This window comes from Rhamphochromis sp. 'chilingali' (assembly GCF_963969265.1).
Source record: "Rhamphochromis sp. 'chilingali' genome assembly, chromosome: 17".
Classification (NCBI taxonomy): Eukaryota; Metazoa; Chordata; class Actinopteri; order Cichliformes; family Cichlidae; genus Rhamphochromis; species Rhamphochromis sp. 'chilingali'.
The window spans coordinates 6,469,137-6,613,315 of NC_137944.1; the positions used below are offsets into that span (position 1 = coordinate 6,469,137).

At 42.2% G+C, this 144,179-nt stretch overlaps 5 protein-coding genes across 13 annotated transcripts; 3 read left to right on the forward strand and 2 right to left on the reverse strand.

Moving 5' to 3' along the window:
* Window positions 1–17,901: 17,901 nt before the first annotated feature.
* On the reverse strand, window positions 17,902–37,162 carry LOC308383948 (homeobox-containing protein 1). 5 transcript variants are annotated; one of them, XM_080862218.1, is made up of 11 exons: window positions 36,904–37,162; window positions 35,873–35,984; window positions 33,787–34,216; window positions 33,429–33,514; window positions 31,653–31,763; window positions 30,214–30,432; window positions 25,267–25,423; window positions 22,155–22,237; window positions 21,123–21,218; window positions 20,869–20,987; window positions 17,902–19,787 (listed from the first exon to the last, which is right to left on the reverse strand). In XM_080862218.1, the coding sequence occupies exons 2-11, from the start codon at window positions 35,952–35,954 to the stop codon at window positions 19,641–19,643; spliced, it is 1,530 nt and encodes a 509-aa protein (XP_080718344.1). In that variant the 5' UTR covers window positions 35,955–35,984; window positions 36,904–37,162; the 3' UTR covers window positions 17,902–19,640. The 5 variants fall into 5 exon arrangements, with proteins under 5 accessions (XP_080718344.1, XP_080718343.1, XP_080718345.1 ...); XM_080862217.1 differs by having other exon boundaries at window positions 35,873–36,209; window positions 36,904–37,161; XM_080862219.1 differs by lacking the exon at window positions 36,904–37,162 and having other exon boundaries at window positions 20,869–20,984; window positions 35,873–36,897.
* Window positions 37,163–40,153: 2,991 nt separating this feature from the next.
* Window positions 40,154–41,076, forward strand: LOC308384877 (gap junction beta-4 protein-like; the record flags this gene model as incomplete). The annotated part of the gene is made up of 2 exons (XM_080863510.1): window positions 40,154–40,710; window positions 40,800–41,076. Exons 1-2 carry the CDS (start codon window positions 40,175–40,177, stop codon window positions 41,074–41,076), a joined length of 813 nt encoding a protein of 270 aa, XP_080719636.1. The 5' UTR covers window positions 40,154–40,174.
* Window positions 41,077–44,377: 3,301 nt separating this feature from the next.
* Window positions 44,378–45,109, forward strand: LOC308384894 (gap junction beta-3 protein-like; the record flags this gene model as incomplete). Its single annotated transcript, XM_080863530.1, has 1 exon — window positions 44,378–45,109. One exon carries the CDS (start codon window positions 44,378–44,380, stop codon window positions 45,107–45,109), a length of 732 nt encoding a protein of 243 aa, XP_080719656.1.
* A 2,919-nt stretch (window positions 45,110–48,028) lies between these two features.
* LOC308384355 (transmembrane protein 54-like) lies at window positions 48,029–61,054 on the forward strand. Of its 2 annotated transcripts, XM_080862857.1 has the most exons (6): window positions 48,030–48,176; window positions 50,593–50,786; window positions 53,795–53,854; window positions 56,895–57,086; window positions 59,702–59,842; window positions 59,926–61,054. In XM_080862857.1, exons 1-6 carry the CDS (start codon window positions 48,164–48,166, stop codon window positions 60,262–60,264), a joined length of 939 nt encoding a protein of 312 aa, XP_080718983.1. In that variant the 5' UTR covers window positions 48,030–48,163; the 3' UTR covers window positions 60,265–61,054. The 2 variants fall into 2 exon arrangements, with proteins under 2 accessions (XP_080718984.1, XP_080718983.1); XM_080862858.1 differs by lacking the exon at window positions 59,702–59,842 and having other exon boundaries at window positions 48,029–48,176.
* A 2,464-nt stretch (window positions 61,055–63,518) lies between these two features.
* Window positions 63,519–115,242, reverse strand: LOC308384925 (hippocalcin-like protein 1). Of its 4 annotated transcripts, none has more exons than XM_080863591.1 (5): window positions 114,881–115,242; window positions 80,163–80,331; window positions 74,484–74,765; window positions 70,103–70,208; window positions 63,519–64,349 (listed from the first exon to the last, which is right to left on the reverse strand). In XM_080863591.1, exons 2-5 carry the CDS (start codon window positions 80,256–80,258, stop codon window positions 64,252–64,254), a joined length of 582 nt encoding a protein of 193 aa, XP_080719717.1. In that variant the 5' UTR covers window positions 80,259–80,331; window positions 114,881–115,242; the 3' UTR covers window positions 63,519–64,251. The 4 variants fall into 4 exon arrangements, with proteins under 4 accessions (XP_080719717.1, XP_080719719.1, XP_080719716.1 ...); XM_080863593.1 differs by lacking the exon at window positions 114,881–115,242 and adding an exon at window positions 101,735–102,007; XM_080863590.1 differs by lacking the exons at window positions 80,163–80,331; window positions 114,881–115,242 and adding exons at window positions 101,475–101,651; window positions 101,735–102,007.
* Window positions 115,243–144,179: the final 28,937 nt, after the last annotated feature.

The window sequence follows — 144,179 nt, forward strand, 5'->3', positions numbered from 1 at the left end:
AAACTTAAAGTAATGTCAGTACATCCACGTTTTAAACGCTGCATGGTCTCTGGTCACGAGATAGTAATGTAACTAGTAGTGTGACAAATTACTTTCACCAGTGAATAATGAAGTAACTCACTGAATTCGTTTTTTAAAAAGTAAGGAGTAATGTGTAATACATTACTGTTTTTGAGTAACTACCTCAACACTAACTCAGTCCAGATAAGGAGACACATGGAAGCAAAACCAAAGGCACAAAAGACAGAAAAATATCAAAATAAAAGAGGAACTTTAAAGCTGTAAGTAAATGGGGAAACATAGACACATAAAACTTGACTTGGGGAAAATGACTAAGAGGATAGGATGGGGAATACCGACGGAATAAGTCTATGTAGTTACTCAGTCATCCAGGGCAAGGTAGTCTTCAGAGCTCGAAAAAAACAGAAGGCAACTGGACTTCTTTCTTCTTTTAAAGAAGTCCAGTCGCTTTCTTTTTTCAAGCTGTTGACACTGAGGGAACAAATAAGCTCTAAAACTAAGACAAAATTATGATAAGAACTAAACCTTCCCAAACGCTCAAGAAAATATAAAGATCAGCAAACGGGATTATGAATGTGAAAGCAGGGTTCATGACACACTCGGACAGAACCGCGGCAACAGTGCTGGTAAAGGATTCGTTTCTGCTGGAAGCAAAGAAACTGAGATTTTTGTTTTGTTTTGTTTTCAAAGTTTTCTCCACAAAGTCATATTTTCAAGCTGTTGCAGCATCTCCCTCTGTATAATCTGGGATATACAGAGGGAGCTGAGCTGATATACACTCGTGACTACAAACCGGCAACACTTTGTTTCTCACCTCAAAGATTTTTTGTTTTTAATGCCAGTTCACATGAACAACAAAAAGACCATCAATCAAATCCCTCGGGGAGTTTTTCTGTTATGGGAAAAGACAGTTTTTCTGTCTTTTCCCATATCAAGTCCTCAATCACTGTGCTGTCATTTTGGTTAACCTGATTGTTTGGCGGGTTCGATCCCCTCCTCACGTCGAGGTTACGTGGTCCTCCTCGGGTGTCCAGTCGAATTTGTCTAGTTTGGCCTTTAGTAAAGGCGCACACAAACAATGCGCACACATGCCTTGAGTAAAAATACACCCAACGCGAGCTGTGGGCGAAGCAGAGGGTGAACCCTCTCGACTCAAACAACACCTGGATCCAGACAGCTGGCCTGATGAGGTCTGATGTGGCCTTGGGCGGCTCAAACTCTGCATTCTCAATGGACTCTCAAAGCTACCTGCAGTGCTTCCTACAGTAGTGAGGCCAGGCAGACCATCCAGCCTCAGCGGCCAAGGCTGTACTTTAGATGAATTTAAAGAAAGCTTTATTTTGTTGCTGCAATGTTTTGCAGACTTCTGTGGAGCTCTATGCATCCAATCCCCTGAGCTTCTTTCCCTCATCCAGGAATGGCAGTTCAGTAAAGTCTGTGTTACTGGCAAAGTCAGCAAATAACAGCTAAAAACTATATTTTCTATGGATTTCTACAGGGGTCATGTGGTGAGAACAGAATGTGAAAGTCTGTGTGCCCCTGTTATTTCACTGAGGAAACAGACTAATAAAGCATGGGCATGGACTGCTCGGAGACATGAAAATTATGCTTAAAAAACAAAACAGAGGTCCATAAATTCCCCTGGTGAAAAATCTGGACAAAAACATTAACAGACTAACAGTGTTTCACATGAACAAGTTTTTCTGTGCTTTTATACAAATTAAGACTTCAATTACAGCAATCTGCAATCTATTGGAACACACCCAAGATGGCCTTGCCTCCTAACTCCCCACATACCAATCAAATCAAGCATGAGGTACAAAGGATGGGCTACTAGCATCAGCTAACACAGGTCCTCTGTCCATGCCCTGATGGGTCAAAGCCATTTTGGCAGCACAAGGGGACCTCAAAAAATATTAGATCAATGGTTTTAATGCTGATATTCCTCGCTGATATACACGGACGAGAGAAACAAGTATGGCATCTGTTATCCATTCTTTGAGCCTTTTGTCATTTAGTCTTCATACCCACTAAACCTGCTGTCAGGTCTTGTACTGCATTGCTTTAAATTTAGCTATTTTAGATTCTTCCACTTAGATGTCTACACAACTTTCAAATGGACCTCAAAGTGACTTCACTTCAACTGCTTTTAGTTCATAAGGGTCATCCAAACAGGAAGCAATTTGCAGCTTTGTGGTGACCAGAGATTTGAGCGTTACCTAGGTAACTGGACCCTGGCAAGCAACGGTCATCTTCAAAAGCAATGCAAGCGATTCAATTCCAACGTGGATGCCTCTTTACCTTTGAGTAGGATTGCTTCAGCCTTCACTGCTCACATTTCATAATGCAAATAAGTGATCTGCACATACAAATGGAATCGAGTTAACCCCTCACTCTGTGGACAAACTCTTCGCTATCTGGACTCGCACCTCGTAACAGTCGTGTTGCAAGGTGCACCTTGCAGCCTCTGTTAGCTCGGCATGAAACAGCTTGGTTTGTTGGGCTTTGTTTGTTTTTTTGCATATTTATCAAACTTAGATGTTTCAGATCAACAAACATATTTAATTTTAGGCACTAATAACCTGTTTTTAAAAAATCTGTGATTAAATAATGATTTGATTTATTGAAGGGAAAAGGCTATCCAACTTACCTGGCTTTGTGTGAAGAAGTAACTGTGTCTAAACCTAATAACTGGTTCTCCCACTCTTGACAAAAGACCTGTAATCATACGTTAGCAATGACAGAGTCTTTCACACCCCTGTGGAGGAATTTTGGACCACTCTTCTTTGCAGGATTGTTTTAATTCAGCCGCATGGAGCGTTTTTACTAGCATGGCCTGTTTAAGGTTATGTCAAAGCATCTCAAAATGAAAGTCTGGACTTTGACTAGACAACTCAAAAACCTTCACTTCATTTATCTGAACCATTCACAGGTGGACTTGATGGTGTTTTAGATCATTCTCCTTCTGCATAGTTCGAGTGAGCTTGAGCTTCAGGGCACAAACTGATGGTTCGACATTGTTGTTCAGGATTTCCTGTTCATGGATCCACCAATTACAGCAAGTCATCCAGGTCCTGAGGGAGCAAAAGAATATTACACAACCTTCACTATGTTTGACTCTTGGAATGAGGTTACTTTTACGAAATGCTGCGGTGGTTTTATAGTGGGTGTAACGGAACAGTTTTTTCCCTTGGTGATCATCAAGATATTTTTTGGCAAATGTGAGACGAGCCTTTGTCTTCTTTTTGGTCAGCAGTGGTTTTCTTGTTGAACTGTCCCAAGGATGCCATTTTTGCCCAGTCGCTTTCTTATTGTTGAACTCTGATGATGAACTCTGACCTTAACTGAGGCAAGTGAGGCCTGCAGTGCTGATGTTGTTCTGGGTTCTTTTGTGACCTCCTGGATGAGTCGTCAATGTGCTCTTGGAGTAGTTTTAGTGGGCTGGACACTTTTGGAAAGTTCCAGGTTTTCATCATTTGTGTATAATGGCTCACTGTGGTTCACTGGCATCCCAAAGCCTCAGGAATGGCTTTGTAACTCTTTTCAGACTGATAGATGTTAATAACTTTCTCAGCTCTTTCTTTAGATTATTTAGATTTTTGCCTTTTGAGATCTTTTAGCCTACTTTAGTTGTCACACAGGTTCTATGTAAGTGATTTCATGATTTAGCAGGTCAGTAATTAGTCTTGGGTGTGGCTAGAGAAATTGAACTCAGCTCTCCAAAAAACTGTGGTTGATTGATGACTAATTACTTTTTTCACACAGTGCCAGGTACATTTGGATATCTTGTTTCCCTTAATAAATGTATTTTTGTGTGGTAGCAAACTTTATTTGATGAGCTGAAACATTTAAGTACAGAAAAATATGCAAAAAAAACCCCAAAAAACCTAAGAAATCAAGAAGGGGGGCAAATACTTTTTCACAACACTGAATATTGTTTACCTTCTCCTGCCTGGCAAACTAACCAGCTGATTATGCCATTTTCGGCCCATTTCAGCTCCCTCGTCACTCTCCAGTGAAATACAAGATCTCGTCCTCCTTTACAGGTTAAGCACACTTCAGCGTGCCCAACTGTGCCGTATGCGTACCTCTGCCATAAACACAGCACACTCAGTGAAATGATTCAGTGATTCAGTCACCTTTAAACCTAACTACTTTTTTCTCCCCCCTTTCCTCCTTCAAGCTCAACCCTGTGAGTTAAAGCAGCACGAATTCCATTAAGATATTCCGCCCCCACCACTCTCTCCTTGTGGTTTTGAGTATAATCTGAGCAGAGGAGTTAATAAGCATATTAATTACCTGTGCAGAAGACAAACCAGCTCCCAGAGTGAGCCCGCAACCCACCCTCCCCGCCCCCTTGCCTCGTCCTCCCACACGTGTGCACAAATCGAGGATGGCCGCGTTTAAATGAGCCATTATCCTCCCGCTGTTTCCAAGGTCGGCCGAGACTCCGCTGTTAGCACGGAACCTGCTGCAGGAGGTCTCGAAAGCCACACTGTAATGAGAATAATTAGAATAATACAAGGTCAAGCAGGGCTCCAGAGGACACGAAGGGGAGAGGGAGTGGTGATCAGACAAAGGTAGGCAGCGAGGAAATGGCTGCAAATCCTCCCGGAGACTGAACGAAATCACGGCCCGATGCTTACGTTTCTAATTATCTCACTGTCAGAGGGCCGGTTCTCCACATTCGCATGCTCAACAGACGGCACACAGCATGTCGAGGCTTCAACCTGTCCACGCATCTCACAATGAAGGGGTTCGCTCGACTAAACATCAAACCACACATCTTTCTCTCTCTCTCTCTCTCTCTCTCTCTCTCACACACACACACACACACACACACACACACACACACACACACACACACACACACACACACACAGACTAAGCACTGTTAACTTCTCTGAATTTTAACATGGATGTATGTGTCGCTCTGGGCGTGCCGGGGCGTAGGTGCACTCTCTCAGCGAGCTCTGGAGGAGGAAGCCGAAAGCAGAGCCTGAAAAGAAGAGCATCGGCTCAGTGTGTGCAGCACATACAGCCAGAGGTCAGCACAGGTCAGCTGGAGCTGCCCACAGCCCAAATAACAAGCAGAACAAGCAGCAGGATTTCGTTTCTTTCTCCTCAGAATCCTCATAGAAATCGGCAGCTCTGTCATGATAGCAAGCGTTTGACTTGTATAGCAGTCAGAACTTTGAGGGGTTTTCTTAATAAAAAATTGTGTTTCAGACTGCCCAACAACATCCAGCATCTTACTAGTAATTCCAGAATTTTCTCTCAGACTCTTCTTCTGCTCTTTTTTAACATACTGCCGAGAACCAGCGTTTGAGCTCGTTTGGATTTCGTAATTTTGGATACAAATTTTCCTCCATTACCAGCGTCTGCCCCAGAATGAACAGTAGCTGCTCCACGCTGTGTAGGTGGAGGGACTACACCCACGGCTAATGTTCAGCCATCTCTGTGAGGGCAGGAATTGACAATAATGCTTTCCCAAGCTTTCCTATTCCATCCCCCAAAAAATGTGCCAAACCTTTTGGTTACCTGTAATCATGATTGTCAGTTTAGATGAGCAAGACTGCAAACACACAGACACAGACACACACACTCTCTCTCTCTGTCTCCCTGATTGGGTACTGCACTGTTTCTTTCATAGGGTCATATACGGTAACTCATTAAAGGGGAGCTCCACTAATTTTAAATACCAGCCTGTTTGGTGGTCTTGAGAATGCTTCACATGTAACAAAAAATTTAAAACAGCCTTTATTGTCACATCACAGAATGGCCTGATGTGCTTTCAAAGGGTTGAATCTTCTCATCTATCTCTTGGCAGTAAAGCTTTTTTGGAGTGGGAAAGAAGTCCTTTAGACTTCTGAAAATGAAGATGAGACCCAGCTGGTCATCAACGAGCAAATGTGTCCAATAGTCCTTAGAAAAAAACATCAAACGATGGATCCTCTCATTGATTGCTGGGCTATTCGACCCTGTCAGCAAAGAACTTTTACATTTTGCCCAACAGATTATCTGTCTATCCATCCATCTATGACCCAAGGCCAAGCTTTAGCTGCCAGACCGACAACCTCATGTTTGACTCTAAGGAATTTCGGGTCCTATGGCTAAAAAATTATTTGCGCTTACCCAAGATGTAACAGTCTGATCGCGGGCGAATTTCCTGGGACGTCCACTCCTGGGGAAGACTGACAACTGTCAGAGTGTGTTTCACTTGTGAATAAATGCTTTCTCACTGCACAATGATGGACTTCAAGTTGTCTAGAAACAGCCTTCTGAGCGCTTCCCAGACTGCTGGGCAGTGACAGCTGCTCCTTTATTATCGTGGCTGAACTGTTTTCCTCCTTGGAAAGAAGGAAGAGATGTTAATGAGGATGCTGTGCAGGTCTGCTGTGGTGAAGAGAGAGCTGAATGTGAAAGCAAGACTGCTGATTTACACTGTTACCCTCACCTATGCCCATGAGGTGAAAAAGAATGACACTGTGGATACAAGTGGCTGAAATAAGTTTCCTTCCAGGGCGGTCCAGGTTCTCACTTAGACATAAGGTGACAATCTCGGTCATTAAACAGTGACTGAGAGTTGAACTACTACTCTTCCACGTCAAAGCCAGCTGAGGAGGTCGAGGCATCTAATGAGAATGCCTCCTAAGTGAGGCGATTCAGACGCCCCTGAAGGTAAAACAAGGTACTCTGTTTTCTGAGCGCACAGTGTGTTTGGTCTGGGATTCAGATCACGCTGGACTGTTTGTTGCTCAGACCTTTTCTTGTTTTAGCTGTTTGACCCTCTTGCTGTGGTCCTCCGTCAACAACCAAGTTGATCCTGTTCCCTTGAGCCCTCCTCTCTTTTCCATCGATCTGTTTACAGCTGCTGGCAGCGACGTGGAATTTACCGCCATTAGAAATTCATCCTCTGCAAACAGAGAACATCTGGGAAGCCACTTCAATGCTTCACAGCGAGGAGTGCCGCATGCCTGTTTTACTCCAGCAAACAATATCGAGGCAGGAAGAGGAATCAGCGCATGGCCGCTAGGCTTTGGCAGCGGTAGCTGTGAGCTTTCTTCTCCAGGTTGCTGGTGTTTGAGCATCTGCCGAATAGTCACGGTCTCATTTGCATTCACATGACGACAGCGGCGGCCATAAAAGTGACATAAGAGGGAAGCCTAATGTAATGGCCTTTTTTAAAGTAATAATGTACTGAGTGGGTATATTTATATGGATGTCACAACGTGTATGATGGTAAAAGGGCAAGAGTTACAGTGTGTGTGTGTGTGTTTGTTAAGGAGACTGGGCGGGCGGGGGGTTATTTTCCCGCTTCATGTGGCTGCCGCACATCATCAGTGAAGTGAAAGACAGCATTCTGGCATCTTTTACACACCAATACACAGAGGAATAAATTCCCTCACTAGACCACCCTTTCTTCCACACACTTGCACACACAGCCACACACACACACAGCTGCATCCTCCTTCAAAAAAAAAGAAGAGAAAAAAAAGCATAAACATCAGGAGCGAGGAAGTTGCTGAGAAGTGAAAAGCCGTCTAAGCTGTTGATCCTGTTTGCTGCTTTGAAATTTTCTGGGAAATCTTCCTTTTCAATCTTCTTCGCTGAGGGATGAGCGCGTGGCGAAGGAGGCTGGCGGAGACGGGAGGCTTATCTGTCGCGGGGCAGAGTAGCACTCTACGGAGCTCAGCACACTCAGGTGCTTCATCTCACACGTCCCTCTGCCGGTAAGCCCACAGCCTCATGAAACAGCGGGGTGGCTGGAACACGAGCTCATGTGAGGGTGTGTCGCCCGGTAAGCCGGCCTAATACAGAGTGTAAAAAATATTAATATATATGTAGAGATTATGTAGACTGGCTTTGTCAAGTCCTCCAATCACACAGTTTGTGTGCTGTTGTTGTCAAAACCACCAACATGATTCATATGATCTGCTATGCAAATGGCCCTTGATGGTTGGGGTTTAGTTACACTCACAGTTCTAAATGATCGCGTGGACTGCTGAACATGGAAATGGCTGGAAATAAAAGTCACTTTGCAATGGTGTCATTATTCCATAACTACTACAGTGTGCAATCATCATTTATATTGGAGAAATGTTAGTACAACAAAAAAAAAAAAACAAACCCTGCCTATTGCTTCATGACTGCAGCTACTTTGGAGGGTACGATGTGATCATAACCCATAGAAACCTAAACTGTGATTCACTCCAGCTTCCTGTTTAATCAAACAGACCTTTGTGTTTCAGGTGGACTTGTGCTCGGAAAGTAGAAGTGGTTTCAAGCCATGCAGCGTATACTGACTTTGAGTGCAGCTGCTGAAGGCGTCACTTTGACTTTGTTTGCAATCCGGAGATACATTAGGAAGGTTTTGCCAAGTCACATTACATCAGCCTTTGCTTCTCAAAGACGACTTCACGAGATGTCACATGTCACGTGATTTTAGGTCTGCAGTCTGCATTAAACACACACTTTATCAGGCATAACATCAGCACCACTTACAGGTGAGGTGAACTGATTATTGCTTCATCAGGGGACCTGAACAGTTTGATGTGTTAGAAGCAGAAAAATGGAAAACCATAAAGATTTGAGTGAGTTTAGGAAAGGCTGTGTGGTTCCACCCAACAGAGGAGATGCTGTAGCCAAAAATGTAATACTGGTTCTGACAGAAATGTGTCAGAATACACAGTAAATTACAGTTTGTTGTGTTTGGGGCTGCATAACCGCTGACCTGTTAGAGTGCCCATATTGACCCCTGCCCACCATCGAAAGCACCGACAATGAACTGGACCTCAGAACAATGGAAGAAGGTGACCTACACCGATGAATCGCATTTTCTTTTACATCACATAGAGCAGCGGCCCCGAACCTTTTTTGCGCCATGGACCCGTTTATGTCCGACAATATTTTCCCGGACCAGTCTTTAAGGTGTCGCGGATAAATACAACAAAATAAAACCAGTACCGGAACTAAGCAAAAGAAGAGTTATTCATAACACACAGGAAAAGTCCCAGGGAAACAGAGTTAACGATAAAAAAATAACAATAAAAACGCTGAAAACCATAAATTTCACACCCGAACCTCAACTTTCATGGCCCGGTAACAAACGATTCACGGGCCGGTAGCGGTCCATGGCCCAGGTGTTGGGGACCGCTAACGTACATGGCCAATGTGCGTATCGTTTACCTGGGGAACGATAACAGCATCCCTTTCTGGCTGTAGCCTCTTTCAGCAGGATAATGTTTCCTGCGACAAAGACAAAGATAGTTGAGGAATGGTTTTAGCACAACAACAAATTTGAGGCATTGACTTGGCCTCCAAACTCCCCAGATGTCAATCCAATCGAGCATCTATGGGATGTGCTGGACAAACAAGGCTGATCAAAGGAGGCCCCACCTCACACTCACAGGACTTAAAGAATCTGTTGCTAACATCTTGGTGCAGAAACCACAGCACACCTTCAGGAGTCTAGTGGAGTCCATGCCTCAGTGGGTCAGGGGGACCGACATAATATTAGTCAAGTGGTAATAATGTAATGCCCGATTGGTGTAGAAAAGGATATAACCACAGTGGTGTCAACTGTTGGTTTCTAGACTCATTTTGAAGCTTGGTTAGCAAGCTGTATAGCTAAGCTGTATTAGTGCAACACAGAGATGCAAAAAACTCTTGAAGAGTTTGCAGCACACAGCAGCCCGTGTTATTTCTCAGATAATTCCATTAAAAATGGTCAAAAAGGAACCAACATCATAAACACAGTGAAGATGTTATGGTTAGTTACTTCTTTAAATAAATGTGGCCACACCCCCTAACATTAAGTCTCAGAAAAACCAAATGGGTGATATAAAAATTCACCATAGAGACCAAAAACCCAGTTCTTACCAGGTTGTACACACGCTTTTTAATACTGTTAAGTTGGCCATTTTAACATGAGACTCTATTGGGATTGACTTGCTTTTTGAGCCAGCCTCAAGTGGCCACTGGTGGGAATTTGTTCCACCTATGTATTTTCCTGCTGTGGAGATTTCCACTTTGCTGAAACGATCAGTAACCTAGCAACAACCCAAGAAATCAGACCCATTACTCATGGCCTGGGTTGACACCTAAAAACATTTTTATCTGCCAAGGATAGTCTGTCTTGTGGACCAACTGTCTGGACTGAAAGAATTTAAAGGTAGAACATGTTTTAATGCTTTGGAGGAAGGCACACGCTGCAGGCGATCTATTCATTGACCAGCAGCAGACACCTGGGGCTGCAGGGGGCAGATCCCACTGCGAATGTGTGCAACAGTGTGTGAGACAAAGCGCACACATGCTTTCCCCAGATAAAATGAAGGTTAAAAATATATGTGTAGCTGTCGTTTGTGTCTTACTTGAACATTTGACAGCAGTAGGTTTGGTGTTTCAGTAACTAAAGGTTGGATTTCTTTCAACATGAAGGCCCGTTTTTTCTTTCTTTCTTTTCTTTTTTTCTTTGCAGCCTGCAACCCCACTGAGAGGGATGATGATGGAAGGAGCAAAGTAAAGAGAAAAAGTTACAGGGGCCGGAGAGGAAGACGGGGTGGAGGGAGGGAGAGAATAAAAAAGGAAAACTCATATCGAGCTCAGAGGAGAAGCCTCCGAGGAGAGGCGGGTTTTGCTCATTTTATTTGAACCTGCTCGTGTTCATTTGAGAAGTTGCTCCGTGCTGCTGAGAGATGCTGTGAATTATGGGAAGTAGGGGAGGAAAAAAAAATGGTGAGACTGCGACAGGTCCTTTGTGGAAATTCTTATCTAACTGGAGGAGGGAGGGGGGGACTAAGGTCCTGACAGATTCAGGGCACAGTGTGTCACTGCGATTTTTCTAAGTGTGTGTGTGTGTAGTTTCCATTTTTTTGTCCTGCAAAATAGGACATGGTTAAAAAAAAAAGGTTTGTACTCATATCTTCCAGTGTTATTCTTTCAAGGGCAAATACCAGAGTTTGACTATAGCCAGTGCTTTATTTAAACACCCAAGCCAAACACTCCAGTGGAAATCAAATCAAAGCAGACGGTATTTCCTCTTACGATCACACAAATTCTCCAGTCTGCTGCCAGTCTGAAGAAAACCTCCCCTTCTGCTTCTTTTTCCTCCATTGATGTAACACCCCACTCCCCCACCTCATTTCTCACTTTCTTGTTTCTCCAGCCACACAAAGAGACACCTCACAAAAAGGTGAGCCTCACCATTAGATGATATTTAATCAGGCATTTAATAGATTGCTAAAGGGAAGAAATAAACACTTTTGCTTTTCCCAACTGCCTGAAGTGACAGTCAGCTCGACAGGAGGAAAAATAAAAATCTGCCTGTAATCAACACATAACTATAACTGTCCACGCTGCGAAGTAATAACCACTGACAAATTGAATTGCATACTTTTCATGCCACTTGTGTCATCAAGTGTTTTGTGAGGCGCCTGAAAAAAGCCGGGAAAATCGTTTACCGAGGCAGCGGATGGCCTGTGCAGTCAGCAAAAAAAGGTGGCAGGTCATGAATTCTGTTTTTCCACAGGGGTAAAAGAGGATGAAAAACACTTCTGAGGGAATGAATGATAGAACGGGCACGCCGGCCTCAAAACCTGACGCTGCCAAAACCACCCCACTGTGTGTGCGTTTGTGTGACTGAATTGGACGCACGCTGCTTAACAAAGTGTCTGTGGGCGGGTATTTATACCTGAAAGGGTTTGGATTTGGACTTGGGTGTACTTCAGTGTACAGCTTTCAAAAGACATTTTGTTGTTTGTGCGCGTATTAACACAGAGGTGCCACCTAATACTGACTCACAGTAATTAAGTCTCTTTCTCCTGGTCTTTGTCTATGATTGGCTGATTTCCCTGGGAACTGGAAAGAGGAAGACCTTGAGTCATTAAAAAAGAAGAAGGCTCCAACATATAGAGCAGCATCAATATGAGATGATTGATCTCGTATATCTGTGCAGTCGTTCTACATTACGATCATGTCGGAGAGAAGGATGAGAGAGACTGCTGTTTCTGAGCATTCGCTTTATTTAACATCTCCACAAGGCTGCCGTTCTTCTTTTGAGTACTGGTGGGTATATTAACAAAGATGAAATAAAGAATAAATACACATGAGTTAAATATACATCATTTTATAGTCCTTGGAAAAAAGCTTGTTACCATTTTATCCCACTTACAAGATGGGTTTCTGGTGCTGCCATTCTGAAGAAGCCTTTTGTTTTGCTCAAAGTCCCAGTCTTGTGTTCCTTTTGGATATCCCATGACAGATCTACCAAATGCAGTATTAAAATTATAATAAATATTTTACGTATGAAATAAAGATGAAAGACACGAAGATGAAAGCGACTGTGGATTTGTCAATTCATGTTCCTTGTGTCATGTCGCAAACACATTGCTTGAGAGTTGTCCGTCATATTGGATGTGATACAACCTACTGACATGACCTTTGACACAACTCACGTTGTTTATTTGTGAATTAAAACTATTTTCTGCTGCCCTGTTGGCTTTAGCAATCATAAAGCACAGAAAGAGAACTTTTGTTTTTATCACTTTCCTCCCAAATTGGATTGCCGCGGTGAATCGCAAACAGTGGGAGCCTAAAGTTTACAGTAGATTATGCAATGCACATTTCATTGAAGGTAAGATTATCGAAGTGACCCCGTAGTTTGCATGGAAGATACTGTTTTGTATGAAAAACATACTACTACTAATAGCAAAACTTGAAAAGTGCATTTCAAACACAAAACAGAGAATGTTTATAGTTCAGAGTTAAAATTGTGTCTCATTTCAAAGTGTGCAAAGTTAATCTTGAAGGGCGATGGTCTCAGCAGTCAGTGACCTCCTCTCTAGGCTTGTGTCAATCAGGCTTTAACAATTAATTTTACACTGACAGCCAGAAACCTCCAGCAACCACTTGCAAACCAGTCTGGGAACATTTTTTCTCCCCATGGCCAGTGTTTGCCAGATGCTTGCCAACTGGTTTCTACGCCTGTGCGAATGAGGCCTTTTTCATTCGAGCTTGCATGACCAAAATGGCAGACAAATTATTGTAAGTGGTCTGTGGTCACATGACTGAAAAACTTGCTGATACTAACGGCCTTAAACTGAGCTTTCAAAACAATCAAAACAGTTTTACATTTTACTAATCAAAGCAGAATAAGAACTTTGAAAGGGGATGTTTTTATTTAACTAAGTACAAATTAATAGTTGGTAACAGTGACAACCCAAACTCAAATTCAGTGAGATTTTATTATGACGCCCATGTTTATGCATCACAATAAATGGCAGCTGTCAGTGGAGTAAAAACTGAATCAGTGGCTACAGAGAAAGTAAGAATACATTAGAAAATGGGTCATTATTAAAACTCTTTAGGACTGCTAGTCAGAAGCTAGGACCAGCTAGCTTGGCTACCCAACATTTACCAACCTGCTCTCCTTCTCAGGGCATCAAATGCAGTTTTACCAAGACTGTTTGTATCTCTGAGATATACACAGGTTAAGGACAAAACTGAATGCAAAGGACAAATGCTCCTGCTGGGAATAAACATGAAATCATTACTGAAATCATACACACAAGAGTCAGGGAGAACAGCTGAAAACTGGGCATTTACAGGAATTAGTCACACTCATTTTTAAAAGTTTGGTCCAGGTTTATTACTAGCGTTCACCATCATATCGATCTATCTATGGGGAAACATGTCCACTTTATCTTTGCAGCTCATCATCCAGGTAAGACATTCAGACACTGATATCAGATCAATACCATGGGTAAATTCAGCATTAATCCCTAATAACACAGTTCAGCTTAAAGCAGTATTCAGTTAAACCAACACGTTCTCATCCCAAAGCGCAACATAATGACACTATGTGCCAAATCACTGGTATGTTAAGCTTTCGGCCACCCAACCTGTCTGTGTGTTATGTGTTCAGAAACATAAGAACTGTTTGGAATGAATCTACACACGCACTAAAACACTAGTGCGTGTGTAGACACTATCTAATGATTTCGGTTATGGTTAGGGCTGGAATACACGGCTAACCCGGATGTGTTACCGCCGTGAGCGTCATTCTATTGGATTCCATCCACAATCTGGTGCGTATCATAGGGACGCGGAAGGTTACCGTTCGGGTTCCTATGGGACGCCTCGGGATGTGACAAATCGTCGGTATGTTACGCGTTGGGAATGAGAGCGGTCTCGTTGAACCCTCCCTAAATTTAAGGGCAATCAAGACAAGCAAGGAAAGCAATGCGTGACCACTTAAAAAAGAAACGAGATAGGCGAAGACGACATTCAGCTCATGTAATGTAGTCAATATAAAGTTATTAAATGGCACGTGTTTAGTCTTTCAGACTGTGCAGGCCTGTCAACCTGTTATCAGGCTTTTAATTAAGCTTGGCGTGCACAGAAATGAGTGGCGTGGATCTTTTCACTTACCTGTTTAAATTTGATTCAAAAGCAAAAGATTTTCAGTAAAGCAAATTACTACAGTTTGCATCATCTCAACATGTGTTATCTTGACTCATATATCTTCTTGAATCAGAGTTTTTCATATTGATGATCATATCTAGACTGGATGATCATAAGATCACAATAAATAAATAAAATAAAAGCAGCTGAAGCCATGCATCACAAAATTACTTTAGACTGACACATTTTCACAGCATGAATTAACTGAACACATGCACAGTGAGATGCATTCGGCCTGTAGGATAGGGAGTTTGCTTCAGGCGGGCTGCTAAACGTACCAGATGGTTGAGGATTTTACTGCAACACGATTATTCAAAAAGTGCCCGACAACAGAAAAAAACAAAGGGAGCCGAGCTGATTTGACTTGCAAATACGTCAGTGTGATTTCTGACACTTGCTGACACTCACCATATTGTCTTATACCAGCATGAGGAGGCAAAAAGAAATGTGAAGATGTCTTAGTAAAAAGCACTTTCTCTTTCAAGTCATTTTTAACATGCAGGGTAAGATTTTTTTCTTTTCCTTTTCAAAAGAAGATCCAACAGTTCAACATTAACACTACTGCCTTAAGGTACAGTAGGAACAGTCTGCAGCAGCAGACAATGTCTCCCTCATGTGGTTTAAGGATGGAACAACATGTAAAGGAACTCTTCTTAGCTGTTGACTGCAAGCATACAAGGACCCACAACAATAGTAGAGACTCAGACTTCCAGCACTTTCTGAAACAATTAGATTTCTGAAGGATTAGAATCATCACTTTTATCATGTTGCTTGTCAGTGTGTTCATGGTCAATGGAGTGGTCTTTCTAAATAGTATTTTTCTCTTTAACCTTGTGCAGTTGTGTCACGCACACTGCTAAAACTCAGTGAGTTAGAAATTGTGCAACTCAAAGTACAGAATTGCTGTGCATTACTAAAAGTTTATTAAAATCTCAGAATCAGTTCGACTTTATTTATATAGAATCAAATCAGTCACCTCAATGCATTTTATACTGTAATGTAAACACCCTACAATGATAGAGAAAACCCCAACAGATGACCCCCCTTCTTTTAACAAGAAGAAACCTCCAGCAGAACCAGGCTCAGGGAGGCAGACAGACACTATACAAAAGTTTCCCCAATTTCTTATATAAACAGAAATGATTGAGTTGTATATGCATTCATTATTTCTTTTGGAATAGCTGTTAAAACTGTGTTTTTCAGCTGCTGCTCTGCCTTGTAATCGTCGTTGGGTCTCAGCAGGAATCAGTGCATTTCTAATAAACTGGAGCCAATCAAAACGTGGGGCACGTTTCATACCCATCCATAAGGATCTCAGCTGGTGCAGAGATCACATAGGTAATTCCAAATATATCAGCTTCTGTATTTGCTGAATCAGCTTCCAAATAATTACCAACTGGCTCCTGTTTGTACTTAATTACTCTTCCCTCAGCTCTTTATCTTGCTATTACACTCATTCCCATTCGTATTTATTCTTAGACTCTACTGGAAATCGCAGTTCATATTTAACTTACCTTATACTTGGCCCTGGTGCACTCACTCTGTCACAGTCTCAAACAACCTTCATCTAGATCAGCTTTCTTCTGATTGGCTGCCACTGAGGAACAAAAGCTGTGAAACCCAGTAGGGTGGGGGCTTCTTTGCCTGAGAGGAGCATTTTCTTCTTATATTTGGTGTTGTATGAAATCTCAGCCATGTTTAATAGGAGTATCCAGCACTTTTAAGGTCCCCTTCAACATTCAGCTCACACCAACAAACTGCTTATCACAGCATTACAGGCCCAGTTCATAATAACATATACCATGTCAGCTGATAGGCTTTACAATGCCTTTACACATTTTTCAGGCTTGATCCCCTTTCTTCACTCAAGCATCTTTTATGCACAGTTAAGTGATAACATTGCCATCCTGTGGTGAGAAATGAAGCACCACTTTAAACAGGTGAAATTTGGACACCAGCTCAACGTGTGAATGAACTCAAATTTGATCTTGAGGTCAAATGCATTTTATTTTCTTGTACAGGACATGCTTCAACAGTCCTGCAGGCCGCTGGTGCTTCGAGTTGAACATTTTCAGTCATGTTGGATACGAAGGTTTGGTGAGTTATTAGCAGCTAATGCTTGGAAGATTTGCTCACCGTGTTGTTCCACTACATCTGTTATCTGCCAACATCATCTGTGACCCTGACTTTCTGCTCTGGCAGATAAAAATCACAGTGCTGCCACTTCTCCTGACATCTGTGGTGCACTCATTAGAAACCATTCGCTTAAACTAACATTGAATTATGACTAACATTAAGTTAGAACTACTAACTATATAATTTCTTTCTTAAATTATTTATAATAATAATAATTCTGTTCTAATTGGTGTGTGACGAAAAACTGTTTGAAATGTTTTCACCTTCTTATCCCTCAGTGAATGTTCCCATTCCAAAAACAAAACCTTAAAGAGGGCCTTTCACATTTAGTTTAGATTTTTATTCTTGGGACTCTGCTAGAGTAGTTTTGTATGACTCACAATGATCCCCGTTTATTTTGGGTTAGGTTTTGAATAAAGCTGCTTTTAGCTGCTCCCTTGGTCATAAGGGGCCACCACAGCAGGTAGCTCAGCATTTTTGATTTGTGTCTCCTTCCAGAATCAAACCCAACCTACTGCTCTTGGCTGTTAATGAGCTCCTCAGTTTATTCTCTGATTGAAACAAGCTGTTTTAGCCCCGTACTCTTTCCCAGTAAGCCGGCTTTCTTATGATTGGCTGCCCCTCTTGAACACAAAGCCTGAACAGCAGGTGGGTGGGGCTTCTGTGCTCCCTTCTTCACATGCAGGAACAAGATTATATTGGGGATATTCGCTCTTGATGTAACACAAAAAAATGATCATGAACTCAAAATCATGAGTTCATGAACATCATGAACTGTTTTTTTGTATCTCATTATGATGACATAACTTTGGTAAGCCCTACCAGATAACTACACATAACTAAAAATCTACTAAAACAGCTTTGTATGATTCTTAGTTCATAAATAATCTCTACTGATCTTATATCGGCCTTAGCGCCGCCTGTCTGAAAGCAGACATTTTAGCTGCTTTCCCTTTTAGCTCAGCTTCCTTCCGACTGGCTCCCTCTCAGGAAAAGGTTTTACAGCAGGTCGGAGGTGCTTGTGTGCTCATGAGCAGAGCTGTGCACCTAAAATGACCATATTAAGGTCCTCATCATACCAAGCCCACAGTAGAAGTAACTTTCTTAAACCACACGTTTAGAGGAATCTGAAGCCAGAGCTTTTGCCTGACGGGGGTTACTCACGCCTACACCAACCTCATCATTTGAAACATTAGCTGTAATATAACAGTATAAATATAAAAAAAGAAATAAGGAAAAGCCTAACCTAACATTACATCCTTTGAAATAAATGAAGACATATTCCACTGGTTGTGTACAATTTTATTATCGTTACTGGTTTCCCTTGTCAGATAAAAGCAGAGAGATAGAGAGGAGCATTATAATCATAATGGTGTGCAGCTTTCCTGTCCAAAGCTGGACGAGGGAACTGTCTGAGGTGAGAATACATTATCAACACAGGGCAAACCCCAGCGCCATAAAAGCTACATGACACTGTCCATATCATAAACAGTCACAATGAGGGCTGCTGTCGAAGCTTCGTGACACTAAACCCGTCGTGCACGCCTGTCACACAGGAACTCTGAGGTAAGCTTGAGTTGGCTAGTGTTGTACTGAGCAAATAAACCTATCTATTGTATAGCTATAGTGTTGTGACCATCACTTCCTGGTTTCTCTACCGTGGCATAGCTTTGGCATTAGGAGGTAAAATGGTAGCTGCCCCCACCCGCAATTTGAGAACATGAGTTTTTGTTCATTATATGAACATCAAGGAGGTAACTTCCAAGGCCTTAGGCCAGTGAATATATGATGGATTATGTAATGCAAAGTTCAGCTATTCATATTTCAAGTCTGACAAATAAGTTTCAATATACTGCTAATGGACTGAAAGGAAAGCACCCATAGGTGCGGGATTTTTTTTCTGGGTTATGTACATGTCGGAGAGCTCCTCGAACACAATTCCAGTAAGATTCACTCCGAAGTGCAGCTTTGCAGCCTGAGAAATTTACAAGCTCGAGCTTTAGCTTATCCCAATAGAAAGTGAGGGTAACTTGTAGCATTTATGTTGTTGCACAATGATTTTTGATCACATTTGTTTTAGCGTTCTTTCAAACGATAAAAAAGAAACAAGAAAAAAAAAACTGAGTAGACTTTATGTTTCTAGTCTAGCTTCACTGGCTGAGGTTGGAGACAGCAGCATTAAATATAAGAAAGAAGACAGATAGTGTGATACTTAGTCCTAGGCATGTCTGGCTAATATCAAAAGGTATAAATAACACTTCCTGTTTCGGTTAAACAGTTAAGACGAAGAAAACGAAGCACACGTTAAGACACGAAAGAAACCTGGTGCAACTCTTCACCGCCTTTATCCACGATTTTTGGGATTACCTGAGATTCCGGTTGTCCCTCAGGGCTTTTGATGGCAACAGCACTCCTTGATTGATCGACTGATTGAATCAATCGATTGACCGATTGAGGTTGCAGTCTTACGGATCAGATGGAGGGAGGGGGGGAAGAGGTCAAGACGTTCAAGAAAACAGAGGGCGTTTGTTTCGCCGCACGCTAGATCCTTGATGTCGCGCTTTATCCCCACCACCCCGACACACCCGACCTGCAGGCTCAGCACATTCCCGTCACCACAGTCCATCAAACAGCCACCCTTTAAAAAACAAAGCTCAAAGAAGGCATGGAGCACAAAAACAGAAAACGCTTAGCTTAAAATAGGCGAGGTATCACTTACATGATTCTCCCTCTAAGGAATTTAGGCTTTTTAATACCATCTTGGAATGCACTATATATATTTATATATATTTTTAGATGTTTATATACTGTATATTGCCGTTAATATAAGCAGGATTACTGTTGATAAATACAGTGGCCTCCTTACCATCTGAGGCACCTCAGCGAGCTTCCGCACCCTCCTCCCTTTCATATTTGGGTGACTCAGGCCCGAAAAGGCCCTGCATTGGTGGAGCAGGAGACACTTAATGTTTCCTTATTTCATCTGAATAAAATTCGAACACAGACGTGCCCGACTTCAGTCACTCTTCATCCACGCTCTCCCTTTTTGAATCCTCTTCTTTCTGTTCCAGAACCTGAGGGCGGGGGCTCGGCAAGGCTGCCACCTCCGTAGAAGCGAGCGAGGCGGGATCCTGTTGGTCGACAATCCTCTGGGAAGACGTGTCTTCCTGTGGATGCATAAGCAAAACAGTTGGGACTTTAGTGTCGCTTTTATTCGATATCACTTCAAAAAGTGGGTCCCTTTTCTCTCGTATAGCAGCTCAGGCCCACTTGTCAGTCTTAAGGCAGCAGTTTGGGCTTGGGCAGCTTGTTAAGGGCAGTGAAGCGGCCGTGGAAGTGCTGCATACTGTGTTTATGCCTTGCCTGCTGTGACCAGCTAACAGCTGGCCCCAGCTTCTGCTCTGGCCCCAGTGACTTCCTGCAATTTGTACAGTTTAGTAAACTCTGGCTGCTACACTGTGTCTGCACAGAAGGCGTAGCGTGTCAGCAGAGCAGCAGCAGCTCCGTGTTTGTTCACACTGAAGGCGTTCGAAAATGTGTGAAAAATGCACCGTTTTCTTAAAGTGTAAGCAGGTACGGCATCACTAGGATTCTTGTGGTCTCAGTATTGCTTTTACAATTCAGCCTCGTGAATATTGTTCATGATGACCGTCGCCGCTCTGTGCTTTTAGTGGAAAAGATGTAAATTCACTGTTCAAAAAATTAATTAATTAATAAATGAAAATTTATCTCAATGGGAAAAACATTATGCTGAATATCTGTACTACTATGGGCTGAGTAATGTATTAGCTAACCCTTAACCCTGTAGAACACCTCTGGGACAGACTGTCCAGGAGTTCAGTGATGCTCTGGTCCAGATCTGGAAGGAGACCCCCAGAACACCACCTGTCATTTCACTGGGACCATGCCCCGATGCTTTAGGCATGCATACAACCACAGGGGGACCACACAAACTACTGAGCACCATTTTGAGTTGCTGCAATGAAATTTGGGTAAAATGGACTAACCTGCTACATCATTTTCTACATTTGGGGGGCTTGTTTGAACTCAGCCCTCTGATTGCATACATGTCCAGCATGATTACAGATCTGATGCATTTTCAAAGTGTTCCTTTAATTTTCTGAGCAGTGCGACATGGAGCATCAACGCGAGCAGTTTTACCCGGCCTATACGTGTTCCTGCTAGTTATTTGTTCTGGCCTCTCCTTGGGTAGAATATGGTCATGTAATTAAGTCCGTGTTTACTTACTTGCTCTGAGAATCGATGAGTCACCTGATCCGTGAACTCCTGCATCTCTCCTTCCTCCCCATTCGAGTGGCAGCTTGGACTTGGTACCTCGATCCCATGGCTTTCCAAAATGGCAGCTTCTGGTTGGGTCAGATGAGGAAGCAGAAGTGAGATAAATATAATGTGTAGAAAATGTGCATATAAATTAATTAACAGCAGAAGCTAACATTTCCAAAAGCCTTAATCTGTCGTTCCTATGTTTCCATCTTCCTCACCTATATTCGCTCTCCTCTTCATCTCCTTCCGACGATTGGCGAACCAGTTGTAAACCTTCAGCGCCGTCACACGCTCAAACTCTGACAGCTTACAGCCTGAAGGTTGAAACAAACCAAACATACAAAACAGTTAAATGTGCAAATCCTAAGGATTTTGTTTTGCAATTCCAGGCGCTGCTTACACATCCTGTTTCTCTGCCTGCAGGCTGGCTATGTTGTTAACATGATAGTCCAAAATGTCCTTCAGCTGCCCCTACTCCCACTCTGGACTGAAGCATCCAACAGTTACCACCCTACTGTTGGTACTGGTTCAAGTGGCTCTCCAGTGGATCCATCAGTGGATCTTTAGAGCAGAATAACAATGTGGAGTTAGAGTCTGTCTGAAGTAGGAGAGACTCACTTGGAAAGGCAGCTGAGTAACGTGGAGGACCGCCACAACAGCAGCCTGTGAATCTGCAGGTAGAGAACCTCAAAAATAAGACAGAATTTGGCTAACTGGAGCTAAACTGGAGCTGAAAGTTTCAAAGAATGAGTCTACGGAGTTTGTGGATTTTAAAGATGCTGCAGAGTGATTGAAGCAAAACAAGCGACCGGCACTGGAAAGTCGAACGCAGTTACAGAGCAACAGCTTCCAGATGAGCGACCTTTAGCGACGACTGATGAGAGCGAATTAAACTGTTGACATATGACCATCAGCTTCGAAGCAGCTTCAGAATTCAGGAGTGGTGAAGCAGTTCTGTGATGAGGAAAAACATCTTCAGAAGGTTCGAACGGTCCAATCAGAAACTCCAGGAAAAAGCTAAAGCTCTTGCTCACTTGCTTTCTCCAACAGCGTTTATGAATGATGTGCATGACAGAAAAGCAGCAGGTGTTCCCGTTCGATAAGCTGCAGGTAGCATTTTAACTAAAAAAAAAAAAAGACTAATAATGATGAACGTCAGCGACTAATCACCTGTCAGCTGACATCAATTCAGCAAGATGTATTTTCAGAACTCAGAAAAGTGCGCTTTACTGACGAACCCCTCTTGCTACCTGGTTTCTGGATGACGGAGTTGCAGGCGTTGGCGATCTCCTCCCGCTTCGCCTCATCTGGATACTGGTTCTCCATGAAGAAGCTGGAAGACATGAAGAGCCGCTCTGTTGGCAAAGAGCTCAATCACGCAGGCGTCACGGGCATTTATTAGTCGACGCGCAGCGCCGGTCTGAGCCGAGCTAGTTACGCCCTAATTTTACACCTCATCAACTTTTCAGGCTTTTGCAGTAAGCGGCAGGAGAGTTAAAGACAATGTTTACACAGCGAGAGAGCAGCGGGGAGGGTTCACGCCGTGAAGGGACAGATTAACGAACCCATTAAGCAGATTCATTTTAAGCTTTCAACATTCAAAACTCTAACCCCGTAAATACAACTATTTATTTCTATCTTTTTCTTTGCAAATTTGTGTTACTCATCTCTTTCCTTTTCCTGTCTGTCTAACAGTGAAAAAGAATCATTATTTCACATTAAAAAAAACCACAGGGATCAATTTCTCCCAGCTCTCCTATCCTTTCACCTCCCTCCCTCACACACATCATCTTCACCTCTACTGTATCGTCCTTGGATCTGAACTAGCTCATAAGGATCAGCACTGCAGTAGAATTGCGTAATCCCGGGGTACTGCTGGTGAGTGTTGTCTGCGTGCTCTTATTACTTTGAGTGCCCAGACTGCACCCTATACTTACAGCAACCATTTAATAGAGAAATCAATTGCACACAGCGGGCACCGTGCTCCTCTTTCTCAGCATCCGTCTAGGTTACTGAGAAGACTGTCTGGGACAAATACGTACCAGGGAAGCAGGGTCACAGCAGCCTTAATGAAAAATGACATCATAAACTGAGCCGGTTCTGCTCGCCACTGAGTGCAGGAAGCCGCGGCAAAGAAGCCATAAAGGACACAAATACTGGAAAGGTTTATAATGCTGACCATTAGCTTAAGCGACGCTGCGCTTCTGCTCCAAGAACTCGAGCACAGATGTGCTCCGAGTCATCTAAAGTGTTCTGCCGATCTCGGCTGCTTTCTATGACCTTTTTTTTACTTCAGAGCAGCACATAAACTTTATCTAAGCACAACAGGCGATCACGGGAATTTTCCAGTCATTGTTTAAGGGGCTGCAGATGTTTATGGTGACAATTTAGGATCCATCCAGAGTTATTCTAATTATGTAGTTTGACCTTAGGTTTGTAAGTTTCACTATTTGTTTTGGTCACTGCACTTATGAAGACGGGACAGCTGTCAGCGGAAATATTTCGGAACAACAGAACAGACACAGTACTAACCCTAGTTAGGCGGGTTGTGGCAAATTTTAATTTTGGAAATTTACAAAATCATTTGAGCGGTTTTATTTTGTTTTGTTTTTTTTCCAAAGGCCATTTTTAGTTCATATAAAATGTTTTGTCCCACCTGGTTTTAGATTTGAATTTAGTTTTAGTTTACTGTAATAACCTCGGTCCTATGAAGCAGTGCGTGACTAACTGAATTTGAATTTCAGCTAAGTTAACTTTGAAAACAAGACAACCAGGATAAAACAGTGACTTTTCATTTTCTTTAACCAAAGCTCAAATTATATCTTGTGTCCTAAATAAAGCACACCCCTTCCCCATCGGTGCCCCTCCCTCAAAAGCCAAACTCACATGCTCTTTCGTTGAGCTACAGCCAGGACCAGTCAAGACCAGATTACAAAGGGTATCTGTCAGAGGTGAGGACCTACAGACGGTGGTAAAACAAACTATAAGCCTGACAGATGGTCTGCAGTAATGCTGAGATTATATTGCTCTGTCATGGTGAACAGAGGGCTGAAGGTGAAGTTGTCAATTTACTGGTGGCTACATTCATACTTTCAGCTATAGCAAGGAGTTGTGGGCAGGGACTAAAAGACTGAGATTCTGGATGCAAGTGAAATGAACTTCCTCTGAAGGGTATTGGGTCACACACTCCTGTGGACCTCACCCTGTCCTTTAGTGATAGAGAAGCTTGGTCACTCTGAAGGGCTCAGAGTAGAACCACCACTCCTCCACATCGAAGAGCCAGGTGAGGTGGTTCAAGACCCATGACCCATGATGCTGGATAAATTATGTCTCTTTGTTGGCTTGGAAACATCTCTGTGTCCCTCCCATCCTTGAAGAAGTGGCTGGGGGGAGGGAGGTCTAGGTCTGGGTGTGACTAGTTGACCAGATGATTAATCATTGCTCGTTCAGTATCATTTATTCTGTTAACATTTTGATATTCATCGTCTGTAAATTTTTGTGTCCTAAATATTATGCAGCCATCTGCCATCAGATGGCGCTGCAGTCCCGACACTGTTGTAGAAAAACGCCACAAGGCTCTTCATCTAAACCTGATCTTTTTGTTGAGCATATTATTATTAGTGTTCTAAACGCGACATAATGACATTGCAGATATAAGCAGTGGAAATCTGCTTTATCTTAAGGGTGGCTGGCCTCTCCATAACAGAGGATGAGGAGTTCGGCCATTTGGGAGAGGCTCAGACTGGAGCTGTTACTCCTTGGCACCAAAGGAGCCTGTTGAGGTGGTCACCTCCTGGATGAGGTGTCCTACCTGGAGGAGACCCAGGGGTAGACCCAGGACACGCTGGAGAGATTACTCTCTCGGCCGGCCTGGTACGCCCAGTGTTTCGCAGGATAAGCTGGAGGAGGCCGCTCTGCTCAGGCGTGACCCAGCCCCAGACAAGTCGAAGAAAATGTACTGATGGATAATAATGAGACTTGAACATCTTTTCAGTAACATATTTTCATATCATATTCAACATGAGCTGTTCTTTTTTTCCTTCTTCTTAATTTTCATTTTAATGTATAAAATGCCATATTCATAATCCATGATGTGAGGTGCCACATAGTTAAGCAGCATTTAAAGTATGATTGAAGAATGTGATTAATGATTTCAAATGTCTTTGACAGTTTTTGACATCTAAGTGTTTATTAGTTTCACATTAGTTTGCTAGTCTAATTTTTTTGTCACCAGGAACATCCCTAGTCTGAAAATCTCTGCTTAAAGTGCTACTCCAACAATCCAAACCTGATACACGACAGAAAATAAAGCTGAATGGAAAACCATAAGCCAAGTCTAAATTAGTGCTAAACCTTCCTCACCTCTCCATAATTGATTGGCATTCCTTTCTCCAGGTGAAACGGCTTCCTCTGCGCAGCCTCAGTGGACCGCCCACTATCCCTGCTCTGTCGCCTGTCATGATCCCCGTCCTCCAGTCAGGCTCTTCCTTCACCAAAGAACGCATTGATAAGGTAGCACCTGTCGAAGGGAGAGCATGCAACTTCACTTTCCAAGACCAGACCTTTACAAAGGGCGTTGCTGTGTCCTTCAATATGTTTTTCTTTATAGCGGAAGGTTTGACATCGTCTTATCCGATGTGTAACACCTTTTGGCATTTAAAAACTGAGGTTTAGTCATTTTTGTTCATTTTATCATGTTCTTGTCCCTCCAGACACAACCCATTAAAATTATTATTATTTCAGTCTTCTGAAATAACTTTTTTCACTCTGATGAAGTCATCTCTTGACCCAGCTGTCTTAGCTAATTATAGGCCAATCTCCAACCCTCCTTTCATATCAAAAATCCTTGAAAGACTAGTTGTCAAACAGTTAACAGATCTGTTAGATCTGTTAACTGTTTCAGAGTTTCAGGTTTCAGAGCTCATCACAGCACAGAAACAGCTTTAGTGAAGGTTACAAATGATCTTCTTATGGCCTCTGACAGTGGACTCATCTCTGTGCTTGTCCTGCTAGACCTTAGTGCAGCGTTCGGTACTGTTGACCATAGTATCCTATTAGAGCGATTAGAACATGCTGTAGGTATTACAGGTACTGCACTGCAGTGGTTTGTATCATATCTATCTAACAGACTCCAATTTGTACATGTAAATGGAGAGTCCTCTTCACACACTGAGGTTAATTATGGAGTTCCACAGGGTTCAGTGCTAGGACCAATTCTGTTTACATTATACATGCTTCCCTTAGGCAGTATCATTAGAAGACATAGCATACATTTTCACTGCTATGCAGATGACCCCCAGCTCTATCTGTCCATGAAGCCAGATAACACACACCAATTAGTTAAACTGCAGGAATGTCTTAAAGACATAAAGACCTGGATGGCCACTAACCTTCTGCTTCTTAATTCAGATAAAACTGAGGTTATTTTACTCGGCCCTGAAAATCTTAGAAATATGGTATCTAAGCAGATTCTTACTCTGGATGGCATTACCTTGGCCTCCAGTAATGCTGTGAGGAACCTTGGAGTCATCTTTGACCAGGATATTTCCTTCAACGCACATATTAAACAAATATGTAAGACTGCGTTCTTCCATTTGCGCAACATCTTATCTTAATGACCTTGTAGTACCATATCACCCTATTAGAGCACTTCGCTCTCGCTCTGCAGGCCTACTTGTTGTTCCTAGAGTATTTAAAAGTAGAATGGGAGGGAGAGCCTTCAGTTTTCAGGCTTCCAGTTTGGATTCAGGAGACAGACACTATCTCTACTTTTAAGATTAGGCTTAAAACTTTCCTTTTTGCTAAAGCATATAGTTAGGGCTGGACCAGGTGACCCTGAATCCTCCCTTAGTTATGCTGCAATAGATGTAGGCTGCCGGGGGATTCCCATGATGCATTGAGTTTTTCTTCTTCAGTCAGCTTTTTCACTCACTATGTGTTAACAGACCTCTCTGCACTGAATCATACTTGTTATTAGGTTCTGTTTCTCTCTCTCACACCATGTCTTTATCCTGTTTTCCTTCCAGTTGCGGCAGATGGCCCCGCCCCTCCCTGAGCTGGTTCTGGAGGTTTCTTCCTGTTAAAAGGGAGTTTTTCCTTCCCACTGTCGCCAAAGTGCTTGCTCATAGGGGGTCATATGATTGTTGGGTTTTTCTCTGTATGTATTATTGTAGGGTCTTTAACCTACAGTATAAAGTGCCTTGAGGCAACGGTTGTTGTGATTTGGCGCTGTATAAATAAAACTAAATTAAAATGATGCACAAGGTAACAGTGCTCATGTAGCCTCGGTGCATATTTTAGCACATACAGTCAGGGAAAAAATTATTTGAACCCCTGCTGATCTTGTAAGTTTGCCCACTAACAAAGAACTGATCAGCCTATAATTTCAATGGTAGGTTTACTTGAACAGTGAGAGACAGAACGATAACAAAATAAATGCATTTCAAAAAAGTTATCAATTAATTTACATTTTCATGAAGGATAGGTATTTTATCCCCTATAAATCAGTAAGATTTCTGGCTCCCAGGTGTATTTTATACAGGTAAAGCTGACAATGACAGCCTTTTCAACTTGCTACTAGGGATGGGTACCGGTATCCGGTGCCATTATGGCACCGTTCTGACATAAACAGTAACCAGACCGAAAAGCAGTGCACATTTCGGTTCTTTATTTCGGTGCTTTTTTTTCCTGAGATGTCATACACTTTGGATTCTAGCCAATCATTTTACCTTTCCAAGGATAGTCGGCGGGTCCAGGTACGTACGTTCCTTTAAAGCAGAGCTGCAGATTAAAAATGCCCAAGGTGAAGTGGTCAAAGTCTGGCTGTACTTCACAGCAAAAGATGCAAACTCAGCAGCCTGCAACAAGTGCTTTAAGGTGATACTGTGCAAAGGAGGTAACACCTCGAATCTGATGAAACACCTGGCAGCATAGCGGGTTTTTTTAAAGCCGAGAAATGCACCGTATTTGAATGCTTGCTGCCAGACCTCACACAGAGCAGCACATCTACTGCGGGTGTGGTGCCTGTTATCGGACCCGGAGTTAGCAACATCCCAAGAACCTGAAGAGTAGAGTCCTGGCCCCTAGCCCTGCCAGTGTAGCAGAAATGATGACGGGTGATGATGCAGCAGCAGCCGTTCTTCTCTGCGTGAGTAACTTAATGTTGTTCGTGTGTAATTTACGTTGAGTAGGCTAACCACGTTATTACATTAATGCATGTAAGGTGAACTAGCAAACACCATCGTAGTTACATGCGGCTGTCTTCTTGTTTGATAGAGTGATACCATATATGTCCTATAGCTGCAGAAAAGGCTAACATTGAAATCTTTTTCCAAAAAACAAAACAAAAAAAAACCCCAGCTAAACATGAGAGGTTTTAGGACAAAGTTTGTGTTTTCCATTGTTTAAGCACCAGTTCCAACCAAAGGTGGTATGTTGTATGAACAGAAAAGGCTAACTTGGTTATCATTTTGCAGATAAAAAGAAACTGCTAAAAAATAAAAACATAAGAAGTTTTTGGACAAGGTTTGTGTTTTCCATTCTTTAAGCACCGGTTCTAGCACCATTTAAGCACCGGCACCGTTTCAAAAGTACCGGTTTGGCACCGGTATTGGATAAAACCTAAACGATACCCAACCCTACTTGTTTCTTGTATAAAAGAAGAGAAGAGAAGAGCTTTCCTAGGATGTCAGTGACAAGAATTTGGACCTACACAAGGCTGGAATGGGCTACAAGACCATCGCCAAGCAGCTCGGTGAGTGTCCACAAGGCCCCACCGGCTCAAGGAGGCAGATGTACAGGCCCGTTTGAAGTATGCCACTGAACATCTCAATGACTCAGAGAAGGACTGGGAGAAAGTGTTGTGGTCAGTTGAGACCAAAATCTCTTTGGCATCAACTCAACTCACCATGTTTGGAGGAGGAGGAATGCTGCCTGTGACTCCAAGAACACCATCCCCAGGGTCAAACATGGAGGTGGAAACATTATGCTTTGGGGGTGTTTTTCTGCCAAGGGGACAGTACAACCAAACTGCATCAAAGGGAGGATGGATGAGGCCATGTACCGTCAAATCTTGGGTGAGAACCTCCTTCCCTCAGTCAGGGCATTAAAAACAGGTAATGGGTGGGTATTCCAGCATGCCAATGATCCAAAACACACAGCCAAGGCAACAAAGAATTTGCTGAAGAAGACGTATATTGAGGTCTTGGAGTGGCCTAGTCAGTCTCCAGACCTTAATCCTATAGAAAATCTGTGGAGGGAGCTGAAGGTTAAAGTTGCCAAAAAACAGCCACGAAACATTAATAACTGGGAGAGGATCTGCAAAGAGGAGTGGGACAAAATCCCCTCTGCGTGAAAAACGTTTGGCCAACTACAAGACACGTCTGACCTCTGTGATTGCCAACAAAGGTTTTGCCACCAGGTGCTAAAGTATGTTTTGCAAAGGGATCAAATACTTTTCTGAAATGCATTTGAATGGATTTTTTTGTTTAAAAAAACAAACAAAAAAACTCTGATATGATGCCCTGTCCTAAACAGTCCTAAACAGAAGGCGTTTGTAGTGGTCAAGTAAAGTCAAGTCTTATTCTTTTCAGATCACATTCATGTCTCAGGTTTTTAAAGGACATGATATCAACACAATTTGCATGACACAGACTTTGAATCTTTTCAAAAGCTTTTAAAAGCTCAAAGTTTAAATGTAGCAGGGAAGAGGGGAAAAAATGGTTTCGTTATACTGAACTATGTTTAGTATCTGATTGTGAATGTAAAGAATTTGGGGTACCAATCACAGTGCATGTGGGATTTTATGTCAAACCCTATCAGAACTTTTTACCATCTGTACTTTGACTAAGCGAGCTTTATGAAAACACTGTCACAGAAAGGTTGACACGAATGGAACAGAAAGGGAGTCTTAAACAGAGAGTAAGAAACTTACTTCTAAATAAACGTGTGAACAACCTCTCGCATGAGAGGTGAAACATCTTTAAGAAACTTAAAGAAGTCCATTCACTTTTCTTTCCAAGTTCCTTAGATTATCATGACCTGGATGACTCAGAACACACAGAGACAACTACATTAAACCACACCCACTCGCTATAATGGTGAGCTGGATATGAAACGTCTGGAGCCATTTCTTTTTAGCATTAGAAATCTAAGTTTAGGAGCCATCTGAGACTGCTGTAAAACCCCGTGCTGACAAAGCAGGTCCAGGCTGATCAGCATGCAGACCCACTGTGGTACATGTGTCTCCTGTGGCAAGCTGCTGATGCCAAGGAGGGCGGGGTGGGGGTGCGCGAGTAAGGGCGCAGTTACCTGGCTGGGCTTGGGCAGCTGCGGCTGCAGCAGTGTACCACGGCAGCAAGTGCATCAGCAGCTCTCTCTGCCTGCTCCACGATGGGTTGGGGTTGAGGTTGGTGTTGGGATTGGGGAGGATGTTGGGGAGGCTGCCGCTTGCCCCTGCTACCGTCCCGTCTCTGTCCCCTCCCCTGGCCCTGGGACTCACGCTGTGCTGGCTTTCACTCCACCTCAGCCCTTCAGTCGGGACAAAACCAATAGTCAGGCAGGCCACCGCCACGGGACACAGACACCAGCTGTGGCAACAACTGGAGGCTGATAGTTTGCATCTATGTCTCTGGATTAAGTGACACACTCCTGCAGACGTGCCTTGAAATGGTAACTTTATCAACAAATACACGCGCTGTAATTTCAGTGGATTGGCCGATCAGGAATCAATTTCACAGACAACACTGCTTCTTTACAGATTCATGGAGGACAGGTCAATAAGAGCTCATGTAAGAAGCAAAGCGCTGTGGCCACTTTGGCTCAGAAACATTGCAGACAAAGTAGTTATTGTTAGTATCACTGTTAATAGCTTGTTTGTTAGCCATGTGGGAATGAAAACCAGCACCAGAGTACCTCCAGCGTCAGGGCTGGGAACTACAGAGGAGCTAAAGCGAAGCCTGAGTGGGACGATGTGGGAGGGGGGGGAATAATAAAGCATTAAGATGAAAGGAGACAGCAGGGACGGCAGATGGTCCATCAGCGGCTTTGTTTATTTCACACACTAACAATGTAAAGATGGGACTTTTTGACATGATTTGGTGCGGGAGCATGCTGTTTGACAATAATCAATAAAAGCAGGGAGCATCTTGAGTTGACGCCCGTTTGTCGTGCCGTCGCCGTTTTAATGCTTGCCGAATTTGCATCTCAGGACGAGGCGAGGTCAGCGCTGACCCGAGCTGTTACTCTAGCCTGCGCAGAGAAGCCGGATTCGCCCGCTAAAGTTTCATCTCCCAACCAGAAGCCTTAACGTTATCGATTAGAATCTCCTGTGACGGGACTACCTTTAGCTGAAAATATAGATTTGTCTCGTGTCCTTTCTCAACCTCGCAGCCATTGTGGACCAGGTTGGGGTTAAGCGGGAGGAATTAAAGGTGTGCGGGTTTACCATGCGGGAGGATGGTGGGCGGGTAAAGCGGAGGAGGAGGAGGAGAGGTGGATGGGGAAGGGTTAGCAAGCGGTGGTTCGCATTCAAGACACACAAGACATATTATCCCTTTCTAACACGAGCCTTCTGTTATCTAATCTGCAGTGTAATCTTTCATCATTAACCTGACATTCAACCTTGAGGCACTGATCTGTACCTTCTCATAATTAATCCAAAATCCATTATTCCTGGGAGGATCTGTGTCCCGCTCCTCTCCTCTGTAAAAGTTACATGTTACGCTTGTACCTCTTGGCCTGCGTCTCACCTGGGTTGTTCCTCTCCAGCAGGTACCAGCGGTAGAAAGCTCTGCGCTTGGAGTCGCTCATCTCCAGGCCCTGCTGCAGCAGCCACTGAGAAATGTAGCTCTGGCTGATGCCTGCGTGCGGGAGGTGACACACGTTATTTTAACAGGTTGAGGACAATGATTTATGTCGCGGCGCACCATCGGCGGCGGCGCTGCTGGAGAGATCGGCTGCGTTCCAGCTCTGGAATACTCCTGTTCAGCTAATGAAGCCATCCCCCGACATCGATACTTTAATTAAGGACGTGATGTAGTGCAATCCATTTTCAAGGAAGGAGTAGAAGTTTACTGACATGAACCTGCTGCTACTGCAAACACACATAATACAGCTGGCATTAGCTGAAGCCCATTAAAAGGCTCTTTAAAATCTTTCTGACTCTGTGTGCTTATTTTTCCTTTTCTTGGTATTAAGTCAGACTGTGCTCAGGTACTCAACTGTATTCAGGCTTTGAAAGCAAGTCCAGTTACCAGTTAGGCGCCTACACGACAGTACAGTGAATCTCTCTGAACTTTGTTAGACAAAGCAGTTAATTTAAACACTTTAATCGCAATATTTTCTCAAGTTTTTTACCAACTCGATGGCCCTAAAATGACCACCAAGACCAGGAAATTCTGTGTTTTAGGATCTTTATTTTAGATATAAGCTACAACATTAACTTAGCCCACTAATGGAAACCTGACGTATCTGAGGGGTAGTTTATGGTTAGGTTTTAACAGAATGTGTGAAACTCATGTCTAAGCATCTGTGATGGCGTGGAATTTCCCCCATTTAGTGACCGATCGCAAATAGATGTGGAAACCACTTCCAATCGCAAGGTGATTGCACAGGTTGGCTGATAGGAGGCAAGTCTTTTCCAAACAGTCTTGACTCAGACTGCTGAAAGTTTGCAAATAGTTGCCGTCTCATTTATAAAAGCAGAGAGATTGTCAATACATTGACATTAACCTGAATCAGTCTACACTGATAAGTGCAATTTGTCTCTTTGCAGTAGGGGACTCGACTCAACTGGTTGCCAACTGGTTATATTACTATACCAGCAAGGTTGCTATGCACCCAAATAATTTTTCAGTTAAATCCTCGTATTGCAGCAACTATGTCACTATTTATATAGGTTTCTGAATTTCTGAGTCTATGATGTTCAACTAGTGAAAACTGGAGTTTCCACTAGTTCATTACAACTGATCATGATTGCATGTTGCAGACATGCTCGCCATCTTTAAAACCACCAAAAGCAACGCGGCCACAATTTCATTGTACACAATAATGTTGCTTTGTGTGCGTGGTCTCCTAACGGTCTCAAACTATCAACAAATTTAATCCAACAGGGAGTTAACAACAAAACAAGAGCAGCTTGGAGAGATTTCACAACTTTAACAGCTTTAAGTTTGCAGTAGTTTCAGTAGTATCAATACTCCGCATCAGCAGATGCCTGAAGCCAAGGTTCAAGTATTGAATAGAAACTGGCGAAAGTGGGATGGGAGCATCTGTGCGCCAGTTACACTTCATTTTGCAGTTTAAAAAAAAGAAACACGAGTGAATGAGTTGGCAGAGAGAATAAGAGCAAAAAGCCTGAAATCAGCTTTTCATTTGTTCAATACAGAATCGTTTGGTTTAGCATTTTGTTTGAATTAAATCAAGACAGCAAAAGTTCAACTCTAATTAAATGCTGAGCCCCCCTGTGTTTCTCACTGCACGATCAACAGTTTAATGATCGGGGATGTCACAGCAAAGCAGAGTACCTGTAACTTGGCCCACGATCGCCTGAGAGATTCTGCGGTTGTTCAGGAAAGTTTTAATCTCTTCTTTCACCAGGTTGCTGTCTCTCCTGCGAAAGCAACAAAAGGCCCCATCACTGCCAGAAGAACCATTACACGGTGGTTAAAACACCAGCCTTTGCTCCGACTAACCTTATTCACTGCTGCTTCTCCTTTTTCAGCCATCCCTGAGCACCTGACCTGAATTAACTGCATGTAAATTCTGAAGAATAAGCCTTCGCCTCTGGGAATAGTAGCTGTCATTATCTGATGTTATAATAGTCTCTCTACTATTCCTTTGGTCTCTCTTGCACCACAATCCTCCCGTTCTCCCTCTCCTTACCTCATGTACTCCTCCACCTTTTCCTCCAGGTCCCAATCCTCCTCCCCCATCATGTCGTAGCTGAAAGACCGCTGAACTGCCAGAGTGGGAGGATAGAGGGGTGGGGGAGAGGCCTCGAAGCTGTTGCTTGGGGACAGCGCGGCGCCGTCCAGGCCGGAGGTCTGCGTGGTTGCTGAGGCCAGGGAGAGCGAGGAGGCGGAGGATGATGACGACGAGGACGGGGCTGGGGCAGCAGTGGCGGGGGCGTTGTTGGAAGGGGCCGGGTGAGAGTCACAGTGGGACGGGCGGTGATCGGGGTCCAGCCTCTCCAGGGACTCCATTGCGTGGATGATCTGAGGTTTGGTCATGCCGGACAGGCGCAGGCGCTGCAGGAGGTCAATCTGCTCGATGGTGTAGCGGGGCTCCACCTCACAGCACTCCATTCTGGCATCTAGAGTAAATGAGCCGGGTTTATCGAGGTGAAACCAATGAGACACAAGACCAAATCTGTGAATGAGTCTGAACCACTCATCAACCTATTAATACACCCGAGAGCAGCACGGACGGGCTGATTTCTCACCAGATAAACAGCACCACGAGACTTCACAGTGTTACCAAGACATAAACGGCTATATTTATCCCCACTCAACACCATTCACAGACCTTAAATAGAGATAATATGTTGCAGACTTTTTCAGAACCTGCAGAGAAATGATCAAAGGAATATTAATAGATGAGAAAGGCACACGCAGCAAGATTCAAGCACTTTGAAGGAGTTTATTTATAATGACACTTTAAATGCAAATCTGATCCAAGTATTTTAGTAACGTTAATACTCAAAAAAACCCAAATAACTTTGAGTGAAAACATGACGCGGTAATAAAAAAAACTGCACTTAGAGAACAGAGCACTCCGCACTGTTCTCCTGCGAGGAACCCTTTGGGTCATTCAAAAAAAAAAAGTTTTGGCCACCTTTCAAATGCTTGGCAACACTGCACTTAGGCTAACCTTGCTCCATTTGTCCTGGGTGGAATTAAAGTAAGATCACCCTGGCATACGTAACCTAACATCAGGTCCCACCTCGGCTGAGTCATATCCATCCTTTTAGGGTTTTTTTTTTTTTTTTTTTTCTAAGTCCCGCAAGTCTGCAGGGAGCCTTATCCTAGTATTCACCTATGACTAAGATGCACTAAAAAGTAAAGATCACATTAAACTTTTTTTTTTAAAGAATTGCAGGAATTTGACATGACCTTGCTAACATGAAAAGCATGGGTATTAAGAGATGGGGCATCAGGTAGCATTAGCCCCCCTCAAATTTGATTTTCTATGATGATCAGTGCCACTAGATGTTAGTACAGATAGGACCAGTGGTAGAAATAACTCAGTGCATTTACTCAAGTACTTTAGGGAAGTACAGCAGTGGAAGGAAGGGCATATGGCGAAAAAACTGTGCCAAATAAAATATATGGATCACTGCACTGTGGCGACACCTCTGGAAATAAGGTAGCAGCATTAAGTATGTTTAATGCACTTAAGTACTTCTAAAGTAGGTTTTGCATGTATTCTAAAATATCTGTCTCCTTAATATGTATTTTTGAATCTACCAGCAGTAACTAACATTAGCCTCCAGCTGCAGATGATTTTAATCTTGCATGAAAGTCTGCATGAGTACTTTCACTTGAAGTGCATTAAGTACATTATGATGATAAAACTTTTGCACTTTCACCTAAGCAGGATGATACATTTTAAACACCCTGCCCTGTTCTTGGATGACAAAAATCTACTCGAATAATTTCTTCCACTTTTGCATAACTGTAAATAATGGATAATGATGCTGCTACAACAAACAGAAAAAGTTCAACTTGTTAAATGTGTTGCAAGACGAGGAAACTTCCAGAACACTGCCGCCTGGAAAAAGTTAAGTTGTTGGATTTTTTTTTTTTTTACAAAACTCTCTGCTTAAAAAGTCAAGCGCTCCCAAAGCAGCGCGCAGTGATTTAACCCCCCACCTTTACCACACACGGATCTCTCTAAGCACAACTGTAACATCCAGATCTCAGCAGCTGGCTGACTTTTGACAGTTTCGCTGTCTCGTTGTAGATCTTACCTGATGGAGGTGGTGACACGGACAGGCGCCCCGGGAGTGGTTCAGTGCGTGGGGTCGCAACGGGGACACACCACTGTCGCATGGCTCAGCGAAGTTCAGCTCGGCTGGACCTCTGAGGAGTCACACAGGAGACTTGCTGCAGTGTGTTGCGGTTAAATCGCCTCTATTAGCATCTTGCCAAACCTGCAACAACAGATCACTCCCCTAGCAGCCTGTGCTGGCTAAGCTAGCGCCGTCAACTCCAGTTGGTTCCCCTGAGCACCAACCTCCCATCAACTGCTGCTTAGCTGTCCTGTTAGCCAGAACGAGACTAGAAAGCGGAAGCGATGCTTGCAACCTTCAAAGTAAGACAAACTGGTAGCTCGATAACAATAACCATTTTCACATTATACACAGACAGAATTAAGCTGAATTCGGAAGCATATAGCTATTTTATAGCTATTTTCCAAAATGAGTCTATTTTCCACCTCTCTTTCTATCTGGGGCTATTTCCAATTATGTCTCAATGTAATGTTAGGTTTTTACACTTAACTCAGCTGTAAAACGACAAACATAAATAAAGTAAAATACTTTTCACATGCCATGTCTTTTCTCAAATTTCATTATCCACTTATACACATAGAAATACAAAGATGAATGTGAAACGCTTAGAAAGTTAAATGTATTCACCTTTTGACCCATTTACTGAAATGACAACTATTATTTTGCTCCAATGATGAGCGCAAATTACACTTTTATTTTGAAAAACTCGGGAAACGATGCTACTTACTCTGGTTACCTTGATAAAACGGTCTGTCTTGTCTCGGCTAACAACTTACCCAAAACTTGCACTTTAAGGGCAATCTGAGCAATGTTTCAAACAAGCAACCGTTTACGAAAAAATCACCGTTCTAGAGTGCTACCGCCAAACATTTTATGTGTTAAGTCGAAGGGCTGGGACCACCGCCAGCTGCTAACGGGTTAGCTCGCCTGCTAGCTAAGTTAGCTGGTGGCTAGCAGCGGATTGTCCCGCCGCGGAGCACCTCTCTTACCTCCCGTTGCTGAAGAGAGACAGCTGCAGCCGGCTGGTCGGACAGGGCAGATAATTAAAAGTGGCAAAAAAAGTAGCGGTCCACTCAACTCCGCTATAGTAAATAAGTCCTGGGTTGAAGGCGGACGGTTAAGTTAACGAATAGAGGGTGAAGGATGCGGGGTCATGTTGTCTTTCGCTATGCAGTGGGGAAATAGTATATGCAAACGAGAGGAGTCTGTCTCAATTTGTGACCCCTCACCCGACAGTACCGTGAAGGCAGCAAGAATTATCATTATGATTTCCGGTTGTACAGTGCATGCTAGAAAACGTCTACCCTAAATTCAAGCACGGCTGCAGGGCGACATGAAGCCAAAAGTAACATTTTAACTAAAGTGACTGAAAATGTAACGATGCTCGTGCGTACATCTCGCTCAGGCGGCTTTAGCGGCATTTAATGCCCATGATGAAAACATTTCTTCTTTTATTTTGGACAAGTACTTAGGAAATATGTCACTAAATCGGTTTTCCTTGACGCATCACCGCCCAATACATAAGTGGGTCTGTATGCAGACTGTAATAAGCTTCCTCGCAAGCGTTTGCAGAAGAAGCCATATGAACAGGAGGTAAACAACAATTATAATGAGTGGATAAAACGAGAGTGTGGCTGTTCTTGGCTTGGAATACCATGAAATGTACTTAACCATAATATGTATTTGCAAGGAGCATTTACAGCTTTGTGAGGTTGTGCTTTGCAAAGCAGTCAGTGGGAGCCTGTATAGAAAATCAGAAAAATCTATAAAAATTAAATGCAAATATGGACAGAAAAAATTGGGGACAACTTTTTGGTTCTTGGGCATCACCCTGTACTTTAATACAGATGGTATGACTTTAAAAGGTGACTGTGCACAAATGTTTGAAAAAGATTCTGAATTAACTATTTTTGCATAATGTTGGAAAAAGTATTTGACTGTTGTTTCAAGTAAGAATCATAATACTACAATATGAAGGTACGTGTTTCCAAGTCCGGCAGTCAAACTCCTTCAGAATCTTTTTTTAAATATGGAAATCTTTTTTTTTTATTGCAGCTATACCAAAAGATAGATAGATAGATAGATAGATAGATAGATAGATAGATAGATAGATAGATAGATAGATAGATAGATAGATAGATAGATGTATATGTATGTAGTTATTGATTGATTACTTGTAGTAAAAAAAAAAAGCATTAGTGTTAAAAGAGATCCATTATCACTCAGGGCATCTACATGAAACGTGTCATTATAATTCATAATAATTAATTAGAATTATAAATTAGAATTACTAAAAACCTATAATGTCATAATATACATTATGTTAGTATAGCGGCACGGTGGCATGGTGGTTAGCACTGCTGCCGCACAGCAAGGGGGTCCTGAGTTCAATTCCACCATCAGTGGGGTCTTTCTGTGTGGAGTTTCCATGTTCTCCCCGTGTTTGCGTGGGTTCCCTGCATGGGGATAGGTTAATTGGATAATCCACTAGGTGTGAATGTGCGAGTGAATGGTTGCCTGTCCCTGTGTGTTGGCCCTGCGACAGACTGGCAACCTGTCCAGGGTGTACCCCGCCTCTCGCCCTATGACAGCTGGGATAGGCTCCAGCGCCCCCCGCGACCCTGAAAAGGATAAGCGGAAGTGAATGGATGGATGGATGTTAGTATAACTATTAATCCACAAATAATAATAATGAGTCAGGTATTCCTGGGCCTCTCCGTCTGTGTAGGCTGTAGACATAAACACCTTCCTATAGCGTTGTTGCGTCTTTGTACATCAGTACTCTCCAAGAGTGAATATCAACTGCTGATCTAATCTAATATAGCTGGATTTCATTGTCCAGCTTCACGCAGACACGTACAATGTCATAACCATATTATACAGTCTGTGGTCTAAACCCAAAGGATTACTTGACTCTGGCTGATGTGGTTCTCTATATCCACTCTAAAGTTATTGTGCACTGTAGAGCTGTGGAGCCAGCCAGCAGACCGCCTTAATAGCAAGGGTTGATATACAAAAAGGTTGTTCATCTAGGACCAGCTTCATAGGTTATAAAATTGAGAATAAGGTTATTGTAACTCAAGGTTCAAGGTTCTTTATTATTTGTGTTGCAACTGTGTTGCATTTTGTCCAATCTGACAAGTTTTGTCTTGTGATTGTAACAGATTTTGCAAAAAATAAAATAAAATGATTTCACAGAGGTGCTGTGTCTTTTTCTGTTTTCTTGTTTTTCCCCTTTCTATTATGGTAAATGGTCTGTATTTGTATAGCGCTTTTACTTGGTCCTAAGGACCCCAAAGCGCTTTACACTATACACTATCATCCACCCATTCACACACACATTCACACACTGGTGATGGCAAGCTACATTGTAGCCACAGCCACCCTGGGGCGCACCGACAGAGGCGAGGCTGCCGGACACTGGCACCACCGGGCCCTCTGACCACCACCAGAAGGCAACGGGTGAAGTGTCTTGCCCAAATTATAATTTAGCTAAAGAGTGAATCAATATTATATTTTATTATAACCTCTGTTTTCTTTGTATTTTTGCAGGGTCTTTACCTCACAATACAAACCACCTTGAGGAACTGTTGTTGTGATTTAATGCTATACAAATAAAATTGAGTTCCTCATACAGGAAGGATGGGATTGTATAAATCACCTGTGATGTTTTGTCTTTGTTTCCAACTTATCCAAGGATAGGATCGTACACTTTTGGCCACATTTTAAATATACAGTAACGCTAAAGTCAGGAGAAGACAGGTTGGTGTGTATAAAAACTTTCCTCAGAAGTGAATACTCATCTGTCTCTTTCTAAGAAACTTCCTGATAGGCAGACTTTTTGTATCTTTTGACACAACCTGGCTCGTTGTATCACATACCTTTCCTTATTTATTCTAAGTCAGGCTAACTGGCTTTCTTTGAATGTAAGACTTGTAGCGTCCAGGATGGTGCAGAGCCTGTGTGAACTACTGAACTAGTCAAGGTGTGTGTGTGTTTTATCACCAGTTACAGAAGTGACTCTAGCTGAAGAATGGGTCTATGTTTGCTTTGTTCTGTGTACCTCCCTCCCTTTCTGACTGTGCCAAGAAGGCACAGGCAGGTATTAAGAAACATATTAAAGCACCTTCGTGCTTGACATGCCCAGTTCAGAGTGCGTCCAAGCGAGCGATACCTCAGCAGTGGGTCCCACATCTTGGGATTTTCTTTTTTAGTGCTCTGTTTCTACAATTGGGTTCAACTGACATCTGAAACAACACCATGAACTGGATCTTCTTGGAGGGTCTCCTCAGTGGGACTAACAAGTACGCCACAAGGTTTGGTCGAATCTGGCTTGCCATTGTCTTCATCTTCAGGCTCTTGGTCTTCTTGGTGGCTTGTGAAAAGGTCTGGGGCGACGAACAAAAGGACTTTGATTGCAACACCCGCCAGCCTGGTTGTCAAAATGTCTGCTATGACCACTACTTCCCCATCTCTTACACCCGACTCTGGGCTCTCCAGCTGATCTTTGTGACTTGTCCATCCCTTCTCGTGACTCTCCACGTTTCCTACAGAAAAGACCGGGAGCGTAAGCACCGGCTAAAGTACGGAGAAGACTGCACACCTCTGTATGATAACACAGGAAAGAAACGAGGGGGTCTCTGGTGGACCTACTTTTTCAGCCTGCTGTTCAAGATAACTGTGGATGGCGTGTTTGTCTTCCTGCTGTTTTACCTCTACGAAGCTGCCTTCTTTCCTCCACTGGTGAAATGCAGAGAAGAGCCATGTCCCAATGTGGTGGACTGCTACATTGCGAGGTAAGGGATACCTTTAAGGTTCTAAATGGCCAAAAATTTCAAACGCTTAATCCTACATTATGTTTTATCTCTTACACTCTGTTTTCCAGGCCAACGGAAAAGAAGATATTTACTGTCTTTATGGTGGTGACCAGCTTTGTGTGCATTTTCCTCACTCTTTGTGAGGTGTTATATCTGTGTGGGAAGAGGTTCCGGGAATGCTGCAAAAAAGGACCTCGCTCCATGAGAGACAACTCCTTCATGATGACCAGAGTTCCTCTGAGTGGTAATGAAAACTCAGCCTACAAAGAACCGGTTCTGGAGAAGAGTGTGACCAATGGAGAACCGGGCCAGAAGGGTTCAGCCCCGCCCTACACCATAGCCTGAGCTCATTATGTCCTGAGAGACATAATGAATTTTTAAATATCAGAATCAGAATCATCAGCAAATGCTTACAAATAGATGATGTTGGTTATTTTGAAACCAATTTTACATTTTAACTATTTTATGTTTTTGTTCCCCAACATTGATGTGTTGAGCATGTATGTACTGCTATTTCAATAAACGTTTAATCTGATACTATCAAAATGATTTTTTTTTTGGATGTATATGACCATATGTCAAGACTATCTCTCCACTCTACATATTCCACATGTTCAGCAATGTACACTGAGCAAAAATATAAACGCAGCACTTTTGTTTTTGCTCCCATTTTTCATGAGCTGAACTCAAAGATCTGAAACATTTTCTACATACACAAAGGACCCATTACTATCAAATGTTGTTCACAAATCTGTCTAAATCTGTGTTAGTGAGCACGTCTCCTTTGCCAAGATTATCCATCCCACCTTGCAGGTGTGACATGTCAAGGTGCCGATTAGACAGCATGAATATTGCACAGGTGTGCCTTAGCCTGCCCACAATAGAAGGGCACTCTGAAATATGCAATTGATCACACAGCACAATGCCACAGATGTCGCAACTTTTGAGGGAGCGTGCAATTAGCATGCTGACTGCAGGACGTCTACCAGAGCTGTTGCCCGTGAAATGAATGTTCATTTCTCTGCCATAAGCCTTCTTCAAAGGTGTTTCAGAGAATTTGGCTGTACATCCAACCGGCCTCACAATCGCAGACCACGTGTAACCATTCCAGCCCAGGACCTCCACATTGAGCATGTTCAGCTCCAGGATCGTCTGAGACCAGCCACCCAGACAGCTGCAGCAAAAATCGGTTTGCATAACCAAAGAATTTCTGCACAAACTGTCAGAAACCGTCTCAGGATCAAATGACCAATGGTGGGTGGGGTTGTGGTATGGGAAAGCGTATGTTATGGAAAACGAACACAAGTGTATTTTATTGCTGGCATTTTGAATGCACAGAGATACCGTGTTGAGATCCTGAGGCCCATTGTTGTGCCATTCATCCATGACCATCACCTCATGTTAAAGCATGATAATGCACGGCCCCATATTGCAAGGATCTGTACACAATTCGTGGAAGCTGAAAACATCCCAGTTCTTGCATGGCCAGCATACTCGCCCTACATGTCACCCATTGAGCATGTTTGGGATGCTCTGGATCGACGGATATGACAGCGTGTTCCAATTCCAGCCAATATTCAGCAACTTTGCTATTGAAGAGGAATAGACCAACCTTCCACAGCCCACAATCAACAACCTGATCAACTCTATGCGATGGAGATGTGTTGCACTGCATGAGGCAAATGGTGGCCACACCAGATACAGACTGGTTTTGCCACATCTGTGGCCTCGTGCTGTGTGATCAATTGCATATTTCAGAGTGGCCTTTTTAATGTGGGCAGGCTAAGGCACACCTGTGCAATATTCATGCTGTCTAATCGGCACCTTGACATACCACACCGGCGAGGTGGGATGGATAATCTCGGCAAAGGAGACGTGCTCACTAACACAGATTTAGACAGATTTGTGAACAATATTTGATAGTAATGGGTCCTTTGTGTATGTAGAAAATGTTTCAGATCTTTGAGTTCAGCTCATGAAAAATGGGAGCAAAAACAAAAGTGTGCGTTTAAATTTTTGTTCAGTGTAGATCTAGTCTTTCCCCTCAGAGAACCTGGGTTACAATGTAACCAACCGTTATGATTCTCCAATCTACATAACACAAAATTTCTGAACCTGTGCTGAATGAATTAAAGTAAACTGATTTTTTCTTTAACTACACTCAGAAAGAATTAGGCTGGACATTATAACTTCTCAACAATTTATCATTTTTTAGTTATCCACCATGGTTAGACTTTCATTTAAATTCCATCACTTTCTACAGAATGTTTTACCTGTTTGGAACATTCAACAGAAAAATCGTCACGCCAAAATATATAAAAGTTTATTTGAAATGCTGTTCTAGTTTCTGTAAACTTAGCAAGTGGCTAAACCCAACCCAAAGCTGAGACAGATCACTGGTGTTCTGGTTAAGTGCTTGAGACAAATTGCAATGCTGTAAAATGAACTAATAGAGCCAGACTGCTACTACCATTCCATAAGATCTTTTAAAGTAGTCAGCAAAACCACAATGTGATGTATCCACATGACAACTTCATGTGGTAAGTGAAGGGAGTAGCATTAAAAACAAACACTACTCCTACACTAGTTTCGCACCACCTCAGTAAAAACTACATTTGGCATTCCTTCTACGAGCGTCATATCAAAGAACAGATTTGTACTGAGTGTACTTATAACGTGGTGACTGCTGCACTTCCTAACCTTAGAAAATCAACAAACAAATGCATATACTGTTTAGCGATATCAACTCTCCATATCTCAGGTGCATTTTAGAGTTGTTGCTCAAACAAATGTTAGGTGGTAGCCTGGTTGACTAAGCACCTACCCAAGGACATATCTTCACATCTCAACTGCCTCATGAGACTGATAAGAAACATAAGAAACTCAAATCACAGTGGACAAATACAATTTAAAATGTGCCTTAGTAAGGCTAAATGATAGCGTATCACTACGTATGTGTATTTTGTAATTTTTTTGCTGCATTCATAACTTTAAGGTAGTATATTGTCCAGCACTCTGATTAGCTGGGTAGATGCCAGAAGTGGACACACCTCTAGATTATGACCAATCCGTCCAGAGGTTGAACCAATGCTACCTGTTTAACTTATTTTTTTAGGAAGTTTATTTCCCAGACTGGACGCATGAAAGACTGCGTGCAAGAACAGAAGTCATAAGGTAAGTTTCTTTTAGATACAGTCTCACATAAGTTATTTTTCATTTTAAAACTTTATTTAGAAAAAGAAATCCTTAAGTTTAATGGAAGAACTAAACGTGGAACACAGTTGAGGCAAGCTTCAGCTTAAACTCTTCTAAAGGTAGCCGAGGTAGAGAATCAAGTATCTTTTGTGCTGTCGAGGGATTTTATGTTATAAACCAGTGAGCATTTCATTAATTATTAATGGCATATTTCTTTAAAAGTGTCAAATTTTGAACATAAGTGAAAACATGCTGTGAGAAGTGGGAGAGCTTTAGGTTTCAGAGCTTCCGAGCAAAAGTTTGATCAGAAATGGGAACACCTATTTGAAAGACCCACTGTTGGGAACAGATATTCTCTGGATGATTGCATAACTTTGCCTTTATGTTTTCTTTTTTTTCCTGCCTCCCCAAATATTCACAGCTTAAAAGAAACGTATTGAAGCCTGAACTCATGGATTGGAAAGTTCTTCAGGGTTTTCTCAGCGGAGTCAACAAGTACTCCACTGCCTTCGGAAGGATCTGGTTATCAGTGGTCTTTGTTTTCCGGGTGCTGATCTTCGTGGTGGCTGCTGAGCGAGTCTGGAGCGACGAGCAGGGGCACTTCGACTGCAACACCCGTCAGCCTGGTTGCACCAACATCTGTTATAATCACTTCTTCCCCATCTCCCACATTCGCCTTTGGGCCCTCCAACTTGTTTTCATCACTTGCCCTTCATTCATGGTGGTGCTCCACGTGGCTTACCGGGAAGAACGGGAACGCAAGTACCGAGCCAAGCACGGCGAGAACACTCGGCTCTACGACAACCCGGGACAAAAGCATGGCGGCCTGTGGTGGACGTACCTGATGAGCCTCTTCATCAAAACTGGTTTCGAGATCACTTTTCTCTACTTGCTCCACTACATCTACAATAGCTTTAAGCTGCCCAGGAAGGTTCAATGCGATGTCAGCCCCTGTCCAAATCTGGTCGACTGCTACGTGTCTCGACCCACTGAGAAAACCGTTTTTTCCTACTTCATGGTGGGGGCATCCGTCCTGTGTGTGGTGCTCAACATTTGTGAGATATTCTACATGATTGCGACCAGAGTGGTGAATCGAAAACAACACGGCAGCATCAGAATTGCATCGAGAAAGGTCCGCCCTGAAGTGGACTGCGACGCCTGCAAGTCCTCTCACGCTGAATAGCTGAAGACCCTTTTGGGGAACTAAAAATCAAGAAATCTTCTCATGCCCCTTATTAATCACCTATTTTTATGCATTAAATGTTAAGTAGTTTCACCTTTGGCTTTCAAATCTTTGATATGGTGTTCTGCACATTTGAAGATCCCTTCCTAATATCATTCAAATGTAAGATTATCCACTTGACATCTGACACCTCATATCAGCTTCAACTGAACTTAAGTGTGTGTGTGTTTTGTTAACCTTCAGAAGGGATCTCTCCACGGCCCTAATGGACACGATGATAATTTAGGCCTCTGCGTGTTGTTGAAAAGCACCCATGAAAAAAGGTGAACGCATTCAGGTTTATTGTATTTACATTTATAAAGTTTCCAAAATGTAATTTAATGTAAATGTTTTAATTCCCTGTTGTGATCTTACAAATAAATGTTTGATGAAATATCAAGAACTGATTTTCACATTATGGGCTGAACATTCACAGATTTGTGACTACAGACAGTACAACACTGAGCAAAAGTGACTATTAATTTGTTTGACTTAGTCGCTCAAAGTGACAAAAATAAACATTACAACTTGTATATATTTGTAAAAATCTGTAAAATGGTCATTCAGCTTCATATTTCTTCAATAGCGTCACTGATCCACTTGGTGGCAGTCAAGCCTTATTGGCATATGAAGGGACAGAACCCATCAGTGATATCCCCAGAGTTCCGTTGTTTTGTGACTGTTTACCAGAGGTGTGGACTCGAGTCACATGACTTGGACTCGAGTCAGACTCGAGTCATTAATTTTATGACTTTAGACTTGACTTGAAAAAACGTTCTAAGACTTGTGACTTGACTTGGACTTTTACACCAATGACTTGGGACTTGAATTGGACTTGAACCGGTTTACTTGAAAAGACTTGATATTTTACCCCAAATATAAAATTTAACATGCATATTATATAGAGATTGAAAATGTGACGTCATTCACGGGTAGAACCGCAAAGGATTCTGGGAACTCGTGGCAAGCGGTACTAGCGCACGCAGGCTTTCAATTAAAATCAGTTATACAGTGATAAAAAGAAACACAAAAATGTCAAGAAGCTGTTGTATTATTAACTGCAATAGCCGGTCGCATGACAGCCACGGGAAGCCGACGGGTAAAGAGATCGGTTGTTATCGGATTACGTCGTTGAAGAGAAATTGTTCAAGCCATGTTTCCGAAGTAACAAAGATGCGACGGATGGCCTGGATTGCAGCCATTCAAAGATCAAATATAACGTCCCAGAACACTCCAGCTCACAGGTTAGTCTGCTCCAAGCATTTACACGAAGGTCAGTGTTTTTTAGTAGTTAATACGTCATTTCCATAACATAATTGGTGATATAGGTTACAAGCAAGTCTGGCGCTGAACAGAAATTGTCGCGCTATGCTCCTTTATTTATTGTGCATAAATAGTGAATTGTCCTGACACAATATTGCGTTTCGCTTCTGTTATTATGGTACATTGACAAAAACATATGCTTTTATTCACAGGATAAAACAGGTTTTTTGTATCACTAATTGCCCAGTACGATTACAGCATACAATATTGTTGTCACTGCTACATTTCTGTGATGCTACCAGAAATTATTTCCACTACTAATTAATTACCGTTGAGCTCAAAGGTCCTATTAATAAACGGTTAAGGAATGTATATTTATGACGACGATTTGTGAGACTGGTAAACTTATGATACGTACGATGGTCTTTCGTTCTACACGGTGCATTTCAAGGTCCTGCACCCATCCGTCGGTAAACTGTACCTGGGCTTGTTGCAGTGACCGGAAGTTACTAAACTTCATGAGTGTGTGCACTCACTCCAAGAACCGTATGATTATAAATATGCATATAAATATGCTACGATGAGATAGCTGACTTCATCTAACTAGCAAATGTTGTCCAGGCTACGTTGGTGATACAGTTTTTTTTAATGTGTATGATATTTTTGTCATGCGATTTTAAAGCCGGTCCTACAACCGCATCCAAGAATAACATGCAGCTTATCTCAGAACTGTCGGTGAAAATTATTCTTGGAGCTAGGTTTAATTGAGCTGCATTTTAAAGAGGTGCAATTTCACAATTTGTGTATATTTTCTAAGTTCACTATTTTGTCATGTGTTGAGAAAAACACAGACTTTAAAATTACATGGTCTAATATTTACATTTAGCATAACTGCAACATTATTTTTTCGTTTTGTTTTTTTTTTTTAAAGACTCGAAAGGACTTGAAATTCAAAGTTTCAGACTTGTGACTTGACTCGGACTTTTACACCAGTGACTTGAGACTCGACTCTGACTTGCCTGACATTACTTGAGACTTGACTTGAGACTTGAGGATAAAGACTTGAGACTTACTTGAGACTTGCAAAACAATGACTTGGTCCCACCTCTGCTGTTTACTATTTGGGCTTCTTTAAAAGATTATTTTGCTGTAGTTGCTACACATTCTTTTACTCTTGTGCAGCTTACTTATTTATTCAAACCAGCCACATATATTGAAGTTTGGACTTTTTTTTTTAATGGCAACTGTCAAACTGTCAAAAGTTACATCACAATCATTCAAATATTTTTACATTTAAAAAGAAATCTATAGGCAGTGCCCTGTCTGCATCAAGGTTAGAGAATATTATATATATATATAATTATTGAATTTACTTTCGAAATAAAAGCATGTATTTAAAACAATTTATTCAGGGGAGAAAATTTTTAATCCCAATTTATTTTTCCACACAAGAAAGAATCAGTTTAAAGTACTAAATTCATCGTGTCTTTTCATAATAACAAAAAAGCTTATCGACAGTTTTGAAAACTCATCAAGTATGCTCCACTTTCAGGGATCATTGTTTTATTTTGAAAAGCGTCGTGCAGGAGTGTCAGAGACTGTGACTTTCTGTCCGACGGGATTGTGGAGATCACTTTGAAGAAGAAGCGAGAGCACGCTGACACCGTCCCACCCCAGGACAGCCTGTCTTTTGAATTAAAATAATTTAAAACAAACAAACAAAAAAACCTACCGAATGGTGACCTGACAGAGATGGGCGACACAGGTAACAAACAGGAGTGTGGGGGTTTGGGGATTTAATCGCCTGTAAAGTGCTGTCAGTGTTCCAGACTTCAGTGTTTGTTTGGGTGTGGTGGTGGTGGCGTGGAACTAGTTTATCAGGTCACTTTTAATACCGCAATAACAGAGTGACTGCTTACTTTGGGCATTTTCTCTAAACGTTATCACCCTTTACTGGCAGATTCAAACAAACCCAGCACCGTGTTACATTGTCACAACTGTCATGCCTGTGCGTATGGGGCGCCGTTTGTAAAGTGAAACATGCTGAAATTAACGGCAACATTTTTCCACATTTAGCTCAAAACAAGTCATTTTTTACAACATTTAGTAAAATATTTGTAACTTTTCATATTTAAAACAGAATTTTAAATGTTAAATCAAAATGTTAAATATTCAATCTAAATGTTAAATCTAAATATTATATTTAAATCTAAATGTTAAATGTTAAATCTAAATATTATATTTAAATCTAAATGTTAAATCTAAATATTATATTTAAATCTAAATCTAAATGTTAAATCTAAATGCTAAATGTTAAATCTAAATGTTTAGGCTAACATGCAAATTTATTGCACGGATCAGCGGAAATACCAAAATAAAAGCTTTCCGAAAACCTCCGGTGCAAAAGTGTGCCGGTAGTGGTCAGACACGTTCGTTCTCACTCCCAAAGTGTAATAATTTTCGCTAGGTGACAAATTGTCAACATTTCATGCTTTCGGGTACCCAACACGTTCCTAAATTACGGCATCGGAAAAAGGAGAGCACATGAGAACCGTTTGGACTCAATCTACACATGTTCGTTCATTTTCTAAAAATCATTTGGAAAACACTATTTTACGTCATTTAACTGCTAGTAAAGGTTAGGAATAAGGTTATAGTTAGGGATAAGGTTAGGTTTAGGGCTGGAACACATGGCTGAAACGTCTATTATGGCGGGACCGTCATTCCACTGGAATTCAGCCATAACCCGACCATGAGAAAGCACGTCCGGCGATTTAGCTGAAAACATCGGAAGATCCGTTTTGTCGGCCATCCAAAGGTTCAGCAGTAGTGCACTCTTAGTAGCTGCAGTCTTCACTTCACAATCGCTGCAGCACATGTCCAGCAAAATCGCTGGACATGCTCGTAGGCAAGAAGTGAAGCAGCACATGGCGGGGAGAAGTGAGGAGGAGAACAGACACAATTTTGCACCGGAGGTTTTCGGGAAGCTTTTATTTTGGTATTTCCGTTGATCCGTACAATAAATTTGCATATTAGCCTAAATATTTAGATTTAACATTTAGCATTTAGATTTAACATTTAGATTTAACATTTAACATTTAGATTTAACATTTAACATTTAGATTTAACATTTAACATTTAGATTTAATATTTAACATTTGATGAAAAGTTACAAATATTTTACTAAATGTTGTAAAACATTACTCGAAAAAATATGTTTTTGTAAGGTTTTGAGCTAAATGTGGAAAAATGTTGCCGTTAATTTCAGCATGTTTCACTTTACAAACGGCGCCCCATATGTGCGTGGATGTTTCACGTGGCAAGAGGCGAGTAAACATTGACCAGATATTTAGTTGTGAAACTGTTGTGGCTGGAATAAAGGAATAAATATGGATCTCACTTGGATGGATCGCCGTACGAAATGTATGCGAGGACCGGTGTCACGTGACTACACAAACCCCATCAATATTTATTATATAAATTGAGATGTGATCCAGATTTCATAAGAAAGGGAGCCTTGTTCATGCAAATTTTCTACTTCATAATTTTACTTTCTACTTGAGCAGCTTTGGCAGTTCATAATAATCCTTCTTTCTATTAAACTGGGCCTTGGAGCATCCCTTGATTTTATCCAGCGTCTGTGTTAGCGCCTTTCCCCTTCCCTTAAAGCTTGCTTTCTTCTGATTGGCTGTTTCTAGTAAACAGAAGGTTTCAACAACAGGCTTTTCACAAGATGAGATTAAAGTTGATGTGCAAGCCTAAAAGTGACACAAACAGGGCGTGTGTCTTAGATGATGACATTGATGACATCACACAGAGCCAAGAGTAGATAAGCTTGTCAGGAACTGTATCTGTAGTTTCCGCTTTTGGATAAGAGGGATTATTGTGCATTACATGAAGCTAATGTGGGTTTATTGTGAGCATTGACTGGTTGAAAAGATGGGGGGGAGCATAACAGGCCAAGTGTAGATTTTTTTGTCTTGGAAATCTTTGGTCACCTCTTACACACTTGTTTGGGACAGCCTGCGCTCAGCAGCTAATTATTAACACGGCTGACATCTCCGCCGTGGTTTTGACCTGGCCCCTGTGTTTCTGATCAATACGGCGTGGATGACGTAAAGTCACCTCTCTCTGCTCTGCTGCTGTGGATCGACCTGCTTCTTTTCTCCCTCTCCCATCAGGACTGTGCGACAGCCTGCAGGATCCCAAGGCCCTGATGAAGATGGGTCTGAGCGTGATTCTAGTCGGTCACGTGAACTTTCTGTTGGGAGCTCTGGTGCATGGCGTGGTGCTCAGGTACATCAGCATCAAAAACCAGGACCGTACCATGCAGTACGCCATCGCCAACGTGGTGGCCATCACATCTGGCATGCTGGTGAGCATTTTGGCACTAACAAGGATAGAGCTAGAGGACATCTCTGTGGAGGGAATTTTAGGAAATCTAATCTTTATTAATAACTGTATAAATCCCACTGTGGCTAATTTAGCTCGGAGAAGCTTGTTGTGCATAAAACACAGTAACATCCAAACAAACACGTGAGCTAAAGCATCAAAAACCTTTACTAGCAGGTAAGGTATAACGATGCCCTGAAGGTAACAAAGAGAACTGACCTGCAAGACCACATTCAAAAAGAGCCAAAACACCCCCAATCCTCCTCTCTGGAGGATTGGTTAAAAAAATGTCATCTTTGCTTCACTCCTGTGATTTTTAGAACAGGTTTTAACTATTTAAAAATAAATCTTTGGCATGAATACTACTTCTACTATTATCACTAACAATAACGACAACAATAATAATGATAAAATATTGCCTTTTCGTTATTATTTATAGTTAGGGTTTTCCAAAATACCATATGCTACAACATGCAATATACAAACATAAACATATTCTAGTTTTTCATGCTTTCTGTTAGCTTAGTGATGCTAAAGCTTGAAAATGTGCAACAGACTGGAAAGAAGTTTGCCCTCAGACTAAAAGTTCACTCTCAGTGCTGCAGCCAGTGTAAACTTTTCAGCTGCCACTCCCATTCAGTCGGGGAATAGTCATTTGTGACTAAAGCTTTATTTGCTTGATCATACTCTGTCACCCTGAGTGTCACACATCCAAAACAGTGTGGACGAGTTAAGGTCACGTGGAGCAGTGTGCAGATAAAGATGGTGGTGAGACGCGACAGGCCGGTGCACGGGTTTTGTAAAGCCGATGGTGATTTTGTGTGTGTGTGCGTGCTTGTTTGTTTTCTTTGTGCAGGGTAAGAATTCTTTTACGTGCGTACGTTTTATTAAAGTATTACCAATGTTGCCTTCCCTCGTGGTGATGACAGCACAAAAAACAATAGAATTAACTGTTTTTCAGGATTCATAAGTTATAAATCTGTAGACAAATTCACAGCTGTGAAGTAAAAATATACTTTACTGTACTTAAGAAGATTTTTCAGATGTCTTTACTTTACCTTTTCAGCTTTTTACTTGTACTCCCTACATTTTAACCAAGATATCTGCACTTTCTACTCATTACATTTTCCAAACAAGTTCTTTACTCCAGGTTTAACGCTTTTGAGGGGGCTATTATTTCCTGACATTGCTAATGTTCAAACATTAAAGTGATTGGAGGCTAAATGGGGAGAACAAGAAAAAGGACAATCAGTCCTGCTGGTGTCTCCATCACTGGTGCTTATTACAAAGAAATCTAAGAGGCAAAAAAACCCAAATATATAATCTATACACATTATATCATTTGTTGTACTATACTCAGGGGTTAAGTGGGCCGGAACAATCTGGGATGGCTTTTTTGGTGCAGATCGTCCAAAAGTTGTGGTTGAAGTACTTAAACATCTAGCTAGCGCTACAGAAGAGGCGCTAGCGTAAATTAAGTAACTTTTTGTTTGTTCAGGGGTTTGTTTTGGTAGCAGGTAATTTCAAATAAGTTTCTAAAAGCTCAAGAGATATCAACAAATACACTATCTATTTGTATGCAGTTGGTCACGCGTTACGTCTGTTGGCTAAAGATCCAGCTGCTGTATTTCCCAGGAAAAGAAGAGTGCTCGATAAGTTCACTCAGAGCTACCATCTGATAATCCCGTTGATCCTGCATCGTCATCGGTCCAGGATCAAGATTCCAGCTGACCAATGATGTTGTCTGAGGAGTCAGTTAGCATTAGCCAGGAAGTTAGCTAATGCTTTTAAAAACTATTGCTAGATAACCAGCATGAGTAGCGTAAATTTGGAGTAACAGCAAAGCTGATAATATTGATAATATACACATTATATAATATAACTTAATAAAGGAAACACTTGACATGCTTACATTTTTTCCAGACGAGAGTTTCTTATAAACAAAGGCTTTTTTCTTTTTCTTTTTCTCCGAATTCCAAAGTTATGACACAACGTGATCAATCAATTGCAATGTCGATCCTGGAACAACATTATTATCATAATGCATGATTAACATCAACACAGGGATATGGCCAGATACGCTCAATCAGAGATGGAGAAAGATGTAAGACAGATAAGACGGGCTTTTACGCTGCCCTCACATGCTGAATGTCACTTTGCTTCCAAATAACAGATGGTTATCGGAATTCAAATTTTAAAATGATAAGGTTTGTATTCATGTTTGTGGGAGGTTCAAAAAGCTGGTAGAAATATCCAAAGAGTTACTTTTTACTTTCTGCCTTTTCTCTCTTACTTGAGTTAATAAATTGAATCAGTACATTAACATTTACCAAAGTACTTGTTATCACAAGCATCTGTATGTCTGCTTTAGTGATGAATGTGCTCACTTTTGCCATCTCTGGACAAATATCACAGGCTTAAGTTGACTTTTCGTTTCTAATCTGCAGCTCCGGCCTTTGGTTAATTGGACTACCCCAACTCTAGTTAAAAGTTGCTGATGTCGTTCATAGGGGATTGATGTGATGTGCTCGTTACATATAAGAATGAAACAAAGTCACAATGACTCTGCTGTAAGATGTGACCACATTTTAAGACAGGGTTCACTTCTGGCCGTTCTTTGGGTTTGTGCCATAAATGATTCTCCTTGCTGCTATGAGGAAGCAATTCTGAGAATGACATGCAGCACATTTGTTTGTATGTGAAAATAGGTCAGTGTTAAAGTTCATTAAAACCATTTTTAATGTATAAAGAACTCTAGAATAATGTTTAATCTCTCTCTGAAAAATGTGGCTTGTGTAGGAATCTGAGTGGTTTTCACTTAGTTTGAGCCACTCTGTGAAAATGCTGCTCCTCAGGTCTCCTAAAAATATCTTTCAAAAATACAGAGGCACTTAAAGATGTGTTTGAATTGCTTGCAGTGCGTTCCCTGTTTTGTTTTTGGGTTTGTTTGTTTTTTGTTTTTTTTTAATGTCATCTGTGTTCTTTCCGCAGGGAGTTGTTGCTGGTATTCTGGCTATCGTCCTCTCTAAAAACAAGAAGAGTAAATCCCTGGTTAGTATCTCTGCAGTATGCTTTTTAATCTCAATATCTGGAGAGTAGGTTCCTTTCTCCTTGTGTTATCCACCTTTTCTCCTTTGCTTTTCTTATTGATCTAACATTACTGTGCCAGAGCGGTACCTTCACAGCGCTCCAGCACTCTGCTCGCCTGCTTTTGCTTTGATATTTTACAGCTTCCTCACCTTTTTCTCTCTGTCGTGACTTAAAAAAAAGCCTGCACATTGCCTCAGGTGTCTGAATTCAGCCCTGCAGAGCTGGATTTGTGTGCGTGTTTCTGTTTTTTTCCCCCCCTCTCACTCCCTGCATCTCCTCTATGTTTATTCAGTTAGCTGTCGGGCTGCTCAGACGGGACTGACGAGGCAGCTTGCTCATGAGTGAGCTGTAGCTTGATAAACCACTCCGGTTTCCTTTGTTAGCGAGTGCCTCTGTGAAGCAGGCTGTGAGGCGGCAGTTTGAGTCCATTACATCTTGTTATGTAACTCAGTCATCCACTTCAAGTGATGAGTGAACACGGGCCTTTCTTACATGTGGCTGCTGTAGGTGTTTTTTTTTTTTTTTTTAAATTTCTTTTTACTGGCCTTATTGGGTTTTGATTTAACAGCTCAGTCATCTTCGCAAATTGACTTTAAATATCTGGGCACGCTGATTAGCTGCATCTCACCTTCTGTAAATTCGGGATAGGTTTCTCCACCCAGCGTATCATTCATTATCGTGCATCATTCATTTGTAATACAAGTATGGCTAAGGCTTGCATAATCAGTCTATTTTCTTATCTTCTTATCATGCATGGAGGCTGGAGCTTATTCCTGTTGCATTGTCCAAGAGGCGTGCTACATCCTGAATGGATTACTATTATTTTTTCTTTTTTAAAACAAATCATAAGTAGTTCCTTAGAACAGGCGATGACTGTACTTAGGAAACACCATTTGTAAAACATCAGGAAATAAACTGCAATGTTTGTGTTCATGGTTAAATTGGACTTTAGTTCCCATTTAAAATTGTTTTTAACCCAAGCTTTTTATTGTGATCAAATCAAAATTTTCATTTCAAATCTATAACCCACAGTCTACTTGTGTTTTGTGGACTTGGAGAAGGCATTCAGCCGCATCCCTCCGAGTGTCCTGTTGGGGGTGCTACAGGCTATGGGGTGTTTGCTGTAGATCTACAGCAGGAGCTTGATCGAAACTACTGACAATAACCCAGACTCGTTCCCAGTGGGTGTCGGACTTTGCTACGCCTGCCCTTTGTCACAGATTCTTTTCATTCTTTTCAGATATTATGGACATAGGTTTTAGGTGTAGCCAGGTGGCAGTAGGCTTTCACTTTAGTGGCCTCAGAATCTCATCTCTGCTTTTTGTAGATGATGTGATTCTGTTGGCATCCAGCTGTCCTCGCCAACCGGCCCTGAACAATTGGTAGAAAATGGATGGATTGCTAAGCCCCTAATCACACAGGCCTATCTTAATTGCCGACTGGTTGGTGAGTGGTTGTTGGAGGTTGTTTGTTGTGATGGGTCACAGAAGGAGTGCTGCAGCAACCCCCAACCTCTGAAACCAACACTTGGCAAAAGGAGCAACATACAAACAGGCAACCACAGCAATGTTTTTAGCAACAAAAGCAATTGCAAGGAGGTTGTCAGCACAGCTGTATAAGTTCTTACAACTAGTTTCACCTAGCAGCAGCTAACAACCTCCAGCAACCACTTGCAAACAATTTAGGGAATATAAATTTTTCCCTAGCAACTAGGGGCTAGCAGAAGGCATTGCAGGTTTTTAAGCCTGTATGATTGGGGCTTTAGCAGTCGATTTCACAGCAACTGCCAGCAGCCTCTAGCAAGTACTTGCAACAGATTGGGTAACATTTTTTTTTAATAACAACCAATGGTTGCCAGGCAGTCTTTTAACGCTCTCTAATCCTGTGTGAGCCTAAGGCTGCTATCTGTAGCTTTTACTGTGCAGCCATCAACATTCAAATCATAATGTGTTTTGAGAGCCTATTATGTTATGCTACGCTACGCTATGCGACGCTATGCTAGGTTATGGCAGTGCAGTCAGGACAAGCAAGGCGAGAGAACATGTCCAAGCAGAGAAAAACCGATTTCTTTTGGGGTTTTGGTTTAGTTTTTTTTTTTTTTTGTAATTTAGGGTTGTTGTTTTTTTGTGTGTTGAGGGAGCTCAACTCTTTGAAGACAGAAACACAATATTCAGACACAGGAGTTCTTTTGACAAGAACACTTATCTTGGTATATGAAATCTGATAGGCTGCATAATGACAAATTGCGATAAATGGAGGGACACAACAATTTAAAGTCTACTTAATCAAAAGCATGGTTAAAGTCCAGCCATCCATCCATTTTCCTCTGCTTATCCAATTAAGGGTCACGGAGGCAGCTGGATCATATCATAGAGGCAGAGGACGCCAGTCCACCACAGAGCTAACAAAGAGAGACAGACAACCATTCATACTCACATTCATACCTATGGTCAATTTACCTAACCCCATTTGTGTGTTTGGACTGTGGGAGGAAGCCAGTATAACTGGAGAGCCCACAGACACAGGGAGAACATGCAAACTCCACACTGCACCCCCTTGTTGAAGTGAGGTCGTTAAATATCAAACTGTTTTGTTTGTTTTTGTCGAGTTAGTCTTGCTGTTCTTTGCATATTTCCTTATGAGCATCAGTCAAAATCCTGCTCCTGCTTTTGCTTGCTTTACTATCCTAACTAACCCTGTTTGTATTGCAAACTTCTTGTTGTGGGTGGGGAGGATGAGGAGTCTATGGCAGTGAATCAGCACGCACAGTAGCAGGAGTGGAACCAGAATCATTAATACACCTGTGCTTTTGTTGCTCTGACATGTCAGAGCGGCTGCTGTGAATAATCTCAGCTCTACTAATGTTTGTTTCTCTTTTGCTGTCTTTTTCTTTTCTTTTTTTTTAAAGTCTATTTCCAGCTGGAGATGCCCCAGTTTCCCAGCTGGGAGAATTTTTCTTTCCTGATCATCTAAGTTGTGCTTCTCTCTTCCTTTCCCCTAGACGTGGTCTCTCTTCACAGTGAGTCTGGTTGCGTCTTTCACGGCAGCGGCTTCAGCCATTGGCCTTTTTGTATCCGTGGTGAGGGCCATTGTTCACGGTGGGCGGAGCTTCATGACTTTCTGCCGCTTCCCTGACGCCACCGGCTACTCCAGCGTCACCAACGAGTGTCCCTTTGACCCCACACGCATCTACGTGAGTGCATTAGTGTGCGCGCCACAGATGCTGAGATCAAGGCGTGACCTGTGACCTTTTCTGCAGCAGATGGCTCTTTGAACAGCTGACTGTTGTGACATAATCACAACAGAGGCTGTGCATCATGGTGGCAGCATTCCCTTTTGTACTGTGTGTGTGTGTGTGTGTGTGTGTGTGTGTGTGTGTGTGTGTGTGTGTGTGTGTGTACATAAGGGTGTGGGAGAAGGAGTGGGAGGCTGGGTGTCTGTCTTCTCTGTCACTCAGGCTGTCGCGCTTGTGCGGCTGACGGACTGGTGGCACAAACGCTGACCTGACCCCGTCAGCTAGCTCCGGGCTGCGTCCAGACACCGTTACGCTGTCAGACGCACTAAGCCTCACGGAAACATCCACACATCAGCAACACTTTGGCGTTTTAACACCCAATGTAGTTGACAATTTGTTGCATCAGTCACCTTCATCTTAGAGTGGATTTATTCTTGGCACGGGGGGTTAATGGCACAGCTGCTGCACGCGGTGTAGGTTATCATTTGTAAGTAGCACAGACACGGCCCTGGGCAGACAGTCCCCACCGCCACCGTGTTTGTATTCTTTCAGTCAATTGTGTGGCTCAGTGAGTGGGAGGGCTTCACTTGTCTAAATATTGAAAAGGAGACTGCCATCGTGCAGTCGTGTCTGCAGTGCAGATCGTCACTCATCATGATAGAGAGCGGTAATCACAGGGTAGCATGTTATGCCTCGTTTCTACATTGTTTCTCTGGGTGAACAGATATGTTTCCGTTTGAATCAATACATCTGTGTAAGTCATTTAACCATGATTGTAACCGCCTGTGGATCGTGCTTTTATTTACTTTATTTAGTGCCCTACACCGGATGATTGGGATGAGAACAGGGCAAATCATCCTGAAGATCACAAAAGACAGTTAAAGCAACGACTACCTCAGACGTACTACCTTAAAACCCTGACATTCAAGCTGCTTTAAATAACACAGGTGTTTTCACATTATAGTATAGCTGAAGAAGCCAAAAATGCACTAGTGCTGCTTGTTATTCCATTACAGTGGTCCCTCGCTATAACGGTTCACTTTTCATTCAGCTTGTCAACTTTACATAAATCTTCCATCGCTAGCAGCGTGAGTCTGAAGTGCTGTACAGTATGTAAGTTTTCTCCCCGACAAACACAACAATGTCGATGAAATGTTTTGCACCGTCAAAGGAAACCATGGGTGCCTTTGGTTTCATTCTATAATACTGAACTTATTTTTCTACAAAGGTTTGAACTTTGAGAGAAAAGTGTGAAAATGTTCATGCCTGTCTGAGAAAAGTGTATAAAGTGTGCAGTGAGGGATTTTACAGCCTTAAAACATCTATAATAAATGTAAAAAATAATATAAGGTTGGCTACTTTGCCGATTTCACCTATCACCGGTTATTTTTAGAAAGTAACTCCTGCGATAAACGAGGGACCACTGTATATACAGAATTATTTTGTTCAATATTGAGATTACAATTGCTCATAGACCTAAAAATAATTAATAACAAGTACATTTATTAGAATTTAAGCAAAGAGAAGAAACTTGTCTTGTTAATTATGTGGATTTCTTCGTGTTTTATTTAGAATTCCTCTGAATAAATAAATCAGTGTGAACCTGCCACAGTCTGACAGGACGTGAACGGGAGTGGTAGAAGGAAATGAAGCTAAAAGGAAAAGTGGGGGAATTATTGCAAACCTGAGTACATAATGTAAAGCGTAATAATAGGATTCCTATTGAAGCTCCTGGCACACAGTTTTTGTGCTGATGTTAATGCCAGAGGAAGATTGTGGTTACGGAGTCTGTATTTAGTATTTAGCGACCCTCGCTCTCCATCTTTGTCTGCTGACACTTTGCGGCTGCGTTGCTGTGCAATCAAGTTCTTCTGCTTTCTTTCTGGAATGAGGGTTGGATTATCATCTTTGGTGTGTTTCTTCCTCATTTTACAGCCACATAAAGTTTGTGATGGACCAAATTTAAGCTGGACCCCAGAGCATCAAGTTTTGTCTTAGTCTATTGAGACTGCAGACCATGCTGTTCACTCAGTGCTGTGTATTAGCTAGCGGCCTCCAATATGGCTGCCGGAGGGTACATTACATCACCTGAGAGTGTATTTTGGACTTTTCTGGCACACATGCATGCTTAGAAGCAGTAATGATGGTTATGCAAGCCTTATGTTCTGTGCTTCCTGCATATTTCATCATGATTTACAAAGAGAGCTCCAAATTTCGAGCGGTGCACTTTTTTTATTCTCTTTGTAGTCTGCGAGTCAGTGTGCCCAACAACAAAAGGCATCTCTATTTCTTTGAATTCCCTCTGTAGCATTTCATGCTGATACTCTGCTCTGCATATTTTATCCAGCCTCTCCTGTACAAACTGAAATTCCCACAGCAGGGCTGCAAACCAGAAGTTTTTTGGTTTGCAGCCCTGCTGTGCAATCTGAGAACACGTTCACTTCTGTATCACATTATTATCTATACAGTTTCCCCATTTTATGTGAGACTGCAGAGCACCTTTACAGATATTGTTCTCTGAATGGTCCAGCTGGTGTTTCCCCCCAGCTCATCTTCACCTTCTCCCTCCCCAGAGTACGACTCTGATCCTTTGGGTGCCTTTAATCGTGACTTGTCTCATCCAGCTGGTGTTTTGTGCCCGCTGCCTTGCTGTCTGCATTTCCTTTCTGGGTCTGCCTTGCTGTCCTACCAGGAAGAGACCCAGAGGCAGATCGGTGAGATTTTGACTCGGGCATCTATTGAACTCTACTGGCAGTCTGTGCACTATAACTAAAGCCATTTTTTGGTGTCTCTGTAGATTAACGCTGTGGTGCCAATCGAGAAAGGTGCTTCTCCTCACTATTCTAGACCTCCAAGTAGCTACAATGAACCTGCCCCTGGGCATACAGAGCCTCCAAGAACCTACAGCCAACCACCAAGAAGGAGCACAGCAACTCCACAACGCCAGCACCGAACTCCCACCCCTCCACAGGACCACAGTCTTCCTCCCTCGGAGAGGCAACCTCTTCGCCAGCCACACAGAGTGAGATCAGACAGAGAAAGGCAAGTAACAAGAGCTGGAAGCCAGCAAATGGCGACGGAGCAACACCGGCTCTTGCAAAGGGGTGCGCTGGAAAGGTCCAGCTTCTGGATATAGCGTTATTTAACGCAGCAGATCTACTCGAAGAGCCAGAAAAAGTCTTATGAGGTTCCAGCTACAGTACTTGGAGTCAAACTTCATGCTCATAACCTGTCAGTACTTTAAAGCTCTGGCCTCAGATGAAGATGTTTCTTTAAGAGGAAGTGATCTATGAATATTCTGAGGCCCAGATTATTTCCCAGTTATGGGAATTTGTCAGTTCTCATTCTTGTCATCGTGTTGAACAAAATATGCACATCAGGAGGAGAGATGCTGCAAAGAGAGGACACAGTGCCGGGTCTGAATGGGATTATGAGAAATAGCTGGTCAGTTTGTTGTCAAGGGTTGGATGAATGATCCGATGTCACTGTGATGTCAGCTGTTCGGACCTGTTTAAAACTCGATTCACACTTTCCCATTATAAAGCCATGAGGCAGGGCTAATCTGGAAGTTAGCGCTCTCCAACACTGAAATCTCTACCACAATTCAAAGCTCAGTATTTCACACACGCCAAAATGTGACCACAAAATGTTTTCATTGTGGGGTTTTTTGGTGGGTTCTTTTGCACAATGCCAACAGAATTGGAAGAACAAGATGAAAATATTCTTTATTCTGACTTTGTTGGGATGTAAATGAGCTGCTCTCCTGGTGTTACAATGCTTTTCCTCTTTTTTGTTGAGGATAGAGTCTCAGGTTTGCCTAACAGGGTATGAGATGCATTTTGTTTTCTTCTTTTAGCTCAAGTCAAATTAGCACTGCACATGTTGTTTTTTTTATTTCTTAAGTAAATAAAGTTTTTATTCAAGAAACCACACCATTGTTATGTGTTTTGTTTCTGAACTTTGGCACCAAAACATTTTTAGCACATGGTAACCCCAGCAGCTCGTGAGTGACCTGACAGGTAGGACTGGTTATGCATGACTTTTAGCCAGGTTGGTACAAACCATCTGCAGGTGCACGTGAAGAAGTGCCTGGAATATATATGTCATGTTTTAATTATATTACAGTTCAGCTGTCAGATCAGACATGATCTGCTCAAACATAAGGCTTGGGGACCAGAATTGGGCCACCACAGACTCCCAATTCGGTCGACTGGGCTGCTTAGAAAAAAAGGAGAGAGGAATAAATGTTGGATTTTCTTTCTTTTTTTTTGTACAATGGGTCTGCAAAAAAAGGCTATTTTATGTGAATTAACAAAAATCTTTCTGCTCCATAATTAGAGGACCGTCTGGGCAATGACCTACTTTTTTCTGCTGATTTTTTTCCCCTTGTAATTTAAGCCCAAAGATTAATGCTAGCAGATGTTTTTCTTTAAAACTGCATTCTACATTTCTATATCATGTAGACAAAATGAGACAATGTTAAAATTGAGCGTCTTATTCCTATATTAAGATAATTAAATGTTTTAATATGATAACAATGTCAGTGGTTTACAACTCTAAGCAGTTTCACAGAGTTTCATTGGTTTGATCCAGTTAAGACAAAAGCAGACTGTATGTCGACCCCTGTTTTAACGTTTTCCACACGTATCCAAAATGACCACAAATGAGGACGCAGTGCACACGTGCAGCTTAGAAACACATATATTTCGATTTCAGGTTCAACAGAATAAACATGACATCCTCAGATGAGGTTTTCATGCAACAGAAAAGTAGGAAGGAAGAAAGGAGGTTCGTATTTATCCAACACAAAGTACCAGTTTATCAGAGGCAGTGAGAATAGAAAAGGATTACACTGTAATAGATCAGAGAGTAGCAACTGTTGTTCTTTATCCTACCAGCAGAAGGCAGTGATACTAAAGGATCCCCAAAGCAGAGGTGCGGCTGGTTAGGAAGCTCCTGTGCGAGTGTTTGGTACTAGTTAAATGTCACATAGATGCAGCAGCACCAGGACGACTCTCAGCCCCCACTGCTACAGTAGTATTCAGTAAGTTAGCTAAATTCTGGCTAATGATGTCAAGATAAAATTGAAAGGAGACAACAACGTGTTGGCGTTCTGTCTGCAGAACACACCATTGAAACTAATATTACAGGCCAGAGGTGCCATGCTAACTTTGAATTAACAATAATCCTGATATTTAAAAATAAAATATCAATGTTGTTTGAGTATTTATGAATTCATGACTACATTCCTACCTCCTCCCTGCTGTGTTCATTAAAGAAGACAAAAAATTTGACCGAGAGCATTATTTTCTATAACTATTGAAATACCGTCAACGTGATTTTGTGTTTTGCTCATCACGACACCCATGATGACAAAATCCATCATGACAAACTGATATCCTTGAGTCCAACTTCCTTATGCGCCATATCCACACATTTTCTGTTAGCTTTGTCCCATTGCTTCAATTTGAGTGTGTGTGTTTTACCTTGAAAACACAAGAGGGCAATAGTGATCTGACTATCGGGGCATTTAAGGCGTGATAAAGGAGAATGGTGCTGGCCGTGCTGCAACCAGTGACTATGTTTATTTCAGGTTCAGGTCTTCTTCACAACTGCATCTGGTCTTTTTAAAACCTCAACAACGCACAATACTTATTTGTCACTGATACAGGAGACAAGTTTATAATTTTAAATTTTTTAAAATATATTCAACATTCTTTCTGCTCTATAAATAAGATCAAACAGATCCAAATTAGAACACATTTCCGGACTCGCTGCAATCTTGTGAAAGACGTCCCTTCATCTAACTGCTCTGCAAGCAGACTAATCCAGGAGGTTAAAAAATAATAATAATAAAAAAATCATTAAGCTAGAGAGTGATGAACAAGCCCTTAGTGAGTTCTCGGTCTGTCAGAGGAAAAGAGAGCGCGGGGGTAGGAGGCCCGTGCTGTCCCAGAGCAAGACAAATATCGAATCATTTCTGCCTGGGGTCCATGCTGAGGAGGCTGAAGAGCTACAAAAAGTTACCGCTGTGCGTAAACTGTGTCTGTGGATTCTGTCGTCGCCGGGTTCGAAGGATCATGCAAGTAGTATAGCGAACGGTTACAGCTATCTTAAGTTTACTGCTCATCGTTAAAGAACTTTAAAATACTTACAAATTAAGAAACAACACAAGATAATACTGTAAAAGTTAGCCTCAAGCATACAGTGTGTGTGTCCACATGCACGCACACGCATTCAGACCCAAATGCACAGCCATACTTTATATAAACAAATGGCGGCTCGACTGATATGTGCTACTGGTGTCATTGATCAAATGCAACAAATGGGATCCCGTTATTTTACAGGAATTCCTCCGCTCGAGTCCACAAAGAGGTCAATCTTGACTAGTTTTGTCTCTCTCTCTCTCTCTCCGTCACTGTAAACTGGAATTTGATCATCTCGATATTATCAAAGTAAAAGCGCAATAATGAGAATAAAAACTGAATAAATAAACCATGAAGGAGGAAAACAGTATGTACAAAAGGAAAATAAAAAGCATTTTAAATTAAAAAAAAAATAAAATAAAAGAAATCTGATGTACAAGCCCCGCCCCCATCCCACCCCCTTAAACTGCCCATTCAGATGGACCACCAGGAAGCTACGCTACATAATACTGCCTTTCAATGGCAAAGAGTGTGCGCCCCTATATGAAGACAGATGCACTTTATCTTATGATATACAGGCGTACAGTATATACATGATGTACATCTACATGTGCATATGTGTAGGAGTAGGAACTGATTCCTCTCCCTGCGGAAAAAAGAAAAAAACAAACAAACATCCACACGCCGTCACAAGCTCCTTGGAAATCCAACGCTCCAGAGAGAGAGAGACAGATATTATGGAACATTAGCAGGCGTCTCTGTCAGTCATACCTAGTCCCTTCATTCTCCCAAACATAAACGTAAAATGACAGTGACGACTTTCCTTATCCTCCTCTATCATCCTTGCACACAGTAACAACAACAACAGAAAGATATCAGAGACGAGAACCATCATGCATTGATTTGATTGACTGTTTCAATAGAGCAACAGAGCAAAGTTGTGGATAAAAAAAAAGAAGGTTGCAGTAGGGGCAGTTTTAGAACTGGGAGGCCGAGCTGGGGTCACACTGGAGTAGCCTAACGATGGAGGGGTCACTTTTGGCACCTTTGATAAACTCCTCCAGGGATAGCTTGCCTGCAGGAGAGACAGGGAGAGAAGAAGAACAAAAACAAAAGAAATGCTGTTATTAATTTGTGGAGATATTTTGAAGATGAATGTGTGTAATATGCAGAGATGGGCAGTAATGCGTTACTTGTAACACGTTACTGTAATCCAATTACTTTTTTCAAGTAACGAGTAAAGTAAGGGATTACTATTGCAAAAACGGTAATTAGATTACCTTTACTTTCCCGTAGGAACGCTGCGTTACTAAAACCGTGGTTTTTTTGCGAGAATGTCTCATGACAGTGACGTAAGCAAGTGCGACGTTCGTGACAACAGCTGTGTGCAGATCAACAATGGATCATATATCGAGTGCGGGAGAGAGTATGAGCGTGCAGCTTTTTAAGCGTGGAAGTACTGACCTTACTTTGAGTTTGATTCCATAAAAAGTGACAAAAATATTAGAATCCGTTGTGCGTGGGAAGAAAACTTCTTTTTACAGCGAAAAAAAACCCCTAAACCTCCAAGCAAGCACCGAGTGCGCTACGACGTAATGGGAAATTCGCAGAGAAACTCGCGGATTCTTCCACTGACCGCTGCGGCACACCTGCACCAGGGTAAACCTCCGCCTACCCTACTCCTGCTTTACAGGTGAAAATAGAGCAACAGGACCGCTGAGTCTTTGACTTTATTTATTTCCTGCTGTGTTTTACTTGCATCTATTTGAAAGACTGAGTGTAAACACAAAAAAATATTTTATTTTATATGCTGGAATGTGCAGAAAATAGGTTTAAATATTAAACAAATTTCTTCCAGTCAGAGAATGTTGCATATAATTTAATATTTGCTTGATGCATAAAGTTAAAAGATTAAAACTGATAAAACAAGTTTTAAAAAGAGACTTTTCCATTTGATTACATTTTGTATGATGGATTATGTAGAAAAAGTAGAATTGGGCTGAAAGATCTATTGCTTTATCACCTATTCAGGTTGTAAATCGTGTTTTTAAAAAGTAACTAAGTAACTAAGTAATTAATTACTTTTGAAAATAAGTAATCAGTAAAGTAACGGGATTACTTTTTTGGGGAAGTAATCAGTAATTAGTAACTGATTACTTTTTTCAAGTAACTTGACCAACACTGGTAATATGCTGAAAAAGAGTGAGCAAGGGAAGTATGATTAAGAAGTATCAGCTTCTGTACCTACACTGTTACTATAACTAATGTTCTGATAAAGAGGTGTGTCAGCCTCAACAAAGTCATGTCCACAAATATTTGCTTGTTCTACACAATACTACAGCTGGTGACTAGTTGATAGTGCACATTCCAAACTAACCTACTAATGTATTCAACGCCCTCCTCAAATATACAAGTGGGAAAAATGGTATTTCCGTGTGAAATGGCCAACTTTACAGAATTAAAATGTATGTTTACAGAATATACAGTGTGTGTGTTTGGGCTGTTTAAAATGCACCTTTTGAAGCATTTTATTGGATTATCAGACTACAATTAGCCAATGTGTCTGCACATTGTATCCTTACAGTTTATCAGTGCTACTTGTTAGTGTCACTACCCGATCCGTACCTGAAACCTGATCGGTACCACGCATGCGCAAATCTTACGTCACTTCCTCTCTTTGCCAAGATTGCAACAGTTAATGTATTTGAGTGACACGGTTAGCGCCCAGTTAGCTCATAGCATTTCTCAACAGCTCTGCCTCCTTTTCGACTGCCCGGGACATTTAAACAATGGATAATTCGTATACAAAACAAATTAATGCTTTTCTCCTCAACAGAGATCGTCCCACAATTGAACAACAGCGCCGTAAAGTATGAAGAATGGCGCCTAATTACAGACCTAATAATACTGACTTAGTAATATGTCACGTGAAGATTCATCAGTCAGATTAAGTGTTTAATGACAATTGACAGTGATAGCTGACATCATCATTACTATTCCAACAATCCTCTCTACACAGACAAGCATAAACACACGACTATCACTAAATCAAATTTAACACGCGTTTGTAATGATGCTAGTTCATTTTACAATAGGGCTCATTCACTCGGTCAGCAGGTGGCAGTATCCTCATACACTGGGGAGTAAACTGCCATTAAACAAAACAGAAGAAGAAGAAAACATTGCACATGGGCGGTATGGATCGGGTAGACCAATTTGTACAGTCCAACTTTGCACATGCTCAGTAAGGATCGGGGAGTCCTGATCCGTAACTGTCGTTTTATTTTTAGTTTTTGTCTACATTATATTGAAATATTTCATTATTGCAAACATTTTAAGCTATACTTATTATTCTTAACATCTTAACAGATACTCTGACCCGTAACTATCGTAAAAAGCTTTGGCCAGAAGTAGACACCTTTTGCACATGCGTGGTACCGATCTTGTTTCTGGTACGGATCGGGTAGTGGCAGTTAGCCAAGCTTGCTAGCAATAGCTGATAAATTAGCGCTCTTTGCTTCTGGCAGGAAACAAAACCACAACAACAAAAAAAACATGGTGGCACCAAAACACTAGTGTAGCTTCAAATATGTAGTTAGCTCTCCATTAGTGGCATTAGCTATGATCATGTAATTGTTTTATGCTAGCTTGAACACTACATACATGCTGTGGTGTTTCTGTTCAGGAACTTTGACAATTCCATTTCTGTAGCAGCTTATGTTAGCATAAAATTTCAACCAGAAAACAGTTTGTCTGAACATTTACTAATGCTATAATGTATAATAGAATATATATGTATAATGATACATGTGTGTTTGGTGTGTATCTTTACACCAGCAGAAACCACCTGATAAACACTTGCTCCTTCTTTTGCTCTTATGCGAGGCTAAGCTAATTGCCCCCAAGCATGTGAGAGTAGTCTGTCTTGTATTTGTATATGTATTTCATCAATTATGTAGTTAGCTTTTAATGGAGGTAGGTAAGGCATAAGTACAGATCCTTACATCCCATTCATCTTCCTTTTCTTTGTATTTTATTTCTTGCCTTCATTTTTCTTCTGTTTTTAGATAAATAGAACCAACACTAGAACCAAGTGGAAGATTTTTATTCAGAATCATGTAACGATCTTTCGTGTTTTATGTCAGAATTATGGTTAAATCATATTTGAATCAATCCAGTGTTTATTTCGACAGTTACTGCAACATTTTTCTAATTTTTATTACTGCTGGCCTCTTCCTGTGCAGCTACATCATTACAGCCTTTAAACCCTTACTTCTCTGCGTCATGGAGTTTGAAGCCCAATCCCAATGTCCACACTCTCAGACTTACAGAGTTTGAGTTGCATTCCTGCTAAATCAGTCTGGGCTTATGTCTGTTCCAACCCCAAGTTTTTACGTACACGTGGGCTCTTTGGCAAACACTTTTGGTATGTCTGAATTTGTTGTTGACTTCGCAGATTTACCCACAGTTCATTGTGCTTACGTTATACATAGAGTTGCAGTTAATGCCTTAGAAATGCTTTTTGGGTAGGATAAACCTACCCAAAAGTTTAGCTTTTAGTAAAATATCTCAACAAAGATCTGTCAACCAATGATAACCAATATATTTGTCAATCAGCCAACAGTAAAGCCACATCCCCATGCCAATGAAACCATTTTCACATAACTTTTGCTTTGGGATTTGGTGCATGCTGGAAGAAGCCAAGGCCATAAAGGATGCACAACAATAGGCAGTGATAGTCTGTGAAGTTATTTCTTTTTGCACACAATATCAGACAAAATTACAGTTACCATGGTTATCTTCCAATTTACACAAAGTATAAAAACTTCAGCGAGGAAAGATTTCAGACTCTGGAAAGAAAACTTGTGAGAGATGTTTCTGAAGAGCCCAGAACATCTGCCAAGACACGATGACTCTCATAACCACTTTGGGAATTGTAGTCTCAAAGAAGACAACCACTAGAACCCTGCAGAGGTTACAGACCAAGAAAAACTGCTCTTCTGCAGAAGACACACCTTCAAACCACATTAAAGTATGCTAAGGATATAGATAGAAATATGTCTGCTTTCAAGTCCCAGTGTAAAACTGGAACATCTGGGCTTCCACTGTATACCTGATGTTTCTTTTTCTAACAAAAACAAACTAGAAAACATCACTTACAATTACAGATACTATACAGCAGCCTATAAAGGTTAATATGTGGTTTAAATAATCTGGTGTTACATGCTGGACGTTCTTCCTCTGGGAAAAGTCAGCCAGTGCTCAGCTGCAGATATGGAACACCACGATTGTACATCATTGTGGATCATCCTCTGGACTGAGTGTATGCTAACTAATCTCTGTATAGTTTGAATATATATTTAAGGCAAATAATGTGGAATAACACTTTAATGTTAATGTCACCATTCACTAATAAAGGCAGGCTAACATTAATGTTAGTGTAATGAATAATCATGGTGGTAATGGTAGCAAAACAAAAAGAAAACAAACCCTCAACTATACAGTGGAAGGCAAGATGTCCCAGTTTTACACTGGGACTTGAAAGCAGCATACATTTGTGGATTTGTGCGTTAAATCAGTCTCATGCGGCGTGATCTGTGCGCATCTGGTAATTCGCCACACGTTTTGTGAGTGAGCGAGAGATGGTACGTGTAGTTTTACACATTTTTGTGCACAGAAAGGTTTTTGAAAGAGAAAATTATTGGATTTGTGAGCTGAGCAAAAGATAAATCATTGGACACATTCGTGAATCTTAGTTTATGCTTTATATCATATCGTCCATATTTGCAACTCTTTTGAGACATATTTCTTTCCATATGAGGACAACCTGGAGAAAGACTATGCGTACTGGAAGCACATCCTTTGGTCAGATTAGATGAAACTAGAGCTTTTTGGCCACAGGGTGTTTCTTATGTTTGGAGAAAGAAGGGAGGGATGCACAGCCCAAAGAAAACCCTCAGCACAGTGAAACACGGTGGTGGGGGTCTTACGCTGTGAGGATGCTTCAGCACATCTTGAACTGAGAAATGCATGAAGGTGGAAGGAATCATGAAGAAAGGAGGACGTAAAGATTTTGAAAGAAAGCCTCAAGCAGTCAGCAGTAAAACCAGGTCTGGATCAGCACTTTGTCCTTCATCATGACAAGTACCCAAAAAATATGTCGCTCCTGGTGAAGCACTACCTCCTAAAGTCACAAAGCCCCAAGCTGCATCAACCTGCACTGCATTGAAAATATGTGGAGTGTGGAGAGCTCAGAAGTGTTTTTGAGACTACAGCAAATGACTGCAGACTGTTATCCAGCAAAAAAAGATACCAACAAGTATCTATTACCATCAGGGGGCTGATAATTAACGGCAGGGGGGAGGGGTGGGGGGTAAATAATTTTGCTTTTGTGTAAAAAAATAAAAATAATGTAAGAATCCAAAATCAAACCTTCAAAGAGCTCTGTTTAAAAACCCTTGCTCTGTTTGACAGCACTTGGGAAATACTTTAGTCAAATACAATTTCAGACGATGGCTAATAGTTCTGGCCTCATCCGCACTGTTTATTGCTATTCTAACAAGAAGATGACACATAAAGACTAATTGCTTTCATTAAACACATGCGCGCACACACAAAATGGTTTGTTTTTCACGTGTGAATGAAAGCCACATTTTTTTTTTGTAAATGTTGGACACATATATGCTGTTTGAATTCTGTACAAAGTCTTTTGTCCCCAACAAAATTAGCACATTTCAAAGATGATCTTGTCACATTCACCCAGCGCTACCCTCATTTCTTTTTCTGTCTCTCCCCAGCACCCTCCTTTTTGCCATTTCCTCCTCTCACCATCATTATTGAGGTCCATTTGTCTGAAGATCTTATCCGTCCTCTTCTCTGGCGTGGATTCATCCTCTGGCATCTTCATCACAGATGACACCATCTTGTAGATGGCCTGAGAGATGAGAGAGAAAAAGAAGGAGAGAGAGATTGGTTGGGTGGGCGGTGACAGGAGAACAAGAAAGATAAGTGAATTCAAGCCAGCAGGGACCCATTAAGGAGACTCAGCAGGAAAGAAGTAAAACATAACTGAACTAAAAAAAATAAAGTCACTGCAGCTTTCAAGATGCTGATAAACAGCCTTTCTGAAAGTCCACATGATTCACTGACATTTGTTGCTCCTGATGCTAAGAGCTGCTCCCTGGGCAGCTTTTCCAGAAATACCCACGCAGCGTTTGTGTGCCTATAGAATCGCTCCATCGCGCCACGGTGACATGGGTCACATGTGGCAGCGGGGTAAAGGGACGGAGGGCTTACAAGCAGGGCTTACACTATTGATTTCATACATCTTTATCTGTTGACCGATATGAGCACGCCGCGTCCCCTGATAGCATTAAATTAACCTCTGCAAGAGAAGCTCCGAGTATCAGCTGGCCTCAGGCGCAGATCTAAAATCAGCTTACGTGCCTATTAAATCTCCTCCGCTGGGAGTATAGGGTGTAAAAGCAACTGTAGATCGGTGTCGCAGGAGCATCGTCACAGAGGCAGGGAGCTCGCAGGAAATGAGCCCTCTGTGCTTTTTAGAAAGATACACTGGCTCTAAAATGTTATCTCCTCTGACTGTAAAGTCTCATGCCCACACCGTCCTTCAAAAAACTGTGGGAAAAAAACTCCAAGGAGAAAAATAGTGACAAAGGCGTCAGGCACACAGAAATAATCAGGTATTTTAACTGCCCTAAGTCTGAGCACAGATGATTCAGCTATGCCATCATTAGTGTGCAACAACCCTTCAGTTTCATGGTTGGCTCCTTTTATCTTTTCACCAACAATGAATGTCAAGCTAATGCCAACAGGTGTGCCAGGTGGCTCCCTGTAATGAGAGGTATCCTCAGATGTGCTTCCCAGGAAGGCTCACTAATGACTCGGGACCACAACAGAATCTGAAGACACAACAGCGATGACGTTATGTCCAAGATGTCTGTGGATTTTGCTGCAGAGATATCAGCTCAAGTTGAAATGGAGCCCAGCTGTACTCTTACTTTATACCATTTTAAGGGCATATTGTAGCATCCATCCATCATTAAGACAGACAAACAGCATTCAAACCAGCGTTAGCTCAATATTTGATTCATATTGTCCTAAGCTGACTTACTAAGGTAGCTAGAAAGTTAAAAAATAAAATAAAATGAACATAAGAAAATTAGTGAGAAAACAGGGTTTTGTGATACACAAGTTCACGGTTTGGGATGTGGACGTTATCCCTGCATTTGTTGAGGAAAACAAAAAACTTTAAACACCAGGGGGCAGCATTTTACAACTGACTGTGTTGAGATGAATGACTGTAGATGGTTGAGATGTTTTGATATTCCTCTTACTTCCTCCCGCGCTCAGTTTTCAATCGATTTGGCTGGTTACATTAAATATTATAGTGAGTCTTTGCACCATCTTGTGGTACAAAATGGTATTACAACTTTGGATTATATATCTTTAGCACATTTCATGGATGTGAATATTAAGGTTTACACAAAAAAATAGAATTGATAAAAATCACATTTGGATTGAACTGCAGGTGTTTACTCAAATTCAGGTTATGAGTAAAGACGTGGACTCTAAAATATGAATTTCACAGAAAAGATATGTTGGAAGAGCAGTTATGATACTTGTTAATAAGTCACCCAATTTTAATTGTGCCAGAGTAGAAAAAGCGACTCCACCATAGCAAGGCCATAGTCTGTAAAGGATTCACTGAAGGGCACAGCTTGTTGCTTTTAAGATTCCCCACAGCAGATCATCTGAATATCTCAGCCTATCACTAACATCTTCCTCTGTCACACCAACCCTCTGGAGAGGAAGAGGCTCATTCCTGATGTAATCCCACCTCCATGTTGGTTAGTGTTAGGGTTAACTCCCTGCCACTCCTACCGCACACCTCACCAATGTCTTTGCTGTTCTCATACATGCACTGCACCACCCTCACATACATCTCTCCCTCCTGACACTCCTTAGCACCCTATAATCTGCTTTCTCTAGATGCACAAAGACACAGTGGAGATCCTTCTCTACACTTCTCCATCAACACTCTCAAAGCAAACATCAGATCTGTAGAGCTCTTTGTCAGTATGAAGCCACACTGCTGCTCACCGATCGTCACCTCTCTTCTCAACCTAGCATCAGCAGCTCTTTCCCATATTTTCTTGGGCTGGCTCATCACTACTACAGCTCTGCACATGACACCTCTTGAAAATCCGTAGCAGCAGGCTTCTCCATTCCTCAGTTATCCTCTCACTCTTGTGGATTGTGTTGAACAATTTGGTTAGTAAGTCCACCGCCCTCTGTCCCTCATTTCCTCCTTACTAATCCTCTGCACTTCCCAGTTCACCATCTTTCCCCATTCTCTCATTCATCAGCTCCTCAAACTGCTCCTTCCATTTTCTCAGCAAACTTTTGCTTGTTAGCAAATATCTATCTTTAATCACCCTGACCTGCTGCACGTCGTTTCCACCTCGATCTCTCCGTCTAACCAATCTGCACGAGTCCTTTTCTCCTTCCTGTGTGTCCACACCCACATACAACTCACAATATGCAAGAAATTGAAATTGTGGTTATAATGATGGACACGTCCATTGATCAGCAAAAGTGTAGAGCTTTTATTAATCTGATAATGTGGTGTAAAACAAATCTGACCTCAGTCATGACCCTTCCACTCTCCTGCTCACTCTCAGCACATAATGGTCCCCTCCTTTCCCTAACGGTGTGTAACCTCAGTGAGCCTGTAGATAATCCTAGCATTCTGCACACTCAGGGATAAACTCAAGTTAAATTTAACTTGCTAATCCATGAGAATCCAGAAGTGCATACACACACACAGAATACACAGCGAGATCCTCAGTCCAATATCTTGACATATGAGTCCTTCTGCTTGTTCTCTTCAACAGTGAAAGGATTAGATGCAGCACTACTTAACAGCCTTCCTGCAAACTGTTGCCTGTGCCAATGCTGCACTCAGGGTGCCTATTAGAGTAAGTTAATGCATTCATCCACATACTTAAATGAATGCATTAACTTACTTAACATAACTAATGGGAGTATTTATTAAAGGTGCTCTGTCTTTTCTTAGTATTGTATAAATCTCTGTGATTGGCTGATCAATACAAACTGTAATGTAGTTTGCACCATGTGCTAGATGAAAATTTGAAGGACCAATGGAAAGAACAAGCAGGAAAAAGCAAGAAAACATACTGAGACTCCTGGTGAGATCAAATTAGTTATTCAAGAACATTCCTGTTTCAGTCGCATGATGTGTGTTTATGAAAATGAAATCAGGTTTGGGGATTTAGAATTTGAAATGGACCATAAATCAAAGTGCTTTACTACTCTTACTGAGTGCTTTTTACTACAAGCTACATTCGCATAGCATGCCCACAGGTCCATCACAGGCAATTTGGGGGTTGAGTATCACCTAACTGGTGGACGACCCGCTCTATATCCTGAGCTACAACTGCTACAGATAAGAAGGGATCTTCTACACATATGGCAAGCATACTGTAGAGTCTACATTAGTGATTTCATTCATGATTGAATGTACTCTGTTAGCTCGTTAACACGTTGACACCTTGCAGCCCCACGCACGGGGTGATCCGCGGTAACTTGCTAACGGAGATTTGCCGCGGTTATGGCGTTAACGTCATTTTAACGAGATTAATGCTGACAGCACTAATATAAAGGCCTGCTAGGGAGATGACAAAGTATTTTTGCACAAGTATTTATATTATTTAGTGATGATACTAAGTGTCTGTGAGCTGCTAAGGCACTCTAATTCATGTTCGCAAACTAGGATGCTACTAATGATTCCAGTGTTACAACTTCAAAACTGCCATGGCTAACTTTTTATCTAGCCTGAGTTTCCATTTAAAGGGAGTTAATTAGCTTGTTGTTGGTTATGTGGTGGGGGAGATGCCACCAACATCAACTCACTATGCAATTAGGTAAGCGTATACAGTCAAGAGGTAAATGTGATGTGTGACCTAGCTAAATGCAGTAGATAGCACTGCAACAACAGTTTGCTTTTAAATGGCAGTAACCTTGTGGCCCTAATAAAAGTGTCATAATGAGCTATAACGGAAGGTTTTGAGAGAAATCGCATGGTCTACATGTGACAACCCCTCCACCAGCACCTGAGGCCAGAAGAAGTGTTTACTTCCACCAAAACTAACCAGCTTCCCTTGCTTACCTCTACAATCTCCAGCATTTCCTCGCGGCTGATATACCCATTTCCATCCAGGTCGTACATACTGAAGGCCCATTTAAGCTTCTGCTCCAGCTTTCCTCGTGACGTCACACTCAAGGCAATGATGAACTCCCGGAAGTCTATTGTCCCGTCGGCGTTGGTGTCAAAAGTTCGGAAGACATGCTCGGCAAACTTGGAGGCATCGCCGTACGGGAAGAAATTGGCGTAGATCTTCTTGAATTCCTCCACATTCAAGGTTCCACTGGGGCAGTCCTTCAAGAAACCCTGAGGTTAAAAAAAGCAGATATTAGGTGAGACAGGGTTCAAAATAAGACCTTTAACTTTTTCTTTATGTCTATAGAATAATATAAAACAACTCCAATTCCAATAAAGTTGGGATGCTGCATAAAATGCATTGAATTCTAGGTGATCAGTGTCTATTTTGGACTGCAGATAGGCCAGTCTAGTACCTGGACTCTTCTATTATAAAGCCTTGCTGTTGTAATAAATGCAGTATGCAGTTCAGCATTGTGTTGCTCATACAGTTGTGGTCAAAAGTTTACATACACTTGTAAAGAATATAATATAATGGCTCTACCGAGTGTCCCGTTATTTCTAAAACTCTGATTTTTCTCTGATAGAGTGATTGGAACAGATACTTCTTTGTCACAAAAAACATTCATGAAGTTTGGTTCTTTAATGACTTTATTATGGGTTAACAGAAAAAAGTGATCACATTTACTGGGTCAAAAATATACATACAGCAACATGAATTAGCAATTTTGGTGACTTACAAAGTTGTCAGTGAACTGAGCTTCATAGCATGGCCTCTTAACTTGTGAGTGATTATGAGTGACTACAGCTGCTGACTTCTCTTAGGCCAGTTAAATAGGGCTCATTGGATACAAACGCCCACAAACGCTACAATGGGAAAGTCAAAGGAGCTTAGCATGGATCTGAAAAAGCGAATTATTAACTTGAACAAGTCAGGAAAGTCACTTGGGGCCATTTCAAAGCAGCTGCATGTCCCAAGAGCAACAGTGCAAACAATTGTTTGTAAGTATAAAGTGCATGGCACTGTTTCGTCACTGCCAAGATCAGGAAGAAAACGCAAGCTATCACCTGCTGCTGAGAGAAAATTGGTCAGGAGGATGAAGAGTCAACCAAGAATCACCAAAAAGCAGATCTGCCAAGAATTAGAAGCTGCTGGAACACAGGTGTTATTGTCCACAGTCATACGTGTTTTGCATCTCCATGGACTGAGAGGCTGCCGTGCAAGAAGGAAGCCCTAGCTCCAAAAGCAGCACCTTAAGGTTCGACTGAAGTTTGCTGCTGATCACATGGACAAAGATAAGACCTTCTGGTGGAAAGTTCTGTGGTCAGACAAAACAAAAATTGAGCTTTTTGGCCACAATGCCCAGCGATATGTTTGGAGGAGAAAAGGTGAGGCCTTTGACCCCAAGAACACCATGCCTACAGCCAAGCATGGTGGTGGGAGTATTATGCTGTGGGGCTGTTTTGCTGCCAATGGAACTGGTGATTTACAGATAGTAAATGGGATAATGAAGAAGGAGGATTACCTTCACATTCTTCAACATAACCTAAAATCATCAGCACGAAGGTTGGGTCTTGGGCACAGTTGGGTGTTCCAACAGGACAATGATCCCAAACACACATCAAAAGTGGTAAAGGAATGGCTAAGTCAGGCTAGAATAAGGGTTTTAGAATGGCCTTCCCAAAGTCCTGACTTAAACCCCATTGAAAACATGTGGACAATGCTGAACAGCATTGTCCACATGTTTTCAAGTCCATGTCAGAAAGCTATCAAATTTAACTGAACTGCACCAATTCTGTGAAGAGGAGTGGTCAAAGATTCAACCAGAAGCTTGTGGATGGCTACCAAAAGCGCCTAATTGAAGTGAAAATGGCTAAGGGACATGTAACCAAATATTAGCACTGCTGTATGTATATTTTTGACCCAGCAGATGTGATCACTTTTTTCTGTTAACCCATAATAAAGTCATAAAAGAACCAAACTTCATGAATGTTTTTTGTGACAAAGAAGTATCTGTTCCAATCACTCTATCAGAGAAAAATCAGAGTTTTAGAAATAACGGGACACTCGGTAGAGCCATTATATTATATTCTTTACAAGTGTATGTAAACTTTTGACCACAACTGTATATGCAAGAAGCCAGGAAACTAACATAACTTTTTCAAAACATCAGAACAGTCAGAGATCAAATTTCTCAATCAAAACTTTGAGTAGTAACATTTTCAGTCATTTAACTTCTTATTCTGATAAGAATGATTTTGAAAAGGAGCTTAGTCTTGGATCAGAAAAGCCAACGCTATCTCTTCTATTCAAGCCCTCACATTTGATAAAGCGGAATTGTGCCTGAGGAAAAAAAGGGAGGTAAAAGTCACTTCTATCCCTGGTCTTTGTTCAAAAGAAATAAAGCTCTTTTACAAAGACCTTTAAAATAGAGGCAATGAGGTAACAAAACCATTTCTGATGGCTGGGATTTCTACTCACAACTGGAGGGGAAAAATCAGCAGGGTTGTGCTCCTAATAAATATTTTTTAATTGACAGTGTTCAAAATTTCACTGTGTTTAGTGAAGCATCCAGCATCTCCCACACTCAGAAGCAGTTGATCTGCTGAGAGCTGTGACCACTGTGACAGGTCAGTGAGGGGTGGGCTTTAACTTGTACAACTCTTATTCAGGACAGCACGCACAGCTGTTCCATAGGTTTAACCCACGTGTAAAGCTCTGCAGCCACTACACATATATCCATGTGCATAAGATGAGATAACTTGTGAGGTCAGGTCACTGTGGCATTTCATAATGCTAAGCTCCCCACTGAATAAAGGACTGGGTTTAGACAGTGCTCTGTGGTGGACGGAGATAAGACTGCTGTCAGTGTTACAGATCACAGATAGAAACATGTCTGTACAGAAGACGCAAGGATGTCCTAACAATCGTGATATAAATCATAACTCTGCTGTGTGACATATTTGCCTAGTTTAGGACTTATTTTTACCAACAATGAAAGGATCCAAAGCACTTTTGAAATGTTTGAAGATCAGGAAGATTCTGATTTTGGAGAAACAATAGGTAAAGAGACTTATTTTAAAACATGCAACTTTGATATCAGAAGATGATAACTCAAGCCATGCTGTTCAGACGGTAGTTAAAGGTGCAACATTGAATATTTTTCTAACACCAATTGATCCGATTGTGCTGTGTCACATGCAAGGTGACGAATCTACTTAAATCGACCAGATTATTCATCTTTATGCTCCGGGTTATTGCTTTATTAGTTTGCTAATGCGTTCAGCTATAAGGGGTGGGCAATCTCCGTCCACGAGGGCCGGTGTCCCTGCAGGTTTTAGATCTCACCTTGGGTCAACACACCTGAATCACATGATTAGTTCGTTACCAGGCCTCTGGAGAACTTCAGGACATGTTGAGGAGCAAATTTAGATTTAAATCAGCTGTATTGGTTTGAGGACACATCTAAAACCTGCAGGGACACCGGCCCTCGTGGACTGAGATTGCCCACCCCTGAGCTAGTTGCTAGCTAGTTGTGTTGCTCCCAAATAGCCAAAGAATCTGACAAAAATGGTTGTGTTATCAGCTAACACTAGCAAGCTTAGTTGGCATTGTATGAGTAGATCGTACAGATACCTGGTATCTGTATTTAAGCCAAGTAACATATCCCACGAAGGTTGATTCTGTTCATCTGCACGTAGCATTTTCAATCGGAGAAACGTTTCGTCGCTCATCCAAGTGACTTCTTCAGTCTTAGCTGACTGCAGGTTTCCCCAAGTACATTTGCACAATAACTGAAACCAGCCCACTGAAGGCTGAGGAAACCTGCAGATGAGTGAAAACGCTACGTCCAGATGAACAGAATCAGCCTTTTGGGATTTGCTTACATGGATGATCGAGCATGCATCAAGATATCCCACGATCGAATAAAAGATTGTAAGTCAACAAACAACACAGGATCATGGATTTGTTGGACAATCTGTCTGTATAATAACCAAACTGAAATCCATATTATTTGCTGGATAACTTCAGTGAATATGCTCCAAAAGGCACCGACACCACAAATAAGAGAATTTAAGAGAGATAAATTGCCTGAGGTGAGCACTATTCTGTAACTCAAAGTTGCCCCACCCTCATTAATAGCTAACATTTATTCCTGTATAATCTTAAATGGAAGAACTGAAAAAAAAAACCCCCCCGCCTGCACAGTTGCCATATGCAGAGAACCTGGGCAGTTTATTTCTGTACTAAAGTTGAGCCTCAAGCCTCAGATGGCCGTTTGAGAAACTGCAGTTTTTGGTTCTTTGCTGTTGGCTTCATCGTACGGCTTTATAAACATCTATGCCAAACGATACCTCTTATAGTTATATTAGTATTACTGGTCCATTTTATGTACATGCCATATAAATACCAGATCTGTCATTATATACAATTCAATATAAATCTGCAAAACAAAAAAATACAGTATTTCTCTTAGAAGTACAGTAGTGTAAGACTACAGCTATAATATAGTACAGTACTGTGCAAAGGTTTTGAGCCATTCACCATTTCTTTTTATTTTCTGCATTCCTTCTCATGCAGCAATTTATTGCAGCATGTGGGAACACAATTAGAAATACAGTATTTAAAGCTTTAAATTTAAAGTTTGTATAGTTTTAATGAGCTTGAAAGTCAATATTTGGTATGACTAGCCTTACTCTCCCACGCAGCTTGAATTCTCTTAGGTCAGCTTCCTTATCATTTTATCAAGTATCTTTGGGAATAGTTCGTCAAACCCTTTGAAAGACAGTCAAAGCTCTTCTTTAGATGTTGGCTTTTGTTCTATTGTCTGTTAGGATGATCCCACATTGCTTCAAAACATTGGATTTTTGGCTCTGGGGAGGCCAATCCATGACTGAAAGTGTTCCATTGTGTTAGTTCTTCTACCAGGAAGGATTTTTACTGTATTGGCAGTTTGTTTATGATCATTGTATGCTCTAAAATGAAGCTGTGGCCAATCAGACACCTTCTAGATGGTACTGAATGGTGGATCAAAATCAGATAGTACTTTTCCATCTTTTCCATCATCATCCAAAAGATCCCTGACACAACTGTCTGAAATGCAGCCCCAAACCACGACAAAGCCTCCATCATGTTTTACAGATGGATGCAGCCACAGACTATCTGTACCTCTATCCTGACCTCCTCTGTACACATTGATACACAAAATACAGCTGAAGAGCCAGCTGTAATCTCTCAGGCATCTCAGGTCCTGTGTCAGGTCTTTGCTGGATTTTGTTCTGTTTCTTAGGGATGTGACTTTCAGATACTGTTCATCTACTGATCTGCGGTCTGTTATGTGTAGACACAACACAGGTTTGGTGCCTTTAGGTGGCATTAGGTGCCATTTTATCCTAGAATGAATCATACGTCAGGGTTATGTGGCTCAACAAACAAGAGAAAGCATTCCTGTGAAAATGAGTCAATGTCTAAAGAAAAACTTTGAACACCTTCAGAAAGCCTGGAGAACTATTGCTCAAGACCACTTTAAAAATTTACAATAAAGTCTTGCTCCTTGGAAGGAGAGTATAAAGAGTTGAAGGCGGGCTCGAGACTTTTGCACAGTGTTCAGGGTGTGAATTGTGCACCTTGTACCACTCCTGCAACTCGTGGTCGGAGAACTCGGTATTCTCACGGAGATCCTGCAACACCTCTGGCCGCAGTTTGCTGTTCTGTTTCCCCATGGCAACGGGATGGGACTTTGGGTTTCCTTGACAACAACAGCGACTACAGCACTAGCCAGGCTGCTTTTCACACCTGTCAATCAGAGATAAGGAAACGGGAGGTCAGCAACAATTAAGAAGAGAGGAGGGTGAACTCGAGTGACAATTGAGAAGTGCAAACAGCGCAACGTCACCAAAGCTGCTCGGCAACAGACGAAAAAAACAAAAACAAAACATATGAGGGATTAGAAGAGAGGGTTCGCACAGTCGACTGTTGGCTACAATTAAAACCAGCAGCTGCTTTCTGCTTGAACAAATAAAATGATCGGGCAAACCATGGAACAGTAACATAGACACTTCCAAACAGACAGCACAGCTTTGCAACTCACACAAAGTCTTTTAATGGAATCAAAGCAAGCCTTGTGACGGTATTGTTTCCCAGTCCGTTTGACACGAGATGTTACGCAAGTCTTTAAACTGCCGCATCACAGTCGCAAAACGTTAAATAATCCTGAGCGTGCCCCGGTGACGTCAAGCGCTAGCCCACTGATCACATTTTTATGGGATTATTTAGCCAGCTGCGTGTCTGTGTGTCAAATCAGCCATGTGGTGTGTGCCTTCAGATCTCCTAATCTTCATGTCAGATCAACCTGCTGCACAAAATGCGATTTCAATGATTCAACTAAACAATAAAACCATTACTAAGAAAAGGAGTACATCACTTGTATAAAATCCGATTCATTTACCTATTAATAATGTAATGAAGGTACTTTGGAGGCAATTTGGACATTGCAATAGTGGTTAAAGATTAAATACATAGAGTAAGAGATTTTAACAGTAGGAAAAAAAACTAAATATACCTTAAATTGCCACCAATTAGGGTTGAAATGCAGTGGTTGCCTCATTTAAAATGATGTCTTTGTGGTATTTCTTGTGGTAGAGCTTTCTATACAAACATTTATATAGTTCTGCACTGTAACATCTTTCAGTAAAAAAAAAAAGGTCCAACAAACTTGTGCTTGTTAACTTTGTTTCCTTACTTTGGACCACTAATTAGCTTGTGCTCAGCCATCAAAGTGTTCTGTGACTTCTGTGTGTGTGGCAATGCAAATTAAAATTACAGTATCAGTGGGGCTTGAACACCTCTGACGAGACGCTTCCTGACCTACACTTTCTCCTCGGTTGAGCTCGGTAATTACGCCGTCAGCTTTTCGTGTACGTGCCCAAAGAAGCGGGAACAAGCGCGGGCCTGTTTGTGTTTACGTGACCTCTACAAAGTCAAAGTAAGCTGGTGGGGCATTTGAGGTGGACGGCGTAGTGTTTATCACTGACTGGCGAGAGCTGCACCATCGCAGAAGCGAAACCCACGCACTCAACCATCTCTTTACTCGGCTAATAAAATTAGGCTTTACTGTAAATGCTTGAGCACTGACAGTAATTCTTATAGTCAGTCCCCAGCCTGCTGACGCTGGAACTGCAACCATCAGTTATGAGTCCTTCCTGTTTGGGGTCTGGTGAAAGTTGCAGAGGGAGGACTGGGATGTGACGGAGGTTGGGATCGTGTCGTCACCAACAAAGTGCATTATGGGACCATTGTTCGTGCAAATCCAAGTTGAAAAAAAGCAAATACAGAGACTGAAGATGCTTTTGGGTCATCAGAATGGTGAACTGCTGTGGCACAGCCGTGTTTTACAGAGTGGAGGAAGACTTTTGCTCTGGTCATGAAGCCGACGATGTACGGCTTGAAGACATCGTAGGGATTTTGCTACATTACAAATGTGGCAGTTATATGTAGGCTGTAGCTACATGGTGGTATGGCTTGAATCAAACAAAAGCTTTATACTTTCGTGTTTTAAAACTTCTGCAGTCCCGACTTCGTGCTGTCGTTGCACTTCAGTTACACATCTACAGTAATTGTTACATGGTTACAAAATATTAGTATGTAATAATAAGGAAATGTTGTGTTTTATCGAATTGGAAAAAAGACAAAACACATTACAGTACAGCATTGAATATTGAGTAACTACCTGTTGATGTCCATCTTTGTTTAGGTTTTGAGCGAACACCAACATGGTGGCAACTACCCAGAATGCACTGCAATTTTCGACCCTTTGCCAGCTGTCAGAAAAATGCAGTTTACTTGGCGCAACGCCAGTGTTTCCTGTCAAGTTCACACCTTGGAGCTGCTTTGATTCTGAAGGGCGTCAGGTTTTGAAGGTTATTTTAGAAACACCTGAGGACCAGTGCTTTCTTTTTGTTTTTTCCCAGAAAAGCTTGTTTCAAATTTTAAGTCCAGGATGTTTTTAAATAGTTTGAGTGATCAAATTTTCAACACACAAACCTTTGATTTTTTTACTCTGAGCAGAGTTCAGTTTGTCTTAAACATCATGTGCAATCCAACCACAAAGACAGACATAAATCTATTTCTCCTCAAGGAGTAACTGGGTGGTGGTGCCTGCACTGCTGAAGGCTATATGTGAAATGAGTAGGTAGTTGCTGTAAACCAGTAATTTACGTTTTAGCTGAACAGACCGAGTGCACCGTTGTGCCTTGGATGAGCATTTGGAGAACACACACCCATCGCGCACTCACTGATGCACACACTTTCTAGTTCCTGTAACGATTAATAATTCCTTCCCACGCTGCCCAAATGTGAAATTTAATTGTTGAGACAAAGGTGATTAAATAACAGCAACAAAGGTTTCCCGATGACAAACAGAAACAGTCAACCTCTGCTTCAATTAGCCACGAGGGTTGCTTCCACATGATGTCTCTGTGAAACGCTGCAGATGATTTGGGCTGATATCTAAACAAAACAAACAGAAAGTGAGTGAGTTTGTGAAGACCTGCTAAAATGTTCACATCAGGATTTTTGAGAACTTTTCGCCACATGTAGCCACAGATCCTCAGATCATGGGATTTTCCTCTTCTCATGGAGGTCCACTGCAATTATTGTTGGTGGAAAGGCTCAGAATGGGAACCACAGCTGCATCCTATGAGCAAGCTCATCCAGCTTTTGAAGTAACTGACTTAAAAAAAAACAAAAAACAAACAAACAGTTACCTTATAAGGACTTTACTTTAGGCATGTGTTCTTCGTAGTCACGCTCAAAGGCCTTTACACACCGGACACAGAAAATATTTTGTGTGTTAAAGAAATGTTGGGGCCTCGACTATTCTCAATTCAGCCGCTCACACCACCTGCATAATTTTGATGTGGTCCCACCTCTACTGAAAGTGAAGAGCTGAAAGTGCCCCACTCACATCCTGAAATGTGTACAAAAGCAGCCGTCATACAGCCTCAACTCTTCAGACCTCCCCGTTGCTGCCTTCTGCTGAGAACTGAACCTCCATTTCTTCCTTTTCTTGTTTTGAAATATCAGGACCAGCTCATAATCACTTGATGTTTACTTCCTTTTTTTTCACAATGCAGAAATGCAATCCTTTCCATGTGTGTATATCTTATACAACATATTATATGTTACAAGTTCGCATATGAAAAAATCTGGAATGTCATGGCGCTTTTTTGCAATCTGCTCGGCTTTTAGATCTGAGTCTTCACAACAAATAAGATTGTTAGCATTGTGTATTAAACACAATGGTGATCTTTACAATCATATTTTATATTATTTCATCAAGACCATCCCTAAAGCTCTGACAAAAATTGCTACTGCCACGAGTCAGTCAGATCCTGTCCTAAAGACTCAATAATACAAAGTGACAGCCTGACTGACAGTGCTCTATGCTACAACTGCACAACAAAACCTATTCTAGCACACTGACCTTTTCTGTGAACTCACAACTCTCTTCTTTCCCCTTAGAATTGTTCTTTAACCAAGCTGTGATCCACAACAACTCTGTGTGCATGTCAGTCGGTCAAAGAAGCCACAGCCACAGTTATTTTAATCCCAATCTAACTCCCAAACCCAATCCCTACTGTCCCCCTTTATTGCTTATCCTTCCATCCTGAAACATGAAAAAAACATTAATCCATCTCCCCAGTTTAAGTGCCCACTGCTTGTTAGTTGCTGTTGTCAGGCCCCGTCATAAGTCCATACGCACACATACACAAACCCTGTGAACATCTGTTTCAGAGCTGCTAAGCGGGTCACTGACTTCTACCCTGATGATCTTCGCATGGAGAAAAGAGAGAAAGGCAGGCGAAGAAGAGAGACAAAGCTACACAGACAAATGGCTTAAGAACAAAGACAGGATCACAGAGAGAAAGGGAAAAGAGGTGACAGAAAGTCAGATCTGTGGATTTAGAGGTGCTACCAAAACTTATTACAGTATCTGCAACTGTGTTTTTTCCAAGTACCTTCCTGAAAATCCAAAAACACCATTTCAGAGCAATTTCAGAGCACTGCAGTCTGACACTCTCACTAATTAAAAAGAAATGTGGTATTTTTGAGTAAACACAAAGCGATTCACTCATTATACGTCCCTTTGTAGCTGATGTATGGTTCATAGTAGCCCCTCCTGTTTAGGTAACAGTCTAATGTCTTGATAACTTCACATCACCTAATGGCCCATTTCTTTAAAAGCTTGGTACTTAGTTTGCTGTTGCTTTGCTGTTTTAGAGGGAGTCTGATCGAGGTGTTGAAGTGATCTCGCCGCATTCAGCAAAACGTACAGTTCAAAGCTAGCTAGCTCGCTTGGCTCAAGAGCTGGAGGTGGGGGATACAGACTAACCAAACCATGCAAATCCCATCGAACAAAGTTGTGTCAACAAGTTAGCTGCCTTGCTAATGTTAGCGACATACATTGCAGTATTAATGAATCACATAACTGGGTTTCTCAGTGTTATTTATGCTTATGTTAAATTAATATTAAGTTAGCTGTTGATGCTAAAGCTCTATTTACCATTTTATTGTTGTTTGCTTTTATGTAATTGGAAAACTAATATGATAAGTTATTTTTCGTAGCATTCACGATTTCAGGCATTTATGTAACACGTGTAGAAAAAATGTCTCCTCTGGGCCCTGCAGGCGGTCTATCCTTCAAGCTCAGGTCTGCCACCAGAGCCCTGGGAGCTTGAGGGTCCTGCGCAGTATCTTAGCTGTTCCCAGGACTGTGCTCTTCTGGACAGAGATACCAGATGTTCTTCCTGGGATTTGCTGGAGCCACTCGGCTAGCTTGTTACCTTCACCCTCCACATCTTCTCGAGCTCTTCTCTGAGTCCTTGGTACTTCTCCAGCTTCTCTTGTTCCTTCTTCCTGATGTTGCTGTCATAATATGCCGGCCACTTGGTTATAGCGTTCCATGAATGCCCTGCCTGCTAGCATCTTGCACCCTGCTATTACAGAGGGGCAAAAAAGTATTTAGTCAGCCACCGATTGTGCAAGTTCCCTCACTTAAAATGATGACAGAGGTCAGTAATTTGCACCAGAGGTACACTTCAACTGTGAGAGACAGAATGTGAAAAAAAAATCCATGAATCCACATGGTAGGATTTGTAAAGAATTTATTCGTAAATCAGGGTGGAAAATAAGTATTTGGTCAATAACAAAAATACAACTCAATACTTTGTAACATAACCTTTGTTGGCAATAACAGAGGTCAAACGTTTACTATAGGTCTTTACCAGGTTTGCACACACAGTAGCTGGTATTTTGGCCCATTCCTCCATGCAGATCTTCTCGAGAGCAGTGATGTTTTGGGGCTGTCGCCGAGCAACACGGACTTTCAACTCCCGCCACAGATTTTCTATGGGGTTGAGGTCTGGAGACTGGCTAGGCCACTCCAGGACTTTCAAATGCTTCTTACGGAGCCACTCCTTTGTTGCCCGGGCGGTGTGTTTTGGATCATTGTCATGTTGGACGACCCAGCCTCGTTTCATCTTCAAAGTTCTCACTGATGGAAGGAGGTTTTGGCTCAAAATCTCACGATACATGGCCCCATTCATTCTGTCCTTAACACGGATCAGTCGTCCTGTCCCCTTGGCAGAAAAACAGCCCCATAGCATGATGTTTCCACCCCCATGCTTCACAGTAGGTATGGTGTTCTTAGGATGTAACTCAGTATTCTTCTTCCTCCAAACACGACGAGTTGAGTTTATACCAAAAAGTTCTACTTTGGTTTCATCTGACCACATGACATTCTCCCAATCCTCTGCTGTATCATCCATGTGCTCTCTGGCAAACTTCAGACGGGCCGGGACATGCACTGGCTTCAGCAGCGGAACACGTCTGGCACTGCGGGATTTGATTCCCTGCCGTTGTAGTGTGTTACTGATGGTGACCTTTGTTACTTTGGTCCCAGCTCTCTGCAGGTCATTCACCAGGTCCCCCCGTGTGGTTCTGGGATCTTTGCTCACCGTTCTCATGATCATTTTGACCCCACGGGATGAGATCTTGCGTGGAGCCCCAGATCGAGGGAGATTATCAGTGGTCTTGTATGTCTTCCATTTTCTGATGATTGCTCCCACAGTTGATTTTTTCACACCAAGCTGCTTGCCTATTGTAGATTCACTCTTCCCAGTCTGGTGCAGGTCTACAATACTTTTCCTGGTGTCCTTCGAAAGCTCTTTGGTCTTGGCCATGGCGGAGTTTGGAGTCTGACTGTTTGAGGCTGTGGACAGGTGTCTTTTATACAGATGATGAGTTCAAACAGGTGCCATTCATACAGGTAACGAGTGGGGGACAGAAAAGCTTCTTACAGAAGACGTTACAGGTCTGTGAGAGCCAGAGATTTTCCTTGTTTGAGGTGACCAAATACTTATTTTCCACCCTGATTTACGAATAAATTCTTTACAAATCCTACCATGTGGATTCATGGATTTTTTTTTCACATTCTGTCTCTCACAGTTGAAGTGTACCTCTGGTGCAAATTACTGACCTCTGTCATCATTTTAAGTGGGGGAACTTGCACAATCGGTGGCTGACTAAATACTTTTTTGCCCCACTGTATGTGCTAGATACATTTTATATAGATAGATAGATACAATTATATTACCCAGAAAACCCATCAGAAGTACCTTAGAGCACATCAGTTGATTCTACAAGTAATTTAGTTCTTCTAGTTGTGTAAGCTGCTCCTTAAGGAGGATTGAAGCAGGTTTCATTGCAGGTTTTACAGACCGTTCAGTAAAATCCTCCCACACCAGGCTGAAATTATTTCTCTGGGCGCCCATGTGAAATAAAAAGTATTAAAACTATATTGACTAACTGTGGTCAGGGAGGCACTGCCATTATAAAAGAGGAGGATGGCATTGGCTGGCCAATATCAGGTTTTTAATAAAAGGCTTTTACAGAACATCTGCCCAATTTTAGCAGCAATAAATTGAAAGAGAGAGTAGTGAGGCAGAAAAGTTTGAGATGGAGAGGTGGAAATGGGAAAAGAGAAAGGATGAATGTTTAAAAAAAAAAAAAAAGGCAAGCTAGAGATAAGTCCAAAGTTCAATTTAACATTTCAGAGAGTTGGTCTCTTTCTTGACTGTTTAACTCATTCACTGCCATTGACGTCTATAGCCGTCAATTGCAGTGAATGAGTCAATGGGTTTAACTCATTCACTGCCAATGGCTGGCAGTGAATGAGTTAATATGCTTTTACGATGAGAAAATGCCGCCTTCATATCGCCTGCCAGTAGCTCAGTCATTAGGGAGGAAAAGGGATAGAGAGAGGGAGGGAAAAAAAGCAAGAGGACTGGAGAGAAGACAGACAACAGGGGTGGTACGGTACTTGAATAAAGCACACTAAGCTGGTGCCATGTGAAAAGAGCGACAGATCAAAAAAACTGACAGGCACCATTGATTTTATTTTATTATTCTCCACTCGAGTGTTTTCAGTCTGCCGTCTCCCGTTGCTTCTTCTCAAAGAGCCAAAGAGCAGCAATCTGAGAGGCCACCTGAGATGCTGGGCCGCTTTCTTTTCCTTCCCGTCCTGCTCTTCATGCTTTTATCTCCCTCACAATTTTCCGTAATTTCTGCCCAACAATTTCCTTTTCTTCTTTTGGAGCAGCCCTCCTGGTGCTTCTCCCTGTCACTGCAGGGATAAGCGATAGCCTGGCGTGGTCTCACAGCGATTGTTCTCACAAAAGAATTTGAGTCTTATTTTTTGACACCTTTTCTCACTTTTGATGATAACTTTATTTGTGCACTGTGTAGGTGACAAATTAGAAAATGGTAACATAGTAAAAGATTGAAAGATATTTGCATCTTAACTGCTCTCTTTTTATTGTCATCGTTTGGTCCACTCCTGTTCACCAGTTACGTACCCTTGCAGTTTCTAAAGCTTAAATGATACTTTTATATTTTTATTTTTACTGCCATGAATCTGTGTAGAGTCTACAATAAAGCCTTTGCAAGTGGTCAGCACCTTTGCCAGCATTTATGTCAATTCATCATATGGATGCATTTCCAGGGAGGTTCATGTTAGCTTACAGCGTAGGCTCCAGCATAAGGTTTCAGAAATATTTTACACAGAAGTATAAATCAATTGTATGTAATGGGCTCATACTTTATTTTGCAAAATGAACATCATGTTGTATTCAACGAGATTTAAAACTAGCAGCCAACCCTATAAATGTATTATATTGATATTACAGCATTTACTGAGCTCACAGATCCAGCGCAGGGCTGTTTTCTCATATAATTCTATACAAATGCACCTCTTTTTGGAGGAGTCGTCCCCTACTGTACATTAGAAAGAATGCAGATTGAAGGCACTCCTTTATATCTTTTATATAACAACTTCCACCCTCACGGACTGCCTCAGCAAAAAACCCTAACCAAAAACAATGAAAACACACCTTAACCTCCTGAGACCCAAACTCTTCCACAGCATGCATTTTTAATTTCTCTTTGATATTTGGGCTGATTGGGACCTGATGAATGTAAAAACAAAGAATTACCAGATTTTCTTTTTACCTAATTTTTGTTTCTAAGAAAAATGAGAGCCACATATGAGGATATTCATTTAAAATTTCGATAGAACAGTGGCAGTATAATGTTCTCGTAAGTGGATATCAGGCCCTTGTGAAGTAAAATTGAGTATTTTGGTCTAAATAACCCAAAATGTGATGTCCACATATGTGGAAGCAGGATCCTAAGAGGTTAAGATTCTCAAGCCTGCAAAGAGTGAAGCTGGTGAAGAGTGAACTGTAAGTGTTGGAAGAATAGATTATTTGGAAATAAAATTATTTGTGAACACGTAGGAACAAAAAGATTTCTGATCGACGAGTTATCAGAACTGCTGGGTCATTGTGTCATTGACTGCAACTTGCAAATCTTATTCCCGAAACTTATTTCTGAATTTCACTCTTCCTTTATTGCTTCTGAAATCCTATCTCTGTTATGACATCCAGTCACCACCAGAATTCTTCATGGTTTATCCTTTAAAGGGCAAAATAATTCATGAATACAAATCTTTTTTTGCAGCATCCCTGAAGGCACCAATGAGGAAAATCAATTTTAGACCTCGTTTAAAAAACTTTGAATATATTCAACAGCACACTTATGGTGAACTAAAGCATTCAGCAGAGTTTTGGGCATAATGAAATACCGATACACTGGGATGAGATTTTTGGCAACTTTAAAGCTACTAACTATTAATTTAAAAAAAAAGTTTAAACTTTTTCAAAAGTACCTAATGCTATCAACAGAATGCAAAGTGGTGGTATAATAGATGAAGTAATGTAAGATTAAAGGAATAACTGATCATCCCGAGTATGATTGAACTGGGACCATTTCTTTTGAAAGGCTAAGATCAAAGGTCTTAATGCTAATGGTTGCTATGTAGCAAAAGCGGTAAAGCACTGTCCTCTGATTGTGAACATTTTAATTACATTTTACAAACGGTGATGACATTAAACACCTTTTATAAATGGTTGCAAATGCCTTTGAAGCAAAAGGTAACATTAGCACTTCATTGCTAGCATTAGCTAGCTTGTTTGCTAAAACTAATGAGGGATTGTTCAGATCTTTAGCAACAAAAGTCTGTGCTAAAAGTTTTCTAGTTATTTACTTTGTCTGCTTTTTGAATTGGGGTTCATAAAACTTATTAAACTTATAAAGACTCATAAGACAAACCCCCCCAAACACGTGATGTTATGGGACTAAATCAGACAGAAGCTGGAAAATGCTAAAATATTCATTAAAACATAGGGGGAATGTTGATTTAGTAACAATTCATTAGTATTTCACAAAAATGAACCAAGAAAGAGCTTTTCTTGTGTAAATAATAAATATGATCATTGCCCTTTAAGAATAATTCTCCCATCAACCCCATCCTTCCTTTCCTTAACCTGCTCCATATTGTGCCTTGTCACTGGCTGCCTGGCAGAGGCAGCTGATCAATACAAATCAGTTCGTCAAGTCTCCAAATTCTTGTGCTTCCATCTTAAGAAGCAGTGGGGAAAAATAGACATAAAGAAGCAGAGGCAGAGGACAGGAAGAAGGATTGTTGAAGAAACTGAAAGTTATTGAAAGAAAAAACATTAATGGAGTGGTTAAAAATAAGAATGAGGACTGGTCCTCAGTGTGGAGCTCTTTGCTGCTGCAGAGAGAGTTTTCAGAGCAGGACTAAATGCTGATAATAACCTGCCATCAAACAGGGAACACACACATTACTGAGTAGTCACGGCTATCTGAACACACACACACACACTGCAATACAGTATGATCTAAAACCGTTCCTCCTTCATTCAAAATGACTAATGTATAAAACGATAAGAAGAGATTGGGGTATGATGAAGTAACAGCTAAGGTCACATAAGTGCAGCGGGCTAAGGCTTAAAAGGCTTATGTGGCATTCACCTCTCTGAGAGACGGAGAGAAAAACAGACAGATGAAGAGGAGAGTTTAGGGGTAAATCAGGGACGCCTTTTTTGATGGAGCTTTTCACATGATTGAAATAGCTGCTAATCATTCTTCACATATTATTGCAATCGATTCAGAGAACTGCAAACTGTTTGTTTAATCTTTCCTATTTGTTCAATATGTATTCTGTTTATGAACATAATCAATGGATATCTATTTATTCTGTTTGCACCAAGATCGCAGTGTCTCACTCCGGTTGGTGGAAGGGCTCTCTTTTTATGGAAAATTTGCCCATTTGAGATGGGAAAAACTTGTGAAAGCTTATGAAAGAGCTGCAAGGAAGACATACAAAAATGATCCTTTACTTAAAAAATAACGTTTTTCTAAAAATGTGCTGGCTTAGCATGAGACTCACAATCATCCTAGCCCTAACCACAGACACTTATATGTCAAGAGGTTAATGCTGCAATTAATAGTGAAGCTAAAGATTTCAAGGATGCTATAAATTACAGTCGAATGATATTCCATTTACTGTCATGGAAACTCACAAAAGCAGTAAATCCCCACTGTGAATTCGAAAGGTCAAACTGAAAACCTCTACTCAGTGACTGATCGTGAATTATGATTTTTTTATAGTTGCTTTGCTTTTATGACCAAGAAGACAGAAAAAGAATGAATGTGATTAATGGTTTCAAATGTTTTTGTTACTGGTTTTTGATATGGTCCATTAAGCAATTCTCAAATTTAACTTGATATTTAGTGTTTCTTAGTTTTAGACCAGCGGTCAGTCTAATATTTTTTCCTTGTTTAGTTGAGTAAGAAGATCCCCAGTTATAAGCAGTCTTCTGTTTGGTACAGTCCCACTCTCCATCGGATTCACCCACAAAACAAAAACTATTCACGAGTAAGGAGCACTGTGAAGAGACCAAGACTCCAAACTCCTTGCATCCCAAATGGATCTTCAAGATCTTCAGAGTGAACTGGGATTGGTCCAGTGCATGGAAACAGGGTCTACTCTGTTATGCCAAAATTCTTAATGTAACACAATAACTCGTTCAAGAATTGTGCATTACTGACTTTTTGAAAATTGCATCTTTTTACAGGGAATTTTTGCCAGTTAAAAATCTAATTTAGATGAAAAAACTGGTGTTGGCCAGAGGGGCCGATGGCGCGATATGGCAGCCTCGCTTCTGTCAGTCTGCCCCAGGGCAGCTGTGGCTACAACTGTAGCTTGCCTCCACCAGTGTGTAAATGTGAGAGTGAATGAATAGTGGAATTGTAAAGCGCTTTGAGGTTCTCGAAAAGCGCTATATAAATGCAATCCATTATTATTATTATTATTATAAATAAAGAAATTATGGCACAGCCTCCACCACAAGCTGCTGGATCTGTAGACACAGGCAGCTGCCGGGAACAGTTAATGGTCTTGTCAAAGGTTCCCTTCTGGAAATCTTGTTATGACTTTGACATTTTTCAGATATAGTCTTGATGACCAAAGGTCCTTTTTCCATTGTCTCGGCTCCATCTGAACTAAACGGCAAGTAAGTTTGGGGTTTTGAGAAGGATGAATGAGCACTGCTTTAATTCAAATGGTTCCTATTGGGGAAAACCTTGTAGTGTGAATATATGGAAAAATAATCATTTTAACTGGATTCTCTTCTCTTAAAGGTCAACATCTTAATAAATTGAAGTCTAATTAATCATCCAACCCCAGTGCACCGAAATGTAAGAATCTATTGCCAACATCCCAGTGCTAAAACAGCTAAAAGTGGTTTCGACGTCTAAAGACCAGTCTACACACCATTAAGGCAAGTGGTATTAATGCTGCGATACCTCCAGCATTCCTTCGTCATCGGCCCAATTGTAGACCTCTTTTCAAAAACTCAGACCTCCATCTGAGAGGAGGCTGACCTCATTTATAACACATCCATCAGAGGGCAATGCTATTTCCATCTAGGTCACAAAGACAGGAAATAATGTTCTGCATCCAGGAGTACAAATCTCAATTTCATGACTGAAAGCATTCAGCAGTCCCCCTCCCCCACAACTTATCTATTTCCTTGGGTCGCCAACAGATCGGCAGAATACAGATTGGCTCTCTGTTAGGGAATCTGATGATGACCCTAAAACTTAACTCTATGCTAGCAGACACAAAATAATCATTCCAACTGAGACAAATCAAACTCTGGAAAGCAGTGATAGTGGTTTGTAAGGAGTTACAGGAAACTCCATAAACGATCTGTATCCAGCCGTGAACACTTTGTTTAATGGGAACAGGAATGGTTCAAAATGAAATTACTGTCCATACCACCAACTGCTCCAGTTTTTGACTGACTTGTGGGAAAAAGGTTTACCTTCATGACTTAAATACCTTTACCTCTTTGTGCTTGAAGTCATCATCAGCAACACCATCAACCCTATCCCCAAACTCCAATCCCAAACCTAATCCTTTGTTTTAGGGGTAAGTAAAAGTACTTTGATTTGAAAAACATCAAAATCAGATTTTTATGAGTGCCAGTAAGAATTTTCACTACTTTCTCCTGACTGCCAAGACCCAAGAGAAACAGTTTTTAAAAACAACAAAATTACATATTCTGGTAGCACAGGGTTAGTGCAGGGTCACCATAAATGATAATTTAGACCTCAGAGGGTTCGTGTATGATACAAAAAAAAAGATGCACATGCCCAAATATATCAGCACTCAGGAATGTACGGATATTCTTTACTTTTTGCTCATAGGAAAGATATATGAGCCAGCCAGTCCCACGTGACAAGAAAGAAAGAAGATATTCATTTATATAATATTTATGTAATATTTTTCAAGAAGCCGGACTGGTGGAAAGCCTACTCACGGCAGTTCCTTATAAAATATTGACACTGGGAAGCTCATCTTCACAGTCACTAAGGCAAAATTCACCATGTAGCCAGCATGCATTTGTTAACTACTTCATTCTGCTCCCCTCACACATGCATGGGGCAGAATTGCAGAGAGATTCTGCCTTGAGCGACTGCAAACGCACACAACCGCTGCGTCCGAGGCAAAAGCAATTGTGTGCTGTAGCTACACACTTTTTGTTATGAATTTTTAGGTTGAAACAGAATCTGAACAGTACCTTTGGTAATGCACTTCGTGCTGTTTACACTAACCGTTTCATGCATGGAAACAGAGTAGGGAGAGTGTTCACAAACGGGAAGGTGCGGGCAGCTATTACAGCCTTATTTTTTGATTTCATTGCAGCTAATGGCGAAAACCCATCAGTGCACCGTAAACATGTTCAGACAGAAAACGAAGCATTTGGCTGAGTGCACGAACACTCTGAGCTGTTGCTTTGAGGAAGACTTGTGTGCTAGCAAGCATACGGCTCAGGTCAGCTCTGCATCTGTCTGCACATTCACAGCACGGGAGGGTATTCTAGCTAGCTTCCCAACTGAAGCGCACCATGTGCTTGTGTGGGAAGGGCCAGGTTTGAGGAGACTGCGAGCAGGGTGTCGGCACAGTTGGCGCATCAAAGGGAGCCGAGCTTTTTCCTTTCGATGATTAGACCATATGTGAGACCGAGAGACATCATGACTGAAGAATGTTTGCGAGGTTAGGTTTCACTCTGTAAAGGTAGCAGATTAAGAGGAGGAAAAGAAAGAGCAAAAGAGGAGCAATAAAAAAAGACTACACAAAACAAGTGGAACACTGATGGATAATTAATGTGACTTTTTCCTCTTCCTTTCTCCCTCCCTCCCTCCTCTCGCCGTCTGTTTTCGTATCTGCTCTATGCACCGCTCTGACCTTTAGCGAGTGTGTAATTCTAGCACAGGGCCTGAGCATAATAATATATGAAAATCCATAGGGTCTGCTGCTCATTGTGCAAACCCAAGACAGGAGACAGGCTGCTGACAGGCTGAACCATGGCCCTCTACTAAGACAGCCTATTATATCACCAGGAATCGAGCTCCCATGGGGGAGAAGGGGTGAGGGTTGGTGATACAGCCGCAAGTTTGCTCATCTTCCTCCTGGAGACAACTTGACCTCAGCAGCTGAGCATGGCAAGTCTGTAACACAATATTAGGCAATATTCTAACTAAATACTTCTAACTCATTGTCAGGAAGGTTTTCCATTGCCAGACATGCTCTACAGCTTCCACCAAGAAAAAACCAATATGAAAACCCAGACAGAAAACTACCAGCCACTATCACGGGCTTTCTGACAGTTAGGAAACCTTTCACAGCTTTTTTTAAACTAACGTTCTGAGGTAAATATCATGTCTGATCAACATTTCCAACACACAGACTTTATTTGCCCTGGTATATTAACCAACCACAATTGATTTTCTAGAGGACAGTCCCTGGCTTTTTGGAAGTTCAGTTGCTGCTAACCAGCTAGCACTCGCCCTTCCTTTCTTGTGTTTTCCTGCTGGCAGGGCAGGTAGATCAGTTTCAAATATCATTCAGCTGTCCCTCCAGTGATTCTCTTGTCCTGTGATCAGACAGGTTTTAACTTGTCCCCCGGTGTGTCTCCATTGTAATACCATGAAAAGTAAAACAGAGCTATCCATATTGGACTTGGGGCTAATAAATCTCAAACAAATTTTCACTGAAATGAAGAAAAGAAAGACAACTTCAGAAACTCTCAAGCCCTCACACAGAATATTTAATTCAATTCAATTACATTTTATTTATACACTGCCAAATCATAGCAACAGTGGCACTATATTGTAAGGTAGACCCTACATTAACACATACAGAGAAAAACCCAACAATCGTATGACCCCCTATGAGTAAGCGCCTTTTAACAGGAAGAAACCTCCAGCAGAACCAGGCCCAGGGACAGGCAGCTATCTGCCACGACCAGTTGGGGTGATTTTTAGATTATTGTTAGAAATAAGAATAAGAAAGAATAAGAAAATTGGCTACAACTGCATTAGCATTAGCAAGCGCACGCTAGAAACAAGTAAGCTTGAACTAATCAATACCATGTTTACTACCAAACAGACCTATCACAATCATTAGGGTCTGCGATGCTATGTCGTGTTGTTGTCAGATATACGTGAGGCTACATTCTAGGGTGCTGGGCTACACCATCTACAGCATGAATTAAACACAATGTTTTAAATCAAGAAGGAGAACTGGTTCATGTCCTACTGTGCTGAGTTTAAACAGCAAAAAGCATAAATACTACTATTACTGGCTACAGTCCATGCCTGTGGAGCCAATCGACAGGATGAGAAACTTGCCGAGGGATTGTCAATAATATTCATCTCTTACTTTGTCTCAAAGTACTTGGTTATTAAGGTATTTGCAGATGCACATCTTGTCTGTCTCCTTTCATGTGCAGATGCATATATACCAAAGCCCTAGCAGAGATAGAATCTAATCTATGCATGAGTAATAACTCAAAATAATTACCCATCAGACTGAGCTGCACCACTCATTTAACCTGATGTCCTTTAACTCATCATAATCTGAGCCATTTAGTCCCATGGTAACGTGCTGGTATAGCAGCCACACAGCTATCAGGGCATGGTAATCCTCCTGTGGATGGACTAAGGATTATAGGCAGATTATTGGAGCAGTTCTCACCAATGATACCACATGTAGGAAAATATTAGTGTACATGAAGTAGAGGTGGAAATTATGGATCACTTCGATCTGTCATCTAAGATTAATAACCATTAATATCTGAATCCTTGTTTGCAACAGTCTACAAGTTGTGTTCCTGATTATATCTTTAGTGTTTGTTCTGTTCAGTTCAAGTTCTAACAGCTTTAATTTCAAGTGAGAAAGTTCTTGTTTTTTTCCCTCACTGGTACAAACCGGCTTATTTAGAAAAAAAACCCCCAATGTTACCAATCCTTATCTGAATCTGATGCAGATGTTTGTTACTGATCATTTTTAATAAACTGAACCCCAGGATGTGCCGATGGACGATGATGTTGGGAGATTAATATGAAGTTCACTATAATTTCATGTCGCATCTCCACATATACCCATTATTTGCAGCACAGGCATGTCTGGGCATGCACAGGCACCTGCACACAAGGTCGTGCCTACACTTCTGCATACTTTGAAATAAATATGTGTGTGTGAGTGGCTTCATCGATCAGTCTATCATCATCAACCTATAGTAGACCTACAGGTTTAAGGTCAAAAAGTAAAGAGCTACTAAATGTTATCAGTTAATACTATTTTAGTGCCTGGCTCATATCCATCCTCTTATGTTAATCTTCCTTCCTTGTTTTGTTATGTTCTGGGGCCCACACTGTGCACCATAGAGGATGGATATTACTATGCTCTCACATTAACATCCTGCTGCCCGGTCAGCGACACTATCAGTCATTGGCAATGCAGCAAACACAGGACGACTGGACAACGGAGCAAACTGTCCAGCTCATTTATAGCATTCCAAGATCACCATCAAGGATATAACTGAAATTGTGTCTGTGAGACTGTCCCCTAAACAAATCTATAGTATCCACAAATTTCCCCCAGGAGTTACAAGTGCAGCTATTCCTGTCGCTGAGGTGAAGGAGGATCCTGATATAGTTCTATCCTTAGCTGGAATTGATCTGCTGACATACCACACCCGTCTTCCCTATCCTCTCTTTTACCCTCTCCTTTTTCTTATCCTCTGTCCTCCTTCCAGCATCTTCTGTCCACTCTAAACCATTTCTAGTGTCAGTTTGTCATTTTCTAACAGCCCTTGATCTTTAGTAAATGCCTTGGGCTAGCTTGCTGCTGTTTGTGCTCCCATGGTATCACTGCTCTAGATCTTTCTGTCCCGTTCCTGCCAATGCAAATTGGCAACAGAACCTAGAACCCAGCCCTGTGGCCTTTCTCCTCATTATTAAACTAACTAAAAGTGGGTTCAGATGTGCCGTGCAGTGTCCTGGTTTTAGCTACCTGACTATTAAAAAGCTACCAAAGTAGTAAAGTCAACCCTCTACCATCTAAGTCATTGCAACAACCCCAGCCATAACCCTAAAGCTAACCCTTAGCTTGCCCGAGTCTTGGCAATCAGGGAAAACAAGAATAACATAATTCTACGTGACAAAAATTTAAGACTTTAGCAGCTCTCTGATCTTCTGAAAGGCTTCTGGTTAGCTTTAGCTACAATGTAGATGATAATGCAATGGTAAGTTAAACAAGATACTGAAACCTCTCTCCTTTCAACCTGCAAGCGGTAACACATTGCCTGGGAAGTGAAATGTCTTGTAGACACTGATGAGAGAATGAAAGGGTGGACTGCGCTGTTTTTGGAGCTCTCCAGGGGCTCGAAAAAAGGGGACATCCCTTATGGAGCGACACCTCCAGGGTGAAGAGCTGTCGAGGCACTAACGTGTATTTTAGTTCATGTCCCACAGCAGCAACCTGCACTAGCCCCAAGGACGCACTCGGAGCAGCGTGCAGGAGTCCTACGAGACAAAGACACACTGCAGTGTCACACACACTTCCCAAGATGAAGCTGGTAATTATTCTCTAAGCATCAGCTTCCTTCTTTTGTTGCTGAAGGCAATTATTCGCTTATTCAGGTCAAGGATTGCTCTGTGATGAGAAACGAGTAGGGAGGGGGGGGGGGGGGGGGGGGGGGGAGAGACAGGCCCGTGGACTTCACTGTGGCAGTTCCCACATTTTAGCCTGAGAGAATTCAGTTTTCCTTTTTAATATTTTACTTGGTCATAATACACATCAGTCTTAGGTGAACTGAAAGCACCTTTTTATCTTTTACATGATAACACGATCGTTCATGTCCTTGGATCATGAACTGACAGCGACAAACCAAATGTCGATACGGTGTCTGCATCCTTGTTTGTTTCACTTACCAAAGAGACACACAACAATAAAGTTATAGATTAATTTGGAAGATAATGATACCATTTGCTTTTTTACATTTTCTGTTGATATCGCAGTTATATTATCCATTTTTTTTATGTCAGTCAACGGGAAATTGTATTCTGATTCCTAATTTCAAGGTAACAAAGCTGTTTTTTTCTCAAGAATATGAATCAGTTTATTTCTTTATCTTATGAAAACAAAAGTCTGGTTCTTCAAGATAACTGCCACAAGAAAAATGACTTCTTCTATTTTATTGATATCATGGGATATTTATGGTTTGAGCTGTGACTGTGCGAGAACGTTCAGGTCTCAGTGTTGGCAGGCTTCCATCATTACTGCGCAGTTAGTCGGAAAAATTCACATCTTTGTCAACCTGTTAACACCCACCCAGACGAGACATCGATTCACTGAGCCACACTACCAGGATATACAGCAATGACATCGGGATGTCATTCGGGCTGGAGAAGTGTAGTCAGATGGTAACAAAGAGAGGGAAGGTAGTCAGAACTGAGGGGATTGAACTACCAGAAGGCAACATTGCAGACATAGAGGACAGTTACAAGTACCTGGGGATCCCGCAGGCGAATGGGAACCATGAAGAGGCCGCTAGAAAAGCTGCAACCACCAAGTACCTGCAGAGGGTCAGGCAAGTCCTGAGGAGTCAGCTGAACGGTAAGAACAAGATCTGGGCTATCAACACCTACGCCCTGCCCGTGATCAGGTACCCTGCTGGGGTAATAGGCTGGCCAGAGGAGGAGATACAAGCCACTGACATAAAGACAAGAAAGCTCCTTACCATGCATGGAGGGTTTCACCCCAAGTCCAGCACCCTGAGGCTGTACGCTAAGCGGAAGGAAGGGGGCCGGGGACTGGTGAGTGTCAGCACCACAGTCCAGGATGAGACAACGAACATCCATGAATACATCACGAAGATGGCCCCAACTGACAGCGGAAACCCAAGAAAGTGGAGGAAGGCGAGGAACCATCATGGAAGGACAGGCTCCTGCACGGTATGTACCACAGGCAGATAGAGAAGGTGGCTGATATCCAGAAATCCTACCAGTGGCTGAACAAAGCTGGACTGAAAGACAGCACGGAAGCACTAATCATGGCAGCACAGGAACAAGCTCTAAGCACAAGATCCATTGAGGATTGTCTATCACACCAGGCAAGACCCCAGGTGCAGGCTGTGTAAAGATGCTCCAGAGACAATCCAGCACATAACAGCAGGGTGCAAGATGCTTGCAGGCAAGGCATACATGGAACGCCATAACCAAGTGGCCGGCATAGTGTACAGGAACATCTGTGCTGAGTATAACATGGAAGTCCCAAGGTCAAAATGGGAGACGCCCCCAAGGGTGATGGAGAATGACCGAGCTAAGATCCTGTGGGACTTCCAGATACAGATGGACAAAATGGTGGTGGCTAACCAACCATAGTGGTGGTAGACAAACAGAAGAAGACGGCCGTAGTGATCGATGTAGCGGTTCCGAATGACAGCAATATCAGGAAGAAGGAACACGAGAAGCTGGAGAAATACCAAGGGCTCAGAGAAGAGCTCGAGAAGATGTGGAGGGTGAAGGTGACGGTGGTCCCAGTGGTAATCGGAGCACTAGGCGCAGTGACTCCCAAGCTAGGCGAGTGGCTCCAGCAGATCCCGGGAACAACATCGGAGATCTCTGTCCAGAAGAGCGCAGTCCTGGGAACAGCTAAGATACTGCACAGGACCCTCAAGCTCCCAGGCCTCTGGTAGAGGACCCGAGCTTGAAGGATTGACCGCCCACAGGGGCGAGTGGGGAATTTTTTTTTTTTTTTTTATATGTGTGTATAGTTTTATAATTATTATCTTCTTTGTTTCCTGACTTGGGAGAACAACCTAATAAGAATAAAAAATAAATATTCTGCTTGCCTATGGTTACAGTGAGGAAACAAAGAACAACAAAGAAAACAAAATAAAACCACACTATTAACGCTACATGGACAGCGACACCTTAAAGTTGTTAACCCTGTTAGGTATAAAGCTGTGTCCGAAAGAAAGAGTGACTCTTCTCAATTCAGTGGCAAGTGGACATTCAAGTTGCCTAGGTAACCCTCTAATGTACTTGACCCCAGCCTGAGCCTTTTTTGGAAAAACCAAGTATGTTTTTATGCAAACAGCTTTTCAATCTGCGTAATTTTTCGTCTCATTTATGAAGAAAGTGTCAATGCATGTCATCATGGATTTTTCACTGCATTAGTATTTATTTAGTTATCGCTAGGGATGGGTATTGATAAGATTTTAACGATTCCGATTCCATTTTCGATTCTGTTTAACGATTCGATTCCTTATCGATTCTCTTATCGATTCTTTTTTTTTTTTAAAGGAGAACACTAAAGTCGATTAGCTTAGAACTGTGTTTTATATCTTCTCTTTGAACAAGATAGAAATTTAGGAGTAACATGGCCTTACAAACCCAACAGTGAGATCTTAAGAGATTCACAGCCTACGGCTCTTCAATGGGGTGTCACAGGGTCCCCAGGAAAAAAAATGTATATGTAAAATAATAAAATAAATATTCTCCTGTAGCAATAACAAAGTGTAACATAAATTATTCTGTAGCAATTACACAAGAATATCCAGTAATGTCCCTGCCTACAATTAAACACATTCACTTACCAAAGTGAAATCGGGGGCATCTGCTGTGGCAAATGGGTGCAAGCCTTTGACCACAAACTTAGACACTGCTGGGTGACATTCGTCTATCCTGGCCTGAAAGGAGACGCTACCGGTAGACTGCAGCGAGAACTGCCAGCATCTGAGCCAGCCAGACTCTGTCTCTCTCATCATGGTTATCTAAATGCAACGGACAGTAATAGCAGGTTTTGTAATAAGGTAAATCGCGCTAACATAATATGCAATGCTAATTGATTAGTTACCTGCAGTATTAACGGGAGAGGACGTGGAAACGCTACCGCTGCTGCTGGGTTGAGCTTCGCTAGTCCGGAGCAGATCAAAAACACGACATTCGTTGAAAGCAATCGCGTGTTTTTTGAGCAAATGCTTTTGCATATTCGTAGTGTTTCCTCCCTTTGATGAAATCTCTACTTTGCAAGTATTGCACGTTGCCCTGTTGTCATCCTTTCTCATAAAGTGTAACCAAACTTTTGAGCGTTTGTGCCGCTCAGGCGCCGTGTTTCCTACTGGGTAAAAGACGCTACTCAGCGTGATGACGTCATTCGGGGCGACTGGAATCGATAAGGGAATCGTTTTTAAAAGTGGCAAACGATTCCAAGGAATTGAAACAGTGGGAACCAGTTCTCAACAAGAACCGGTTTTCGATACCCATCCCTAGTTATCGCCTCGTTATCGTTAGAAAAAAAGTCGTGTGGGAAACTTAGACAAAAGTTATTCATCAGTGAAATTAAGATTGATCTTAAGGCGGGTGATAGAAAACAGAAAAAGTCACAGTTACATGAGAAGAGAAACGAGAAGCTTTGGTCATGTGGAGCTGATGGTTGGCGGGGCGGGGTGTGAAAGGCAGATGGGAGAGGCAGGAGCATCAGTCTTTTCCAGCTGCTAGCTGGCACAAACACTGACGACAAGGTTGCGACCCTTTCGCTTTTTTGTCCCCTCTCTCTCGCTCTCTGTTTAGCTTTCCACTTCATTTCCCCCATATCTGGTTCCCTTCATTCTTCCTCTACCACATCTCTCGTGGCGACGTTGCATGTTCTCTGTGACATTTGCTAATTGTCCAAGAAAATCACCAGCAACCCCCCCCCCCCCATACTTCTTGGATGAATTCCACCTCGCATCAGCCATCATATGGAGATCACACATCCTTTGGAAATGCGTGACTCACAAAGCAGAATGTACTGAATGGAACTTAAAATATATATAACCTGGCAGTGTTTCTGTTTGCAGAGCATGTGTAGGAGAACTGTAGGTGCCATATTGCTTCATTTCACACATTATGTGACAGTATGTCGAGTAAAGACATTCATTTTTATTCATATCACTTCCATTTTGCACTGTCCAAATAATTTAGACTAATGTTGTTCCAATGCTTTGACAATATTACTTCTTAAAACTTTCTTGTCATTAAAGAAAGAACATGTAATATTTACTCGTCATTGCATGTCTTTGGCTGCTATTCAGAATAATCCTATTATCTGTACATAACGCAGAGTTGTCCTAAGAAGATCCTCAAATTCAAATTCCCTGTGTTACACTTGGTGATTACACTGATTCCAGCTCCGATGAGTATCCCTGTTGCAGAAGAGGGAGAGATCCTGCCCTTAAGTCACCATATTAAAATGAAGCAAAGAACATTGCCCTCAAACATACTTACATAAAGAGGATTTAACCCCCACTTTGTGTTCTCACAACCATAATCTACCTCCTGCTCAGCCTTGCCTATTTCACTGTGACTTCTCTCTTGTCACAGCGATGTTTGATTGAATGTAGCTGATGACGCGTCCCTGAATGTGCAGCCGGTTTGCTTGCCCTGGTCTGCTTAAGATAAAAAGACAAGTAAAGCCACATTAAACAATTCAAGAGTGAGGAATGTATGTAGATCCTTTCTTAAATGCAGTGCTGCATATGCAGAGAGATGGATTAAGCCTGGGACAGGAGACACAGGGACAGCTAAAAAACACACTCCACACCTTCCCACATTATAGATGTCTCACTTTCAGATTCACTGAACCAGCCATGAAAACAGAGGAAGCATTAAATAAAAGTCCAGCCCACCCTCAGCCTTTGCCGTGAAGGGAGAGAGCCAGCTCAGCAAGAATTTCCCCTTCAGAAACGATCGCGTCTCGCCGATAGCTGCATGATGAAGATATCCCACAATGCAGTGCTGTGACTTGCAGTGTATTGAAGTGCAGGGCACGCTCACGCATTCAGGCAACTTCATGTCTCTTGCTTGTAGACTCTCTTGTTCTGACACTCTACCTACTCCTTTGTCTCCTGCAGGCTGTGAAGCTCACACATCAGTCCATCGACACCGAGCAAAGAATTCGTGCTGCTTAGCCGCTGCTCGGGTTACTCGTTTTTATAATGCAACCACTGGAAGAGAGATTCCTTACTGCACCAGGGTATAAATTGAGGCAAAAAAAAAAATGAAATGAGCTCTGCTTCTTGTTTTTCTTGTTTACTGTAAACAGTGCATGTTTAATGTACTCAGCATTTAAATTCAAGGCGGGATCCTTTGGGAAAAATGCATTTGAAAAAAAATTCAAAAGGCTTCACAAGAAAACAGCTTATTTCAACCCAATATCTGACTTACAAGAACAAGGTACAGTTTTGTTCTGAGCTACAGCAAAGATCTAACTTGCTTCTGAAAAACAAATTCAGTCCATAACAGAAAACCTCAACTTGGAGTGTAAGTGTTTTAGGCACAGACTGTATATAAAAGATGGCAACTGGTGGTCAGTGAAGCTCTGTTGTGAAGCCCTGGGCAGAAAATTTCCACTATCAACATCTTGACGATAGTGGAAACTGAAGAGTGGACGTGACACTGCATGCTCATATGAGAATAACTATGGGCCCACCCTACTTATCCTCTAATGGGGACCAAAATTCATAAAACAAACATTGTGTTGTATTCAATAAAATGTAACTAAAGACAGAGACAGTAAATGTGTTGGGAAACATTTTACTGAGGTCTCAGGGCAAGACAGCAGACGTGCCATTTTCCCATAGGTGTCTATAGAATCAGACTTCCTTTTCAAACCAGAAAAAAACCTTCTATTGGCTATTAGAAAGTCTACAGGTTTAATGCTCTTCAACACTACCTTTGCTTTTCAGATCCTAAAGCTACAGCTAGTCTATTTAAGTGGGACTACCCCCTTGCCCTTTAATTAAGTAGGTTATTTTGGTTTATTCTTTAGTATGTCAAGGCAAAAAAATAAATACATCACCAAACCATCTGAGGAGCAGTTTGCAAGGGCGCATAGTTTTCTTCTTAACTGCATCATGAGTAGTTTAGTTTAATGTATAAACCATTGCATCGTGAAACTGTTTCATGTTCCAAAGTTGAGCTATTGAGGCACTTAGGGTGAACAGATTAACTTATCTCGTATTCATAGGTAACATGGTAGCATAAAAATGCTTTTGGGTGGTCTTTTGCTGTGGTGACACCACAGCAGCTAGCTCTCCATCTTTGATTTGGCAGTTTTACACCAGCGGTTGGATCTGTAGCATTATTAAGACTAAAGGTAGTCCCAGAGCCTTAACGTCAGTAAAATAAATCAAATGTAATTTCGAATAAGTCAAGTAGTTAAAATTAAAATCCATGGATCAATTTTACAGAGATGTGAAGTTAGCAGCTTTGAATATGAATTCAGAGGCAGGGACATAAAACACTGATGTAACATGTGACATCAGTTAAGTGATGCAGCAGAAGCACCACAGCTGAAAGCAACGGCATTAAATCCACAACTAAGTTTAGGATTGAGTATGTTTAGGTAGCATTCATATTAAATTAAGTAAGGTTATCCTATTATGGGGAAATCTTTCTATATGTGCATTTAACCAAACCAAGTATTAAGAGCAGTGGGCAGCTGTGTGCAGCACTCAGGGACCAACTCCAGCTCTAAGCCAACCCCAGAGTCAAGGGTAATTTGAAGGAGAATTAGCCGATCATGTTTCTCATGGTGGAAGAAACAAAGGAAGATATTACAGTTAGCATTATTTTTATGCGGCATTCATTCAGAAACTAGCGAGTTTAGGGAGTGGTTTATTATTTACAGAATGATTATGGGGTAAATTTCACAGTATAAGTGTTATGCTATAAGATAATGCTATAATCTTTTAGTCAGAAAAAGCATTTTGCCACTGTGCTGCAAAGATTCAGCAATTATCATCATGAAGTCACAGAATGATGTTTGACTCCATGAGAATAGCTACAAATTAGAAAAGGAAATCAATGACTGAAAAGAATAATGTTTGTAATGTAAACCATTTTGCATGGCACCAGTTCAGCCCTGGCCCAAATCAATAGGTATTTTAGGATCAGAGGAATCTTTTCAGAGATCTTATGACCTTTAATGGAAGTATTCCTTTTTGTGTATTGACACTGAAGGAATAATAAACTATCAAAGATCTTGGAACCCCATCTGTGGATTTTTTTCTTGCCTTTTATTTCAAGACAGATACTCTCCAGCTCTGTGGAGGACCGTTTGAGTGATGTAACTGTAGACTGATTTGTCTGGATGTAAGAATGCCTTTAATACTGTGACACAGAGAACTGCCAGATAAGAAAAAATATATATAACAGTGGCATTATAGTGGGATTTGGACCTTAGCTACCTGAGAAATTTTTTTTTTCAATTTGTTAAAGCTTCATTAGCATTTCCTCTGACTGGGTATTCACATAAAGTGAAACAATGTGCTGAATCTGAAATTAGATAATAAAGTAAGTAAAAACAGCTGAGGTGGATCTGAATTCCTGTGTTTTACTAGATGCTATCCCTCACCACAGTGAGCCAAAAGATTAATCAGTACAGATGGGAAAGTTGGGAAAAAATACAAAATGATATCCTGGCAATTACTCGACTAGATCTCCCACCACCCTGCTAACTGCTAACAGGCTAACTTTACGCAGTTACACTCTCTCACGTTTCATTTTAAGTTCTTTCTAATTAGTCTTTGGTTTTCCAAGCTTCTCCTGCTCGTTCAGTAGCTTCTAACGTCACCACGCCACACCTGCCACACCTGGAACTTAGTAACATGTTTTCCTTCTTGTTTGTTTAATGGGGGCTGGTAAACACTTTTCAGGAGCACTACCACCACCTTCTGACAGTTCCTTTTGCAGGCTACTACCATCGACACCATTCTAGCTGTTGCTATGCCAACTAATATGTCACACTAGCCCTCCTATTGGTGGTAGGAAGGCAAACAGAAAAGGAAAGCCCCTTAAGGTATGTAGTACTCAGGGGAGCGTTGCAGTAGGTAGTTACTCGCAGGGAGTCCACAGACCTGTATGATCCCTTCCTCATACGATGCCATTGATTAGTGGTAATTCAAACCAACAGCTCTGAAGCAGCAGCAGCATCAATACGTGCTCATTAGTGTGATCAGTCAGTATGCAAAAAGTCATATTCCCAGCTGCAAAGGAGACAAAAGAAAAAGAGTCTCCAGAAACATACAAGTGACTGTGTCAAATGAGGGAACAGGGGGGAAAAAAGCTGTTCACATTATAAGAGCACCATGCCACGGCCTGAAAGACAGGAAGCGCATTTACAGTAACCGAGCAGACTCCACAGAATAATGCTGCTCTTTTGCTCACAGTTCGACAGAAGGAGGTTGCTGTGTGATTGCACCAGCAGCCGGAGAAATGAGTCTGCAGTTGTTACGGCTGCTTGTAAATGCATACAAACCGGCCGATCCCAGATCGATTTTCTTATTTCTGATTGGCTCTCTGTTACTGTCGCGGGAGCCCTGCAAGAAGGCTACTGGTGGCGACGCTTAACTGACTGTTCCAAGGCACGGGCTGAATTTGTCACCGGGAACATTTTATCTCCATGTTCAATACAATTAGAGTGACATATATAATAATAAATAAATAAGAAAACACAGACGCGACAACAACCACCACTTTGTTTATGTTTATGAGACTGAGGTGGAGACACAGCTGGTGGTTATTCTTCCATAAAATTCCTTGCATTATGTTCAGGTGGAAGGGAGGCATCTAAATTGAGAGAGAAGGCCCGGAGGAGCGAAGAGTCAGGGGAGCGCCCTGAGAACAGAAGATATTTTTGTTTTCTCTCCTACTGTACAGCTTCTTGGAGTGAAGGGACTAATTAAACTACTTTTCGCTTCTTAGGGAGCCTTTTGGAATCGACAAAGAGACAGACAGAGAGGTACTTTTGTGGATGGACAGGAAGAGATTTGATTGAACGGAAGAGATGAAGAGAGAAATCGCTCTAAAGACACTAAAGTGAAATATTTTTGTGGTCTGGGAGAGACATGGAAGATAAAGCTGCACTGAGATATGATCTGAAGCGCGTGTGCATGTTTGTGTGTTCCCCACCACGCCTTATCAGTTGAGAGCTTGTGGCCCTTTTATGCTAAAGAACCTGCTCTCACATATTTTTTTCCTCCCCTGGCTTCATTAGCCAAACTGCACACCGAGCTCAGGGAGTAATTGGCTGCCCTTTCAGCCTCCTAATGGCAAGAGGAGAGGCAAGGAGAGATCAAGAGGCAAACAAGCAGAATTACAGTCATTTCATAAATAAAACCTCCACTCAGAGTCTTCTTGCTTTCCTGTGATCTGTTTTATTGTTTTTCACTAGCTACTTTATTGTTTTAACTCCCTGCTCTTTCCTTCTTCACTTATTTTCGGTCCTTTTATTAGAGGACAAAAAGAAGCGTCACAAAACACTTCTGTCAAATCCAGAACTCAGATTGTTTCCTTTTGATTTCAGACAGAGATTTGAGACAGAGTAGCTAGATCTTACAATAAGGAGCCTGAACAATAGTCTTGATTAAGCTTCATGTCTCATTCGCTTGATTCAAAAGATGCTCATAAAATGCAAAGCACTACTGTGCTAATTTACCCAGGACCGATGCTCTAATAAGCCCACAGAGTAAATGGAGGTTCACCTCGGACTGATAGGTAAAATCTTTGGATTTTAGCATTTTGCTTTAAACCATCCACCTCCAGCAGAGCAGCTGCTCTCTCGGCCTTATCGCAGTCATTATCAGACTGGATGTCTGACAGTCAGAAGACGCCCCTCCCAACTAGGATCAGAGCAGATTATGTGGCCGGCGGCGCACATGGGATGCATGGACATTGCGTTAACCCTTGTGGGTTACATCCCACTCCCGAACAGATCACGTGAAAACACATCCACACACAGAGATGACCATGAAAACATCTCTGTCTGAGTTGCTGATTCCCACTCATCCCATAATGATCATGTAAGCATTCACGACCCTCAAGCTATGTGTGAAGTTTGACGTAGTTTTGTGTCTTTTTAAGGAGCACTCCACTCGTTTTACACATGTGTGAAGTGTAATCAAAAAATGCTACTGAGTCTAAAAAAGCAGTTATAGTTGAATACCTTCTGTAGGTTTGTAACCCTGGAATGTCACACTGATGTCACCAGAGCACCTTTAGAACAGGATTCATTGAATTTTTCTTGTGTTATTTGAAGGAGAGTTGGGCTTGGTGAAAGTGGACATTAGTCTCTTGCCCTGTGGGAAATGTAGGATCTAATCTTTTTTGCAGCTCGTCGTACCTGTCACACCAAACTCTGCCTTTGCGGCATGATTTTAACGGTTCTTTTTATGAACTAGCTTCGATTCTTCCAGATTATGCTGAACTTAAATAACTGTTGGTTTTTTCTTTTAAGTCGGCTTCAAACATTTACATCTATTTCTATCTTGATGGATGACTTCTAACTAATCTAATATTTCTAAGCTTGTTTTTAGGAAGCTGTGTCATCTGTGCTCTTTCAACTTCAGAAACAAGTAAGTGTGACAGAAACAGGATCTATGTCCATCTGAGCTAACATAAGCTTAACAATATTATGCCTCATGTTGGAAATCAGGCCATGTTAAAACCCCGGTCAGACAGGCTCACAGACCAGTCAGTGATGATATGGCAACCACAAGTTGCAAGGGAAAAATGCATATTCCAAAACCAGTTGGAAAGTTTGTGGAAGCTGCTGTAAAATCAATTGTTAAAGCCCATTGTACACAGGCATAAAGAGGGGCTGCTGGCAAACACTAGTGTGAAACTGGTCGCAAAAAGGAATACGGTGCAGCACCAAAAATCTCCTTGTTATTAGTCTGGGCACCAACCATTGGTGGCAACAGCAATCTGCTAGCGACCAAAGCAACCACACAGAGGATTTTGGTGCAGCCTCTTCTTTGCAATCAGTTGGCAACAGCGACCACCCTCCACCAACCACTCACCAACTGGGTGGTGAGTGTAAAATGATTTGCTGTGCCACCTTGTGATTCAAAGTGGTATTACATGAGAGTACAGCTTGGAATCATTTCAACTTCAGTTGATATCTCTGAAGCGAAGTGTATACACATTTACTATTTATAGTTTACGCTATAAAAAAGTTGATTCTGTTCATCTGATGAACAGAATGAACTTTTGAGGATTTACTTACCTGGATGATTGAGCATGCATGAAAAAATTACTATCAAACTATTTCTGTTAGTTAGCATTATTACTATCAGCACAGTCAGTTGCTACAGTTTTGAGGTTCCATCTAAATAAATTAAGATTTTTGTTTTTTTAACACTTTAAGCAGTGTGGTCCCACGAATACCACATTTTCTACTGTGGTACAGAAGGTAGAGCAAATCGGGAGGTCGGTAGCTCGACTCCGTGCTGCTTCATTCTGCATGTTGACGTATCCTCAGACAAGATACTGAACCCCAAGTTTCCCCCAATACATCCATGAGAGTGTGTGCCCGAATGTTAGACAAGGCATTTAGGCATAGAAAAGAAACTGTCATCAATGTTTGTAACTGGGTAAATGATGCTTGTAATAGAAAATACTTAAAGTGTTCACAATGAGTAAGTAGTAAATCACTTTCTATTACAAGTCCATTTACCAAAATTTGAAACATGCAAATCATGGAGAAACCCTGCCAACACGTTGAGTCATTAACTTACATGAGGCATGGCTCTATCGAAGCAATAAAGGTTTATAGTATTATTGATACAAAATTGTTACGAAACAAAAATGACAGCAATCGCGTACCAACGTTACGAAGATGATCCAACTTATTGGGGCATTAATAATGTCTTGTTTTTGTTAGTTATGTGGTTTAGGTACAGTAGGTGATCATGTTGCTTTCGCAGAATGAATTGAGTCAATGTGTCACCGAATCAACAAAATCCTGTTCAAATTTTATTTAGAAAAATCACAGTTTGACTATAAAGGTTATTTAAGTTGCTTATAAGAGAAATTCAAAGGGCCATGAATCATTTAAACGAAGAAAGTCTTGTGTACATTAGTACCTAACAGCATCATTAAAATCCAGTTATGATGGTTCATGGGAAAGTGACTGCTCACATTTTGCTAATTAAATGTAATATCACTCTTGTAAAAGATAAACTGAACGATTTCCATTTCCACCCATTACTGTGTTATGCTACAGACCACAGATCCATTTTACACTCATTTGAAGTCTCTCTTCTCTTTTCGCATAATGACTGTTTTGTTTTGTATTGTTTTTTTTTTCCCGGAAAGGCCTTGGAGTTCTCCTCAGAGAAAAATAAATAAAAATCCTCTGACCTTTCGAATCTATCAGGTTACTGGAAGATGTACAAACAGCACACTTTTGCAGGGGCGGGGTAGTTAACCCAACTTTAAGCCTGGAGCTGTTTTGGACATGTACGTTTCCCCGGCCTCAGTCACATGATAAATGGACTGGTTCTTACATAGCACTTTCCTACTTGAGCACTCAAAGCATTTTAAACAGCACGCCTCAATCACCCTTATTAATACAAGCACTTTGTTTTTACACACATTCACACTCCAAGGATTGCATCGGAAATGCAACATAAAGTTCAGTATCCTACCCGAGTATACTTTGGATGTATCGAACCATGCAGATGACCTGCTCTACCGCCTGAGCTGTCGCCGCCACAGATTCACAGGATTTCCTTGTGTCTCTTCAAGAAAGATCTCCAAGATGCTGAGTCTGAATGTCCCTGCTGACCTGCCTTCACATGTAACCTTAATTGAAAGTGACTTTGAGGCTGCATCTATCTTGTCAAGAATTTCTGGCGGCATTATGTGAGAGCAGGGTCACATAAATGAGCAAGGCTACATTGTTTCCCATAATGTGAGAGCCTGCAGTGTAGAACATAGAAAGGGATGCATTATTCACACAGAAGCAATGCGTGAAAAAACCACCAAAGACAGTAAGAGATACTAATGAGGCCATTTCCTCAACTCTGCAACTCACTTGCCTCATTGATATACACGTTGACTGCGACATCGATCTTTTGCAAGGTGCTTCAGGGTTAAAACCTCTTTTCATGTGTATATACAAGCACGAGTTAGAAGTGTGTGTGCAGGCGGGGGTGCTTATGAGTCCAAGTGACTGAGAGAGTAGTGCTCCAGCGCACATTTATCTTCTTATGTAACAACTAGACAAGCAGATGCAGGCTAAATGCTGCCTCTACCCACCAAAAACATGAGCAGCACAATTCTGCTCACTTCAGACAGAATTCAGCAGGTTCCCTTACAACACAAGCCCCAAACACGGATCAATTTGTTGGGGCCGTGCCTCCACATTCCCATTAACCTGGGGTCGGGCTGAAAATGGCCATGTTAAAATGGTCTCTCTCATCATTCTCTTCGTCATTAGCTGCCCTAAATGACAGCTAGAGAATGACCACAAAGGCTTTCACCCCCACTCCCCCACCATGAGCTGCCAATCATGCGGCAGTCAGTATTCCTGACTGCCTGCACAGATTTCGCTTGTCTGCGCCCTGTGCCAAGCCTGATGGTAAATCTGAAAGGATTATACAGAAGGCGAGCAATAGCTGTGTGGCATTTAGGAAAGAAAAGACAGAGACAATGTGTCGTGCTATCAGCGAAGCTGGTGTGCTATCTCCAGGAAAAAGCAGAGCAGAGGTCCTAAACAGGGGTGCACCTAAAGCAGGGAGTCTGGGGTGTCACAGCCCCATCCTTGGGGGGGGGGGGGGGGTTGCCCTTTCAAAAATGATATGTTATGTTAAAAGTACCATAAGTCCAAATTATGTTGGAAAAAAAAGGTTCCACTGTCTTCCTTTAATGCATCACTGTAAATAATATTATTTAATGTTAACTAATGTAACATTTGGGGTTAGTCACGATTTTCTAATACTCAAACAGTCATTAAGATGACTGTCCTTTGTCTTGTCAACATATCTTCCTTGATTTTACTGCTGGGTGGTTGAATGCAGTGTACTACTAATGCCAAACAAGTGTGGTAATGTAATATGCAGTTTAGGGCGATCGTGGCTCAAGAGTTGGGAGTTCGTCTTGTAATCGGAAGGTTGCCGGTTTGAGCCCCGGCTTGGACAGTCTTGGTCGTTGTGTCCTTGGGCAAGACACTTCACCCGTTACCTATTGGTGGTGGTCAGAGGGCCCGGTGGCGTCAGTGTCCGGCAGCCTCGCCTCTGTCAGTGCGCCCCAGGGCAGCTGTGGCTACAATGTAACTTGCCATCACCAGTGTGTGAATGGGTGGATGACTGAATGTGTAAAGCGCTTTGGGGTCCTTAGTAAAGCTATACAAATACAGACCATTTACCATTAAAGCTAAACAAAACAACAAAAATTATAAAAATGACCCACTAACTACCAGCTATTCCACTGGCAAAGTGTCTGTCACAGTCATAGTTGGTGCTGCTGTACAAACAGGTAATAACAAACACAATCAGAGACAACGACAGCCAGCAAAACATATTTTTCGGAACGCGTTCAGAACTTAGAGGAAGTCCAGTTTATCGTTATGTTGCACCATTAAGCTAGCACATTACACATCAGCCAGAACAGTCATTCCTGAGTTGTTTAGAGCAGCGGTCCCCAACCCCCGGGCCACAGACCAGTACTGGTCCGTAAGTTGTTGAGAGTTGAGGCTCACGTGTGAAAGTCATGGTTTTCAGGATTTTTATCAGTTTTTAGCGTTATTTTTTTTAAATCATTTTTATCATTAACTCAGTTTCCCTGGGTCTCTTCCCGTGTGTTATGAATAAATCTTCTTTTTTGGTACTGGTACTGGTTTTATTTTGTTGTATTTATACAGACACCTTAAAGGCCGGTCTGTGAAAATATTGTTGGACATAAACCAGTGCATGGAACAAAAAACGTTGGGGACCACTGGCTTAGAGCGTGAGTGGAAGAACAGTTCCCAGTGAATATTGAATATATATTTTACTTGACATGCCCATCTCTAACAATGATGTGTTCTTTATTGCTAATTCGAGATGCAAACCATTACAATATTCCCTCAACATGTGCCTCACACTGGTTTGATTCACTCCTTCACATTGCAAAAGTGTGCTTAAATCAAAATGACTTTCTTCTTTAATTCTACCAACATATTTACTGCTTTTTGTTAGCCCCTGAGTTGGATGTTGTGCTTTAATGTCCCTGGCATATCGTTACAGGGCATACATGCTTCATAATACATATTTATGCAGGCAGGTCTCTTCACAATGACAACTTGCCAACTTGTCAATTTTCTAGTAGTTTATATTTATATTTGATAAAGTTTGTGTTTCCCACTCATTGTTTCTTGGTTCCCTCTTGTGCACACCCCACCCAGTTCTCAGTCCAGTATTGATATGTAATAATCACAGTGGATGCCCAGGAAAAGTGTTAACAACCGTGAACAGTGAACTAACCTCACTCACAGAGAAAAAAAGACATCACAACCTGAAATGTTGGGCTAGTCTTTGTTGGTACTATCTTATTTGATAAGCAGGCATACACAGCTGGTACAAAAGAAACAAAGATGTTAGTTTAAAATTTCTATAAACTCCACATTAGGCAAAAATGCATCATGCAATTAAAGAGCGTGATTAACGTAGGCTCCTCTGAACGGAAATGCTTTGCACTCAGTGGTTAACTAGTAACGCATTTACTATCAGGCTAGAAATAAGCCAGCAGGCAAAGATGTTGCCTCTTCTTCCGGAGGCTTCAGTGCAGCCCAAACCTGAGACCTGAGAGCAGGGAGGGAAGTTCCAGAGAAGTGCCACGCGCCTCCATCCTTTTGCCCCGCGTGAAGATCATTCATAAAAATGGCAGACCTACACTGCTTTCATCCTATTGGCTGTACAAAAACAGCCTTGTTTTTTTCTCCTCCTTTTATTTTAAAGAAATGTCCGGAGAACGACACAAACAGTCAAAAACACACACATACTACAGGCGGGAATATCTTCAGCTCGACTGGTCTGTTCACGCGGTTTATCAGCACCGCGCAGCCGGAAGACGAACAGTTTCCGCGAGTAAACAAAAGCGTCTGCGCCGCTTTCCAGAAACTGAATATTAGCCCTAGAATACATTAGGCATAAAAGCAAGCTAAACTGAAGCAATAACGTCGACCCGCTCCTCTTACCCGAATAGGCGAGGCAGTGTCGGTGCCGGTGAGGAGGGTATCCCTGCTGCAGGACAGAGAGAGATGCTCGTCTCGGCTCGCTCTTGTGCGACTTTCTCCGGAGCTCCTGGCTGAACAGCGTCGCTGGACCGGTCGCGTGCTCTTACTGCCGCTTGTCAGTGCACGCTCACACACATCCACACACGCGCAGGCTGAGTGACTGACTTAGTGGCCCCTGGCTACAGCAGCCGAACCCTTCAAACCATGATACCGTACAGGCGACAGGCATCAGTGATGGTGCTGCTGCTGTGGTGGCAGCTTTCTCTCCTCCAGGAGCCTGGGCTGGACAGGACGGCAGGGGAGGGCAATGTGTTTAAGTGGTATGCGCCGGCGGAGTGGATTTAAACGGGGGGATGGTGTAGCTGGGATTACGTGGTAGGGGTTTAATTAGATAGCCCTGCGCCCATTGGCACCAACGCTGCGCACAACCCTCCCCTCTCTCTCTCTCTCTCTCTCCCCCTCTCCCCTCTCTCTCCCGTCTCTCGCTCTCTTTGTCTTTGGCAGTAAAATAGCTGGATGTGTGGATCTCATCACCGGCTGATGCCGCACCACGCTGTGTGCTTAATAATATTTCATGCACAACATTTTTATTCCAAGTGACTTGCGATGAGGACTGCACAGGGGTCAGGAGCGTTCAGCTGTTTGTACATTGGGGTGGCCTCATCTCTCAGGGGAAAAAAATGCATATGGAGAGGAGTGATTGTGTAAGTGTTGTTTCTGCATTTTCAGAATAATGTTGGTCCAAAATCATCATTGCAACTGACCAATCACGATGTTGTGGTGTTATGGCTTTGCAATGTGGGGTGAAAAATACAAAAATGTATTTCTTTATAAATACCACTGTTCTGTGGGGTGGGGGGATAAGCGTTTCAATTGTCCTTTATTAATTTATACAGTATAATGAATATGGCCTCAAGTTAGCTTTGCTGTTATTCAATTCCCACATAGCAAAATTGGTATGGCCTGGATCTGGCCCACACAACGTGCATACACATGGCCCACATACCACAAAGAATGACGGCCCTTTGGTGGCCCAGATCTGGTTTACCAGAGGTGGCCAACACATGGGCCAGCAAAAGGCCAGTTGCAGACAAACTGCTGGTCCTGTGCTGGCTCAGATAAGTTTTAGCTCTGGCCCCAGATGTCAGCCTAATGTGTACCTTAATCAAGCCATGTAATAACAACATGTGCTGGAACATAATAGCGCAAAAGTGACATGAGGAAACTCTGTTCAGACAGTGAGTGGACTGATTCTTATATAGCGCTTTTCTACGCTCCCGGATTACTCAAAGTGCTCTATACAACACGCCACATTCACCCAATCACACACTTTCTCTAAACTGAGTGCTTACTACTACCCACTAACCTTCCGATCAGTAGGTGACCTGCTCTACCTCCCGAGTTACAGCCACCCAGTGGTAAACATGAGTAAACCCTCACTAGGTTTTGGATAAAGTGTACACTCACAAACCTTTCAAACCTGCATTTAAAACATTGGCTACCATAGCAGTATAGTATTGCAACATGCCATTTGGGTCTTCTAAATAAAACAGGAAAAGGAACATAAATAGTGTCATCATTGCCAGACCTGGCCCACATCTGGTTGACAGACACCCTGCCATGACACCAGTCAGTCAGAAGTGGCAGCTGATGCCGGATCTGGGTCAGTCCTGTTTGCTATGTGGGTTTAAGTAATTCATGTTGGTTTGCTGGTGTTAGTTTTTAAAGGCATTAGCTAACTATTATGATGATGTAGGAACAACACTAATACAGTAAATTTCAGATCATACAAGAAGAGGTGACTATCTCATAATAATATGGCAGCTGTAATGAAAACACAAGATTTGACCGTAAATTGATAAAGTTAACAAAACCTAGTTTTTACTATGATAAACATTTTTATTATTTCAAATAATAGAATTAGCTCTGGGACATATACTCCACTTGCACTCTGAGTTTAAAAAATGGCTTTAATTTCAGTCTGTGTTGCAAAAGACGGTGTGAGATTGAACAGAATTGAATGACACAAAAATTGTGGATTTTATTTTAGTTTTCAAAAATACAGTATCATTAACAAGTGTCCAAGTGGATATAAAAAAAAATACTTACCATAGTTTTAATACCGGTAAACTGATTTTGCCCAAGTGCTAGTTCCTGCTGATCAATATTTACAACATGACACACTTCATTTAAAAGCTACAAATAGAAGTTAAAAGGTATACCACAACTGGAACTTCTGTGTGTGTAGAAGTAGCAACTGCTCCCAATAGAAGGCTGCTGCTACAAACTCTTGAGGACGGAAGAGAGGCCCAACAGTGTGTGTATACAGCATCAGTATACAGCAATTTCCCTAATAAGATGGAGCGGCCGAAGAGTGAACTGTCAAAAGTACTGAATATGACGTCACTTATTTATGTGTGAATGTTTAATAATTAAAGTCAGCCACATATCCACAAACACAACAAGCTGAAAGTCAGTGATATATGTATATGTGTGTATATGTGTACACACACACATATATATATATATATCATAATAATCTGACAATACTATAATATTGGCTATATTATATTTACATTACCACAGTGAGATGACTTTAGTCTCATGAACAACATTAACTAATTGTTATTTATTAACTAATCTTAAATGACTGTTCAGCACAGAAATGAAGCCCAACAATCATGTTTTACAGTCCCGTGGTCTCAGTCTCAGATACTCAACTAATCACAGTGATGTCATGACAAAAATGAGTGACCAACAAAACATTTTTCTCCTTCATTTCTGTCAAACAAAGCTGTATGTAACGTGTCTCGCGATTATTATCATGGTTGCTAGGCAACCTGAACAGCGCGACGAAGCGTATACCATCCCATTTCACAAGCCTCTCACTTCCGCATTTCTCGTACTTATAGTACGCACCGTACATAGTACGCGTAGTGCGCGTACTTCAAGCGTGCAGACCCTGAATTGGGACACAGCCATAGTGCGGCCCAGAACAGTTGTCAATGGTCGTGTCCAAATTTATGGGCTGCATCCTCCTGAGGCCGCATTTGTAGACCGATTATGTCATAGCGACGCGCCGAAGGCTGTCCAAATTCGTAGACTGCTCCGAATGCAGCCGACAAATGCGTCGGGCTCAGAGAAGAGCTCGAGAGGATGTGGAGGGTGAAGGTAACGGTGGTCCCCGTGGTAATCGGAGCACTAGGTGCGGTGACTCCCAAGCTAGGCGAGTGGCTCCAGCAGATCCCGGGAATAACATCGGAGATCTCTGTCCAGAAGAGCGCAGTCCTGGGAACAGCTAAGATACTGCGCAGGACCCTCAAGCTCCCAGGCCTCTACCAGAGCCGATATATATATATATATATATATATATATATATATATATATATATATATATATACGGACCACGCTTGATATTTGGGGAAATCGACGGCACATTTGGAGTATGCATTTGAAGCACACTTCGAATTGGGACAGCCGTCGATGCATGGCGGTGACTTAACCGCACTTGAAATGCGTACTTCAAGCGTGCAGACCCTGAATTGGGACACAGCCACGATTTGTACGGTCCGACTTTGCACATGAGCAGTAAGGATCGGGGAGTCCTGATCCGTCACTATCTTTTTATTTTTCGTTTATGTCTACATTATATTGAAATGTTTCATTATTGGAAACATTTTAAGAGATACTTGTTATTCTTAACATCTTAACAGATACTCTGACCTGTAACTATCGTAAAATGCTTCGACCGGAAGTAGACACCTTTCGCGCATGCGGGGTACCGATTGGGTTTCCGGTACGGATCGGGCAGTGACAGTCAACAATGGCGGCAGCTAGTTAGTTCTAATATTACTCTTATTATTCTTTTTGGGTCACAAAATAAACGTTTAACATATTTTCAGGCGAGAATGTAACTGTGTAAACCTCAAATATCTGCTCAGTTTATCAAGACACCACATATTTTCAAAAGCGCTCCGACGTTTTCGGAGACGTCTGTTACCCACTAGCTCGATAGCTAGCTGGGGTTCAAGGCTCACTAGAGCTTGTGAGAGCACCGGACTCCAGGCAAATTGTTTTCAAACCCACTGCCGTCTTTTGCTACTCAGGTTAAACATGATATATGAGTCACTTAGATAACTTACAAATGTTATTGTTTGGCTTTTTTTTTTTAGTATTTTATTTGTTCCTGAGTAAACTGGTTTGGTTGAGATTAAAGTTATAGTTTTTACACAGCTGAATAAACGTCAAGCAGACAACTGATTATCAGAAGTGTGAGATGCTCGAGAATATACTCCGGTGTCCCATTATATTTTAGATAGCAAGGAGTTTATTAAACTTCACCGAAACAATCTGCAAATTTCATTAAACTTTAATAAACTATCATCTTGTCGTTATTTTTAGTTAGCACATACCTTAAACACTTAAAGCTGTAAGCTATGATAGATATATAAGAGCAGATGCTGCTGGTACAATAAGCTGTTGTTTTACATTCAATGGATGATGATCTGACTAGTCGACTAATCTCAAAAATAATCGGTGACTAGTCGACTATCAAAATAATCGTTTGTGGCAGCCCTATTTGAGACCCACATTGAACTTTTTCTACTGATTTTGATTGATGTCAGGAGAATTACTGTCTTTTACACTGGCTGTAGTTCAGGAGGTAGAACAGGTCATCTACTAATCAGTTTGGTGGTTCAATCACTGTCTGCTCCAGTACCAAATATCCTTGGGCAAGATACTGACCCCAAGTTGCTCTCTGATGCATCCATCAGAGTATGAATGTGTGTGAATGCTAGATAGACAGCACTTACGTAGAAAAAAGTGTTTGTACAAATGGGTGCACCATAACAACCTGTGCGTTTACTCTTCATGACATGATGAGAAAATATGAATGTGTGAAAATATTAAATTGAGGTAAGATTATCATCGTTTACAAAACTGTTATTTTCATCTTTTCATCCCATCCATGGTAAATGGGCTGGTTGTCATATAGTGCATTTCTATTATTATTATTTTTTTATTATTATTATTATTATTATTATTGTTTCATCATTAGTAGAAGTAGTAGTAGTATCCTTGGTCTTTGCTTGTTAATCTCGATAAATCTAATTATAAAAGAGTTGCCATTTACAATGCCATGAAAAATGTTAAGTTGATTTATCCACTAGTTCAATCAGTGATTTGGTCTCTTTCCAAAAAACTAATAAATAAATAAAATAAAAAATATTTTTTGTAATTTTTACACCCGTCTGTTTTTCTTATTTTTATTTATTTATTTATTTATTTTTTATTTACGTCTGTTCTTGATTATATGTTTATTTTGGATTATTTGTGTTTATATAGGTTGTTTAATAAAAAGAGAATAACAAAAAATAAATAAATAAATAAATTATTTTTTAACTGAAGTAATCATTATTACTTAAACAGGAGGCGCACACAAACTCACATACATTGGAAAGTAAGAGGCTTCAGGTGTGACTAGATTTTGGAAAGTCAAGGATGGAAGCTCATGATTGGATAAGCTGGGAAGCAGCTCTATCACTCTTTCTCTCTTGCACCCCCCCCCCCCCCCCCACACACACACACACACACACATGCACACACACACAATCTGATGTTTACCATCTGAGCCAGACATCAGCCGTACTTTGTCACACCTCACAGAGCTTTAGCAAGCTTTGGGGAGGTTTTTTATTAACTCCAAAGGCTGGAGATGACTCACAGCCAGTGGTCTCTCTGGACTAAGTTTGGCTGCTCATTGAAGGGACATCTGGCCTGTGCAACCAGCATTTCCTCAACAGAAAAATCTAAAATGACACATTCCTTACAGAAGCACGTAAGCAATTTTCCCATGATAGCCTGGACCATAATGGATTTCTGAAGAGGGACATCAGGAAAGGGGTTACAAAGATGGCCAGCTCTTTAATCATTTGCTGTAGTGTGCCATGATCGTGTCTCATTAGACCTTAGTCATTTAGACAACACATAAGCTGTTGACGTGGCCACTGGGTGCTCTCTGCTCCAATCACAATCACTTCTGCTGATGAAGCCTATGCACAGTACAGTTAAATGAACCACTTCACAATGCATTTACAACATCACAGTCAATTTACCCACTTTTCAAAGAGCGGGCAAAAATTGATTCAGGGAGGCCTGTAAACATGGGGTGGAGACTGTTTGCAAATCAAAAGTTGTGTGTCTGATTAAAGGGAATCATTAATAGATGAACATCATGGCATAGACATCACACACAGGCATATAAATGAAGAGGAAGAGAAGAAATCACAGCAGGGTTGGCTAAATCAAGTGCAGAATGAGATGCAAGTGGAAGATGGCAAGAGTGGAATTACAATTTTCTGCCCCCAGCATGGTTTTCAAATTAAGCTTAATGGGCGGGTGTAGCCAAGTGCATTCAAAGCAGTAGTGCTCCATCAGGGCAAGCAAGGCATGCAGTGCTTGTCTATTAGAGAAATGTAAAAATAGACAACAGTTAAACATACCAGTGAGTGAAAGCAATCTCTCTCCTTTCATCTCAAACAGCTTTCTGTCACCACGTTTCTCTTATGCCTGTTTATATCTAGTCCTTTACATAAAATGTGAATTTGTGGCTGCACTGGTTATTGGAACAATTAACGCCTCTTGATTTGGAGCCATTGAAATCTATATGGAATAGGCATTGTCATGGGTGTGACCTGTCCCAGTTTATCGAGCTAAGAGGCCAGCAACTTTTACTGGTAGTATCCACATGAGCTTTGTGGATAGCAGTCTGGTGTTTGATGGGAGACTGATACTAGACAAGATGTCACTGTCTCTGCTTTCACTGCCCTGAGATCAGTTAACATCTGTGCTTTGTGTGGAAACAGAGCTAGCTTTTGCAAATACAGGCACTCTCATTTAACATCATAACAGGTGGCTTTTCTCTTAGTAACCATCTCTGCCTGGGATGTAAGATATGAGAAACCTTTAGTAACTTGTTTAGCCTTTTAGTAATGCAAGCTTTGATTATGAAGAGGAGAACTCTACGGTGGCCCTGAGAGGCCAAACGGACTGCAACGTAAGATACACCAGCAATAAGAAAAATGCTGCAAAAGCACACAAATCACAATGGAAATAGGAAAAAACGAAAATGGAAATAGGAAAAAACTGATTTCCAAAAGCACAAGGAAAGTGTTTCTGGGGAGACAATAACCCGACGGACCAGCTGCAGGAACCAAAATATGCTAAGAATTGCGCTGGGAGACACTTAAAAGAAGTGGAGGATCGATCGGTTTTGTGAGAAAAGAAAAGATGAGAGGTAAGTGTGTTAGCCTAACTATTAGCCTAAAAATACGTCATCAGTATTATATGAATCATGAGGTTAAAACACGCGTACTTAGCATATTTTGGTTCCTGCAACTGGTCCGTCGGGTTATTGTCTCCCCAGAAACACTTCTCTTGTGGTTTTGGAAATCCGTTTTTTCCTATTTCTGTTTTCTTTTTTCGTATTTCGTTTTTCCTATTTCTGTTATGTCTTGTGTGCTTTTGCAGCGTTTTTCTTATTGCTGGTGTTTTCTTAAGTTGCAGTTCGTTTGGCCTCTCAGGGCCACCGTAGAACTCCCATTAAATTGAACAGGTTTAGGTTCTAGCATGTTCCAATTAGCATCTATAAGAAATCACTATATATTTATTGAAAGGGAGAAAGAAAGATGAAGGAAAAGAAAAACAGAAGGGAAGAGGGACAGTGAGAAAGGGCACTTAAAAAAGAGAAAGAAGCAGGCATGGAGGAGATCCAGCCTCCAGACATCCAGAGGCCCCAGAGTGTGAGAGCTCAAGGAGGACCACCGGAGGGGCATCCGTGCCACCCTCCTGGGAAGAACTGAGGAGAGCCCCGGATGAGGGGTCACCCAGTAGCCATGGAGCAGAAGCCAGAGGGGGCTGCAGTGGCATGCCTGCCGGCAGCCAGCTGTGCCAGAGTGAACCGAGCCGCAGGCCCAGAGGCTGGAGGCCCGAGGGCCCCCTTTGCCCCGGAAGAGGCCTGACCGAGCAACAGGCACCAGGTCCCGCCAAGTAGTCACCGGGTGTGAGCTGGTACATACCTGAGCGCCCAGCCCCGGACACCAAGAACCACCAACGCACTGACCCCTGAGGGCATCAGTTACCGGCAGGGAGTGTGGTGAGGGGAGATAGGCCTTGGAGGGCCTGGGAGTTCCCAGAGAGGTGGAGTGTAAGACCCGACCTGACATATAAACACACATCCCTTTTACTCACTTTAGACGGGGGATATCAGATTCCTATGACACTTCTGTTCAGTGGAGTGTCCTCATCCGGTGGCTCATACTTACACCATCCATCCCACATATTGCACAAAGCGATATGATCCTCGAAGGTTTACCCAAAGTGCACTTTCTATAGTCCTGCAGAGTACCAATATTTGCAATACTTGCCTGTGTTACTCTATATCCCTGACATTAAATTGGTGAAGTGTTGCTACTGAAATCTCATGATATTGATACTCAAAGTGGTTACAGAGAAAAACCTTTCTGACCAGTAACACCACAGAGACACAAACAGAGGCAAAACATATATGTGCTATGCCACGCTCCAGTGGTTTGCAGCCAGAGGTTAGGTGAGTTATATAGCTGGATGAATGTTCTTTTGTTTACAAAGTAGTCTTTGTAAACCAACCGAGAATTAAAGAAAGAAATAATATAGCAGAGGTACATGCAACATTTATGACATTTCAAAGTAAGCATAATTAGCAGTTTTGGACATAAACTGACATTAAAGTTGGAATTAGGAGACATGGGGTTTAGTAGCAAACATGCAAGCCTCAGAGTAACATAAACCACTGTTCAAAGCAACTGAGAGCAGTTTTAATGGTTTTTTTGTCTTTGGTACAGTAAAAACGGCTGTTCGTCTGATCCCATAACACCCCCAACTGGCTTATCATAGGGAGACTTGGAACTGGATCCCTGCTGCATTTTCTGACCTGGGGGGTTGTTGTGCGGATGTCACACTATGAACCTCAGGGAGAAGAATAAAGGAAGTGTGGAAGATGGTGAAAGGCTGTAGGCTTGAACAGTTCTGTTTTTTAATCCAGACCACGTGTGTGTGTGTGTGTGTGTGTGTGTGTGTGTGTGTGTGTGTGTGTGTGTGTGTGTGTGTGTGTGTGTGTGTGTGTGTGTGTGTGTGTGTGTGGTCATGCATGTGGCCTAAAGCTCAGAGCAAAGGGATGATGGATGGGGGGGAATGACCTAATGGATTGGAGTTATTATAGGATGGGTCTTTCTCTGTCTGTCCACTTCTTTTCCTGGTTTCCTGCCTTTGCTTTCATCCCCGTTTTGTCTCCCCTCTTTGTCATTTCTCAGGGATCGTGACAGAAGGAATTTATCTGACTCAGCTTTTGTTTATTTCATTAGTGGTTTCTAACTCTGTGTCCTGCGAATGAGGACACTGATGTGATTGAATTACCCCGTCCTCCTCATCCTCTGCACCCCCCGCGTTCCCTCTTCCCTCTGTCTTTTTTGTGTAACGTTGGCACTTTCCCTTCTCTGTGCCAGGGTTCAATGCTGCTGCTGCACTTTCCCTGGTCTTGCATAACTGCGCAGCGGTCGTGTTGCATTGCCTCCTCCATCTCTTCCTCCCCAGGCAGGATGGTCACTGTGGGAAAAGATGGCCCAGAAAACTGACCTTCATTTCAGTATTCTAGGAAGACTAACTGGCTGTGCGTGGAGCTCCGCTCACCACAGGACGGCATCATCAGACCTGTTTGACCTTGAGTAAAGTAGGATGAAGCTGGACCAAAGTTCTTAAATGACCTGAGGATTAATGAGTTTATTTCATTACTTATTGATGGGAGTGTTTCAGCTTTCTGCTGTTCTCAGTCTCATTTACCACACAGGAACGCACAGGTGTTTAAATACAGCGATTCACAGGGTGGAAAGAGTGCAGAGTTTCTCTGAGACTTAAGTGTTTTCTTGGAATTTAAAGAAAGCAAAGAGTGAGGGAGAGAAATAGCCTGAAAGAAGTGAGATGAATACATTTCTTTACTCATTAATGATACATAATATAGATTACCAGTGTGTGACAGGATGCCCCAAGTCCATGCAGTGGGGGAAATAATTATTTGATCTCCTGCTGAATTTGTAAGTGTGCTCATTTACAAAGAAATGAACAGTCTCTATTTTTTTATGGGGAAAAAGATCCAGAAAAAAACATGACATAAAAGTTTAAAATTGATTTGCATGTCTTTGAGCGAAAAAAGTATTTGATCCTCAAGCAAAACATGACTTAGCGCTTGGTAGAGAAGCCCTTGTTCGCAAGCACAGGGGTAACATGTTTCTTGTAGTTGGTCACCAGGTTTGTTCATTTCATTCTAAGTGAGCAAACGTACAGATTCACCAGGAGATCAAACACTGATTTCTACCACTGAATTTCATAAGCAGTTGTTTGCATTTGCATTATTTTTATCGTTAACTCGGTTTCCCTTGGTCTTTTCCCATATTGTAGTTGTGTGTCTTATTTTGAAAGAAATATTTACATGTTACCATAGTGACCAGAGAGCATTAAGAGGCAGAGAGGAGATGTTACTCTCAATATGTTGGCACATTTCAGGAGGACGCTGCTAATAAAGTTACACAGATACACAGTGAATTCGCGTTTATTATTATATTTACAAAATACCACAGTTTTTGTCTTGGTCGTATCATTTTATTTAGTTGTATTTATTCGCGACACCTTAAAGGCCGGTCCGTGAAAATATATCTGACATCAAACCGGTCCGTGGTGCAAAAAAAGTTGGAGACCGCTGATTTACAGCCTCCTAGATCCCCTTGTAGTTACCTCTGTAGCTTAAGTTTTTAATTATCTGAGTGAATTTGGGGCAGTTTTAGTCAGTTTTAAAAGGGAAAAAAATTTTTTTTCTCAGGGCCTAACTATACAAACGGAATATTTTAAATATTTATTTATTTTGGAGAGTTTAACTTAATTGCAGTTGTTGCTGCTAAAGCCAACCAGTGATTAGGATTAGGGGATAATTACTTTTTCATACAGGGCTGTGCAGGTTTGGATTTTTTTTTATTTCTTCCTTAATAATAAACACCTTTATTTAGAAACGGCATCTTGTGTTTACTTGTGTTGTCTTTGTCTAATATTTACATTTTGATGATCTGAAGAAGAAGCTGAAACCAGACAAATGTTCAGCTAAAAGTACATCTGAGATGACTCCATCCTCAACATAGGGTCAGTCACTGGTTTGGATTACTCGCTATGACAAGTGAACATTTTTATTATCTGTTTGTGTTTGCTAAGGCAATTAGAAATGAAAACAGAAGGAAGACTCTTGGCATATAGAGGGTGGGAGCCAGAATGTTTTATTCCTCTCATGGCAAAAGAAACACATGACAGAAAATTCTCGGATTAATCCAATGAAAAATGTGATGTTGGCTTCACTGCTGAAGGTTAATTCATTATTATAGAGTTCTTATTAGATTGCACAGTTTTTAACATGTAGTCATGAATCACAATGCTGTCAGGCATCTGAAATCAATATGTGCCCTTTATTTTTCTACCTTTAGTTCTGAAAACCCTTTCTGACACCAAACTGAAAAATAATAATGACTATAGGACAATGGGACATTGTGATTATTGTGCAACAGGCTCACTATAACAGTGTTCTCAACGAACCTTAAAGAAAGTACTCTTAAAAACTGCAACACAGCCTTTAAGAGTACAACATCAAAAGCGAACAGCATACAACTTGTGTGTTTTGTTTAAAATTACAAATACTCAATAAAATGGTTTCTTCTAGCCACCTTTAATAAGCTTTTCTCTTTATTAAACTGTCATGGTCTCAGTTTTATTCCAGATGATCCTTAATTAACATGAACCTAACAAAATAACCATGCATTACTATATATTTGTCATGGTCCTGGGTCAAGCGACCCAGTGTTTGAGTTTATGTATCTTTTGTACTTCTGTTGTGCCTTAGCTTAGTGCACCTAGTTAATTTCTAGATTGCTGTTTAGTCTTGTTCCTTAGTTGTTTATGTCATCTTCCCCTGTACTAAGTCTCCCTGGTTCATGTGTCACGTCTGCGTGGTTATGTTTAGTTCATGTCATGTCTAATCTCCATGTTTCCTGTTTTACTTTGAAAGTCTGTATTCAATGTCAGTGTATTCAGTTTCACCTCTCCTGTCCTGTCGTTATGGTTCATGTGTGTCAGCTGTGTTCCCATGTGTGACCACTTCCCCTGATCATCCCTCATGTGTATTTAGTCTCTGTGTTTCATGTAGTCTGCGTCGCGTCGTCTGTGTTCCCACCCCGTGTTCCGTATCTCCAGCCATAGCCTTTCCATAGTTTATGTCCAGTTTAGGTTTCTGTTGAGTTATACTCTTATGCTGCCCTCACTCTGGTTTGTTCCTTTTCATCAGCCATAATAAAAGGCTCGCTTTTGTTTAACCCACTCCTGTATCTTCGCTTGTGTTCGCACCTGGGTCCACCACACACATTTCCGCACGGTCTGCCTCCGCAGATCTTGACAGTACGACGCGACCATGCCGGACCCAGCGACACAAAGGATGGAGATCGTCCGGACAGTGGAGTCGCTATGCGACAAGTGGCTGCACTGTTCCAGTGAGGAGGAACGGGAGGAGTTCGCCCACCAGGTAGGGGTGTGCGTGTCTGTGTTCCCCTGGTTATGGGAGACGCTGCACCCCCCTCGTCAGCGATTTTCTCGTCTCCGCTCTCCGACTCCGTCCGCAGCAGCAGCGGCCCGGTGGGCGTGCACCTTCACCAGAGCCGTGCCGTTGCGCCGTTGCCCCGCTGCCTCATGAGCCAGTGGCGGTCAGAGTCGGAACGGTGAGGCTCACCACCGACACACCATTGGCTCACACTTCATCGGCTTCCGCATCTTCGCCACCGCCTGTCTGCACGGAGATGCCCGAGGCTGTTGACTTCGGTGAGGAGGAGCGGCAGCAGGTGTTGCGGGCGTATCGGGAGGACGAGCTACGCTGGAAGCCCTGGCTTATCTCCGAGGAGGAGCTTCCGCCAGCCGCCCCGCCTCGGACCGGCCGCCCGTCCTCGCCGCCTCGATCGGACTACTCTTCTCCCGCTTCTTATTTGGCATGGATGTGGTCGGAAGACGAGGAGCCGGTCGCCACAGAAATCCAAGTTCCATCCGCGTCCACTTCAAGACGGAAGCAGCGTTCACGTCGCCGTCGCTCATCGCTACGGCATGTCTCGCCCTCCACTGAGCGACACGAGGCTGCTGTGGAGGTAATGGATTTCGACCTCGAGGAGCGGCAGCGCGCCGCATGCGCGCAACTGGAGGAGGAGCTACGGGGGAAGCCAGGGCTCGCTCCTCACTACGGTGAGATTTTCCGCAGGACACGCCTGGCCTTTGGGGGCCCCCGGAGTTGCCAGGAGCTCCCGCCTGACGCTCCGCCAACACTCGCCTCCTCAGCCTCTGCGACGCCGCAGGAGGCTCCACTTTCCACGTTAACGGGGCCCACGGCCAAGAAGAAACGGCGTTCGCGAACTCACGCTAATCTGTCAAGATGAAAACATAAATGCGGATCATGGTAACCTGGACTGTGTAACATCACAACATGAATTCTGTCTTCCTGAAGGTCATACACAGGGTGATTTTGAACTGTTTTGCTCCAGCACCATTACCTCCACTCAGGAGTTGGAGGCTGAGATCAGGGTTAATGTGACACAGTTTTCTCCTGTCTCTGTGAACTCATCACTAGATAAGATTTTGGCCCCGACCAATGGTGTTACCTCCCACTCTCAGCCTGAAGTGTCACCTGCTTCAGTTAATGGTTCAAGTACAGTTTTACCCGTATCTGTCTCTCCACTCAATGTAGCAATCACTCTGAAGCCACAGATCACTACAGGTGCGGGTTCCAACACACACATTCATCCAACACCTCACAGTCATGCTACCACGGTGCCATTGGTTAGGTCCATACCTGTGTATTTACGGTTTTTCCAGGAGTCAGCTCCTGATGATCTGAGCCTTGTTTTTGTGGATCGAGTGGCAATTCTTGTTTTCCGTAGGGTTGTACCAGCTCCTCTGAGCCGCACACTACCATCGATTAAATCCAACCAGCTTATGTTGACCTCTCCTGGGGTTACAGAGACAGGGCCATTAACCTTTGAGCCACTTTGGACTGATGCAGACTCTGGGTACCCTATGATTGCTGGCTCAGAACTGGTGGTCACTACCACTGTTCACTTCATGGTTTTTTGTGCTAAGATATTAAGCCCTATAGACTGTTTTTCACCTGCTCTCTCTCTCTCTGGGATTGTGCCTCAGCAGCCTGTGTTTCCTCAGCTCCTAGTCCGGCCAGGGGCCTTCATGCCTGTTTGTCCTACGTCTGCTGTTGGACTCCCGGGTGTGCCTATCTGGCACCCTGTGGCGACACCACCGCTTCATGCCACGTCAGCTGGGGGTTCAGGTGAACTGCACCAGCCTCATGTCTCGTCAGCTGGAGGGCCCGAGGAGCCCGTCCAGCCTCGTGTCTCGTCAGCTGGAGGGCCCAGGGAGCCCGTCCAGCCTCATGCCACGTCAGCTGGGGGTTCAGGTGAACTGCACCAGCCTCATGTCTCGTCAGCTGGAGGGCCCGAGGAGCCCGTCCAGCCTCGTGTCTCGTCAGCTGGAGGGCCCGGGGAGCCCGTCCAGCCTCGTGTCTCATCAGCTGGAGGGCCCGAGGAGCCCGTCCAGCCTCGTGTCTCGTCAGCTGGAGGGCCCGGGGAGCCCGTCCAGCCTCGTGTCTCATCAGCTGGAGGGCCCGGGGAGCTCGTGTCTCGTCAGCTGGAGGGCCCGGGGAGCCCGTCCAGCCTCATGCCACGGCAGCTGGGGGTTCAGGTGAACCGCACCAGCCTCATGTCTCGTCAGCTGGAGGGCCCGAGGAGCCCGTCCAGCCTCATGTCTCGTCAGCTGGAGGGCCCGAGGAGCCCGTCCAGCCTCCTGTCTCGTCAGCTGGAGGGTCCGAGGGGCCCGTTCAGCCTCCTGTCTCGTCAGCTGGAGGGTCCGAGGGGCCCGTTCAGCCTCCTGTCTCCGCTGGAGGGTCCGAGGGGCCCGTTCAGCCTCCTGTCTCCGCTGGAGGGTCCGAGGGGCCCGTTCAGTCACCAGCTGCTCTACCAGCATCCTCATCCACGTTTGCAGCAGCCGTGTCTTCATCCACGCCGTTGCCTGGTCCGGCTTCTGCTTCAGCTCCTGCTTCGCCTGGTCCAGCTTCGACCTCAGCTTCTGCTACGCCTGGTCCAGCCTCTGCTACGCCTGGTCCGGCCTTGTCCGAGTCTTCGTCGGGGTCTGCTTCTGCTTCGTCTGGTCCGGCCTCGTCAGAGTCTTCGTCGGAGTCTGCTTCTGCTACGCCTGGTCCGGCTCCGTCGCCTGTGGCTGCCATGCCACCGTCTGGTCCCGCCTCGTCTGGTCCTGTGCCCACCGGGCCTCGGCCAGTGCGCCTGACACTGGAGAGCCGCCGCTGCCTTCCGCGCGGCCGGCCCCCTGAACTGTTCCGTCGTCTCTGTCGCCGCCGCCTTCCACGCGGCCGGCCCCCTGAACTGCTCCATCGTCGCCTTCGCCGCCGCCGCTGCCTTCCGCGCGGCCGGCCCCCTGAACTGCTCCGTCGTCGCCTTCGCCGCCGCCTTCCGCGCGGCCGGCCACCGGGTCGCCATCGCCTGTGTCACTGCCGTTGCCTTCCGCACAGTCGGCCCCCTGAACTGTTTCCACGTCTCCACCGTTGCTGTCCGCATGGTCGGCCCCCGGAACTGCACTGTGTTTTTGGGTTGTTTTTCTTGGGCTCCGGTGTTTGCTGTGCTCTTCTGTTTTCTGTTCCGAGCCCTCCGACCTGGACCCCCGCCGCCCGCCCTGGGTCGTTTTCTGTTTGGTTTTGTTTTCCTGTGTTTGGGCTGTCTGGAGCCAGCCCTTACGGGGGGGGGGGTTCTGTCATGGTCCTGGGTCAAGCGACCCAGTGTTTGAGTTTATGTATCTTTTGTACTTCTGTTGTGCCTTAGCTTAGTGCACCTAGTTAATTTCTAGATTGCTGTTTAGTCTTGTTCCTTAGTTGTTTATGTCATCTTCCCCTGTACTAAGTCTCCCTGGTTCATGTGTCACGTCTGCGTGGTTATGTTTAGTTCATGTCATGTCTAATCTCCATGTTTCCTGTTTTACTATGGTTCATGTGTGTCAGCTGTGCTCCCATGTGTGACCACTTCCCCTGATCATCCCTCATGTGTATTTAGTCTCTGTGTTTCATGTAGTCTGCGTCGCGTCGTCTGTGTTCCCACCCCCTGTGTTCAGTATCTCCAGCCATAGCCTTTCCATAGTTTATGTCCAGTTTAGGTTTCTGTTGAGTTATACTCTTATGCTGCCCTCACTCTGGTTTGTTCCTTTTCATCAGCCATAATAAAAGGCTCGCTTTTGTTTAACCCACTCCTGTATCTTCGCTTGTGTTCGCACCTGGGTCCACCACACACATTTCCGCACGGTCTGCCTCCGCAGATCTTGACAATATTTTTATTTCTTGTTTTTACACATTATCAGTATTTGAAGCATCCATCCATTTAACAAAACAGGCAAAGTAAAAAAAAAAAAAAAAAACTATAGAAATGCATTTGATAAAGTTTACTGATATCAGAATTCATAGAACATACTCACATGATTTACATACAGTGGCTTGCAAAAATAATCTGCCCCCTTGAACTTTTCCACATTTTGTCACATTACAGCCACAAACATGAATCCATTTTATTGGAATTCCACGTGAAAGACCAACACAAAGTGGTGTACACGTGAGAAGTGGAACGAAAATCATACATGATTCCAAACATTTTTTATAAATAAATAACTGAAAAGTGGGGTGTGCGGTCTAAAGAAAGCTGGGTAGTATGTCATGAGTTCCCTCGCTGTGCACACGGTCAGAAAACCGTGAGACTCCTAACCTCTCTGTCCATGCTCCTCCCCTTCCCTCTCACACAGGGTTTCATGCTACTATTGCACTTACATAATTAAAGTGAGAGGTACCCCCTTTTAGGTTCCAATCCCAAAACAGTGACTTAAAATTACTTTATGTAAACACATATATTTTCACATTTATTAATCCTAAAAAGATGACTTATGTAATGAATCTATGAATTATAAACAAACATGAACTCAATCGTAAATAAAAATATAAAGCAGACGTCTGGCGCTTACATTACCGGCCCCTAATTGTTCTAATAATGTATTGCCTTAGAACAATTACCACATTTTTTAACTTTACAAACTTAATATGAACCATGTTAGACACATCCAATGTTTAAACACATGACAAAATATTATTTATAGACAAATGAATTGTCCAATACTTTGCCAATCAGCTTTGCAAAGTATATTAAGGCTGGTTTCTGTCCATTTCCAAAAGAACAGATGAAAAAGAATAAGAAAGAAAAGAAGGAAAGAGAGAAAGAAGGAAAGAGCCAGAGGTTGCTAGCACATGGCTCATCGTAGGGGCTTAGTCTTTACCACTAGCCCATTCAGATTCCACAAGCAGACAAATCTTGGTGATGGGTCTGTCCAAAACATTAGTCTTTGTCTTTATCCGTACTCGGCGAACGAGACCCTTCTTGTCTGGAACAGTTTTGATGATCTTTCCCATAATCCATGAGTTTCGTGGTGCACAGTCGTCCACAAGAAGAACGACATCTCCTTCTGCAAAGTTTCTTGATGCTGTGGCCCACCGCTGACGTTCCTGAAGTTGAGGTAGGTATTCTTTAGTCCATCTCTTCCAAAATAGATTGGACATATATTGCACCTGTTTCCATCTACGTCGTGAGTAGAGGTCATTCTGGTCAAACAATCCTGGAGGCAATGAAGGTTTTGTTTTCAACAACAAAAGATGATTAGGTGTCAGAGCCTCCAAATCATTTGGGTCGCTTGATGCCCTGGTGATTGGTCGGCTGTTGATGATCGACTCTGCCTCACATAAGACTGTATGAAGGCATTCTTCTTCCAGAACTTGTTCTCTCACAGTAGAATTCAGCACTTTTCGTATTGATCTTATCAACCTCTCCCATGCTCCGCCATGATGTGAAGCAGTGGGAGGGTTAAATGTCCACTTAATTCCATGCTGTTGAAATAGATGCTGAAACGGTGAAGTGTTCCAGTCAGTGACTGCTTCCTTCAGCTCATGATTGGCAGCAACAAAATTCGTCCCATTATCTGAGCGAATCTCCTTCACTTGTCCTCTCCGTGCTATGAAGCGCCGGATTGCATTTATGCACGAATCTGTGTCTAATGATGAGGCCAGCTCTATGTGTACTGCACGAACCGCTAAACAAGTGAATATAACACCGTATCTTTTTAAGATGGTTCTTCCACGTCTTACTTCGAATGGGCCGAAGTAGTCTACACCAACCCGGGTGAAGGGTGGATCATCTGGCAACACTCGCTCTTGTGGAAGATCAGCCATCAGTTGTTTCCCAACTCTCCCATGCAAGCGACGACATGTCACACACTTTGCGATGATCTTTCTAATGGCTGTGTTGGCACTTGGGATCCAAAACTTCTGTCGCAATTCAGAGAGCATGTGATTGCGCCCTCCATGCCCAGTTTCTTCATGTATCTGTTGGAGGACTAAGTCAGAAATGTGAAAGTCTCTAGACAGGATAATAGGCTGCTTAGCGATTTCCGGCATAGCTGCCCAGCTCAATCTTCCACCAACTCTCAACAGATCTTCCTGTAGTACAGGGTTCAGTTTGTATAAGTGACTATTGCGCTTCACACTTTGTCCCTTGTGAAGAGCTGAAACCTCTTCCGAGAATTTCTCCTTTTGGCAAAATCTGATTATATCGAGCTCTGCTTGATTCAGGTCTTCCACTGAAATTTGTGTAGGCTTAAAGCTTGTCCTGAAACTGTCAATCTGACTTTGCCTCAGCTGTCGATCATTGTCAAGGCTATTCTCCACACTGGTTACGCATAGCTCTTTACGTTTTTGACAGAGACTCCAAAGTAAGGCTTTAAGTTTCAGGAACCACGCCACCACTCTTTTCAACTTTGTCCATGATGAGAAGTAATTTATCAGTCTCTTGAATGGAGCAACATTTTCTTCCACCTCTATTTTGTTTACTGTGGCTCTCTTGATCTCAGGATCACCAGAAGTGATTTCCGAACAATTCAGTGCAGTGTTAGGCCAAAACTCTACTGGACTGCGAAGAAAATCTGGCCCAGACACCCACGTTCTGTTCTTCATAAATTCATCTACTCTTTGCCCTCTTGAGGCGCAGTCAGCAGGATTCTTGTCTGTGCTGATGTGTTTCCACTGTTCCACATCAGAGCCTTTCAGAATAGCTGCAACTCTGTTTGCCACAAACGTACGAAAACGCGTGGTCTCATTCCGGAGATACTGGAGCACCACCGTACTGTCTGTCCAAAAAACTGATTCTGCAAGGTTCAGTTGTAGCTCTCTTCTCAGGACACTATCCATCCTAATGGCTACTGTAGCAGCAGTCAATTCCAGGCGGGGTATGGTAGGAGGCCTGAGAGGCGCCACTCTGGACTTGCCCATCATAAATGCACATTGTGTCTCATTGCTCGTGTTACGCATGAGTAGGTAGCTGACTGAGCCATATGCATCCTCACTTGCGTCTGCAAAGTGATGTAGTTGTGCAAATATATCATTTCCAAAATCTTTGGGCTTGAAACATCTTGCGACTGAGAAGTGTTCCAAAGCAGGAAGGCTAGTTAACCAGTCAGTCCACCGCCTCTTTATGTGCTCAGGTAAGTCGTCATCCCACCCGATCTTCAATCTGCACAATTCCTGCAGGATAATCTTTGCTGGCAAGACTGCTGGCGCCAAAATGCCTAATGGGCCATACACTGATCCAATGACAGAAAGAAGTCCTCTTCTTGTGAATGGGCGATCTTTGATGTTGATCTTAAATCTGAATGTGTCTGACTCAACACACCAATTGAGACCAAGGGCCCTCTCAAGTGGAAGTTTGCCATGATCCAGGTCCAGGCTTTTCATTTCTGCTGCCAGTTCAGACTTTGGGATGGAGTCAAGCACCTTCCTTCGGTTGCTCACCCATTTGTTGAGACGGAAGCCTCCGTTGGCACAGATTTTCATTAGATCTTGACACATTGATATAGCTGCCTCCTCCGTAGCGACAGACTTGAGACAGTCATCAACGTAAAAGTTCTGCAATACTGTTTGAACAACTTCAGCTCTGAACTGCCTACTCTGGTCTTCAGCACACTTCCTCAAAGCGAAATTGGCACAACTGGGTGAGGATGTGGCCCCAAACAAATGCACAGTCATCTTGTGCTCAGTCAAAGCTTGATTGCAGTCGCCACCTGTCCACCAGAGGAACCTAAGTAAGTCAGAGTCACCGTCAGGCACCTTCACCTGGTGAAACATTGCTTCAACGTCTGCCATAATTGCAACAGGTTCCTGTCTAAATCGTATGACAACACCAATGAGACTGCTGGTCAAATCTGGACCCTGAAGAAGTTGATCATTCAGGGATGTGCCCTGATAGGACGCTGCACAGTCGAACACAACTCTTAATTTCTGTTTCACAGGGTGGTACACGGCGTGATGGGTTTATATACCACACTTTTCCTTCTTTGTGCGCCAGTTCACCATTTGACAGTTGTACTGCATAGCCCTTTTTAAGAAGGTCTTCCATGAAGTCTGTGTACTCTTGTCGGAAGCAGTCATTCCTGAGAAATTTAAGCCTCAAGTTACGTGCTCGTTGTTCAGCGACTGAGCGATTATTTGGCATGTTGACCAATCTGTTCTTCAGAGGTAGACATATTGTATAGTGGCCATCCATCAGTTTTGCAGATTCCATGGCCATGTCCATAAACTGATGGTCCTCTCTTGACATTTCCACTTCATCATGTTTTCCTCCCTCTGGAAAATCCACCATGAACTGTTGAAGCCACAGCTTCTCTAAACGGCTCACTGATATGCGGTTTGCATTAGCCTTGGCTGGGTTTCTCTTGTCTGCATGACAGCCAGTTTCTCTCAAAGGTCCATTCACAGTCCAACCTAGCTTGGTTCTTACAGCATACGGTCCATTACCTACACTGCTTACAACCTCCCATGGCTCCATTGCTTTAGGTACATTTGCTCCGATAAGCAATCCAATGTCAGTCTCAATTCGAGGCAGTTTTACTTCTTTAAGGTAAGGCCACTTTTCGAGATCCTTCTGTAGGGGTATGTTTTCTTTTCCTACAGGTATTGTCCTTTGTGTGAAGACATCTGGCAGATCAATAAAGTCGTCACCAGATAAACTACTGACCTCCAAGCCTGACACTACATGAGTACAGACAGGTTTCTCTTTATTCATAGTTTTCAGTAGTATGTCAGTTTTCCTTCCAGTGATCTTCAATTTGTCCATTAATGTCTCTGTACAGAATGTGGCAGAGCTTCCTGGGTCCAAGAAGGCGTAAGTCTGCACTACTACACTTCCCTTTTTGGCTTTGACCTGTACAGGAACTATTGCAAGTGTGCAGTCATCTTCCCCGGCCCCAGCTGGCCCACAATCCTCAGACTCTGCACAGACAAAGGCACTTAAGATCGTTTGACTTTCACTGTTCTTAGTTTTCTTCTCTGTGTCAGCGTCTGTGTCCCTTTTCTTGATATGCAACAATGTATGATGAGCAAGAGAACATACCTCACAGCTCACCTTTCTCTTACAAAGTTTGCTCATGTGACCTTGCTTCAAACAGCTAAAACACAGTCCTTTGCCTTTCAAAAATTCCAACTTTTCGTTGTGTGGCTTGCCCTTAAACTTACCACACAGGTCTATGATGTGCCCACCGTTACAGAACAGACATGCCTGTGGAGTGGGTTTCACATAATTTGTGTTTTCCATTGGCTTTGTGTCTTTCTCCTGAATGTCCAGTGGTATGGCACTGGTGGTGAATGACTTCTTCATTACAACCCTTTTCTGATCCTTGTTACTGTTTTGTTTAATGGTGAATGGTTTAGCAGTGGTGCTATCCTTTATGTCACCAAAAACAGGGTGAAGTGCAATTTTGGCTTGTTTATTAATAAACTCCACCAAATCATTGAACTTGACTCGTCTGTCGCCTCGCTCTTGCATACCACACACAACAGATCTCCACCTTTCACGTAACTTGTATGGAAGTTTTGCTACAATGGCTTTCAGGCTTGCGACGTTATCAAGTTCCTCCATGTAACTCACTTCAGCCATGGTGTTACAGCAAGCTGTCAGAAAGAGTGAAAACGCATTTAAAGCTTCTGCATCTTCTGGCTTGATAGGTGACCAGTTTGAGACCTTGTTCATGTAGGCTACAGCAACTTTGTAGTCATTTCCAAAATGCTCTTTAAGGAGCTGTTTAGCCTTGTGATAGCCTACATCTGGCTTCATATGAAGGCAGCTCTTTATTAGCTCTTTCGGCTGTCCATTAGTGAACTGCTCTAAGAAGTAGAGGCGATCCTTAGGACTTTCAGTGCGAGACTCTACTCCGTGCTCAAAGGCGCTTACAAATGTATTGTAATCTAGAGGATCACCACTGAAGGTAGGGATGTCTAAAGGTGGCAATGTCATCATTTTTTGTTGTTTCACCATCAGCTCCGTTATATTATTCTGACGTGTCATAACAGTACAGAGTGTTTCAACTGCTTGCTCATCTGCTGCAAAATCCACTCTAGACTGCTGCGTACCAATAGGGTGATTTGTAAAGGCATGAATTCCCCATATCCATTTTCTGTGTTGGTGACTGGAGTTTGACTTACAGGTAATGGTATGAATCCAGAATCAATAGTTGTTGGGTATGCAGGACTCACATGTGACGAGCGCTCATTTTCAAAATTCTCTAATACCTTTAATTTAGCATCAGAGGCGGCAATAGCAGTTTGCAGATCTAGCTGCTCTCTTTTTGCTTTCAACTCAGTTTCCTGTCGTTCAAGCTCTTGTTTTTGTTTGAGAGCAGTTGCTTGTGCGAGCAATGTGGCCCTCTCCATTTCAGCTTTGAGGCGTACTGAGGAAGCAGTGGACACTTGGCTCCCAACGGCTGACCTGCGCCTCCTGCTTTTACTGCTTAATGCAGCGGACATCACAGAAACACTGTCGGAAGGCTGGATGTCTGCATCACACTGTCTAGCTTGTTCTGTGCGCTCATGATCCTTTTCAGTATTCCTTTTCCCAAAAAAGGAGCAAGAAGGTTTTCTGACTAAATGTAGGGTAATTTCCAATAAACCAAGTTCAAAAAAGAAGAGTCTATGGCTGACGCGTGTTCCTGGTTTCCAAAAGAAATGCTTCCAGTTGCATTATGATTTGAAGACTGTTTATTTATTACAAACGGAAGATGTAACAATGAACTCCTTCCTAAAAAACATGAAAGTTCCAAAAAATAGCAGTTATCCAGAACTAGCTGTGCACACGGTCAGAAAACCGTGAGACTCCTAACCTCTCTGTCCATGCTCCTCCCCTTCCCTCTCACACAGGGTTTCATGCTACTATTGCACTTACATAATTAAAGTGAGAGGTACCCCCTTTTAGGTTCCAATCCCAAAACAGTGACTTAAAATTACTTTATGTAAACACATATATTTTCACAGTTATTAATCCTAAAAAGATGACTTATGTAATGAATCTATGAATTATAAACAAACATGAACTCAATCGTAAATAAAAATATAAAGCAGACGTCTGGCGCTTACACCGGGCGCTGGCATAAACTCTTGACCGTCTCACACTTTCTTTAATTAGTTTTCTATTTGATGTTTATTCAGCTGTGTGAAAACCCCGGAGGAACCCACCCGAGGGATTAATAAAGTTAAATTTAATTTAATCTAATCTAATAACTTTAATCTTAGCCAAACTGATTTACTCACGAACAAATAAAACACTGAAAAAGCCAAACAATAACATTTTTAAGTTATCAAAGTGACTTATATATCATGTTTAACCCGAGTAGCGAAAGGCCGCGGGGGTTTGAAAATGATGTGTCGATCGGCTCAGATATTTGAAGTTTACACAGCTACATTCTCACCTGAAAGCATGTTAAAAGTTATTTTTTCTTTTGCGACCCAGAAAGAGAAATAAGAGTAATATTAAAACTAAGTAGCTGCCGCCATTGTTGGAAACTGGAATTGGCTGGGCCGCTCTATGAATTCTGCAATATGGTTTTTCAATTTTGTTGTCCAGGTGGAAATTCGGGAGAATGGTGGCTCCGGGATTCTCCCGGAAAAATTGGGAGGGTTGGCATGTATGGTTGTGGCAACATCATTAACCTTGTCAAACACCTCAGAGTAAATCATATCACAGAATATGAGGCGTGTATGTTGAGACGAACTGAAGAGGAGGAGAACACTTTGCCTGCCTGCAGGCAAGGTGTTCAAATAGCGCACAACTTCAGTTTTTTTTATTTCTATATGATGAACTCTGCATTATTAAGTGATAAGAACAAGTAATCTGATGTCCTGTAATCATTATGACGCTATAATTTGAGATACAATAAATAAAATACGTTTTTGTATAAAGTATCGGTATCAGATCAGTATCGTCGATACCACCCTGAATATTACTTGGTATCGGATCGGAAAGGAAATCAGTGGTATCGCACATCACTAATTGAAGGTAGATGTACAATCTCTAATGCGGGTGTCACCAACATGGTGCCCGCGGACACCAGGTCGCTCGCAAGGACCACATGAGTCGCATGCAAGACTGTATGGCGTTATTTTTGTGACTCTTTTCTGAGTGTATATAAAAAATAAAAAAAATTGTAAGTGCAACGTTGCATTTTGAGGAGAAAATTATTTTGAGTGAAGAAAAGTTTAAGTTGAGCGAACTAAATCTCCTCAAAATCCCCTCAGAATAGCAGCACAAAAATAACGCTATAGGCCTGTTCTAAAAATACCTCACCATAGCGCCACCAGTTGTATCTAATTTATTATTAATCATTATTGATAATGATTAATAATCGGGGTGATCGTGGCTCAAGAGTTGGGCGTTCGCCTTGTAATTGGAAGGTTGCTGGTTCAAGCCCCGGCTTGGACAGTCTCGGTCGTTGTGTCCTTGGGCAAGACACTTCACCCGTTGCCTACTGGTGGTGGTCAGAGGGCCCGGTGGCGCCAATGTTCGGCAGCCTCGCCTCTGTCAGTGGGCCCCAGGGTGGCTGTGGCTACAATGTAGCTTGCCATCACCAGTGTGTGAATGTGTGTGTGTGAATGGGTGGATGACTGGATGTGTAAAGCGCTCTGGGGTCCTTAGGGACTAGTAAAGCGCTATACAAATACAGGCCATTTACCATTATTATTTGTTATTCTTTTTTAAATCACACTCCCGTTGGCGTAAATTTGAAAATGATAAAATTAAAAAAATTAAAAATTAAAAAAAAAAGTTTTATATTGAATCAGAACTAGCTGGTCTTGCAGGCCAGTAAAGGTGAGGAGATAATGAAAACATGGGGGGAAAAGAAAGAGAAAAAGAAGAAAGAAACATGTCGTTTTCACAGTGAATGGAAGGACGAGTTCTTGTCTAATTTGCGGGGTGACTGTAGCAATGGCAAAACGGCACAATATGGAGAGACATTTCCGAATGTTTCACACAAGCTAGCATGCTAACAATGGGCCGCACACTACGAGTGGAAAAAGTGCGCGAGTTAAAGGCAGGTTTGAGATGACAGCTGTCATTTTTGCATGAGACCGGTGAAAAACGCCCCAAAAGCAACCGAAGCCTCATTTAGGGCAATACATTTCTTCATTAAGAAAAAGAAGGCATTTTCATACGGGGACGTTTTCAAAGAAGCAATGCAAAGATAATAATTGCAAAAACTGTGTTTAAAGACGAGAAATATGGAACCGATGTAATCTCCACACTCCCATCGTGAAAATCATAAACAGTATCCGCAACAGAGCTAAACAGCAAAGAACATTCAAGAGGAGGAGCTGTTAGCTGAATATGGTGACCTGATACTAGACACGATAATCCGATGGTTCAGCAGGGGACGAATTTTGCTTCAGTTTTTGTCACTTTTGGGTGAAATCAAGGAGTTCATGCTGGAGGACATTGAGTGCACACTTGACCTTGCATTTTTAATGGATGTTACTGGGAAACTGAACCATTTGTAACCCAATGGTAAGACTCTTGCTGATGGTAAGTCCTTTAAATGCATTTAAAGCCCAGATGAGAATTTTTTTCTGTGCATTTACAGAAAAAAAAGGTGCTGCACTTTCCCTCTATGCAGATGGTGCTGAAAGACAATGCTTCTGCATCTGAGACTTTTGACAAAGTTGCAGAAAAGTTCTCTCAAGTCATAAACTGACTTGGGCAAGCGTTTGAGAACAGGTTTTGTGACCTTGATCAGCTTGAGCCATGTGTGTCATTTATTTTCAATCATTTCATGAACACGTACACAACATACAATTCTGAGCAACAAAGTGCAATGTTCAGCTTGGATGCTGGACAGGTGGAAATTGAAATTGTAACACTGCAAAATGACGTCCACCTCAAAGCCTATCATGGTGCACCAAACTTTTGGTGCCTTGTTGACACAGAAAAGTACAGTGGTGTATGCACAGCAGCTATAAAGGTTGCCAACCTGTTTGGTTCAACCCGTCTTTGTGAATCAGCCTTTTCTGACATGAGTTTCATCAAGACCAAACAGAGAACACGCCTCTCTGATGCACATCTGCAAGACTCACTCAGAGTTGCAGTGTCAAGTTATACCCCAGATTGCAACACACTGGTGAACAGCATGCAATGCCAGGGTTCCCACTAACAGTCAAAGAAAGCACTACCAGATGTTTTGTATGTTACATAATTGATAATCTGTGCAAACACTGTGAATTGTAGTGCATGATTTGTTAAAAATTGTTTGTGGCAAGTGAAAATGTTGAAGAAGTGATCATTTGAACATGTTTGCAGAGATTTATAGAAATGAAATTAAACATTGATATTTATCTGTTTCCTACCTTGTTAAACCATTGTTTATAATTATGGTGAGAAATCATTAACTTAATCATTATCTCTACATAGATGAACATCATTAATTATTAATGATAACATATAATTAAAGATAAATTGAGCAAATTTGTTCTCATTAATCAGTATTCAAGAAGTAGCTCTCAGTTTAAAAAAGGTTGATGACCCCTGCTCTAATGCTACCTTTATATGTCTATTTCAGTTTTTTCTGCAAAACTGACATTGTGTTACTTTTGAGACAACATCCTATGACTTTCGTGGCCACCATACAGAATGACTAGCTCTCTCCCTGCACTTTAAAAGTTCTTGGTGACCCTCATGCATCCTGCCTATCCTTCCTTAACCCAGTGGGAATAACAATACAATTGCCTCTGACCACTAATCCATCTATCTCATATCCCCCTCACCTCATCTCAAGCACCTATTTCACATGACCAGGCAACCCTACCTAGCTGTGCCGTTTCACTGCCTGTATCTGTCTGAGCTTTGATTGTCTGCATCTTCTGTTATGTCTCAAGACAGAGTCAACATGAACAGCAACATCTTCACTTGATGTGTCATCTGTCGTGCACAGCATTGGGTCTTCTGGAAAGAGCATCAGCTACAGCCAGTGTTTTTCCAGGTGCATACACAGCTTCAGCTTGAAATGCACTAGTCTCATAAGAAACACAAAATTCAGGTTACTCTTAGCTTTTCAAAGGCTGTCAGTTGAGAGGCATTCCACCTTCATATTGCAGCTTGAATAGAGGTTGGCCCACTGTAGACAGATCTGAAATGAACTTTGGTATATAGTTGACCATTCCAAGAAACCTTGTGGCTGTGGAAATTCCTCAGTGGGATTCCCGGCTCTTTTTAGAGAACCAGCTCGCCAGGTTGTTTTGTTGCTTTAATTAATTTATTATCCCAGAAACTTTATTGTCATTGTCACGAGAACAACGAAATGAAGAATGGTCCCCGATCATTGCATCATCCCTAGCAATATCAAAATATAAATAAAACAATAAAATTCAATAAATAAAATAGATAGAATACTTAAAATACTAATACGATGTAACAGTAAAACATTCACATACATTCCCACACACATGCTTCAGGCCGTGCATAGATTAACACAAGAGTGGCGTGATGGACATTTTTTTGTAGTATTCAGATGTGTTATTGCAGTTGCAGCTGTGTTTGAGACTATTAGTCCTTGCTCTGATTGCCCTGTACCGTCTGCCTGAGGGCAACAGTTCGAACAGGGAGTGGCCAGGATGTGAGGTGTCTTTTATGATGTTTTGGGCCTTTTTAAAACAGTGGGCATTGTGTAGAACTTCCAGTGTGGGGAGAGGGCAGCCAGTGATCTTTTGGGCGGTGTTAATGATCCCTTGGAGTGCTTTCCTCTGAGCCCCTGTGCAGCTAGTGTACCAAATACATATGCAGTAAGTTAGAACACTCTCAATGGTGGCTCTGTAGAAGGACACCAGCAGTTTCTGTGTGATGTTATTCCTCCTGATAATTCTCAGGATGTACAGTCTCTGTTGGGCCTTTTTCAGCAGCTCGGAGGTGTTCACACTCCAGGAAAGGTTCTCCTCTATACTGACTCCCAGGAAGCGGAAGCTTGCCACCCTTACTACACAGTCCCCATTTATGAATAGTGGTTGGATCTCTGCCTTTTTCCTTCTGAAATCTATTATGAGTTCTTTGGTTTTTGAAGTGTTGAGGAGGAGGTTATTGGCCTTACACCATGACGTCAGCTGCTCCACCTCGTCTCTGTACGTAGACTCGTCTCCCTTGGAAATGAGCCCCACCACTGTGGTGTCATCTGCAAATTTCACAAAGATGTTGCTGTGGTGGCGAGGAGTGCAGTCGTGTGTGTAGAGAGAGTAGAGCAGTGGACTGAGCACACAGCCCTGGGGTGAGCCAGTGCTGAGACTCAGGGCTGAGGATGTGTGATGGCCAACTCTGACTCTCTGTCTATGGCCCGAGAGGAAGCTATTGATCCACATGCAGGTGCTGTATGGAAGCCCCAGGTCTTGTAGCTTGGCCACCAGTTTGTGTGGAAGGATGGTGTTAAAAGCTGAGCAGTAATCCACGAAGAGCATCCGCACATAGCTACCATGCTCTTCCAGGTGAGTTAATGCAGCATGGAGTGCTGTGGCTACAGCGTCTTCCGTGGACCGGTTTGCTCTGTAGGCAAACTGGTGTGGATCCAGGCTGCGGGGCAGGGCTGCTGTGATGTGTCTGCGGACCAGCTTCTCAAAGCATTTCATTACCACTGGGGTGAGTGCCACCGGTCTGTAGTCATTCAGGCCGGTGATGTGGGGCTTCTTAGGCAAGGGGACTAT

What these genes read in the sequence shown, in the direction of transcription:
- LOC308383948 (XM_080862218.1), bottom strand. Translation starts at nt 35,954, where the DNA reads ATGCGACAGTGGTGTGTCCCCGTTGCGACCCCACGCACTGAACCACTC. An exon ending in AGCTGCCCAAGCCCAGCCAG is followed by an intron (nt 25,424 to 30,213) that starts GTAACTGCGCCC and finishes TCCCTTCGACAG; the next exon opens with GTGCTACCTTATCAATGCGT. An exon ending in GAAGAGGAGAGCGAATATAG is followed by an intron (nt 20,988 to 21,122) that starts GTGAGGAAGATG and finishes TGACCCAACCAG; the next exon opens with AAGCTGCCATTTTGGAAAGC.
- LOC308384355 (XM_080862857.1), top strand. An exon ending in CCATCACATCTGGCATGCTG is followed by an intron (nt 50,787 to 53,794) that starts GTGAGCATTTTG and finishes TTCTTTCCGCAG; the next exon opens with GGAGTTGTTGCTGGTATTCT. An exon ending in ACAAGAAGAGTAAATCCCTG is followed by an intron (nt 53,855 to 56,894) that starts GTTAGTATCTCT and finishes CCTTTCCCCTAG; the next exon opens with ACGTGGTCTCTCTTCACAGT.
- LOC308384925 (XM_080863590.1), bottom strand. Translation starts at nt 101,645, where the DNA reads ATGATGAGAGAGACAGAGTCTGGCTGGCTCAGATGCTGGCAGTTCTCG. An exon ending in AAATGCTGGAGATTGTAGAG is followed by an intron (nt 70,209 to 74,483) that starts GTAAGCAAGGGA and finishes CTCATCTCTCAG; the next exon opens with GCCATCTACAAGATGGTGTC. An exon ending in AATGGACCTCAATAATGATG is followed by an intron (nt 64,350 to 70,102) that starts GTGAGAGGAGGA and finishes TCTCTCCTGCAG; the next exon opens with GCAAGCTATCCCTGGAGGAG.